Below are 144179 nucleotides of genomic sequence, written 5' to 3'. Positions count from 1 at the left end.
CATGGGCATGATCCTTGGAGGGATGTGTCATTTGAAAGTGCCCCTGGGGCTGCCTGACTGGAAAGCTGGGGGGAACGACAGCTGGGGGTCGGTTTTCTCAGCTCTACTCCTGTGTTGGTTCAGCTGGGAGTGTGTTCACGTAATCTGTCCAGATGATGCCGAGGAACTGACAGCACGGTGATGGTGGAGCTGGGGACAGATTACAGAGGCTGAGCAGTGACAGCTCTGGAGCAGACGGCAGTTCTGCTGTTCCTTTTGGATACTTGTTTTGATATGAAACTTATTATTTCACATCTTGTTTATAATAAATTGCTTGTTCATTAGTTTTTCTTGATGGTCTGTTGCGTTATCTCTGAATTTCTTTTGTACAATTTGAGAGCTGCCAAGACGCTTAGTCACTGTTACTGAATGTACCCAGTGGCAGCAAAATGTAAATATTGAGCTAAATTCTGAGTTTGGAGATGCAAATTAGTTAGTTACTAATTAACCCAAGTCCTCCAAAAGTTGTTAGGATGTTGGCTTGTGGTGCAGCATTGAGGGAGGGATATAAACATTAGCATTAGGGCCTGGGAAATAAGATGGGTAGGATATAAAAACCCCACTGATGGTTTCAGAGAGGAATCTCGAGTTGCATTGGAAGCAAAGACTGTTTGAGGACTGGTGATGGACTATGTTAAAAGAAGTTTCAAAGCCTTATGAGACTCAGACCAAAGAAACAGTGACTCAAGAGCAAGGGACTTCTCCGGTGGTCCAGTGGTAAAGAATCCGCCTTCCAATGCAGGGGACGCAGGTTCAATCCCTGGTTGGGGAACTAAGATCCCACATTCCGCGGGGCAACTAAGCCCACGCACCACAACTACTGAGCCCACACGCCTCAACGAGAGAGCCCGTGTGCTGCAAACTACAGACCCCACATGCTCTGGAGCCCACACACCACAACTAGAGAAGGGAAAAAACAGCACACCACAACTAGAGAGAAGCCCGTGCACCACAACTAGAGAGGAGCCCGTGCAGCACAAAGAAAGATTCCGTGTACTGCAACGAAGATCCCGTGTGCCACAACTAAGACCTGACGCAGCCAAAAAAACAAAAAAAAAAAGAACAAGGGTAATGGAAACACCAAGAAAATTCCTCCATCCATCTGTTGATTTTATAAATATTGTTTGAATCCTGGCACAGAGAGGGGGATGGCAAGTGTGGTTACGACACAGAGGCGCATCTGTGGTCCCACAGGTGAGGGGAGGCATAGTTTGGATGGTTGATTTGGTGAAAGAGATGGGTCATGAAGGTCTTGGAAGGCATGGAGAGGCCTTTGGATCTTGGACTTAGGGCAGTGGGGAGCCATTGAGAGCTTCAAGCAGAAGACTGAGGAGCGTGTGTTATTTGGGAGCAGGGCCAGGGTCACGGAGCCCATTGGAGGGTACAGTGATCCAATGCTACAATAATCCAGAAGAATAATTCCAGCATAGGAACTAGGAGCTTCAGCAGCAGGAGGCTTAACTGTGTCTCGTGAGAGGGGTTGTTGAGGATGTGGCTTGGGGAAGTGATAAATTTAGTTTGGAAATCTTGAAATTGAGGGGCCTGTGGGACTTCCCAGTGTCTGCTTGCATCTGGGGTAGAGGTATAGATTTGGGAGTCACAAGAAAATAGATGGTCATTGATGAAGTATAGGAGTGGCTGACGTCACCTCGCTAGATGATATGGAATTGGAGGAGAAGAGGCACTAGGATGGGACTCCCTGAAGAGCAGTACGTCAGGCATGGGCCGAGGAGGAGGAGCTCTTGAGGGAAACTGGAAGAGAGAGTCCCCGAGACTAGGGTCTCAACACAGGGTCCCCAACACCAAGGGAAGTGATGACTTAAAGAAAGAGCAGGTCATCATGAGTGTCAAATGTTGGAGAGAATTCATATAAGAACTTTATCTATTAGATTTGGAACAAATAGATCTTTAGTCTCCACATATGGGAGTTTATTTTTTTCAATCAACAAATATTTCCTGAACAACTGCTCACTCACACCAGGCACTGCTCTTGGCTTGAAACTTACATTCTGGTAGGAGAGACAGGCAACCAAGAAGTAAACCAATAACCGGGCAAGGTTATTTCAGACAATGATAAGAGCTATTGAGAAAACAAAACAGGGTGATTGGTAGTGGCAGTGGGTGATTGGTGATGAGTGGGGAGCTCATTTAGATTGGATGGGCAGGGAAGACTGTTTGAGGAGATGACATTTGATCTGAGTCCTGAATAAGAAACATTTGCATAAAGATCCAGGAGGCAGAACATTCCAGGTAGATGGGACAGCTTATGCAAAGGCCCTAAATCAGTGATTCTCAAGCAGGGGTAATTTTGTCCCCTAGGGGACATTTGGCTACGTCTGGAGACAAAACACAACTGGTGGTGGGGGGAGTGTTACAGACATCTAGGGGGTAGAGGCCAGGAATGCTGGTAAACATCCTATAATGCACAGGACAGGCCCCACAGCAGAGAATTATCCACCCCAAATGTCGTTAGTGCCAAGGATGAGAAATCCTGCCTTAAATTAGGAACAAGTTTGGTTCATTTAAGGAGTAGAAAAGAGGTCAACATCCGGGAAACAGGGGACTTGAGTTAGAGGGGTGGGTAGGGCCAGGTGACAGAGGCCTTGGAAGGAGGGCTTGGTAAGGGATATTTACTATTTCACTTCTGGAAGTGCAGTGGAAAACCATTTGAGGGTTGTCAGCAGGGAAATGATTTGATCTGATTTACATTCTGAAATGATACTCTGCTGCTGTAGACACAGGATTGCAGTGGGCAAGAGTGGGAACAGAGAGGCCAAGCAGCCATCCAGGTGAGGAGAAGAGTGGGATATAAGTGGACAACTAGGTAGAGCTGATGGAATTTTTCTGATGGACAGTTTGAAGGTTGAGGGAAAGTGAGGAATCAAAAATTACTTCTAGGGCTTCCCTGGTGGCGCAGTGGTTGAGAGTCCGCCTGCCGATGCAGGGGACACGGGTTCGTGCCCCGGTCCGGGAAGATCCCACATGTCGCGGAGCGGCTGGGCCCGTGAGCCATGGCCGCTGAGCCTGCGCGTCCAGAGCCTGTGCTCCGCAACGGGAGAGGCCACAACAGTGAGAGGCCCGCGTATCGCAAAAAAAAAAAAAATTACTTCTAAGATTTTGGTTTGGACAATAGTATGGGTATATGTACATACAGCTCACTGTGATGAGAAGATGGGGCAAGGTTTATATAGAGAAGATAAAAACAGTTTGAAATGCATGCTAAGGGGATTGTCAAGGTAATGGATGAGGGTTTAACACTCATGTTTATCACACAGCTGTTTGAAATAGCTGCAATCAGCCTAATTATCCAATTATAGGAGATTAATTAAATAAATTATGGAACCAGTATAAATTAATATAACAGAGTATATCAATTAACATGGAAATATGGTCACAATGCAATAAATTATTGTAAAATAGTATGTGGAGTATGATACTATTGGATTCTCATTTCACTTTTTATACCAGAATATGTACTCCATGAGGTCACCATTTAAGTATAGAAGTAAAATTATAAAAATAATAGAAGAAAATAAGGATGAATATTTTTATATCCATGGAGTGGTGAAACCTTGTATAATATATTATTAAAACCAGAAACCATGAGGAAAAGATGGATATACTTGACTATATGAAAAGTTAAAACTCTTGTGGGGAGAAACCAATAGACGAAGTAAAAAAAAAGAAAAGAAAGAAAAACTAGGAAAAATTATTTGTGATAAGCACGACAGAGTTAATATCTCTATTAGCTAAAGAAATTTTATAAATCGATAGAAAAGACAAATGGCCCAGCCACAAAATAGACAAAGCTGGGTAGGCAATTCCTAGAAGAATAAATGACCAATCAGCATATGAGGAGTTCAGTCTCCCTATGAAAAAAATGCTAACTGAAACAATGAGTTCATTTTTTTACCTATAAGATTGGCAAAAATTAAAAGACTGATAATATTCATTTTTGGAGAAGGTGAGGGAGAGTACCTGATACAATCTTTTTAGAGTATAATCTGGTACCATCAAAATGTAAATGTGCTTATTCTTTGACCAAGCAAATCTACTTTTGGTTATTTAGTCTACATGAATAATTAGACAACTATTAAAAGATATAGGTATAAGATGTGTAGATCTCACTAGTGATAATAAAAACTTTGAAATAACTCAAATGTTTCTCAGCAAGGAGATGCTTAAACAAATTTTGGGCCATAATAAATGATAAAGCAATATTCATCTGTTCAAAGGAGGGAGATCAATTTGTACGTCCTGATTTGGAAAATTGCTCATGACACTGTTAAATGAAAAAAGCAAGTTCCAGAGCAGTCAGCATGATATGGTCTCATTTTGTAAAAGTAACTAAATAAAATTATGTATTGATAGATATGGTTCTAAATGTTTAGGAAAAGGTCTGAAAGGCTTACACAAATTTATTCAGTGTTTTCTTTTTCCAGGGAGTCAAATTTTTAGTTCCTATTTTTTTACTTTTCTCTATTGTTTATTTATTTTTAACATAGTGGCATGTGTCTAAAAATGCTCTGTGGTAAAAATTATATATTGGCATATTGGCAAAGATGGACTTAACACAATTATGAGGGTAAAATATATTCCCCATGTCAAAATCATCTTCTTAAAATTTCCACCATTGTCTCTTCCTATCTTAACACCACAATATATGTACCTAGAAAATAAAGAAATAACGGCTTAATGTTTGATAAAGTGTTAAGTAAACGTCACGTCCTTTGGTCCCCACTGTTTTCTGACATGGAAATAGGTGTGCCAAGTTGTCACAGAGTGCCTTTTTTAATAACAGAAGCTAACACTTTCATAAATCTTTGGATAACGCAGAAGCAGCAGGAAACATAAGCTATTCCCATCTCCTATTATCTTGTTTTTGTTTGTTCTGTGAGCATTCTACTTACACCTGCAAAGTCCTGGTGAAAATACACATGTAATTTGTTCATATATGTATGTATTAAGTAGTGTATGTATAGTATGAATTCAAGTTTTAAATTAGCATTGTTGTAATAATGAAAAGCTTGAAATAACTCAAATGTTTATGTGTATGTGTGCATGTGTGTGTATATTCTCTGTGCATATATCTCTAAATCTGCACATGAATATACACACAGAAGGTAATCTAGGATCTACATTAACCTACTAACAGTGGTTGACTTGGTGTGGGTGGGTTTAATTTTTTAATGTTCATTTTAGTTGCTTGAGGTTTCTAATTTTTCTGTAATGAAAATATCTGCTTTATAATAAGAAAAATTATTTTGAGAAAAAAGGAAGAAAAAAATAAAAAGATGTCAGCGGTGACCTTGTCCAGAGATGTTTCTGGGCAGTACGGTAAATGCCCTACCTACGAAACTTCAAGTTGAGAACTTTCAAAGATGCGAACGTGCGTTCTCATGTCCAAGCACGTGAGTTAGTTCACGTGTCTGGCGTACATTGTCACGTGCAGCTTGCCCTCCGTCTCCTGTTGCTGACCATCCTTCAGCTCTGCCATCTCCCCCCTCCTCTCTCTCCTCCAGTCAGTAGCTCTTCTTGCCTGTTCACTCGATGTCAGCCCCTGGATGCCAGCTGTTGTACTGTACTACTGTATTTTTCAAGGTGCTGTACTGTAAAATTAAGAATGTTTCCTTTATTTTTTGTGTTTTTTTAATGTGTTATTTGTGTGAAAAGTATTATAAACCTATTACAGTACAGTACTATATAGCTGACTGTGTTAGTTGGGTACCTAGGCTAACTTTGTTGCACTTATGAACAAGTTGGACTTACGAAGCACTTTAGGAACGGAACTCATTTGTATGTAGGGGACTTACTGTAATGACAGGGCAGAAGCTAGATGGCTATGGGAGATGATGAAGTAGAGGCAGGGAGTGTGAAAAACTCCTTTAATAATCTCGAGTGAGGGAAAGAAGATAAGGTCAAGAGGGAGAAGCTGAAGATACAGGAGAGAGGCTGGAAGTTGATGTAGAGTCAGGGGGAGGTTTCTGCTTCCTCTGTCTAAGCATGTCCATCTCTCCGTCCATGGAACATCAGTGCTCATGCTGAAGTTTTCTGAAAAGCAGTCTTACTCTCGTTTTCCATTGTCCCTTTAAATCTGTTCAGGTTCTGGTCATTTCTTTGGTTCCTTTTTTTGAAAGTTCTTAATCATGTTAGGTTACAATCTCAGTCTCAGTTAATTTAGAATGCCTGCTCCAAGATAACAGTCAACACTCTGCAGCTGGTTTAATGTTCAATCTTCTCACGTGCACACCACCCCCCCTCCCCGCCCCCTGCCCCGCCCCAGATGGCCTCTTGATGTGATGGTGGGGGCTGGCATGGCCCTCCTCTCTCCCCCCATCACCCCACACTTTCTCCTCGTTCTCTGCTTGCCAGCTGTGCTTCTCCCCCCAGGGTCAGAGCTAGGAGGAGGGATAAGTGGTGAGGCTGGCTCTCTGGTAGGATGGTGTTGCCTTCTCTGGGGCAGCAGGTGTGTACAGCAGACTCTCGCTGGGCATTTCCATGGGTTCCTTGAAAGTTCACCTGGTGGGGCCTTCCAACTGCAAGCCTTCAGCCGGCCTTGTCCTATCCACCTTCAGTTCTTCACCCAAACCCACGCCTACCTCCCAGTACTGCTCACAGTTTCCTGCTCCTGGAGTCCTCTTTTCTGGGAGCCTCCCCCTGAGCAAAATTCTTACAATTTGATCCCCAGGAGTGAAGTTACTTGCCAGACCCAGCCTTCTACCCTGCTGCCTTCCTTGACCTTCTCAGGCATGAGTAGGTCCCAGTCTTTCTAGCACCCAACTGCAGGGGACATGCATTCATCTCTCCAAGCTGTCCCATTAAAGCATCCTCACTAGACTTGAGAAGAAGGCAGAGATCCCCTTCATCCTTCCATCCTTGGGGTCTGAGACCCACAGCATTCTAATGGCTCTACTCAAGAATCCTCTTCAAACCCCACTCCTTTCACTCGTTAGCCTCCTGCTGAATGAGGGAATTTATTCTACTTTGGTTATTCTACTTTGAAATTGCGCATATGGTCTAGCACATCCTTTGAAATGTAGCTTTTATTATATCCTGGTGCTTCACAGTCCCAAATTCTAACATAACATTTTGTTATATACAAATGGCGATAAGCCACAGCTTAATACGAGGGAGACTCTGAAGATGCAGGAGAGGGGCCGATGGAGTTGGGGTCCCAAGCCTTGGTGGGGAGCTGGCCTAGAGGGAAGAGGGCCTCTTTCCCATTGCGCCAGGAGGGAAGGGAGAAGGCAAGTCTTAGATTAGTGGAGGCAAGCGAGGAATTGATAGAGCGTCCATCTGATGATTTCTATCTTCTCCATGAAACAGGAGGTCAGAGGTTTACTGGAGCACAGCAAAGAGGAAAAATCCTGATTGAATCAGTCTGAATAATTCGCATGATGGAATTCCGAGGGAGTTTCTAGTCCAACTTAAAGTTGTGAAACCTGCTACCATGGTGTGGGCTGCTGAAAGGGCTGCTGAGTTCCTCCTGCATAAGGAGAAGTTAAGGTTAACACTTCCCCAGCTGGGCCGTGGCTGTTGGCTACCAGGAGAGGAACGATGAGAGAGTACAGATACTAAATAAAGAAGGGTATTACATGACAAAGGAAGATCAGAAAAGCCTAAAGATAGCCAGCCTCCCTGGATTAGAGAGGAAACTTTTATCTTTGCAAATAGACTCAGAGTTCAGGTTTGAATGTTCTGAGTCACAAAAGCCCCAACTACACACTAATCAGCAGCCCCGCTGAATCCTACAGCTCAAAAGAGGAAGGTGGTTTGAAAGAGAAGTCGCGATGTGGTCTGCAATTACTGACTGGTGGGAGGGAAGAATGAAGTCCTTTGGGCTTATTCAACCTTAGAACCCAGTCTCAGAACCCCTGATTTGTTCAGACATGGTAGACTCTCTTGATTTTGTTTCAGACGAGCATGTGGATATCCATGATTGACAGTGAAACTTTCTGAAGTCTCAAACACCTTTATCTCATTGAAGTAAGGGTGATTGGGGCTTTATTATTAAGTTGGTATCACATATGACCAAATGCTCCAACAGCACCTTTAACTGTAGGAGATACAATTATAAGAACTGAAACTAATATTTTGGTGGTAATCCAAGGTCAGGGGAAGAGGGAAGAGAAATAGAAAGTGAAGCATATTTTCTGAAAGCTAAATGGCTACTCACAATCAAGGGGAATTAATAGAAATTAACGAGCTACAATTTTAAGTAGGGACCCCTTTGCTGCACTCCCTAAAATGAATCACATGGGCAGGTGCTATTAAGCCTAAGTGATGGGCTAGTCTTATTAATAGTGGGTCTCAAAAAGGGTGCATCTACTGAGGATGGTCACCTTAAGTTGTCCCGAAACCTTTCAGGGATTTTCATGGGGCAATTATGTCACCAAGAAGCCATTGGAAATGTGTACAAAGCCAAAAATTAATTTCTAAAGTGGAACTTTGCTTTTTCTTTGGAACTCCCCATTCTAGACTTGTCACATAGGGGAGGAAGTTGGGATGGGTCCCTGGCACTGTTGCACTGAATGTATGCCTGTGATCTGCATGTGATTTTCTCTAAAGGGATCAAAATCTTCAATCTGAACATGGTGCAGTATGTTCTAGGGATTCTTAAAAGCATTGCCACCCATGAGGGCAACTTCTTAAAGGTAGTGGAAATAAAGGAAAGGACACAAGAGGGCTTCCCTGGTGGCGCAGTGGTTGGGAGTCTGCCTGCCGATGCAGGGGACATGGGTTCGTGCCCCGGTCCGGGAAGATCCCACCCGCAGAGCGGCTGGGCCTGTGAGCCATAGCCGCTGAGCCTGCGCGTCCGGAGCCTGTGCTTCGCAGCGGGAGAGGCCACAACAGTGAGAGGCCTGCGCACCGCAAAAAAAAAAAAAGAAAGGACACAGATTTCCTCAATAAGGATCAAAGCTTTTTCATTGCAATCCCGTTAAACTCTCCAGTGCTAATAATTGCCTGGATTTATTGAGCCTCGAAGCCCCGGAAGTCTACTGGCTTGAGCGTGAGGTACTCCATTTTAATGTTTCAAAACCTCTTAAATAACCACAAAAGCAACTGTTGATCTCAATCTTCCCTTCAAACACCTGCTTACTGACACTCGATTATGTGTTTTGAGGCTTGTGATTGAGAGCTTAACACCTGGCTGATTAGGCTGCTGTTTGATCATGTTTTGAAATGCAACCTTACTGTTCCGTGTGTGGTTCCAGGCTGCAGTGCATTAAGTGGATTTGATGCCTCCAAACTCTTATTGTTGGCTTTAAAAAATAACTGTTACAGAATAATAGCTTGTTTTCATTAAAGAGGAAATGAACTTTAAAATGCTTACCCTCTGATGTGGCCTTGGTCTTTAAGACAGTGGGTTTCAAAGGGTGGGGCTGGAGCGCAGGGCACCTACCTTGATTTCCTAGACCTACTGCAACTGAATCTCTGTAGCGGGGCCCAGGATTGACATTCTGAACTCATTCGCTTTGTTGAGAAATGCTGCTTTAAGAGAAGGCACCTTTCAATTGGATCCTGAATAGGAGCTTTCTGGGTAGAACCTTCTGGTTCCTACCTGTGAAATGCACCTGAACTAGAGCTGAGAGGTTTTGGCTGTTCCCTGGGAGAGTACAGAACATGCGTGTGAGCTGAGGAGTGGGCCCCTGTGCTCAAGAGTCTGAGAGGTGAGGAGATGTGCCCTTAGGACCGTGATAGGCGCCCACTTTCCCCCTTCACTTTACAAATGAGAAAACTGAGGCCCGGAAAAGTATAAGGACCGACTGAAGGTCACTCGATGGCGAGCCGAGGCTAGAGCCCAGGATCAGAGTCCCTGCCCTTTGCTCTTGTTCCGGGTCAATGAAGTGAGGCCTCTGTAAGAGGCCAGGCCCCGCCGGGACCCCGCCCCATCCTTTCGCCCAGCTCGGTACCCAGGAGGCTGACCTGCTTAGCTTGCAGCGCAAGCGTCCTGCCCTCCGTCTTCTGGCTGGGTTTGGGGACAGGGGGAAGGAGCCCATGGGTGGCCTGAGGGTACCACTTCAATCTGGAGAGGGGAGTAGCCTGTCCAACCCTCCTAGTCTGTCGGGACTGAAGGGTTTCCCGGGACACGGGACTTCCAGTGCTAAAACCCGGACAGTTTCAGGCGAATGGGAGTGGACGAGTGCCTTTAAAATTTGACTAAAGTTTGAGCAGGCTCAGGACTGTGGTTAATAATCACGGAAGTGTAGTTGTTGTTGCCATTTAAAAAATAGCCACATCCTTTATTATCTTTTGATTAAAAAATGAGAGTTTGTGATAGAAAATTAAAACGTTTTAAAGGGGTATGTTGCTAAGTAAGTCCTTCTCACTTTTGGCCTCTGTCAGCTTTCTTCTTCAGAGGCAACTGTGGCCAAGTTTCTTTGTGTATCTTTCCAAAGGTATTTTATGCACATTTAAGTGTAAACGTATATCATGCAAAGCGTCCAAATAGTAGCATACAGTGTTCATTACCTTGCTTTTTTCACTTAACAGATTTGAGTGTTCTACAATAGGTAAGAGCTGCCATATTCTTTTTAGTGGTTGTACAGTGTTCCTTCTTCTGGAGTTATTGTCTTTTATAAACTTATCAAGCCACCTATTAATAGGCTTTCAGTTTGTTTCTAATTCAGTACCATCATTATTTGTTTAAATTTATTATTTTTTTTTAAAAATGTATTTATTTATTTATTTTTGTCTGCGTCGGGTCTTCATTGCTGCGCACGGGCTTTCTCTAGTTGCGGCGAGCGGGGGCTACTCTTTGTTGGGGTGCGCGGGCTTCTCATTGCAGTGGCTGGTCTTTATTGCGGAGCACGGGCTCTAGGCACATGGGCTTCAGTAGTTGTGGCACGCGGACTCAGTAGTTGTGGCTCACGGGTTCTAGAGCACAGGCTCAGTAGTTGTGGCACACAGACTTAGTTGCTCTGGGGCATGTGGGATCTTCCCGGACCAGGGCCTGAACCCATGTCCCCTGCATTGGCAGGCGGATTCTTAATCACTGCACCACTAAGGAAGTCCCTCAGTACCATTATTAATACAAATAATGCTGCAATGAATATCCTCGAGTATCCTGGTAAAAGGGAATGTGCATTTAAAACAGTGAAAGCCAGTGTCAAATTGGCTTCCATAGAGGCTGTACCAGTTTACACTGCTCCCCTCCGTACAGAAAAGTGCCTGGTTCCCACAGCCCTGCCAGAAGTACACCCTCCAATTCAGCTATGGTCAAGGCCTGGGTAAGCAAATACTAATTTTTACTAGTAAGTCAGATCCTCTCCCATTTTACTTCCTTACTGGTCTCTTTCCGGCTACCAAGGCAAAACTATCCTCTAGCCAGAGCCATTTCCTGCCTTTTTTTGCTGCTTTTGCTGTGTCAGCTCATTAGCTTTAATTGTCTTCAAAATGATCTCCAGCTGTGTCATTCTCTCCAGACCTGCAGAGCTTTGGGAAATGCTGTCAAAGCTAGGGTGTGTCTATAGGGGTAGAGCGAGGTCTGTGCAACCAGTAGCCAAAGTTGGCAACTGGAGAGTAAATCAGCATTTTTTTGCTCTGAAAATAGGTCACATGGACAAAGGCGGTGAGGAGCTGGAAAGCGTCATGCCAGGGCAGCCATACCAGAGTTTAGGCTTCCTTTTAACATCTAGAGCTATGTGTGAACGCACAGGACACGTTTGTGGGACAGCTGGATTTCCTGACCCCAATATCTACCATCCCTACCTCCCATCTCCACATATTTTGTACAGGTGGAGAGCTAATGTGACCTTCTCCAGATCTCCTCCAGCCAGTAGTGCGTGGGGAGGGGGCGTGGGGACAGGGATCAGGTCGTATCAGCATTTGAGAGCCGGCTGGTAAATTTTTAGGGATTTTGTGGGCTGCTTGTTAAATACAGCCATTATTAAAAATTACATAAGTGTACAAGTAAACGTATTTATTAAAAATGAAGGTAATGCTCAAACACATCACTGCCTAATTATTACACACATTTTATTTATGCTTTTGAGTTTTTACATCGATTGTATCTGTCGATTAAAAACTAATCAACAGTTGATCTAAGAAAGAAATGAAAAACTTTATTCAAGCCAAACTGAGGATTATAACTGGGAACAGCCTCTCAGAAAGCTCCGGGAACAGTTTCACCCGTTAGAGGACTAAAGCACAGTTATATAATTTTTTGAGACAGAGGCCGCTACGTTAAATGACATATTATCCACAGTTTATACAATCCAGATCTACGGGACAAAGCAAGTAGTGGGTCATGGGTCATCGCAGCTCCTTACAAGATTAAGAAGCAAGGCTATCTCCTAAATAGCTGTGACCCTTTATGAGATTAAGAAAGGAAGTTATCTCCTAAAGAGGTCTGGTTAATGCATTGTACAACACACACTAAAGGGGAAGGAGGAGGCCCTAAAATTTTATGTTTTTCTTGTCTTGCCATAAAATATGAATTTTATTTCAATCTATACACTGGAAATACTATGTACTAGTGCTGTGTGTCTCTTCTCTACTTGGTGGTTGGTGATGTCATGCTGGTAGCTTGAAATTGTCCACAACGGGAATACGTACAGCAAGGAAATTGGCAAATGCTATAAATCAGGGCTTGATTTATTGCTTTGTTCCTTGTCTAGATTTAAGAAAGTTAAGGAGAAAATATAATGCAGATTAAACTTAAAAGTCTGAAATGACTAGAGCCGAAGGTGAAAGAGGATTTAGTTCAATGAACAGTTTGTACCAGAGTGAATTTATCAGTAGGTCTTATCATATGTAATGACAATACATTTACTGGGAAAAGAGCAGACTGAGATGCAATTCTATATGTCAAATCATGGTTGAATTGCAACCATGGTTTGACTGCGGATTCAAGAGGAAAATCAACTATATGGGATCTGCAGTAAAGACAACTGTGTATTTTATTACTATCTGTAAATTGTGTATTGTAAATATACATGATTTATATCAGTGAAACTTACAATAGCCTTATGTCTATATATACATACATTCACTTCTTTGGTTTTTTGAGAGCTGGTTGTTAAGTATTTACCTGCATAGCACCATCTCCAGCTTCAGAATTCTGTGACTATCTCTTGAGTTTATGCTATTATCTCAGAAGAAATCCTGCCATTTTCATTAGTCTGCTTTCTGTACAGTGGGGATAAGACACCATTTGGCTTCTTTCCTAAGGAGTGAAGCTGGGCCTGAAGAGCATCTTCACCCGGACCTCAGTGTGTTGCTAATGACTAAGATGGGGATTAGGCCTGGAGCTGGGGAGCTTGCCTGGCTTGGAGCCAGGCCCTTTTTGCTGAACCTTCTTTCTGTTCAGTGGCCAGAAGTTTTCTGCATTTCCCTAACTCAGGGGTTGGCAACCGTTCCGAATTAGCAAGCCAAGTCCTCATTTATTCACTCTAAGGTGGCGTGTGCCAGGAATACATTCTAACTTTTAGAAGTTCTCTCTGTTAATCCAGGTTCTGGCCAAAGTCACTATATAGAAGAATTCTTTTATTATGAGAAACCCCACTGAAACATAAGCTCCAAAATACACCATTTCTTTAAACTTTTGACATGAACGGAATAGTAATTATTTTGTTCCTCACCCGAGGGAGAGTTTCATCTTGCCCACGTGACTGGAGCAGTAGGGCACGTTCCTTGCTCTCACGCCCCCAGGCAATGCTTCAGGGCCCCTCAGAAGCCCTGTTGGCAACTCAAGGGCCAGGGTGAATGGGTCGGTGCCAGGGTTGCTCCTGGGAACGTATCAGGGGTTAGGGGGTGGGCGCCTGTGATAGTTCTTTTACTTGGTGTATCATTCAGAACTCATCAAGGCGATCAAGAGATACTACTTCTGCTTACGAAAGGGGTGAAGAGACTTACTAAAGGGATATCAGATAGGTCAGGTCCCTTCAGAAGCCTATAGAACCGGGTTGGAGGGCAGGCTTGAACAAGAGGCTAGGTGTCAGCTAGGACCACAGCCGCAGTCACATTCTAAACAGCCTGGTGAAGACCCTGCACCTGCTTTTTGCCACCATTGAACACTGGGCACCTCTGCTTAGACCAGCTCTGCTGCTGCCCAGGGCACCGGATGTTCTTGCCCCTAGAAACTCTTTTTGTTGTGTTGTACTAAGGCCTGACTCAAAGTTCAGCGTGTGTGGGTCTAGGCCCCTTGCCTTTGCTGAGCTGCAAGGGAGCCTGGGAAAAAAGCGATTTGGCTTTTTTCAGGATCTCTAGTGGGAAGAAGGCTCTGCTTTCTACTGAAAAGCACAAGGGGGATGTGCTACACACAAAGGGCAGGGATTGGCTGCTGGGTAGCCACAAAAGGAAAATCAGTTGTCCATGACACTCAGCCACGTGCTCTGCAGATTTCTAGGCTCTCATTATCATCTGGAATGTGCTGGTCTTTTGCTTCATGGGACCACTACGCACTGTGCCTCCTCTTCTCTAAGCAGGATACTCTGGGACCCCTTCTCCTCATCTGTAGGCTCAGGGGTGGGTCTGGAAGAGATGCTAGCACAATGCTATCCTGCTGTGTGCTCTCTTGTCCATCTCGGGACAGCACAACCTGCTCCTCCATGATGTTCTGGGTCATGACGCTTCCCCTGCCCAATCGCCCCTCCTCAGCCTATAACGCGTCTGTAGTCCCATGAAGCAAAAGGGTGTGAGAAACAAGGGGTTGGGTCCTGACACCCTCGTGCTTCCTGGGGAGTCCCCACTGCCCCTGCAGTAGTCCTCTCAAAACCATGGCCCACATTGCCTTGTGTATCACAAGGGGACAATCCTTTGTCCTGGTGTTTCATTTTGAAAAGTGCCTCATCCTTACTTTTGGTTAGATAACTATCAAACAATATATTACATTGGTTTAGTGCTGCAGAGTTTTCAAACAAACATTTTCATGACGATGAACTCCTTTTATGGGCTGGGCTCCGCCGTGAAATATCAATAGCTGTTATTATTCCCATCATGGAGTCAAGCCTTTGAGGCCCAAAGGGCCCAAGTTTGCACAGCTGCAAAGGGACAGGGTTGGACTTGACGCCAGTTTTCCTTACACCTCACTTGCTGCTCCGTGGACAGTATCACGGTGTTGTGGTCATATGTGATGACAATGGCATGGGCTGCTATGATGAAGCAATGACCCAAGAATCAGTGTCCTTGCTGGGCAGTCCTGCCTCTGTGGAGTTTGCAGACCCCTGCTGAGCTGTGTCTTGCCTTTGGGGCCAGATCCAGTGAGCTAGTCTCCCCTGACAGTGGCGAGCAGCTGTCAGCAAGAAGAGTCCTGGATTGATTTCCAGCCCCACGTGGCCTGTAGCTCTCACTCACTCTCTACCCAGGATTTTTCTCCTTCCCCACTAGTCATGAACCCTCTGAGAGGCAAGCCAAAAGCAGCTGATGCAGTGGTCACAGCCCTCTAAGAGGAGGCCAGTGGGTGGAATTCTCAACAATCCCAACCCTGAGGTTTGGAAGACAAACGACTTCTGTTTCAGACAAATGGGAGTGTCAAGTTATTCCAGCCTGATGAGATTACAGCTCGGAGGATCACGAGGAATCAGTTCCTCCAGAAGAGGAAAAAAACAGCTGGCATGGGAGCTCTGCAGGGCTTTCTGCTAAGGGTAACGTGGGGTCACAGGCTGGAAGGTTCCAGTTGATGACGGGGTTAGGGCGAGAGGGGACTGGCACGTGAAACGAGCCCAAAATATAGTAAACGATGAACCCAGGGCCCGTCAGGAAGGTTCGCAAACAGAAGCATGACTGACGATTCAGAGGCACCAGTTTCTGGGTCCCTTCTCTCTGTCCAGAAGCAGCAAAGGAGAGACAGGAGGAGTTTGGACTCTCACAGGAGAGCAGTAGAAAGATAGAGGAGACCAGGACGAGGCAAGAGAGGAGAGTGAGGCACTTTCCCTTGGTCATAAAATTTAAGGCGGAGCCCCAAATCTCAGAAATCAAGACAAATAATATTTCAAGGCCGTATTTACAAAAATCAAAATGCAAAAACAATCTGTGATGACAAAATACCAAGATGTTAAAGGAAGACTGGACAGCAGCAGTGCTGTATGGAGCGTATGGGAGCCTTAGGCAAAGGGAAAAATCAATAATATTGATCCTGTCTTGACTTAAAATTTTGGCATTTTGTTCATCATGAATTTTGTGCATTCGGTGAAGTACATGTAACTCAAAATGTACCATTCAAACCATTTTCAAGTGCACAGTTCAGTGGTATTGAATGCACTCTATGCAACCACCACCACCATCCACCTCCAGAACTTTCTTCATTTTCTCAAACTGAAATTCTGTATCATTAAACACTAATTCCCCACTCTTCCCTCTCCTGGAAACCACAGTTGTGCTCTCTGTCTTTACGCATTGGACCACTCCTGGGCTCCTTCTACAAGTGGAATCACACAGTATTTGTTTTTTATGACTAGCTTACTTCATTTCGCATAACGTCCTCAAGCTTCATCCATGTTGTAGCAGGTGTCAGAATCTCCTTCCTTTTGAAGGCTCAATAATATTCCATTTTGTGTACATACCACGTTTTGCTTATTCATTCATCCAGAGATGGACGTTTGGGTTGTTTCTACCTTGGCTGTTGTGAACAATGCTGTGATGAATATGCGGATACAAATAACTGTTCACGTCTCTGTTTCAATTCCTTTTGGGTATATACCCAGAAGTGGAATTACTGAATCATATGGTAATTTTATGTTTAATTTTTTGAAGGACCACCAAACCATTTTCTATAGAGGCTTTTGCATTAATTCTGATTTTTAAAAATACTGCGTTAGAATTTTATTTATCTGAAGTACTGAATTTTTCAGGACTTGCTTCAGCCTAGTCCCGGCCCTGGAAATACAATCCTTAACGCCTGGTGATTCATCCACGGCAGTGAATGGAGCCACAAAGCTTTTTTCCAGAACCATGGAAAGACCTCTTGGCTGGCCTGTTATTTAGTGTTTTGCCCTCATTTGGGAAGATGATGCTTTGGGTTGTTTTTCTGGTTGTGAGACCAGGTAACATAGACCCACCTGCTACCTTGTGACACTGGCATAGACCTGTGGAGGAGTGGCCAGTGTTGGGGTGCAGTCTGTGGCAGATACCATTCTGGTAGACGGGAGGCTAACTGTTCGGAGCAGGAATTGTACCTGCTGGCACTCTCGATCCTAAATTTCATTAGCAGCGATTAATTCTACATTGTCCCCACGGTTTTCTTAAAAACCGTGAGTTTTTAAGTGAGTTTCTCTTCCATTGAACAAACCAACAATAGTTTGATCCTTTCTTCAATCTCTTTTTTTTTTTTGTAATGGGTAAAAAGAAGAGCGGCCTCCCCACTGGAATAAAACGTGAACTGTGTTCTGACACAACACCCTTGGACAGCCCGAGCACATTCTGGAATTACAGAAACAAAAGTTCATCTGAGAAGCAAAATGGCTCTTTTCTATTTGTTTTTCCTGAGAGGAAAGTGGAAGTGCTCACTGATGCCATGGTCCCCAAGTCCCCTGGGAGCCGATAGTGCCTTGGGAGGCTCCAGACATGTGTTCACCATTTGCTTCTTGGGAATTCTCCCCAACAGGGCAACTCACTCTCTGGCTTTTTGGGTTAAATATGGGGTTTCCAGGTAGTAATTTCCATCCCCATTTTGGAAGGTCTCTTATCCTCTCCATGAGGCTCTGTGCTCTATGAAGTTTGGGGGATGATCTCCTTTGTCTTTATGCTCATCCCAGGGTGTGCTTACTCTTCATCTCACACCCTGGGGCTTTCTCTTCTCTCACTTGGTTGGAAACTGGGTAGGGAATGGTTATGGGTGCATAGAATGACATTTTTCCATTGACTTGAGGGTCAGTGACTATGAGCCACTCAATAGCTTCGTGCCTCAGTTTCTCCAATGGTTCAACATTAACATCTGACTTCCCACGACCTTTTGTCTCTATTGGGAAGAGTACCTTTGATATGAGAGAAGGAGATGGTGATTAAATATAAGGGTGTATGACTGGCTGGTTGCATGTATTGATTCTACAAATAATTATGGGAGTCCCACTTTGTACCTGGCACCCTTCTAGGCACAAAAGGTAGAGGATTGCTTAAACATGGCTAGGGTACAGCTGGGGATGTAGACAAGTAAAGGGATTTAATGAGAGTATATGTTTAGAACAGTGGCTAATACAGCTCAACAAATGGTGGTCCCTATTTCTATATTCCTGCTCCCCACACACACCCCGTCATCACCATGCTAGGCTTTGGGGATATAAAGATGAAAAAGCCTTAATTCTTTCCCTTAATTTGCTAATGATCTAGAGGGCAAGGTAGACATGTGAACTACAATTTATGTGTGTATGAGATTAAAGCTGTCCTACCCATGTGCCTCCTCAGTTACAATAACCCTTTTACAGATTGGAAAACAAAAGCTGGTAACAGTCATGTGATTTCTTTCAAACATGCAAATAGGAAAAGCAAAGCCAAACTTCAAAACCAGGACATTCTTTTTTTTTTTTTTAACATCTTTATTGGAGTGTAATTGCTTTACAATGGTGTGTTAGTTTCTGCTGTATAACAAACAATCAGCTATACATATACATACATCCCCATATCTCCTCCCTCTTGTGTCTCCCTCCTACCCTCCCTATCCCACCCCTCTAGGTGGACACAAAGTGCTGAGCTGATCTCCCTGTGCTTTGCAGCTGCTTCCCACTAGCTATTTGACATTTGGTAGTGTATATATTCTCAGTGCCACTCTCTCACTTCGTCCCAGCTTGCCCTTCCCCCTCCATGTGTCCTCAAGTTGATTCTCTATGTCTGCGTCTTTATTCCTGTCCTGCCCCAAGGTTCTTCAGAACCATTTTTTTTAGATTCCATATATATGTGTTAGCATATGGTATTTGTTTTTCTCTTTCTGACTTACTTCACTCTGTATGACAGACTCTAGGTCCATCCACCTCGCTACAAATAACTCAATTTCATTTCTTTTTATGGCTGAGTAATATTCCATTGTATATGTGTACCATATCTTCGTTATCCATTCATCTGTGTTGATGGACACTTAGGTGGCTTCCATGTCCTGGCTATTGTAAATAGAGCTGCCATGAACATTGTGGTACATGACTCTTTTTGAATTATGGTTTTCTCAGGGTATATGCCCAGTAGTGGCATTGCTGGGTTGTATGGTAGTTCTATTTTTAGTTTTTTGAGGAACCTCCATAATATGCTCCATAGTGGCAGTATCCATTCACTTTCCCACCAGCAGTGCAAGAGGGTTCCCTTTCCTCTACACCCTCTCCAGCATTTATTATTTGTAGATTTTTTGATGATGGCCGTTCTGGCCGGTGTAAGTGATACCTCATTGTAGTTTCTATTTGCATTTCTCTAATGATTAGTGATGTTGAGCATCCTTTCATGTGTTTGTTGGCAGTCTGTATATCTTCTTTGGAGAAATGTCTATTTAGGTCTTCTGCCCATTTTTGGATTGGGTTGTTTGTTTCTGTTTCTTTGATATTGAGCTGCATGAGCTGCTTGTATATTTTGGAGATTAATCCTTTGTCAGTTGCTTCGTTTGTAAATATTTTCTCCCATTCTGAGGGTTGTCTTTTCATCTTGTTTATGGTTTCCTTTGCTGTGTAAAAGCTTTTAAGTTTCATTAGGTCTCATTTGTTTGTTTTTGTTTTTATTTCCATTTCTCTAGGAGGTGGGTCAAAAAGGATCTTGCTGTGATTTATGTCATAGAGTGTTCTGCCTATGTTTTCCTCTAAGAGTTTGATAGTGTCTGGCCTTACATTTAGGTCTTTAATCCATTTTGAGTTCATTTTTGTGTATGGTGTTAGGGAGTGTTCTAATTTCATTCTTCTACATGTAGCTGTCCAGTTTTCCCAGCACCACTTATTGAAGAGGCTGTCTTTTCTCCATTGTATATTCTTGCCTCCTTTATCAAAGGTAAGGTGACCATAGGCATGTGGGTTTATCTCTGGGCTTTCTATCCTGTTCCATTGATCTATATTTCTGCTTTTGTGCCAGTACCATACTGTCTTGATTCCTGTAGCTTTGTAGTATAGTCTGAAGTCAGGGAGCCTGATTCCTCCAGTTCCATTTTTCTTTCTCAAGATTGCTTTGGCTATTAGGGGTCTTTTGTGTTTCCATACAAGTTGTGAAATTTTTTATTCTAGTTCTGTGAAAAATGCCATTGGTAGTTTCATAGGGATTGGATTGAATCTGTAGATTGCTTTGGGTAGTATAGTCATTTTCACAATATTGATTCTTCCAATCCAAGAATATGGGATATCTCTCCATCTGTTGGTATCATCTTTAATTTCTTTCATCAGTGTCTTATAGTTTTCTACATACAGGTCTTTTGTCTCCTTAGGTAGGTCAAACCCAGGACATTCTGATGCCAAAGCCTGAGCTGGTGTGTCTTATGGAGATGATGGTCGATGTTTGTCAAATGAATATTCATTCATGAGATGTATGTGAGAACTCCCAACACAGGCAGAGCAGAGGGCACAAGAGGTGCTTAAAAGATTTTAAAAGAATATCTGGGGCTTCCCTGGTGGCGCAGTGGTTGAGAGTCCGCCTGCTGGTGCAGGGGACACGGGTTTGTGCCCCGGTCCGGGAAGATCCCACATGCTGCGGAGCGGCTGGGCCCGTGAGCCATGGCCGCTGAGCCTGCGCGTCCGGAGCCTGTGCTCCGCAACGGGAGAGGCCACGGCATTGGGAGGCCCGTGTACCGCAAAAAAAAAAAAAAAAAAAAAAGATCTGAATTTTTTCCCCTCCTGCAATGTGTACATATAAAGAAAAAGGAGTGGAAACAGCAACGAAAAACCATCTTCTGTGAATCAGGAGCAGAGAAAGACACAGACTCAAAGACTCCAGATTTCTCAGAGGATTAGATTACCAGATGATGATTTCGGAACTGACAGCTGAAAACTGTTTCCTTCTTTCGGGGTGATTTGGATCTATTGTCCTTACTTTTACCCTATACTCCACAGGATAATCTCCTTGTGTTTGTTTTGTACCAAGGACTTGTATTTGGGTGAGTGACAGGGAAGCAGAGGTGGGCAGACAGCGGAGAGAAGAGGAAAAGAGCTGGTGGTTCCTTTCCTTTCTTAAGAGTATTTGATAAAAGCTTTGCACCCTCTGGCTGTCAGGTCTGTCTAAGGACTCATAAAATAGGTTAGTATATTCTGAAGTGACAGTTTTCCCCCCAAAGGAAAATTGCTTTCTTTAAATTATAAAAATAATCCATGTTCCTTGAAAAAAAAAAGACACAGAAAAATATAAAAGAAGATGAACATCATTCATTTTTCTATCACCATGAGACGCACATATACACGTACCCTCACATATTATATTACAAAAATGGGATCACACTGGTAATAGGTACCACTTGGGTACATGCACAATAATTCTTACTCTGGGAACATCCCAATAATCAGAGTTGGGTGGGTCTTATATAAACATAAAATAACATGTTTATGTTATTTGATGAACCAAAGCTGATTGGTTTTAGTGCAGACATCTGAGCCAATCTAGACCAATCTGAAAATTTTGTAAATTTTTTTTCTGCTGAGGTTCCTGAAACTATGTGGGTTCATATCCTTTCTTTGTTTTTAGTTGTTTTAGGCTTTCTTCATCCATGAAATAGCCCAGCAAATTTCCAGTAAATTCCCCCCTCCCTCCTCTCCCCTCCTCCCATCCTCTTCCCTTCCCTTCCTTTCCTCGCCTTCCTTCTTCTGTCTCTCTGCTTATGCTGGTCAGAATCAGTTCCTCTTGCATACAACCTGAAGAAACTTAATTAATACAATATTATATTTACTGCTTTCTAACCTTTTCCACTTAATAATGTGTTTTGGGCATTTTCCCATGTCTATAAATACAGAGTCAAATGTTTGTGCGTAATGGCGGCGTGGTATTCCACTGTACAGATGTACCACAACTTATGTAACTAAAAGGAAACAGTTTTCAGCTGTCAATTTTGAATCTAAAAATCAACAACAAAAACAGCAAAAAAGGACTCAAAATCCTTTATATTTGGACATCGAGAATATTCTCCTAAATAATTCATGCATCAAATAAGAAAAATCACAATAAAAATTTTAAAGTATTTTGAACTGGATCATAATGAAAATACAACAGATCAAAACTTTGTGGATGCAGTTGAAGCCTTGCTTAAAGGAAAATTTATGACACTAACATGTACATTTAAAAAAAGAAGCCTAAAAAGCAGTTAGCTGAGCACCCACCTCAAGACGTTGGAAGCAACAGCGGTGGCAGCAAACACAAATACTCACTAACGATACCTGTGGGGTCATCTTCAATGAAGATTTTGTGTTTGTTTATTTTCTTGCTGTCTTCTTATCTAGAGTTTTATAATTATTGTTGATGCTTCCACCTGGCCTTTCAGGCTCTCAGTCCAGAATCAAGCCTCATGATGGTATTTTGGGGTTCCTGCTCCATGGAAATATTGGGGATGATACAGATGATACAGCTTAATTCCTGATCATGAGGTTCTGGCTTTGTCCCAGGCAGCAGGTCCACGGCCTTTTTTCTCAGCTTCTTTTCACAAAGCAGGAAATTCTCATCTCCTCCTTCCCCAACTCCCTTCCCCAAACCGGCTTCCAACAGTGAATGTGAGACCAATCTCCTCTGCTATGGCCTGAATGTTTGTGTCCCCCCTCCAAAGTCCTATGTTGAAGCTTAGCCCCCAGTGTGGCTTACTTAGAGACGGGGCCTCCAAGTAGCAGGTTAAATGAGGTCATAATGGTGGAACCCTTATAAGAAGAGATGCTAGGGAGCTCTCTCTTGTCTCTTTCCCTCTCTCTTCATGCACAGAGGAAGGACCCTGTGAGGACTCAGTGAAAAGGTGGCTGAATACAAGTCAGGAAGAGACTTCTCACTAGAAACTGCCCTGCTGGACTTTGATGTGGGTCTTTCAGCCTCTAGAACTGTGGGGAAGTAGCCTTCTGTGGTTCAAGCCACCCAGTCTACGGTACTTTGTAATGGCAGCCCGAGCAGGCTGCCACAGCTTCCTTCAGAGTGACTGGACCACGTGCGGCCCCTGCCTGCTCTGTGGCTCAGTGGTCTGTATCCATTCTTTAGGCCTGATCGCTTTGCTTTGCAACTGCTCCACAGAGGTGTTTCTCTTCTTTTTGAGTCCAACTATGACATTCAGTTTTTTTGTTTGTGTGTTTCACATATTTTGTCTGCTGTGAGGTGAGTTCACAAAGCGTGGGCATACTGCTTAAGATCCTCCATGTATTGTAATAAGAAAGAATCGCAAGGAGACAGACGCGCCATTTAATTTTGCCCTGAACATTAGTGAGAGGCGATGGCTTTACTACGTTACTTTTTTTCTTTTATGGGCTCAAGTGTTTGGAATCAACCAGTTACTCCTTCATAGTGACTACCAGTATTTTCCAGATCATTCTGGGGGGGGGAGGGCTGTCAGCCATTCCTTCCCCTCTCCTCACCTCCCAGTCCGCTAATCCCAGCATCTCTCCAACCACAGCTCACTCCAGCTCGTTGTGTTTCTCTTCCCACGTTACCACCAACTCCAAGGTCCACCCTCCCAAGCAAAAGTGGCAAAGTTGCGTCTTTATGTACCTAAATGAGATGCAAGTTGGGAAACAAAGCTACAGTGACGTTTGTGATGAATGTCTGTGTGCACATGGGTGTTTTCTTAACATCACTGCTTTCGAAGCGTGAGGGGATGGTATGGATTCTGCCCACGTAGGGCAGATGCACCTGGACAGGATATGTAACTGTTGGTCCCCTCCCTCTTCTCACCCATTGGTGGCTTCTTAGCTTGTAGATACAAACTGTTACTTGCAGGCCCTGTAGTCATTTGTGGTTCTGCCTTTCAGACTTAAAGCAGAACTGGAGCCTTTTCTTAACATTACCTTCTTTCTCAGCGCTGCAGGATTACATAGATGTGTCTGTGGTTTTCAGCACGTGGTGTTAAAAGTTTGACAACCAAGAATCAAATGGAACAAATGGCTTCAGATGCGATTCTTTTGAGTCCCAGGGGGCTATGTAAGAAGGTGGAAATATGACGGACTTTTGTGTTGCTCAAATCTTATTCATCCATCCATTAGCTGTGTGGCCTTGGACACGGTCTGTGAGCTTAACCTCTGTGAGTTCGCTTGTAACAGGGTCCTTATGCTGCATACCCCACAAGGTTAGTGTGAGCGTTAAACGTATGTCAAGCGCCCAGCCTGTGCCTGGAGTTGCTCAAAGTGTATTACTTTTCTTTCCTCCCTCCCCTGGTCTTTCAATAGCTAGATACCAGCCCTCAGCACAGTCATCCCATCCCCCGCACCTCGTCTTTCTAGGCGTCAGTGTAAGACATGTGAACCCAGCAGCTTGACTACAGTGATGTCCTGCTGGTTCCATAAAGGTGCGGCTGCCGTCTGACAGCTGTTGATCAGGCTATGTAGGCCGTTGTCTGGTTTGTCCCCCTCCTCCCGGGGGAGCTAAGGAGCCATGCAGTTGTTTATGACTATAGTGATTAGGAGAAGAGAAGGGGTCATTTCAAAAAGGCTTAAAGGGAAAGGGGGTTGGGTTAGAACCTGTCAGGAGAGGGTGTGACACTTGAAATTGCTGAACACAGCAATGGGGACATCCCTTCTCCACGCTAGAAGGCCGACTGAGCAAGTGAATCTCTGCTCTTGGCGATCTGGCTGGGAGGACGGGCGGGAGAGCCGGCTTGCTATGCTGGCATGTTTTCCCAGGTATCAACCCTGGGAAAACTACAGAAAAGTTGGATTCTGTCCTCAACACAATGCCCCCTCCTCGTTTTGTGTCCTTCCTCCCCTCCCCTTCATTCTGTACTCTGTGGTACCCCAAGAGACCTGGCTTCCTCAGTTCTCACAAAAATTACCTCTTCTTCCCTCAAATTAAGTATTCTCTCAGTACCCAGTTGTCAGGCTTCCCACAGAGGAAGGAGATCTGAGAAATCAATTCCCAACTAGGTTCCTCTCTATAGTGTTATTTATAAACTCTTCCAGAGGCATTTACGTATTTAAAGAACTGCTTCTTAATGGAACGTTATATTTCACTGGGCTAGGCCATACTAATTGTGAAAGGAATTAATAGTATGATGTGATTTGCCTTAAGAAGGCTGCATTAATATAAACACAATGTGAATCAGGAAAGAGGAGTAAATCCCAACCTAACTCCATGGGGATCAGACTTCTCTTGGAATTGTTACATATGGTCTTGGACTCCTTGCTGTAAGAAACACCTAGACATAATGGGATACATTTGGATCAGTCTTCTCTTGGAGTTGTTACATATGGTCTTGGACTCCTTGCTGTGAGAAATACCTAGACATAATGGGATACGTTTGGATCAGTGAAGAGTAGAGAGATTCAGCAAGCCCTGGAGAACTGCCTTCCACTCTCATGAAGGATGGACCTGTTCAATAGCATGTTGCCAAGAGGTAGAACAAGGACCACTGGGTGAAACATACAGGGAGATGTGTTCCCCCACCCCCCAGTGTGAAGTTGGCTGGTTTTTTTTTGCATCAGAACTGCCCAAAGAGGCAATGGGCTGTGAGAAGGGTCAGGGAGGTCCCAGCCCAGATGAGTGATCTGACCCGTTCTCATTCCCAGCTCTTCCAACCCAAATCATCAAGGCTCTCTTTGAGTGAGATCCTGGAGATCAGCCTGTGGATGGCGTAAAGTTTTGGCCTGGGGAAGATTCCTTCCCAGGGATAGATGTCATTTTCTCCAGGCAAGTGCAAGGCTGAGCCTTGAACAGGGCTGGTGTCATCTAGAAGAGAGGAAAGAAGGGACTGCCAGGGGCAAGGATTTTACTTCCCGCATTCATATAAGAACCCAGCTGTGGGAAAAGGACATTTCATTTATTTGCGTTGGTGGCAACTCTCTGTAGGCTGCTGAATGTTTATGAGTATGAATCATTTTTATTTCATCTCTGTGGACTGAGTCCCTAGCAAGAAAAGAAGACATCTTGACAAATCTAGATGTGCTGTTTAGGTGATGGAATAAATTTAAATTTTTTGAGGATTGAGTTATTTTTACTTTTGACCCCAGACAAACTCTCTCTTCCAAAGAAAATTAATCTGAAAGATTTATATAAGGTATTCAAGGTTCTTTGGATCTTATGTAAGCCTGAGTCAGTCTTACCCAGGTGAGTTTGTAGGTATAGTAGAACTTTGAGAATAACATTTTCTGTGAATTAGCAAGGAATGAGAGAAAGCAGTACTTGATATGCACTTGGACCTCTCACAGTCCAGAAACTTAAAGCCAGTGTCGTTTTATGGGCAATGTCTCAAGCTCTGTATATACAATTGTGTTCTTTTCCTTTTTTCTCTCTTATTAGAACTCTTTCTTTCAAGAATTTAAATTAGTATTTAATAAACCATTATTTATCAGAATGAAGCTTTCTGAAGTGCTTATGACTCAAATTAACCAGACAATACATTACTTAAAATCACATAAGAGCAAACACATAGATGTCGTTACAATTGAAAATTCCTACTTGACTTTTCTGCCATCCCTAAGTCCTATAAATAATACTGAAAATACTGAAAATTAAATATCTCTTATGAGTAACAGAAGTTCTTCCTAATACAAATTTTTTATGATTTACTGATGGAAATTAAGAATATATAAGGATAGAACAATAGACGCATGAAATCAATATCCATCATAATGAAAACTCTTAGCAAACCAGGAACAGAAAGGAACTTCTTCAACCTATTAAAAACCTGTATAGGGCTTCCCTGGCGGCGCAGTGATTGAGAGTCCGCCTGCCGATGCAGGGGACACGGGTTTGTGCCCCGGTCCGGGAAGATCCCACAGGCCGCGGAGCGGCTGGGCCCGTGAGCCATGGCCGCTGAGCCTGCGCGTCCGGAGCCTGTGCTCCGCAACGTGGGAGGCCACAACAGTGAGAGGCCCGCGTACCGCAAAAAAAAAAAAAAAAAAAAAAAAAAAAAAAAAAACCTGTATATACATCTATCAAAATAAAAAAACAAAAAAAACCCTGTATATACATCTATATACATCTATAGATGTATATACATCTATAGATGTATATACATCTATAGCTAACATCATACTTAGTGATGAAAGACTGAATGCTTTCTCCTTAAGATAGGGAACAAGGCTGACGTCTGCTCTCACCATTCCTATTTAACAACGTACTAGAGGTTCTAGCTGGTACAGTATGGAAAGTAAAAGAAATAAAAGGCAGACAGATTAGATGAAGAAGTAAAATAGTTTTTACTCACAGGTAAAGTCATCCTTTATGTAGGAAACCCCAAGAATCTCCAAAAAAAGCTACTAGAACTAATATCTTGTATTTGCAGGATAGAAGACTGATAAAAAAGGTAATTGTATTTCTGTATTCTAGCAATTGGACATTGAAATTTTTAAAAATGTCATTAATAGCATCAGAAGTATAAAGTATTTAGGAGCAATTTTGACACAAGATGTAAAGGACGAACACGCTGAAAACTATAAAACATTGCTGTGAAAGATTAAAGAACCCCTAAGTAAATGGAGAGAGATGTCATGTTTATGAATTAGAAGTACCAATATAGTTAAGATGTCGATTCTCCCAAATTGACTTATAGATCCAAAGCAAACCTAATTAAAATCCCAGCAGCCTTCTTTTTTGGGTAGACATTGACAAGGTAATTCTAAAAATTATAAGGAAATTCAAAGAATATAGAATAGTCAAAACAACTTTCACAAAGAAGAACAAAGTTGGAGGACTCACACTAGCTGATTTCAAGACTTATAAAGTATAATAATAAAGACAGTACGGAATTGGCATAAAATAGACATGTAGATCAATGCAAGAGAACTGAGTCCCGAAATAGACCCACACATTTGTCAATACCATATGGTCAACTGATTTTCAACAAAGATGCCAAGACAATTCAATTGGGAAACAATAATCTTTTCAACAAATGGTGCTGGAAAAATTGGATAGCCATATGCAGAAAACCAAACCAAACAATCAAAAAGACACCTTAACCTCTGCCTTACACAATCTGCAAAAAGTAACTTGACAGTCATCATAAACCCTAATATAAGAACTGAAACTATAACATTTCCAGAAGAAAACATATGTGAGAATCTTAGTGACTGAGTTTGGCAATGATTTCTCAAATAGGGCACACATAAAAATAATCAATTAATCGGACATACTCAAGATATGCTTATTTTTCAAAAGACACTGTTGTGGAAATAAAAAGGCTCATCATATATAGAGAGATATTTGCAAAACATATACAAAGAATATATATCTTATAAATCAGTTGTAAAGAGGCAAGTGACCCAATTTAAAAATAGAAAGTTTAAACAGACTCTTCACGAAAGAAGATGTACAGATGGCAAATAAGCACAAGAAAAGACACTGAACATCATTAGTTGCTATGAAAGTGCAAATTAAAATCACAAGGAGATTCCCTTATATACCCACTAGCATGGTTAAAATTAAGACTGAATATGCCTTGTGCTGGTGAGGATATGGAACAACTGAAACTCTCGTACATTGCTGGAGGCAGTGGAAAATAGTATAGCTACTTTGGAAGACAGTTTAGCAGTTTCTTAAAAAATTAAACACGTCTACCAAAATACACAGCAATATATTTCTTTTTACTCCTAGATATTTATTCAAGAGAAATGAAGGCATATGTCCACCCAAAGACTTGTACACAAATGTTCATAATAGCTTTATTTGTTTTTTAAATTGAAGTATAGTTGATTTACATGTTAATTACTGCTGTACAGCAAAGTGACTCAGTTATACATATATATATGCATTCTTTTTTTATATTATTTTCCATTATGGTTTATCATAGGATATTGAATATAATTCTCTGTGCTATACAGTAGGACCTTGTTGTTTACCCCTTCTATATATAAAAGCTTGCATCTGCTAACCTCAACCTCTCACTCCATCCCGCCCCCAATCCCCTCCCCCTTGGCAACCACCAGTCTGTTCTCTATGTCCCTGATTCTGTTTCTGTTTCATAGATAGGTTCATTTGTGTCATCTTTTAGATTCCACATATAAGTGATATCCTTTGGTATTTGTCTTTCTCTTTTTGACTTACTTCACTTAGTATGATAATCTTTAGGTCCATCCATGTTGCTGCACATGGTGTTATTTCATTCTTTTCATTATTTCATTCATTTCATTCTTTTTTATTTTCTCACAGATCTGGAGCCTAGACATCCAGTATCAGGGTGTCAGCATAGTTGGGTTCTAATGAGGACTATTTTCCTGTCTTTCAGATGGCTGCCTTCTCTCTGTGTGCTCACATGATCTCTTTGTTGTGCGTGCGTAGAGAGAGAGAGAACAAGCCCTCTGTAGTCTCTTCTTAGAAGGACACTAATCCCATCAGACCAGGACCCCACCCTCATGACCTCATCTAACCCTAATTACCTCCCAAAGACCTTGTCTCCAAAGATTGTCACTTTGTGGGTTAGGGCCTCAACATATGAGTTTTGGGGAGGTACATTTAGTCTGTAGCAGTTGGTGTTCAGTAGTGCTTTTATTTTTTAATTTTATTTTTTTTAAATTAATGTGTATCCCTTAGAGTTTTTGTATTTTTTTTTAGATGTTGGGGGTAGGAGTTTATTAATTAATTTATTTATTTTTGCTGTGTTGGGTCTTCGTTTCTGTGTGAGGGCCTTCTTCAGTTGTGGCAAGCGGGGGCCACTCTTCATCACAGTGCGCAGGCCTCTCACTATCGCGGCCTCTCTTGTTGCGGAGCACAGGCTCCAGACGTGCAGGCTCAGTAGTTGTGGCTCACGGGCCTAGTTGCTCTGCGGCATGTGGGATCCTCCCAGACCAGGGCTCAAACCCGTGTCCCCTGCATTAGCAGGCAGATTCTCAACCACTGCACCACCAGGGAAGCCCCAATAGTGCTTTTAAATTGAATATATACTGAGTAATCAAAACAGACTAAACATACCTTTAGGAAGACCTGTGTATAAGACAACTTATTCCATCTAAAGATATTGTTTGATGCACAAATGGATTTTGAATAACTCCTTGGACCTAAGTCAAGCCCAGACGCTGGGAGCCACTACAGTCTTTGCCCCGTTCCATCAGTGGAGCAGCACCCAGCTACTATGCACCTACTCATCGTGGGTGCACTGAGAATTATGTACCAGAGACACGAAGGTGAATAGGCCATGGCTGTTGCCCTTAAAGAGTTCACATCCTGCACAGGGAGCCCCTGGAAGGCAGGTGTTGCACCTGGTTTATCTCTGTGCCACGATAGAGCCTCAGCACAGAGCCTCACACAGCATCCCTGCTCTGTCGACATTTATTGAATGAATACCTCTAAAATATGGCAGTTCCTACTGTTTGACCAAGACCTCTTCCTCAAGCAAAGGAAAAACCTTCTCCCAATCTTTTGTGATTCCCTCACTGGCTTAAGGTTATATTTTGTGAGTCAAATAATCCAGAAAATTTGGGAATAAGGGTCAGAATCCAGGCAAGCAAGTAAATGGGGAAATTTCCCTAACTTCCATCCTCCTTTTCTGTGTCTTACCCTGCAGACCTTTATTCATCTAAGGCGAGAGTCAGCAAGTATTTTTTGTAAACCGTTAGGTAGTAAGTAAATTAGACTTTCTGGGCAATTGGGTCTCCTTTGAAACTACTGTGCCCTGCTGCTATAGTGCCAAAGCAGCCATTGACACTTCAGAAGCAAAGGGACATGTCTGTGTGCCAGTAAACTCCATTATAAGAACTAGCATTGGGCTGAATTTGGCCTACGAGCCATAGCTTGCTGACTTCTGCCCCAGGGTTTGGATCTATTAGCTAGCATTGGGCTGAATTTGGCCTACGAGCCATAGCTTGCTGACTTCTGCCCCAGGGTTTGGATCTATTAGCTAGCATTGGGCTGAATTTGGCCTACGAGCCATAGCTTGCTGACTTCTGCCCCAGGGTTTGGATCTATTAGCTAGCATTGGGCTGAATTTGGCCTACGAGCCATAGCTTGCTGACTTCTGCCCCAGGGTTTGGATCTATTAGCTAGCATTGGGCTGAATTTGGCCTACGAGCCATAGCTTGCTGACTTCTGCCCCAGGGTTTGGATCTATTAGCTAGCATTGGGCTGAATTTGGCCTACGAGCCATAGCTTGCTGACTTCTGCCCTAGGGTTTGGATCTATTAGCTAGCATTTGTTGAAGTCATGGAAGCTACACTTTAGCCTTTAGGTAATAGAACTGATATTCAGTAAAGGCCATCTGGTTTTCTGAAGAAATTTCTTGAGCCATATCTTGAATCATACATGAAAGTACATGATCCAGATGGTTGGAAAGCCATGCTGGGACTGACCACACTGATACTCAGGACATACTTACGATACCCAACTCCCACAACTCATGCGTTGTTTTTGATACAGATGTCCACAGTAAGCACTGTTTCAGTGGAGTGGTATGGATGGAAGCTGGGTTGCATTTGGTAGCAGAGTAAATGGGAGGTGACACCAAAATGGGAGGCAGGTATAGACCATGTGTCTGGGGTCCCCAAGGCTCCCACGTTCAGAGGTATGTTAGAAGCACAGGCTGCCCGGACGTGACTTCTAGGCTCCTATCGTTCTTATGTTGCTGCTTGTATGAAAAAATCTAAACTATCTGTCTACTTCCTATTTTACTGAGGAGGTCAAGGCCATGTTATTTTCTTAATCTCATTTATTTATCTCATTCCACCATTCCCTTCATCTCTCTTGACTCAGAATAGAGCGTCCCTCTTTCTGTGGAAGGTTGATGCCACTGCCTGTGTCCTAGATCCCATCATCTAACCCTCCCCTCCGTCTCTAGGCTCTTGCTCCATCATTTAGCTCCCCTCTCCTATATTCAACCTCCCCTTCCTTACTGGCTTTTGTACCCTTAGCACACAAACATACTGTATTTAAGTCTTTCCCATCGTTAAAAACAGGCTCAAACAAAACCTTCCTGTGACCTCTTTAGCTGCTGTTCTTTCTCCTTCCATTCTCATTCAAACTTCTTGAAAGACTTATTTTTTAATCATCTCCTCCTCATTATACCATTTTTTAATCATCTCTTCCCCGATTCGATCTTCATTATACCGCAATTTGACTTCTACCTACACAGTTCTATTGAATGTTAGGAGCCTCTGAGCACCTAATTGCTAAATCCAACGGGTACTTTCCATTCATTATCTTCCTTGACCTCTCTGCTAAATCTAACACCATTAATCATTCCTGCTTCCTGGAAACTTTTATGTTCCCTTGGCTTCCCTGACATAGCGAAAAATGTCCTGGTTCTCATGATCTCTATTTGACTATCCCATTGTGGGCTCCACTTCCTTTACCTACCATCTAACTGGTGTACCCCAAGATTTTATCTGTTGTGCATTCATCTTCTTCTTATATGTATTCTCTCTGAGCAGTCTAACCACTATCTGGATACTGACAAATCCCCAATTTATATCCTCAGTACAGACATCTCTCCCAAGCTCCAGACCCGTATATTCATCTCCATCTGGATATTCCAGGAGAACCTCAAATTCATCTTATCCATAACTGAACTCATCATTCTCTAGTTCTGGAATTCTCTACCTCATTTAGTGACACTGCCACTCACTAATGCATTAGATAGAAGTCATCAAGTCATCTTTATTTTTTCCTTTATTCACATGTTCCATCTCTTCAATCACCAAGTCCTATTGATTCTGCTTCCTGAATGTTTCTCAACCTATTATCTCTTCATCTCTGTTACCAATACCTTAGTTTAGGCTTCCTCTGTTCTTGTCTGGATGATTCCAAAAGCTTTCTAATAGGTCTCCTTGGCACCCATCTTACCTCCAGCAAATCCATTCAGTCAAAACACTTATAGAGCACCTACCATGTGTAGTACTGGGGTTAGGGATTTACTGGTAAACAGAATAGAGCATGTGTTAGAGAGATATGTAGGTCACTATATAATTAAATCTATTATACACTAAATAAATCTACATTAAATAATTCCAGATACTAGTAAGTGCTCCAAAGACAAAATAATAGAATAGAAGCTAACTGATGGGTTGAACGAAATTTGGATATTCAGAGTGCCTTGTCTGGGTGGGTAACATCTGAGCAGAGACCTGGATGATGAAAAAGAACCTGTCTCTGGAATACCTGAAGAATGAGGATTCTGGGTAGAGAGAACAGCAAGTAGAAGGGCTCTGAGGCAGGTCCACGTTTGGCGTGGCTGGAGGATGTCAGGTGAAGGGAAGAATAGTCTCGGATGAGGTAGGATTGTGTTGGGCCGTATAGGCCATGGGTAGGTTTGGGGATTTAGGATGTAAGGGGGAGCCATTGGCGGATTTTCGTCAGGAGAGTAACCTGATCTGATTTACCTTCAAAGCAGATTACTCTAGCTGCTGCATGGAAATGGGTTATAGGAGCACAGTTAGAAGTAGTTAGGAGGCGATTGAATTATTCCAGGTCAGAAATGATGGCTGCCCTAAGGGACTAGCAGAGGAGATGGAAAGAAGTGGATGCAATTGAAATATAATTCGGATGCAGAATCAATAGGACTTGAAAAGGAAAGAGTCAAGGATGTCTCCTCCAACCTCCATCATGGCTCCTGAGTGATTGTCTAAACACAGCTTAAGCCATATGGCTTCCACATGCAATAACCCTTAGGGTTTCCTTGCCGCTTATCAAAAAAAATTCTAAACACTGTAACCAGAGATATTGATACAAAGCCATCCCTGGTTTTTTCCTCCTTTTCTCTCCAGAAGACTTCCTTGGCATCCCTCCCTCCCTAGCTATTAGATATCTCTTCTTGGTGCCCCAGAGTCTGGGTATTTGGTGTCTCTATTGTACCACCAACATTGTATTGAAATTTCCTATGTGCCTGTTTATAATCCTAAGGTACAAAGACTTTGTCTTTCTTGATCATTTCATTTCTGTTGTCAGCTCTTTGCTGCTTGAAGTCTGGTCCTTGGGCCAGTAGCATTGACATCACCTGGGAGCTTGTTTGAATCTGCATTTTAGCAAGGAGATGCCCAGGGGACTCTCATGTACCTTACAGTTTGAGAAGCCGTCTGTTTCCTGGAAACAGTAGGCACTCACTGAATGTTGAAATTAATGGAACCAGTGATGCAACGAAGACTCCTCAGAGCACGGCAATGATTTCCTTTCGCTGAAATAGATCCAAGTCACACAGTTAATGTCAATGAGGTGGATTAAGTCCTACTAGGTGCTATGGATGTATTGAAAATGTCTGTCACCACATGGCAGATAACATCTGTTTAAAGTAGCATAGGACCTGTGGTTACATTTACTTCAAGAGGAACTTGAGTATCAGCCATTTTAGACTGCATTGACTTAAATGTACTTTTCTTATAAAATATTCTGTAATTTTTTGTAAAGTCACCCATATAATCTAACACCTAACTTTTTCTTTGAATAGTTAATACTCTATTTAATTAAGTGTCTAGAACAAACTTCTAAGTACCAAAGGCAGGTACGCTGGTCCCATATGAACTATGAACAAACAATGCACAAGTGCTAATTAGCTCATTAACACTTCACTGTTGTTCTTTGAGATGCTCTCAATTATTTTCCAGCCTGCATAAATCCAGAAGGTCAGAAGTTCCCAGTTTTGCCTTGTCTTTCTTGTAAACTTGGAAAAGTTGTTGAACCTCCTCTGCCACAAACCACAAAATGGGAGTCACAGTCCATTCCCTACCCAGCTCCCCAAGCCCTCAGGGTGATGAAGATTTAGGGCCCTTACAGGCAGAGATTCTGATGTGCTTCCCAGGCCGCCAACGTGGGTAGCCTGAGGATAGTTGTGCCAGGTTAGCTTGTAGTAGAAGAAGGGGCAGGGCCCTTATCTCCTCAGCATTATAGGGGTTCAGGGAATTCAGTACTGCTTGAACTCAGAGGTGTCTCTTAGATATTAACTCTTAAGACTCCAGCAACCTGAACTAACCCTGCAGTGGACTGAATGCTTATGTTTCTGCAACGTTCATACGTTGAAATCCCAACCCCCAGTGTGATGTTTTTAGAGGTGGGGCCTTTGGGCAGTAATATGGTAATGAGGGTGGAGCCCTCTTGAATGGGATTAGTGCCCTTATATAAAAGGGCCCCAGAGAGACCTCTTGTCCCATTTCCATCATGTGAGGACACAATGGGAAGTCTGCAGTCTGCAGTATGGAAGAGGGTTCTCTCCAGAGCCTGACTGTGCAGGCACCCTGATCACAGATTTCCAACCTTCAGAACCATAACAAATAAATGTCTGCTCTTTATAAGCCACCCAGTCTATGGTGCTGTGCCACAGCAGCCCGACTGACTAAGACCACTGCCTGGAGGCCAGTGCTTCACCTGCTCGGAACAGCTCTCACTCCCCATCTGGAAATCTCAAGTGAAGCAGGAAGTGGCTCTTTTCCATGAAACGCTTGGGAAATTCTTGACCCACCTGCTTCTTAGCTTGAGGAAAGTCATGGTGGAAATCAAGTGTTTCATTTTTAAGATGGGAAAATTTACTTCCTTAACAATGGAGTGAAAGCAATGACTGTCTTTTGCTTGTTTTTTTGGAGTCTGTTTGGGACTTTGCAAAGAATGATGACCTGGAGATGAGGGATCTGGGTCTTGTCCTCTTTGTCTGTAACTGGCAGTGTGACATTCCTGTCACCTCTCTTGGCCACAATATTTTCACTAGGGGACCTCTAGCATCCCTTCCAATCCCAACATTTTAGGACTCTCTGTTTCTATCTTTGCTGGTCTTTTCTGTAGAGAATTTAAAAATAAAATAGCTCAAGCTTTGACCCTTTCTGAATGTCTATAAAATCCCAAGAGTTCAACAACAAGCTTGATGTGCTGGTGAATGTTTAAAAACTGGCACTGATCTGTCGTATCTGCCAATTTCTGTGGTGTAAATCATCTCACCATGGCTGATTTCCAGCTATCACGGTGATATCAACCTGCTCACAAAATTATTGAAAATTTAACAGTCACCTCTTACGAGCTGCACACCATTGTGAAAAAGCCTCCTTGTCCATTATTCTGAGAGGAGCAGGACTTACACAGTAAGGGGCAGAGATGCTCACTCACTCTTGGCTGTATGCCTGGCTATTGGGAAAAGTCAGTGTGGACATCATAAAATTATAGAAGATTGGCATTGAAATGTGTCGTCAAACACTGAAAATGGGAATGATTCCTATTTATCAGGATGTCTGACAATTCTCCTGGGGCTTTCTGCCAGAAAGTCATTGTGTCTTTATGCTTGCAGAAGGGCACACAATGACACTCAGAAATTGGATTGCCAATAAGAATTGTTCCAAGTTGAGAGATGGCATCTTTTCCCAAGTGCCGGGTGGAAGAAAAGTTGGAAGTCAGGTGGGGCTCGATATTATGCTCCGTGGAGTCTTACTTATTTAGTCTTATACTCATAAACTGAAATCAACTTTCTATTCTGGGCGGGCATTTATTTTCCTATATATATGCATTCCTTTCTTGTCGCTATTTCTGAGGGCTGGTGCTCTAATTTTACTGTCTTTGTTAAAAAAAAAAAAATTAGTTCCCAGGATATGCTCAGGGAAGGCCTCATATTTCCCTCTTATTTAACTGTAACCAGAAGCATAATGGAGGTCTTATTTCCAATTCAGCAGCCAGTGAGTTATACTGAGAACAACCTTGTCCCCTGGCCATGGATATGATGTTTAGCTGAAAGAACTTGAAGTAGAAAGGGTGTTCCATATATACTCTGTCTCCTAATGGGGACACAAGTGTCAGGTGGGGCCCTGTCCTCAGCAAACCAGAGCTTAGCAGACCTGTAATGTCAAGAAAGAGCTCAGTTTGCAGATGCTAAACACTGACGTGAATGTTTTTGTGACAACTGGGGAGGACGTCTTATTTAATCCAGAGCCTTGTTCTTTGTTCCCTTACCAGGGTAGCATGTTCTTTGTTCCCTTACCAGGGTAGCATGGAGCAACCATTAAGGTTCATGGTCAAGGCATACTGAAAACTAAGCAGGTGAATTACGAGTCCATATCTGAGTTGATTAGGAGGCAAGGAACAGGGACCCTAATCTGAAAACAAGAAAGCTTTGACATAACCTCGACCATCCATCTTATACATAAATGTTTGTTTCAAGGAAGATATGGCAAGATGGTAAACTGGCTCAATGAGTCCCATCTTCTTACTGGACAGACAAACACACCCCTCAAACAAAAGTACTCTTTCTCTCTTTTCCAGACTATGGGTGAGGACTCCAGGAATAATCTGTGTAGGAAGGATAGTACACTACTGAGGATTTGCCTAAAAGATAGAGATGAAAATTAGCTTGTGTGTGAAGAAGTGTTTCAATGAGAAGGGGAGTTTACAAAATGGTGCCTGTGTTAGGATTATAATAATTGCAAATATTTACACACATGGATAAAATTTGGAAGAGGATGCACAGAAATGAAAGTGAAGGTGGGCTGGTAAGATTGAATATTTTACAACATTTTCTTTCCTGATTTTGTCATGTTATTTGAATATATTTAAATCTTTTGTGAGAAGGATTTTCTATCTTCAGAGAGAAAAAATGAGCTGGAATTTCCCTGGAGAATTTGAAATCAGATGTAAGAAAAAATTTCTTTGTGGGATGTTTAGACCCTGGGAAGTACTTGTAGGAGAGTTGAGAAACACCTTCAAGAATGGAATTCCTCCTTCACCTTGTGGAAAGCGTGGTGGTCCCTGGCATGGGGGATAAACCAGATTGCTACTGGAGGATTCTCCCATCTGGAGAGTCTTACACTATTCCCATTTCATAGATGGGGGTCCTGATATGTAGCATTAACTGAGATGCAGATGTGACTCGGTGAATTGATGGCAGAGCTATTAACAAGCAAATTTATGAGCTATGGAAAGACCACCTCTGATAACTGCTTTAGAGTGGCTCAAGCTACATCCCCCATTCCTGTAAATGATCTAGATTCTCCCAGCAGCCACAGCAGTGAGGAACCAGATTAAGCAATCCCTCCCCACTAGGTCAGTCTAACATGAGAAATTTGCAGAGACTCTTGCAGTTATAAATATTTTAAACAACCTAAAGGGACACCTCTTGGGTGCAGGGAAAGACATGAGGAGCAGCTTTCTAGGGTGGGAAAGTTTTTTTTTCTTCCACCACAGGGGGAGGGGGCTACCACCTCTGTACCCTCCCACTCAGGCCGTTCATCTGCTCCAAGTTCAGTGCTCCCCAGTATTTTTTCCGGATAGGAAAGTTGTTTTGTTGTTTTGGTAACTTGGATAGTACTATGGACATATCTGGTTAGAAACATGTTACTTTCCTGAGATATAAAGCCCCCTTGGAGTTAAAGGGCACTTGTCTTCCCATAAGGCACATTTGTGTAACAAAAGTTCATGTCTGAGCTTCGGATATGACAGACTCGATTTGAGGCTGAGCCTCACCACTTGCAATCTCTCAGAGCCTCAGTTTTCTCATTTGCAAAGTAAGGATATCAGTACCTACCACACAGGGTTTTGGAGGTGAAGTGTGCGAATAAAGTGCCTGGCATGTAATAGGCTCTCACTAAATGTTAGTTTCTTGAATGCTGTACGTGTCAACAGAGAGGAGATACACATTTGGTGCCCCTGCACTGCTTCCTGTACTCAATCATGACTCATTCTCAATATCCAGAAGGTGTCAAACAACAGACCTCGCCAGCTCCACATGTTTGGGGTGACTGGCAGCCTTCTCCATGACCCTTGGGTTTAACCACAGATATCACCAAAGACTGTTTCAAATTAACTGTGGGGCCTCCTCCCCAAGAGCCCCTGTGAAATCCTGTGAATGCATCTGTTCCTGGTCCTCAGCCAGTCTCCACCAGGGCCCAGTGTTGGCTCTGAGCGCTTGGCACACCCTTGGGACATGATGGCTATTTTAAACTTTCAGGGCCAGAGCTCGCCAGCCCTTGCCTGCTGGTGGATGAGGGCTGGCAGCCTCAATGCTGCTTAACCCTGCCCAGGAGCCCAGGGTACGGATGCCAGTGAGTGGGAGAGAATGGGAGGCTGCATTTCTGAAGCCGAAGCTCACCTGGATCTTCTCTTTGTTGGGTTGGGAAGGACAAACGAGTCCATCAGAGCAGAGCAGGCAAGGACAGCCCAAGAGGTTGACTATCCCAGATTGATGTAAGACCCCAAAATAGTCATCTTTCAGGAATAGTGATTAAAACATAGGCTTTGACACCAAATGGACTCCAGTTGAATACTTGGCCATTTCCTAGGTATGGGACGTTGAACAAGCTACTTAACCATTTAAACCATGAGACTGGATGATCTGACAAGGGAGAGAGGGTGAATGGAAAAGATGAGAGATTGTCTAAGGCTGAACTGCAGGGTTCGCCAACATTTACAGAAAAAAATCCAGATGAAAGAGGCCTTTAGGGGCCACGCTCCTTTGGGACCTCCAAGTTACATGCTTTAGCTGAGCAGTTATTGTTGTTAGTCAGGCCAAGAGTAATTTTTAAAAAGTTTCGTGTTGACTTAACATAACCACAACTCCTAGAATCTCTCCTTGGTGTCTTGACTACCAGACTTTGCTTGTACCTGTCTCATGGCTGGAGTGGGCCATGGGGGCGCAGACAGTGCAGGCCACATAGAGTCTTGCAGTCTGAGACCTGGCTTAGCTTTGCCAGAGAGTGTGCTGAACACTCATAGCTATGAAGCCGCCTGTCTCTGTCAGGGACCAGTGAGTCTTCAAGTCTCTGGAGACCAGCCTCAGTGGTTGTGTTAACGCAGAGGGAAACTGTAAGTGTTGCTACAGGCCCCAAGAGGCCCCAGAAGCCACCGTTTACACGTGGCCCAAACCTGCGGGGAGAGGCCTGCAGAGGCCACTCTGTGAAGTGGCAAACTGAGATGACTGGAGTCAACTTGGAGATGCGGGCGGGGGTTGGTTGCAGCAAGCTCTGGTTTTGGTCCCCAAGAGGAAACCTGCCCTTTTGCAGGAAGGGCCTCTTCTGGTTTCAGAGCTTTGAAGAACAGAGATAAACAGTTTGAAACCAAAACAGGGTTTAGTGTTCTTGTCCAGTCTTAGGCCCGGTGGGGTCTAAAGGCGCTTAGTGCTTTTCTTTACATAGACACGGGCCACCTGGTCGTGCTGAAGACTTGCTGGCGAGTGGGATGCAGCCTCTGTGTCCTTTCGGTGTGGCAGTTTGAAGAGGAAGCTGGTAGAATGGTTGGGCATGGGGTGGAGGGGGTGCACTGAGGTGGCATCTTATAACCTCAACTCATGGAGACAATCAGTCCCTGCAGATCTCTTTCAGTCTTCTTGGTTACATCAAAAGAGTTATCGGGGCGCTGGCCTTTCACACCTCTCTGACTTTGCTAGTCCTCCTTCTTCATGCGGAGGGAGGCTCCAGGATCAGAGCCTTGGGAAGCCAACAGAAGCCATTCAGAACTTGAAATCATCGCTTTTGTTTTTTAAAATTATTTTATTTTCATATTTGCCTTTTACTTTATCACAAAAGATAAAAGTAAGAAAACGTGACTTAATTTAAGGAAGAAATGGATAAAAAACAGTACAAGCAGTTTGTGGTTGTGGCAAACCCGTGGCGGTAGAAGGTGGGGGGCTGAACCCGGGAGGAGAACAACGCCACAGTAAAATCTCACATCTGGCTGCGTGCGGCACAAGTGCCTGTAATAACAGAAAAGATTTCTAGGGCAGAAACTGTTGTCCCGAACGAGTCTGAAGACATTACTCCATTGTCCACCGGCTTCCAGAGTTGCTGGGGAAAAGTCAGAAGTCACCCGGACTCCAGACCCTTTGTATGTGATTTTGTGTTCCTCTGTTTGGAAGCTTGTAGGATCTTCTGTCAGTCCGCAGTGCTCTGAAGGTTCCATGATGATGTGCCTTGGTATGAGCCCAGCTCACCTGTGTCAGCTCTGGGATATTTTCTTTACTTTTTAAAAATTTGAGATTTATTTGCCATACAACATTGTGTAAGTTTAAGGCGTACGACATACTGATTTGACACATTTATATTGCAATGTGATTGCCATTGTAACGTTAGCTGACACCTCTGTTGCATCACATAATGATCATTTCTTCTAGGGCTGGGAACGATTCAGATCTAGCCTCTAAGCAAGTTTAATGATTATAGTACAGTTTTATTCTCTCTAATCACTGTACTGTGTATAGATATTCCTTGACTTACGATGGGGTTGCCTCCTGATAAACCCATGGTAAACTGAAAATATCATTAGTCGAAAATTACTTTAATATATCTAACCTACTAAACAGCATAGTTTAGCCCAGCCTACCTTAGACGTGCTCAGAACACTTACGTAAGCTGCCAGTTGGGCAACACAAAGCCTATTTTATAATAAGGTGTTGAAAATCTCAGGTAATTTATCAAATACTGGGCTGAAGGTGAAAAGCAGAATGGTTGTCTGGGTACAGAATGGCTGTAATTATACTGATTGTTTACCTTTGTGTTCACATGTCTGACTGGGAGCTGCGGCTACTGAATGCATATTGCTTTTGCACCATCATTAAGTCAAAAAATTGTAAGTCAAATCATCGTAAGTTGGGGACTAGCTGTATAAGGTCTCCGGGATTTATTTATCTGTTAGTTGCAAGTACGTACCCTAAACAACAGCTCTCCCATTTCCAGCTACCCCCCTCACCCTCCAGACCCTGGTAACCACCACTTTACTCTCTGCTTTTACAATTTTAGGTTTTTTAAGATTTCACATATAAAAAACTATCATAGAGTAGTTGTCTTTCTCTGACTTATCTCACTTAGCCTAAGTCCTCTAGGTCCATAGACGTTCTTGCAAACGGCAGGATTTTCTTCTTTCTTATGGCTGAACAATATTCCATTGTATATATATATATACCATGTCATCTTTATCCATTCATCCACTGATAGACACTGAGGTTGTTTCCGTATCTTGGCTGTTGGGGATAATGCTGCAACAACATGGGAGCGCATACCTGTCTCTTGGGTGTTTTCATTTCCTTTGGATGTATACCCAGAGGTGGGATTGCTGGATCATACGGCAATTTTATTTTTAAGTTCTTGAGGAACCTCCATATGGTGCTCCATGGTGGCTGACCCAGTTTCTAACCTCACCCACAGTGTGCAAGTGTTCTGGGAAATCTTCTTGATTGTAATAACAATTTATTTTCTGTTATTATTTACGTTATTTTATTAATCTTTTTGTTATTTTATTTTCTGTTTCCCCTCTCCTCTATAGAGCTTCTATTTGCTCAGATGCTACCTCTCCTCTTTAGGGTTTCTATTTTTATCCTCTTTCCCCCCTATTTTCATCTCTTTGTCTTTCTATTTTCTGGGTGATTTCCTCAACTTTTAAAATGTTTATTCATTGAGCATTTTATTTCTGCCCTTATACATTTACTTCCTAAGAACTACTTTTTTGTGCTCTCTGAAAGTTCCATTTTTAGAGCATACTATTCATATTTTATAGATGCAGTGTCTTCTTTTCATCTTTCTTAGGATATTCACAGTTTTTTTGCTTTGTTTTCTTCTCTCGGGATAGTCTTTGTTTCCTCCAAGTTTCTTTTTTTTCTGTTTGTGTTTTGTCCTTCATTATAAGTGCTTTCCTCAAATGTCTGGCAATCCTTGGTTGTCACTTCATGACTATGAAGAATTAAAAAGTGACTGGAATACCCAAAAGAATTGACAAGAGGGACTCAGATGCTTGCATACCAGTGTTCACTGCAGCATTATTCATAATAGCCAAAAAGTGGAAACAGCCTAAGTGTCCATCGACAGATTAATGGATAAACAAAATGGGGTATGTACATACAATGGAATATTCTTCAGCCATGAAAGGAATGAAATTCTGATACATGCTACAACATGGATGAAACTTGAAAACATTATACTAAGGGAAATAAGCCAGAAACAGAAGGACAAATATTGTATGATTTCACTTATATGAAATATTGAGAATAGGCAAATTCCATAGAGACAGAAAGTAGAATAGAGGTCACTAGGGGCTGGGGGCAGTGGGGAGTGGGAATTATTGCTTAATGAGTACAGTGTTTCTGTTTGGAGTGATGAAAATTGTGGAAATAGATAGTGGTGGTGATTGTATAGCATTGTGAATGTACTTAATGCCTGTAAACTTAAAGTTTACTGAACCGTAAACTTAAAACTGGTTAAAATGGCATATTTTATGTAATATATAATTTACCACGATAAGAAAATAAAAAAGGTGATTGGCAGCCCTGAGCCCATTAGTAGGGCTTATTGACTGTCAGGGTCACTGTAACGGGTTCTGGCTGGGCCAGTTCCTGGGGGACCCTGAATTTCAGAATCCTTAGGTTGAGATTTGCCAGTGAAGCCTCTTTCAAGGTCTTGCCTGAAGCATAGAAACCTGGCTACTGGCATTTTGAGAGTCCAGGAAGACCGCTAGGGCTGAGAGGAGAGAGTGTCAATATTCAGTATAAGTTTGACTGAATCTGCTGTTTGCAGTATTAAAACCTTCAGCCATGCCTAGTGTTCCCTGGGCCAGAGACCCACTGCCTTACTGTCTCTAGCAAATGCACATCCTCCCGGGCTGTTGGACAGGAGGAGATGGGAGGGGCAGTCACTGGCTGAGCAGAGGGAAGGTACCCTGAGGGCTACATGCTTCCTAAACCCACTTTCAGTCAGTCCTCTTATTTGCAGACCTTTCTCCATCCTTGCTTCCTGGTTCCCATAATGTCTAGATCTTTGGGGAGTCCTGAAGTCAAAAATAGGCTGTTTCTCACTTTTTCCCCACTGCAGCTTAGGAATTAGATTTTGTGGATAAATATATAATCAGTTTGTTGTTTTAATGAGACTTAACTTTCTTTAACCCATGACTTATTTATGAGCACATTAGTTTAAAATAAGTTCCAACCATCTTTTTATGTTTTTTGGGCCGATTTTGGATTTAATTGCGTTATGGTCAACGATGTGGTCTCTTTATAGAGTCCCTGAAATTTTAGGGAATTTCTTTGTGATCTACTATGTGTTCACCTTTTATAAATGTTCTCTTAGGTAATAGACCCTTTGATGTAGGCAAGATGGAATTATTATCCCCTTCTTATAAGCAGGTAATCAGGGCCCAGAGAATTTTAAAGAGTCGCCCAAAGTTCCTCAGTCAGGTTGGACCAGAACTGAGGAATGTGAAGGAAGGGGAGCCTAACGGTTAAGCGCATGGACCCCATTCCATTTACCTGGGTTGCATCCAGGCTCTGCTAGTTACTAGCCATCTGCCGACGGGGGATTATAATTGTTCTTGCTTCATAGGGTTCTTGGGAGGTTTACATACATGGCACACAGTAAACACTCAATAAAAGCTATTATTATTATTACTCTTTTTTACTTTTTATCTAGGGTTCATGGTGCACCTTGTACAGAGGAGTCATTCCATTAAGGATCGCATCCTTAGAAACGTTTACAGCTATTCCTCAGCGCAGCAATTTATTTTATCGTCTGGCCACTGTGCCTCAGAGATTATGGCCAGAAGTACCACAATGTCAGTAGAAAAGCTTCCTGGACGTTATGCACTGAGGGCACGCAAGTCCTTTTTTGAGAGCCTACTACGTGTTGGTGCTCCATTCCTAGCCGAGAGGTATTTTCTATCTTCTGGGACTTCTTTATGCCGCAATCAAGGTAGATACTCAAAAAAGCCTTTGTAAAATGAACAACAGCAACGACAGAAGTGCTTAGAAGCCCAGAGTTGAAAGATGGAGAGTTGGGTGTGGGAGAGAGGGGGTTGGCCACCCACTTTACGGTGGATTGTCCTAAATAAACAGAATTATCTGGGCCTCCCAGGCCGTCAGGTGCTAATCCCCACGATAATCAGGCTCGAAGCCCTCAGAGCCACAGAACCAACCAGCTGGGAGGGAGAGCGACCACAGGGCTGTTCACGTGGAAGCAGCGTCCCCTCTTTCTCTTTTGTGGACACAAACAGCTGACAGTCTTAAAATAAAGGCGCCTGGCCCGCCTCTGAGCTGGACACCTGGAAATAGGCCAGCGCTCAGCTCCCTTATTGCGGATTCTGTGCTCCACATCCGTCTCCATGAAATTAGCTTTTAAATCTGTCTTTCGCTTTGAATCTTTCCGTTTCCTGGCTCCCTCTCTCCTCCTGTTGGGTGGAAGAACTGTGCAGTTACTCCCTTCTGCACCATTGCCCTACCCCGCCCCCCAAAGGAAACATGGGCGATGATTTAGTTCTCTATTCCCACCACTATTGATTGCAAGGTATGGGATGCGAAGGGACATTTAGAGAAACTTTTAATTTTGAAACCGTATTAGAGAAAAGTTGCAAAAAGAGCACAGAGCATTTCAGATATGCTTTACCCAGCTGCCCTAATGTTGACATCTTATCCAGCCATAGGACAATGATCAAAACCAAGAAATTAACATTGATACAACACAAATAACTATAGACTTTATTCAGATGTAGCCCGTTTCTCTGTTACTGTCTTTTTCCTGTTACAGGATTCAATCCCAGATCCCATGTTGCACTGAAAGGTCCTGAAATCCTTCAACCTATGACAGTTCCTCAGTCTTTCTTTGTCTTTTATGACCTTGATGTGTTTGAAGAGTACTGGTCAGTTGTTTCACAGACAACGTGCGTTTGTCTAATGTTTTTTCATGGATAGATTGTGGTTATATATTTCTGGAAAATGCTGTGGATGGAATTGTCTCCCCTCCAAATTCATATGTTGAAGCCATACCCACTGTGACTGTGTTTGGAGATAGGGCTTTTAGGAGGTAATTAAGGTTAAATGAGGTCAGAAGGGTGGGGCCCTGATCTGATGCCAGGGTGACATGACCTCAATAAATTTTATGACTAGTGCTTTTTCCTCAATCCCTGATTTAAGGTATGTCTGAAGGGTGTTTCCGCTGTAAAGTTACTGTATTTCCTTTTGTAATTAATTAATGTCTTGGGGGGATACTTTTAGACTATGCAACTATTGTTTATCTCAAGCTTTTGCCCAATAATTTTAGCATCCATTGGTGATTTTTTGCCTGCAGTAATTATTACTAATGGGGATTTTATATTTCCTTCTACGTTTATTCATTGGAATTTTTTTTGTAAGAGCTGTACCTTCTTGCCAATTTACTTATTTGTTCAATTATTTTAAAATATGAGAATAGACTCGTGTATGTTTACTTTAGTCTATGGATTACAATTAAATATTGTTATTCATTTTATTGTTCAGAATGTGCCGGCTTTGGCCATTGGGGATACTTTCATGCTGGTTTCTATGCTCTTGCATCCTTTCTGAGCACATTCTTACCTTCTGGCGCCACAAGATGCTCCCGGATCATCTCGTGTTTCTCTTGCCTAGACCTGGAATTAGCTACTTCTTCAAGGAGCCCTGGTCCCTTTGGTCGGAGACTCGTATTTAGAAACCAAGACCTGGGTGCTGGGCATGCTCGCCGCTCCTGGGGTGCCAGTGATAAACAGACATTGTTTTCTTCTAAAAATGTTTGTCTTTGTTCCCATTTGCCATAGTGCCTAGAATTCTGAGTCTTCTAGAAACCTGTGTGATTGAAAATAAGGTATCCTGCTATATTCCAGCTACCTTAGGGATGAACTGTTGAGTCTGGAAGGTTCTTCAGTCCCCAGTTAAAATGCAAACACCCCTGGATTACAGGATGGTATGATGATGTAACACGAGGTGAAAGCAGATTCCTTGTGAAGGAGGCCCAGCAGCAGCCCACGGCTGAGGGCACCTGTGACACCAGGAGCAGGAGATGGATGTTGAAGAGGAAGTGTGTGTTCACCTTGGGCCATTACAGTTTATGCACTTCCGGAAGGCCAAATCTACTCTTCATCCCAGCTTTTCACATTGCCAAAACAGAGCGTAGGTCTCCTTTACTCTTTTGGGAATGTGCAAAGTATTTTGAGTATTTGTTGGTCAGAAAGTTGCTGAGAACTAGCAAAAATATCTAGGGAACCCTTCGATAACACTTTGAACTTATCTTTGTTCCTCTATAGGTAAGGTATTTTTTTCCTCTGGCTTCTTTCAGAATTTTTTCTTTATCTTTGATTTTCTGCAATTTGAAAATGATACGCCTAGGTGCAGTTTTTTCTTTTTTTCTTTTTGCATTTATCCTGCTTGGTGTGCGACCTCTGTGCTTCCTAAATTAGTGGTTTGATGTCTGACATTTGGGGAAATTCTCAGTCATTATTGTTTCAAATATGTCTTCTGTTCCTTTCTCTTTCTTCTTCTTCTGATCTTCCCATTATGTGTGTATTACACCTTCTGTAGTTTTCCCCTAGTCGTTGGATATTCTGGTTTTTTTTTTTTTTTCTCTCGGTCTTTGTTTTTTTCCTTTCTGGTTTGAAGATTCTATTGATATAGGCGCTAGCGCCAAGATTATTTTCTCAGCTGTGTCCAATCTACTAATGAGCCTATCAAAGGCATTCTTCATTTCTGTTACAGTGGTTTTTTATCTCTTGCATTTCTTTTCTGGTTCTTCCTTAGGAGTTCCATCTCTCTGCTTACACTGACCATCTGTTCTTGCATGCTGTCTGTTTGATCCATTAGGACGCTTAGTGTAATAATTAGAGTTGTTTTAATTGCTAATTAAAACACTGCCTGATAATTCCAACACTCCTGCCATATCTGGTTCTGTTGCTTGCTCTGTCCCTTCAAATTGTGTTTTTTGCCTTTTGGTATGCCTTGTAATTTTTTCTTGATAGCTGGACATGATATACCAGGTAAAAGGAAGTACTGGAAATAGGCCTTCAGTAATGTGGCGGTGAGGTGTGAGGGGAGGGGAAGCATTCTCTAGTCCTATAAGTAGGTCTCCGTGTTTTAGGGAGCCTGTGCCTCTGAACTGCGAACTTCACAAGTGTTTCTCGGTTTTATCCTCCCTTCTTAGGTGGGACATGAAGGCTAGAGTGGGCCGGAGCTGGGCATTTCTGTTCTTCCACGTGGAAGAGCCAGCTGGAGCTGGTATATTTCCCTTCCCCAGGTCAATTAGGCTCCGATAATAATAGCCCAGCGGGTCAGGCTCTGGTTAACTGGCTTCACCTGCGGGCAGGCCTTGTTGAGAAGCACAGCAGCTCCGGTCAATTTAAAAATGGTTCCTTTGCCCCTCCCTCTGCGGGAAGCTCGCGGGAATTTTTCTCATATATTTGCTGCGGGAAGCTGGTTGAGCTCCTGGCGGGAAGTCTCCCCGTATGTTGTGGGCCCACCGTGACTTGGTCATCCTGAAGTTTTCAACTGTCAGAGTTGTCTACACTGAGCCTCCGGCAACTCGCTCATTACACGCGTCCTACCTGGGCACTAGTTCCTGCTGTTTCTTCTCCCGAGTCTCGCTCTGGTAAGTTGTGACTCCTGTATTCACCCGTCTGTCTTAAGGGCAGTGGTTTGCCCTGTGTCCCCTGCTCTTGTACCGATGCAAGAAGTATTGTTGATTTTTTTCAGTCTGTTCAGCGTTTTACTTGCTGTTAGGATGGCTGACTTAAAAAATATTCACAACCTAAATGTTGAGAGTTACGTTTTATTCAGCGGGAATTTTTCGGACTTCAAGCCTGGGAGGCAGCATCTCAGTAACCCTGAGAAAACTGCTCCGGGGAGGCGAGGGGGGAGCCAGGTTATAGAGAAGTTTTGCAACAAAGGGCAGGTAGTCTGACCGTCAAAAGATGATTGTTAATTAAAGAAAACCGGATATCTCAAGTTAAGGAATTTAGCGCTTTTCTATGTATGGGAAGATGCAAGAGTCTGGGCTCACTGAAATCATACCTTTGACATGCACCTCAGCTACCTGGGGCCAGTATCCCTGTGTTTTCACATCCTGAGTTTCTCCAGGGCTCACTGGCTCACGTTGGAGGGCAGCAATCACTGCTGACCATGACATCTTTGTTTACCGATATGGCAGGTAATATTCCATTTCTCAGAATGGAGTGGTGACTTCTAAGCTCCTTACATACGGACCTGGAAACTGGAAGTTCCCCTCTTTCTTCTTTGGCTTCTAATTACTTTCCAAGGTTGGATTCCCCACACTGCACCTCTCCTCCCCCCCCCCCCCCCCCCCCCCCCCCCCCCCCCCGTCCTAACGCTCTAAACATCCAGTGGACGATCAGAGGATTTGTAACCTGAGGGTACGGCCCAGGAAATAGCGATCTCACTGTCAGAGAGGCTAAGTCACATGCTTTGGAGAATGTGGGTAGAAGAGGTGGTGGAAGAGGGGCAATGGTTGGCTGACAGAGTTGGAACAGCAGTAATGTTCCTCTGGGCACCTTCCCTCGCTCTGTCCCTCAGAGTCACATGGTGGTCCCTGCAGGGGTGTAGCATCTTGGAGGTCTGGACAACTTCCTTGCTGAGCAGAGGTCTCCCACCTGCAAAGGCTTGGGCTGTTTGAAAAGCCCACTGCACAGCTCTATCACCTGAAGATTTGTGACAGCTCGTTCGTCTGCCTGCCTCTGTTGGAAGGAGTTGGCACTTTGAATTATCAAGCACCACTATGAATAGGAGAGGACAGGAACTCCCCCACTTGGCATTTGTAGTGGCAAATCATGTCTTGGAAAACTTTCAAGATTCTCAGCACTGGCAAAATCCTGGGGAAAGGGGATCAGTCAACTATCATTTATTTATGCTTTCAAAGGGCTCTGGAAACAGAGGTAACAATGGGGTAGAAGAACAAGCCCTATTGTGTATTATTAAACACGAAGTCTGATAACAGGGAGGAAGACTCCCCTACTTGGATGGGTCATGGGGGACTAATAAGGCTCCCTGAGGCTCCAGGCTGGGGCCCTTCTATTGACTTCTTAGGCTACTGGAGAAAGAGAATGGCATTTCCCCCTCTTCAGCCACTTTTGTCTGAAGAACTTTAAGGTATTTCATTAGTAATTTCTTTAAAAGGAGGCAGATACTGCTTTACTTAGGATGGACCCAGAACAGATATACCTGGAGGCTGGATTTTTAAAATGAATTAAGTAAAATATTTATTGAAAGTTTATGAAATGCTAGACATGGTGTGAGGCATTGGGACACAAAGATTAACACAGTGGTGCCCGGCATGTTGCTCACAGCCTACCCAAGGGCAAAGCAGGTGTAAAGGCTACTAGATCAATTAATCTACGAGTACTTTTAGAGTATCTGTATGCTCAGGGGAGGTAAATTGCATAGCCCATTTCTCCAGGTGCTTCTGAATTGCTAGGGGAAACAATGAAATCTACTTGGTAGAGTAAAAGGATACTTTAGTGGAATCAGGGGCAGCAGGACTTTGAAGAAGGGAGAAGTCAGTGTAGATTGGAGTTTAGAAAAGGTGAGGAAGAAATAGTGGGAGATACATCTGTAAAGGGAGGATGATGTGGGAAAGGGCCTCAGGAGCCAGGCCAAAGAATCGCACTTGATATAATAAAGCAATAGGAAGCCACTGAAGGTTTTAGAAGGGAAGGGGGTTGTATTAGTCTCCTAGGGCTGCTGTCTCAAAGTAGAACAAACTGGTTCACTTAACACAACAGAAATTTATTGTCTCATAGTTCTGGCGGCTAGGAATCAAGGTGTCAGCAGGGCCATGCTCCCTCCGAGACTCTGGGTAGAATCATTCCTCGTCCCTTCCTAGCTTCAGGTGGCGGCCATCCATCCTGGGCTTGTGGCTGCCTCACTCCAATCTCTGCCTCCATCTTCAAGTGGTGTCCTCCCCTCATAGCTAAGCATCTTGTAAGGGCACCAGTCATATTGGATTAAGGGACCATCCTACTCCAGTATGACCTCATCTTAATTAATTACATCTGCAACCCTTTTGCCCAAGAAAGTCATATTCTGAGGTACTGGGGCTTAGGACTTTAGCATTTACCTTTTTGGGGAACACAATTCAACCCATAAGAGGGATGAATTGGTAGAAGTGGGATAATGATAAAGTTAGTCTAAATGTAGTGTGTTAATTGATTGGAGAGGGAGGGCCTTTCTGCTGGGGGTTGTGACAGTATCCGGACCTTCAAGGGGAGGGGGCAGGGGCACTAATGTGAATGGAGAGTTAAGCTTGGCCATGGAGGGTTTTCAGGGAAGAAATGACTACAAGAGAAGCTGAAACTAAGGGTGTGTAATCAAGCAATTTTGATGAGGTTTTGAATCTACATGATTTAAAAAATGATATTGTGATATATACTTAATTGATTTTCATAAACGTATTTAGCAGGAATGAAATGTTTTCTTTTTGTGGGTGGGTGGGCAGTGAGGATCATAGGTTTAGTTGTGGATGTAGAAAGTGGTTGGAGGTCAGGGCCCAGAGCCTGGGTGAGATTTCAAGAAAGATGTGGATTTGGGAGTCATTCTCCTGGTGAGGGCACTCCTGGAGCTCTTGAGTTCTTGTCTGTACCCCTGAGCTGGCTCTGGGGTTGCTGTTTCTTGTTTTGATATTAAACATCTGTGTAAGGAACTCTTCTAGTTGTGTACAGCTTCTCTCTGCAACAGGGTGGAGAGTCCTGGCATAACAAGTGAACGCTAGGTACCTTGGGTTGATGGTGTGCTGGGCTTTTTGTGGAGATGTCTCCTTGAGAATGAGATGAGATGTTAGGAGTTATGACACAGAAGGGCTCTATCAAGTTGGCCTGAAACTCTTATTTCCAGGGTATTTCTTGTTCATGCCTCCATGCTCCTGGAACCCTCCCTGTTGGGATTGGAAACAGGATGTTTTCAAATCTCCTAAAACCTCACACAACTGCTTTCTCAGAATACATTGTCTGTCTTTAAACATCTTGAATCATTTCATAACCATCTTGTACTGCAAAACTGGCATTCTACCAGGGCTCTCAGTGCCGCCTTCCTGCTTGATCACCCACACGTTTGACTTCATTAGTCAATCAAGTTTAAATCTGGCGGTACTGCTCCTCAGCTGTTTACGTTAGTCCTTGGAGGCCTGGGGAGGGGGGGGTCTTTTTTTTTCTTTTTAAAAATTTTTTTAAAATCTATTTTATTTATTTATTTTTGGCTGTGTTGGGTCTTTGTTGCTGTGCATGGGCTTTCTCTAGTTGTGGCGAGCGGGGGCTACACTTCGTTGCGGCACGTGGGCTTCTCATTGCGGTGGCTTCTCTTGTTGCAGAACACGGGCTGTAGCCACGTAGGCTTCAGTAGTTGTGGCTCTCGGGCTCTAGAGCGCAGGCTCAGTAGTTGTGGCGCACGGGCTTAGCTGCTCTGTGGCATGTGGGATCTTCCTGGACCAGGGCTCGAACCCGTGTCCCCTGTATTGGCAGGAGGATTCTTAACCACTGCGCCACCAGGGAAGCCTCAGCCTGGGTGGTCTTAATGGATCCTTGTTAGACCCATTAAGCATCATCAAGGGAGGAAGCAGGATTGGGCAATGAGGACCTCTTAATTCAATTTTGGTTGGATGGATTTACTTATGGACACAAGGAACTTGGTTTATCATTGGCGTGAGAACTGTGTCTGAGTTCCTGGTAATCACATTTCAGCTCAGCCGGGTGTGAGCTCCTGGACAAGTTTATCTAGGATGCAAGTCATCTGTATGTTAAGTCTCAACCTGTGCAGGAAAGGACAAAACACAGTGTGAGCAAAGGAAGTGTTTCTCCATGGGAGTCTGCTTGAGTTCATCCTCAGGCAGCCCCTTATCCTATACCTGGAATCTGCTTCTCATTGACATGTTAGCCAATAGGCTTGTGAAAGCATGTTTCTTCCTCCTTAACAAGAAGACAACAACATCAAAGAGAATGACTGGGGCCAAAAGTATGGATGTGATTTTTGTCAAAAAAAGATTGTCAAGTTAATTTATGACATGGCAAAGCTCCAAACATAATTCTTTCCTAAAATGTCAGGAAGCACAAGGTAGTATAACTCAAATAACTGTGGCAGGAGAGAAATCATAATAAAGATATTTTCCCTTTGTTCAACACTCCACAGTTTAGGAGGCATGTGAAGTCGCTCTTATAATAGTGAATATCTCAGAAAAAAGGAAATTTAATCAAATGAAAACGTTCTGGGCAGCAGTTTTAGATTTTTAACAAATCCCTAATATTTAATCAGTAAGACCTTTTAATATATATATATATATTATTGAAGTACAGTTAAATACTATGGTTAATTTTTAATGTTTTAATTTCTGCTGTATAGCAAAGTGATTCAGTTATACCTACATTCTTTTTTTATATTCTTTTCCATTATGGTTGATCGTAGGATACTGAATATAGTTCTCTGTGCTATACGGTAGGACCTTGTTGTTTATTCCGTATATAATAGCTTACAACTGCTAATGCCAACCTCCCACGCCACCCCTCCCCCAACCCCCTCCCCCTTGGCAACTACAAGTCTGTTCTCTATAAGACCTCCTTTTAAAACACACACCTTTAATCTTAAATGAGGGAGTTTAAATTTTTAAAATGGAATCCACTGGGTCACACAACCAAAATATACGCAGTTGGTTTGCTTATCCTCAGGAAGAATTCCCTTTTTTGTTCCACGTCGTCCAACCTCAGCCATACCTCCTGGGTGAGTGGTTCGGTTGTCTGTGGCAACTGGGTGGCAGATGTCCAGGTTTTAACTGGGGTTTGTGTTGATTCTTATCATCATGAAAAGAATTGCTGATAATGACATGAAACAAGATTTAAGCTCACAGCTACCGAAATGAGATGAACACAGGATTTATGTAATGGTTCATTCAAAATGAAAAGGGGGTAAGAGAAAGATGACAAGCAACTCTCTAGCATTTTGTGCTTAGTGTGAGGAGGAGATATTAGAAAGCCCATCCTCCTTGAGGTGACAAAGCCTGGGGACCTCGTTCCTATTTTGTAAAGCAAGCCAAGCACTCACTGGTCGACCTCTCCCTGGACTTGGAAGCATTAGTAGCTCCCTACAGAGAGCGCTGAGCTTCTGTCTCCCGCGTGGTCCCATTAGGGCAATCTAGTTAGAGAGCTTGGGCAGGGCCCTGCTGCTGCTGCTGCTTGATCAGTGAGCACACACAGCGCAGAGAGATGGCCTTGGAGAACTGCTGCCCTGCCTGCCCTGCAGGCAGGGTCATTAGTGGGGTGCCAGGCGATCCCCCCCCCCACCAGAGGGCCAGCTCAACGTCTTGTCTGGTCTCAGCGCTGCTGCCATTCGCCACCTCCCTCCCATGTCTTAGCCGGCATCGATATTACCCGACACAATAAACCGAAATGCGGAAAAAATCTAACCACGTGGAGCTTTACTTACCTGAGGCCAAAACATTTCCCTCGAAGGTATAAACACCTTGAACGTCAGAAACCAGTAAGACGTAGGCGAGCCAGGAGGTCCTCCAGCACCCTACCGTGTGTACCCTAGCCCAGCTTGTCCACTTCCTTCCAGCACATGTCACCATCTGTACTGGTTTTATTTAGGGAGTAGCCGTTGTCTTTTCTCTCCTCCTAGGATGTAAGCCCTATCTGGGTAGGAGTCACGTCCGTAGTGTTGACTGTTGTCGCTACAGTGCCCACAACGGGGCCTGATATATAGATCCGCAATAAGTATTTGTTGAATGAACCAATGAACTTACAATTTAGAGGACTGGCTCTGCTCACTACCTCCCTTTTTGCCCCTGTAACCCAAGGCATTTTAGCTTCTGGAGCTGCTGTGGCTGGTTTGGGTCTTAGGAAGGCTGCTTTGAAACGTCCACAGGTCTTGACTGAGAGAGAGAGTGCTGGGAGGTGATAAACAATTAAGGGGGAGGGACCTTTTGCTGCTGTTGCCATTCCGGATGCAGCGCTCATGCCCACACCCTGCTGGCCATGCTTGAGGGCCCCCTTGCCTTCATGTCTGGCAGGAAGGCCAGCACTGGCTCACCTGGCGGTTAGCGTGGGAAGCACAGATGAGAGTCTCAGCCCTTGTGGCTTTTCTTTATTTCATGCCGTGCTGCCCCCTTTTTCCACCCTCTCCCCATACTATTTAAGCTGTTACTTCGCCATAAAGCCGCTAGCTTGGCACGGGTGTTTGGCTCATACCAGCAAATCCCCATTAGCCTTTGACTCCTCCAAGAGGCAAAAGGAAAAACCTACCAGGATGCAGGAGACACTTTCTCTGTCTGGGCAGGTAGAAAGGGATAAAAAGGATTCTGTAGAAACACAAGAGTTTATTTATAGCACTTAACCTTTCCTAGACAGAAAGCCAAAGGTTTTTGCTTTTAAGCTATTTTTCTCTTCTTCAAGAGTCTGAAAGAAAAGGAAATCCTGGGCCCTTCTTTGTAGTTGTTTGTATCTCGCAGGTGTGTATATTTTAAAAATTCACTTTCTTTTTAATTAGACATGTCTTCTTGCCCCCAGGTACTGCTCCTGAGCCCTCATCAGTAGATTTCCTTCATCTAGGGTGTTGCATCAGGTGTCTCTTGCTGCATAAAAATACCCCAAAGCCTAGTGGCTTAAAACAACCACTGTATATTTGTCCATGATTCTGCAGTTTGAGCTGGGTGCAGCTGGTGGTTCTTCGGATCTCACCTGGGGTCACTTGCAGCTGCAGTTATCTGGGGGCTCAGCTGGTGTTGGATAGTTCAAGATGGCTTCACGCACCTGTCTGGCGGGTAGCTGGGACTGTGGACTGGGACACCTCAGTTCCTCATGTGGTCTCTCCTGAGATATAACTCTGGGCTTGTTTCCATGCTGAGACCTAAGGGGGCATGCCCCAACAAGGAAGCACCTGTTCATGCTTCTGCTGGCTTCATGTTTGCTGTCCCATTTGGCCCTGGTAGGTCACATGGCCGAGCCCAAGAGTCAGTTTGGGTAGGGGTTGCACGAGGGCCCGGATACCCAGGCATGATTCACTGGGGATCATTACTGTAACAATCTACCCTAGGTATGAAGAGAGGTGCATTATTTATAGGCTTGGCTTTTAAGTTGCTTCAATTAACAGGTTACATTCTCCCATGACTTGCTCATCACTCTCTAATTAGGTCCTGGCTAATCCTACAGAGTTTTCCTCAATCTATCCCAACTAAACATCTATGTCAGGAGTTGGCAAGCTTTTTCTGTGAAGGGCCAGAGAGTAAATATTTTAGGCTTTGTGAGCCATAAAGTCTCTGTTGCAACTACTCACCTCTGCTAATGAAGTAGAAGTAGCCATAGATCATATGTAAGAGAATGGGTATAAGCTGTGTTCCAATAAAACTTTATTTATAAAAAACAGGTGATAGGGCAGGTTAGAGCTGTGGGCCGTAGTTTGCTGATTCTTGATCTATATCATAATAATTCTAGACTGCCAAAATATATTACATTCAAGTATTTCTATTTCTCAAACTGAAAACTAAATTTCATCTCTGCAGAATTTGATTTCATCATAAGAAGTAATTGATCAAGGCATGTTACATGATATTTTTCATCTAATTGCTTAAAATCATAAACTCATAAAATTTTTGCTAAGTATCTTTTTAAGAACTTGGAAAACACTGCATTTACTGAATAAAATGTCATAGGTTGGTTCAGTGAGAGTTGGAGAGGCAATATAAGGTGCAGAGAGCACAAACTTTAGAGTCAGACTGAGTTTAAATCCAGACTACCACTAACTGGCTGTGTGACCACATGCAAGTTACCTGACTTCTCTGAGCTTTAGTTTTCTCATTTGAAAATAGATAACAATAGTCCTACATCATAGGGTTTTTATGAAGATTAAATGAGTCAGTTCACGTGAAATACTTAGCATGATGCCCAGACCACAATAGATGATCAGTTAAAATGGTGATCTAACTCCCTTAAATAGTAATTTTTGATAAGCCTGGGTATATGATAGGGTTTCCAGGTTCATAGTGTTACAGTTTAATTTCAAGAACTTAATTTTAATTTGTTAGAACTAATAGGCAATTTCAGTAAAGTCAAAGGACACGAAAATCAACCTACAAAAACTAGCTGCATTTCTATACACAAACAACTATCCAAAAAGGAAATTAAGGGGAATTCCATGGTGGTCTGGTGGTTAGGAATCTGCACTCTCACTGCTGAAGGCCCAGGTTCAATCCTGAGTCAGGGAACTAGGATCCCACAAACCACATGGGTGGCCACAAACAAACCAACCAAAAGGAAATTAAGAAAATTCCATTTACAATAATGTAAAAAAAAAGAATATAATACTTAGGAATAAAATTAACCAAAATGGTGATAGACTTGTACACTAAAACCTAGAAAACACTGACTAAAGAAATAAAGACAGATGGAACGATGTCCCGTGTTCATGGATAGGAAGAATTAATATTGTTAAAACGTCAGTATTTACCAAAGTGATCTATAGATTCAGTGTAATCCTTATCAAAATCCCAATGACATTTTTACAGGAATAGAAAAACAATCTTAAAAATTCATTTGGAACCATAAAAACCCCAAATAGCCAAAGCAATTCTGAGCAAGAAGAACAAAGCTGAAATGCTCCCTCATTTTAAAATGTATTACAAAGCTACTGTAATCAAAAACAGTATAGTACTAGCATAAAAACAGACAGACTATGAAAAAGAATAAAAGAGACCAGAAATAAACCCTGGCATATATGTATGGTCAACTAATATTGGACAAGGGAGCCAAGAAGACTCAATGGGGAAAAGATAGTCTCTTCAATAAATGGTGTGGGGAAAACTGGATATCCACATGTAAAAGAATAAAATTGGATTATCTCACACCATATACAAAAATCAACTCAAAATGGATCAAAGACTTAAACACAAACCCTGAAACAATAAGACTAAGAAAACGTAGGGAAAAAGCTTCTGACATGGAACTGTACAATGATTTCTTTGATATGGCATCAAAAGCACAGGCAACAAAAGCAAAACAAGACAAGTGGGACTACATAAAACTAAAAAGCTTCTGCACAGCAAAAGAAACCATCAAAATGAAAAGGCAACCTACGCAATAAGAGAAAATATTTGCAGACCATATATCTGACAAGGAGTTAATACTCAAATATATAAGGAACACTTATAATTCAATAGCCAAAAAAGTCCCCAAATAACTTGATTAAAAGATGGGCAAAGGACCTGAATAGATGTTTCTCCAAATAAGACATACAAATGGCCAACAGATGAATGAAAAGGAGCTCAATGTCACTAATCATCAGGGAAATGCAAATCAAAAGCATGAGATACCACCTCACGCCTGTTAGACCAGGGAACTTGATAGAAATGCCCAGCAATCCGTGTTGTAATAAATGTTGGCAAGGATGTGGAGAAAAGGGAACACTTGTACTTTGTGGGAATGTAAATTGGTGCAGCTACTATGGAAAACAATATGGAGGTTCCTCAAAAGATTAAAAATAGAATTACCATTTGATCCAGTGATCCCTTTTCCGGGTATAAAGCCAACAGAAGTGAAATCTAGATCTCAAAGAGATAGTTGATAGTTGAACGCACTCCCACGTTCCTTGCAGCATTATTCATGATCACCAAGGCATGGAAACAAATGTCCGTTGATATACAAATGGATAAAGAAAATGTGGTATGTACATAAGGTGTAATATTATTTAGCCTTGGAAAAAGAAGAAAATTCTGCCATTTGCAACAACATAGATGGACCTTGAGAGCATTATGCTAAGTGAAATAAGCCAGAAAAAGAAGTTATGTGTGGAATCTAGAATAGTCAAACTCATAGAACCAGAGACAGAATGGGGATTGCCAAAGCGTGGGGGAGGGGAACATGGGGAGGTGTTGGTTAAAGGTTACCAAGTTTCAGTTATGCAAAATAAGTTCTGGAGATCTATTGCTAAGAGGGAGAAAAAAAAAAAAAAAGGGCACCAGGGCTGCAGAGCCTCTCTGAGCTTTCTGCAAGGGAGTAGGTATGAGCATTGGTTTTGGATATATGGGTGAGAACAGCTTTTACTCTTCGTTTAATTTGAAGGAATGTGGGCTCTAAAATCGGGAATGTGAGCTCTAAAATCGGACAGAACTAAATAGTACCATTCATGAGCTGTTTACTGCAAGTTTTTTAACCTTAGTCTTTTTTTTAAACATATGATTATTGTGAAAATTGAATAATGTAATGTGGTAAAAAGTTCTCAGCACAACTAGCTGTAATACAGTAACTATTTAAAAAATTTTAGTAGTAAAATTAATATAAGTTAACTTAGATCTGAGTACTTTCAAGCCTACTGAAATTAGACTAGCAAATCACCAGCAGTGGCACATAGCTAGACTTGGTGGCCTGCCACAGGGGATTTGCATAAACACATGGGACATTACTAGATATCCGGAGAAGGATATACAGATACATTCTCAGATTTGTTAGTAAAACTTTAGTAAAACACAGTTTCTTTAAAAAAGAAAAAAATATCTAGTAATAATATCAGCATCCAGTTGCTAGGAATTGTCTATGCATTATTTTCCTTTGTGTGATAAGATGCTGTTGCCAGACATGTGACCTATCATTCTATCCAAATGGTGTGAATAAGAATACCCTCGCTGCTGCAGCTGCTGAATGCATAGAAGTTGCTGGGGTGACCAGACAGTCCTTTGTGTTGCTACTCTATTTACAGCTGTGCTTTAGTATATGCCACAAATAGCTCAGTGACCTGCATTTGACCCCATGGTCAGCGTCTCCTCAGTGAATCTTTGTGACTGTGATATTTGTCTCTACTTCATTGATTTGGGTTTGAAATTTCAGTAGTACTTTTGAGGCTGCTTGGCCAATATTTGAGTACAGTGACACTTAGGTGTAGCCCCATGGTCCCAAAAGCCAGTAATCCTTTAGCCAGGATTTACTGAAACAAAGCTTACCTCGCATTTGACTGTATAATGGTTTGACATTAGTTCAGAACAAATACAGTGAATGTCTGCCATGTATCAGGTGCCATTAAAGATGATAAATTCTATTTTCAATCAGTAATTATATTGCAATGAAGTAAAAGCCTTGAAGAAAGATATCCTATGGCTGATGTGTGATTATCCCATTAGTGTCTGAGGAAGATGGTAAATTTAAAACAGGAAATGGTTCGCTGGCACAAAGGTGGCCGTTTCTGAGCCAGTCGTGCACCCACTGCAGTGGAGAATCCATGTTTAAGGCACTAATGCCAGCCCAGGGAAGCAGAGTTGAAAGCAGCAACTGGTCTCCCAAAGGGCTCTCCTGCTGTAGGACTAGCTAGGCAGAAGCCGACAGGGGCACAGCTAAGTGATTAGAGCCCTGCCAGTGACCCACAGTATGCTCAGCATGAAATAAGGAGGGTCATGACATTATCTCCCCAACGTCCTTGCATGCCTCCCTCACTCCACTTTGGAACTCAAAGGGCTTGGGCAAGGCTCAAGCCTCAGCAATTCAGCTATGGGGACTGTAACACCATAGCTGGGGACTGTGGAAATACTCTCCATGGCAACTGATGGGACATCCTTCAGGGAAAAATCCCTAATAATGAAGGTTCATTCGTTTTTTGTTTTTTTTTTGCGGTACGCGGGCCTCTCACTGTTGTGGCCTCTCCCGTTGCGGAGCACAGGCTCTGGAAGCGCAGGCTCAGCGGCCATGGCTCACGGGCCCAGCTGCTCCGCGGCATGTGGGATCTTCCCGGACCGGGACATGAACCCGTGTCCCCTGCATCGGCAGGCGGACTCTCAACCACTGCGCCACCAGGGAAGCCCCGTGAAGGGTCATTCTTACCAGTGTTACATTTTTGGAGCCACTGTTATATCTTAACCCGACTTCTTTTGCCCAGAACGTAGCTTTGAAGTTCATCTTAAGATTTTCTTGGGTGTCCAGAGTTTTGCTGTCTCATGTGTTACAGCTTCCATTTACTCTCTAGAAAGCCACCCTTGATGACATCCTATTTAGAAGCTTTGACTATTTCTTTTTCTCTTAATTGTCTCGTACAAATTTGTGTGCATCAGAATCACCTGGAGGCTTTATTACAACACGGATTGCTGGGCATTTCTGTCAAGTTCCCTGGTCATGGTTGCTCGTCTAGAGACCACATTTTGAGAATCACTGGTCTTAACAGGAAGAGGAAAAAAAGATCTAACAGTCTGATATACTGTGCTACGTGAAAGTTCTGCGATAGCTTAAATGAGCATATGAAAGGATTAAAGAGGTTTACTGTGACCCTGTTTTCTTTAACACCTATTAAGATCCTGACACTCTAGTATTTCCTAGCTACAGCTTGCTCCTAGTAACTACTCAACATTTATTACAGGCAAACAATTTGTATCAGGCAACTGCGAGAAGAGCAAAACCTCTAGATGAGATAAGTAATACAGTTTATTTCTATTGAATCTTTCCTATGTCCTATTTTCTTTCCACTTATTTTTTTCCAGAAGTGGGATAGAGGGGGAAAATTCAGATTAATTAAAAGTTTGAGTCAAAGCACCGATACAGTTGTAGAGAAGACTGGAGGAGGAAGGCGATAGTAACGGAGTGAGGGAAACGCTGACACGCTGGCTGTAGCACAATTCAAGTTTATTCCATTTGTTCTTGCAACACAAAACTTCAACACAATATTATTTAGCATTCTGATGTACATGAACTAGGATAATATGAGAAACCCAATTGTGTCAAACGCATTACATTGTGGAAAAAATGAACTCAAATATATCAAAATGCACAAAGCACTAGTCTTCCTCCATTACTGCTTAGAAAGATATGATTGTTTCTCCATTTACAAAATAGAATCAGGACAATTTAAATTTTTTAAAATTTTGCATGCAAAACACTGCAGTTACTTATGCAGGAGGGCACTCTCACCAGCTTCTTCTATACACAATCGAGTATACAGTATTGCATGGAAGAAAACAGCAGCTCAGTTGAAGATTTAGGGAAAAAAATCAAATAGGTACATATAGATTTGAAATCCATTATTTGGGGGAAAGAAATCAATGAATCAAGGGCGTACTTGCTGGCAGCTTCCACTCACTGCACCCACCTACCTCTCCTTCATGCCCCACTGGGTTTAGAAGGTGAGCTGTGAACTACTGCATCGATTCTCGTGCTGTAGCTCAACTGTAAGTCTACAGATACCAGTCTGAAGCTGCAAGGGGGAATCTGTTAGTATACTAATGTAGACAGGTAAACCACCTGTTTTCACTTGATACAGTGCATACGATATGACTGACTTAATACAAAACTACAGAACATGCAAGATTTTTTCTGAGATGTTAAATATTACTTCAGTGGAGAACAAAACTTACTTAATCTTTTACTAATGCATGTAGTACCAAAAAGCAGACAAGGTTTTAGCTTCCTTTAGTCAAAATATGAACATTAAGTGTTGTGAATTTCTCTGCCAAGTGGTTCAGAAATACATTATAAATAACCTAGTTAAAAAAAAGAAACTAAACCATCTTGGTCAGTCTATTCTGTTTATCTGTTATTTTCTCAAGCAACTGCTTCATAATTATGGGGTTTACAAAATGGCTGAGAAAGAAGAGGGAAGGCAGAGTAGCCTCTACTGCATTACAAGGAACATGAGGATAAACTGTACACAGAATCACGTGGTCTCCACACCAGGTGACTGTGGAAGCAGACCAGGTTTAGGAATGACAGGACAATGCACTCTCTGCAGCAGCCAACTACAAAAAATACTTTGAGAGTAAAGGTAAAACTGCGTAGAGGTAAAATCCAAGCCTTTTAAACAGCAGTATGCCAAGAAGTGGAAACAGAGATATCAAAACAGCTTGTCACTACGCTGACAGTTACAGTCTGATAGAGTGCCCTCCATCTTCAGTGAGGATAGCTCTGTGTTTCAGTTCAGTGATGTTATGAAGTACTGATTACCGACTTTTAATCCAACTCTAATAAATAGGCTGCATTAAGACAGCAGAATTAGCCAAATGTATCAAAGTATTTAAACCAGCATTTTGTGATTGTTTTCTTGGATGCAGGAAAATTACAGGGTTAGGCTAGTTTTAAGTGAAAAAGCCACAGGATAAAAAAAAGGGTTCATGGGGAAAAATACACACACACAAACCCACACACCAACCAACCAATCAGCAAGTGGTCAGTAAGACTTGTTGGCCAGGCTGACTGTTCTTGGTACTAGTTTAACCCTGCTGTAGAATGCTACATTGCCTTAAAAAATCATCATTAATTCTTTGTTATCCACAATCTGAATACAAGTCCCTCACCCACCCTCCCCCGTTTTAAAAATTTGAGGTACATTCAATTATTGCATGACATGGCTAAGGAAAAACCCTTATATTTTTAGTAAGCTTATACGGATGGCAAGTCAAAGGAATCTTAATATTTTATATGCAGGACAGCAAATTTAAGGGTATATGTTTTAATTAGCTGTACTGCTCATGAAATAAACATTAGAAAATGTGTCTAAATATTTTCTGCAGGTCCCAAGAACACCATTTTAGGGCACTGTATTTTAAGAACACAGAATACAATTTGAAGTTCTCACATTTTATGCAATGCATAATATAGAAAAGAAAAAATATATATTATGCAGGTGGGTTGGCATACATTCAGCAGAAGCCTATCAACACCTCAGGGAAACTTGGTAACACGCATATTTTTAAGGGATGGGGTTAAGTTTGTTGAAACAGTAAATCTCACCCCAGTGATAGCTTTGGTGCAATAAGTAATCAGCATCCAGGATGGGTCTGAGAGAGGCATTCCAAAGAATGTTCCTTGATTCTCCAAACACAACTGAGGCCAATCCATTCAAATAGCAAATGAAGAAAATCCATAGGTACTAAGACAACTGTTCTCTCTTTATGATACTAACAGGCTTATGGCTATGATTCTATTTTTAAATCCCCTTTTACTACCAGCAGGAGTTTGAAAGTGTTTTCAATGTTCTATAAATGTCTGAATCTAGAGGAAAAAAAATATGCATACTGGAATGATTTCTCCTTTAGACTTCCAAAATTTTGAGATTTTTATAAATAAAACTAGTCAGTTTTATCTAAAGATACATGAAATCCATGTGAAGGGGGAGAGGAAATCCAAAGTTCAGCCGCCCAGCAGTTTAGGAGTGTGCCCCTCCTCGCCTTAAATGAGCTTTCACATAAAGCTGGAAGTCACCGAGGGAAGATTTGGTCACCAACCACAGGCAGCGCTCTTAACTATGCCGGGAGATCCCCACTAGAGTGAATCTTAAGGCAGAAGGCTAGAGCTAATTGCTTATCTCAGCACCCTAAGTTACGTCACAGCAGCCACTACTGCTCGCACAGATGGGGCTACCAAATGTATAGTTGGCCTTGGTAGTCAGACCCTCAACGCAATCTAATTAATAAATTAGCCAGGGAGCTGAAAAGGTCAAACGTTAATGGTATATTTTGTCTTTGCTCTCCCATGGGTATAAGCTGTGTTTTTTTTACTGGAAATGGAAAAGAGGCTAACCTGATCAGGAATCCTAGTAAAAGCCTGATCTTGTTTTTCTCCTCTCCTCCCAAACATTGTTTTTTTCTGGTAGTCTGATTTGTTATGAATTTCTCTCTCCCCTCACCCCTCTAGAAGTATTTTAGCTGAAGAAGCTGGCAGATAGAGAGTGACAGACAGACAGGCAGCAGTGTGAGGCCACAGGAGAGTCATTCTTCCAGAGCTGTTAGCCCATCCGTCCATCACTGAAGAAGGGCTTTGATTGCCTGGTTGTCAGTGGCTTCAAAGGCAGTCAGTCCATCTGGACCTTTCACAGTCTTATCAGCACCCTGGAAAAGAGGAAAGAGCCTTTATCATTAAACGATGCCCACAACCAGGAGAAGAGAGTGAAAGCCAGGGCGCTTGGCAGAGGCAAAACTCCTTTACTACCGGAGTCCATTCTAGTGCAGGAAAAGCCCCGAACAGCTGGCAAGGTTAGAGACTAAGCTGTAAAAACACCAGATTATTTTTCAGGCACTACAAATGTAAACTAGAAACACAACTTGCCAATAACATAGGCAATGACTGACTTTTATTTATACTATCATATATTTACTCAATTAAGCTTTAAAAAAGAAGATCCCTATGTAGTATAAAACAGGGAGGGTTGGGAAGGAAATCACTTTTGCTAAAGAAGAAAGTATTACTGCGACAAAATTATCTTTTTTTCTTCTTTGCAACACTTTTTGGAGAGTGCATAAGTAGTACACACATTTGTAAAATCTAGAACTTACAAACCTTTTATTTTAGACAAATTCCTAAAGAACATGTACAATATTGGTCATTATACTTACAAAAACTTAGCAGTAAATGGCTGGGATGTGGGCTAGGAAAGGAGGGTACCTGCTATCATCTAGGGAAATTCTCTCCAGCTTGCTCTCAATGCTTCATGCAGAGAGTGCTGTCATGGAACATTTTACTTGCAACATGGCACTCTAGTCTCGAGAATGTGTACGCATACCTTTGTGTCTATTGTTTTTATCTGTCTTCCCTTATTAGAGTAAAAACTCAATGGGAGTAGAAATCTTGTTCGTATTATCCACTATTGTGTCCCCAGTATCTAAAAAAGTACCTAGTGCATGGTGGGTGAATTTGCTCCCAAACCAAGTCTGAACCTCTCTAACTTCCACAGATAGCAACACTCCACCATGGAAAGGTTCTCTGCTAGCTCCAGCCCAACCTGTATTTATTCACCAAATAACCTCTTGTGTCCTGTCCTCCTCCCATTGCCAAGTCTCACTCATTCTTCTGTTCCTGAGGCCTATGGAATTGTCTAAACTTGGCATGCATGGTCCTGTAGAGACAAACTCTAGTCAAATTCACCAGTCTCTTTTCCCATTAATCTTTCAATACTCTAATCCTCTGGAATGTCACCATTCCTCAATGTACCAGGTACCATGACTTTACACTTGTTGGAATATGGAATGCCTTGCCCCCTTTCTGCTGGCAAATCCATTCACTCATTCAACAAATATTTACTGAATGTTTGATGCACAGACACAAAACAAGATAGAGCCTGCCAGTTTGGCTGGTGTGAGAGACAGACAAGTCAACCAGTATGACACAGTGGGATGAGAACAATAGCGTTATGCACAGTGATGAGTGGTCTGTAAACCATAATGGGATGTGGTTAGGAGAGTGTAAGAAAGTCCTTCTGGATGAGGTAATGCTTGAGCTGAGCCTTGAGTAAGTACAAGTTGATTAGGTAAACCAGGAAGAAGATGACAGACATTCTAGCAAGTGTTAAATTATCACAAAGTCCTCCTCAATATGACTATAAAAGTCTGTTTTCTAATTGAATTTAACTGCATTACGGAACTTTTTCTAATTGAATTTAACTGCATTATGGAACATATGGAACTTACAGTTAAGTGAGAGAGAAATCTGTGAGTGAGAACTTCAGTGTGGTGAGTACTCCAACACAGGTTAAGTGACAATAATTGGGACCATTGTATCCAAAACAAATTTTAAAATTTATTTTTTATTGAATTACAATGTTGTGTTAATTACTGCTGTACAGCAAAAGTGACTCAGCTATATACATATACAGTATATATTCTTTTTCATATTCTTTTCCATTACGGTTTATCACAGGATATTGAATACAGTTCCCTGTGCTGTACAGTAGGACCTTGTTGTTTACCCATTCTATACATAGTAGTTTACATCTGCTAATCCCACATTCCCACTCCTACCCTCTCCCACTGCCCCACCCCCACCCCCCTGCCCTGGGGCAACCACCAGTCTATTCTCTCTGTCCCTGATTCTGTTTCATAGATAGGTTCATTTGTATCATATTTTAGATTCCACATATAAATCATATGGTATTTGTCCTTCTCTATCATACTAAGTTAAGTCAGAAAATCTCTAGGTCCATCCATGTTGCTGCAAATGGCATTATTTCGTTCTTTTTTATGGCCGAGTAGTATTCCATTGTATATAGGTACCACATCTTCTTTATTCATTCATCTGTTGATGGACATTTAGGTTGTTGCCATGTCTTGGCTATTGTGAACAGTGCTGCTATGAGCATAGGGGTGGCATGTATCTTTTTGAATTATAGTTTTGTCTGGATATATGCCCAGGAGTGGGACTGCTGGATCATATGGTAGTTCTATTTTTAGCAAAACAAATATTTCTTATTCAATATTGATAACTGTTTTTATGACTAACATTGTAAACTGTAATTCTGCATTAACAAAAAGTTAAATATCATAGTGACTATCTGTTGCTTTTTAGCTGCCAGACTTCCCTTCTTTTGATAAACAGCACCCTAATTTCATTCTGGGGAATCATTTGTCCCCATTGTGTGGACTCCTAGAACTGTAACTTAAGGTGCCATGTACTTTCCTTGCCAGGCATCAAAGCAGGACGCTCACTTCTGGATTTTGAATCTTGATTAGAGAGAACAAAAGAAAGACAACAAGAAGTCAGAGCTCATTTATTTCTGTGTTATCACCCAGAAGAGACAGTTGAGAAGTTCCTGCTATCTAGAGTCTTACAGCTACCATAGCTCTGGCCTCTTCTGAGCCTGGTCCTCCAGCTTTCCTATTGATTCTCTGACTAGTCCAACATCTTCAAAAATTCCTTTTTTACTTGTTAGAGTCAACTTCTGCTATATGCAACCCCCAAAATCTGATAAAAGTATTAAAAATTTTATATAAATCATCTTTTTTTCTAATTGTAATACAAACTAATCACAGAACTCAGAATACACACCAAAAAACTCCCGGTAAAAAGAATTCCATTGATAATAGCATCAAAAAGAATAAAATGTTAGGAATAAAGTTAATGAACTCAAACCAGTTCTTCTAAAAAAGATAAACCAATTTTGTCAACGTGGAAAAGGATATTAAAAGAAAATGATTTTTTGATACTTGATGCAGTTATTGGAGAACTTAAGTATATCTGGCCTCACCCCTTTCCTGAGGAAACCATTTTCAGTAGTTATTAGTTCTAGTGATTATCTCCGTGGCTCTAAGTACTATACTCATGCCACTATTTGAGTTATTAACTTCAGAGATTACCTTCTGACTCCTGCTGCATGGATGCTGCCCTAGCAGGGAGCACATCCCTTCCCCACATCCTCCCAATGTCTTATACTTCAAATAGCAGTTTCTGTTTCTTTGTAAATATGTTTGTATTTAAAACCTGTTTTTGTTCCATCAAATTCCTCTACTTTATAAGATACTTTCTCTACCTTCCCATTACTCCCTCTACCTCTTAAATTGCCAGCTTTTCTGTTTTGTCAAGATTAACTTTTATATTCGGTTCTGTAAAAACTGTTGTTTATTGATGGATTTTTTCCTCCTATAGTCACCATACTGTATATTATATCCCCAGGACTTACTTATCTTATAAATGGAAGTTTCTACCTTTTGACCACCTTTACCCATTCCTCGCCCCCCCATCTGTTTTCTGTTACCTGTGAATTTTGAGACTCTTCATATAAGTGAGATAATACAGTCTTTGTCTTTCTCTGATTTATCTCACTTAGCATAATGCCCTCAAGGTCATCCATGTTGTTGCAAATGGCAGGACTTTCTTCTTTTTTTAATAGCTAAATAATAATCCGCTGCATTATGTGTGCATATGTGTGTGTGTATATACACACCCACCCCATTTTATTTATCCATGCATCTGTTGATAGACACTTAGGTTATTTTCCTGTCTTGGCTACAGTAAATAATGCTGCAGTGAACACAAGGTGTAGATAACTTTTTGAGTTAGGATTCTTGTTTCCTTCAGATAAACCCCCAGAAGTAAAATTGCTGGATCACATGGCAGTCCTATTTTTAATTTCTTAAGGAACCTCCATACTGTCTTCCACAGAGACTGCACCAATTTATATCCCCTCCAATAGTGCACGAGGGTTCCCTTTATTCCACATCCTTGCCAACACTTATTATTTCTTATATCTTTGATAGCAGCCATTCTCATAGGTAAGAGGTGACAATTCATTGTGGTTTTGATTTGTATTTGCCTGATGATTAGTGACGTTGAGGAACCTTTTTATGTATCTGTTGGCCATCTGTATATCTTCTTTGTATAAATGTCTATTCAGATCCTCTGCCCATTTTAAAATCAGATTTTTTTTTCTACTGAGTTTTTTTTTTCTATTGGGTTATATGAATTCATTATATATTTTGGGTATTATCCCCTTATCAGATACATGGTTTGCAAATATTTTTCTCCCATTCTATAGGCGGCCTTTTCATTTTGTTGATGGTTTCCTTTGCCTTTAGTGTCAAATTCAAAAACTCATCACGAAGACGAATGTCGAAGAGCTTACTATCTATGTTTTTCTCTAGGAGTTCCATGGTTTCAGGTCTTATTTTAAAGTCTTTAATTCATTTTGAGTCGATTTTTGTGTATGGTGTAAGATAGTGGTCCAGTTTCATTCTTTTGCATGTGCCTGTCCACTTTTCTCAACAGTATTTCCCTATTATATATTCTTGGCTGCTTTGTGGTAAATTAATTGACTGTGTGTGTGTGTGTGTGTGTGTGTGTATGGGTTTATTTCTGGATTCTCTATTCCATTGATCTATGTACCTGTTTTCACGTCAATACTATACTGTTTTGATTCCTACATATTTGTAATATCATTTGGAATCAGGAAATGTGATGCTGCTAGCTTTGTCTCTTTTCTCAGGATTCCTTTGGCTATTCAGGATCTGCTGTGGTTCCATAAAAATTTTAGCATTGTTTAATCTAGTTCTGTGAAAAATGCCATTGGAATTTTGATGGAAACTGCATTAAAGCTTGCTTTGGGCAGTCTGGACATTTTAACAATATTGACGCTGCCAATACATGAGCACAGAACATCTTCTCATTTATTAGTGTCTTTAATATATTTCATCAATGTTGTACAGTTGTCAGCATAAGAGTCTTTTGCCTCCTTGGTTAAATTTCTTTCTAGGTATTTTACTTTTTGACGCAATTTTACGTAGAATTAAAAAAAATTCTCTTCTAATTTGTTATTAGTGTATAGAAACACAACTGACAAGTTTACTGAATTAGTTGAACAGTTCTAACAGTTTTTTGTTGTTTTTTTTTTTTTTTTGCTGTATGCGGGCCTCTCTGTTGTGGCCTCTCCCGTTGCGGAGCACAGGCTCCGGACGCGCAGGCTCAGCAGCCATGGCTCACGGGCCCAGCCGCTCTGCGGCATGTGGGATCTTCCCAGACCTGGGCACGAACCCGTGTCCCCTGCATTCGCAGGCAGACTCTCAACCACTGCGCTACCAGGGAAGCCCCTAACAGTTTTTTAGTGGAGTCTTGAGGGTTTTCTATATGGAGTATCCTGTCACCTGCAAACAGAGAACATTTTACTTCTTCCCTTCTAACTTGGATGCTTTTTATTTCTTTTCTTGCCTAACTGCTCTGGCTAGGGACTTCCAGTACTATGTTAAATAAGTGGTGAGAGTGGGCAACCTCATCTTGTTCATTATGTTAGGGGAAAAACTTTCAGTTTTTCACTGTTGATTATGATGTATAGCTTGTGGCCATAATATGGCCTTCATTATGCCGAGGCATGTTCCCTCTACAGCCACTTTGTTGAGTGTTTTTATTATGAATGAACGTTAAATTATGTCAAATGCTTTTTCTGCATCTACTGAGATGATCATATGATTTTTATCCTTCATTTTGTTATTGTGGTGTTCACACTGATTGATCTGCAGATGCTGAATCATCCTTGCGTCCCCAGAATAAATCCCAGTTGACCATGGAGTATGATCCTTTTAATGTATTGCTGAATCTGATTTGCTAACATATTGTTGAGGACTTTTGCATCTATGTTCATCAGGGATATTGGTCTGCAATTTTCTTGTGGCATCCTTGTCTGGTTTTGGTATAGGGGTAATGCTGGCCTTGTAAAATGAGTTTGGAAGCGGTCCCATCTGTACTGATGTTTTTGGGAAGACTTTGAGAAGGACTGGTATTAATTCTTTATTAAATGTTTGGTAGAACTCACCAGTAAAGCGATCTGGTCCTGGATATTGATAGACTTTTACAGTTAAAATATATAAACAGTGCTTAAATTACTTCTGGGTAAACACTGCTCACTGTGGCACCTAGCAGACAACTATGATCAGTTTTATTTCTATTGTTCCAATATCAAAACCCTGTGCAACTCTCCCAAGTGACAGAATCGGGAGATCCACACCCAAGTTTTCCCCACTCCTGTTCATTCATTTACAAATAACAACTTTTGACCCAATTTGTTATGGTTTGGCTTAACTGCTATAACAAAGAGAGGCTAAAACACAATGTATTAAACTAAGTTAATTTATTTCTCTCTCATAAAACAGTCTACTGCTAAGTGTGCTCACCTCCACATGTGCTTCCAGCCTGCTGGATGTGGGGGTGAAAGTCCCCAGTAAGTGGCACACATCATTTGTGCACATCCCATCAGCCCAAACTTAGACACAAAGTCATATCCACTGCAAGGCAAACTGAGATACAAGGACTAGCTAGGCTGCAATGTATGCACCCAGTTAAAACCTGGAGTTCCGCTTCTAAAAGAAAGAGTAAAAAATGGACACAGAAGGCAATTTATAGTCTAATCTATGCTGTCCTGAAAATGCTTTAGAATATTATCTCCAAGTTCTGTCTGTCTAGCCTGCCTCTCCTTCCTGCACCCACTACTTCCACTCCACCCTCCTCCCCTTTACTTTCTCTCTGCTTTGTTTAAATGCTGGATTCTCCATGGTTCTGGTCTTTGGCACTCTTCGCTTTTTGCCTGATCTCATCCATGTTACAATTTAAGTTCCAACCTTTATACTCATTTTGAACATCTACCCTGATCTTTAAACCCGTATATATATAAACACATATACATGCCACTGAGACTTATCTACTTTAAGTCCCAGAAATACGGCAAACTCTACGATTCCTAAAGTGAATCCATGATCTTTTCCTACAAACTTGTTTCTTTTTCTGCAGTATTCACTATCATGGTAAGAACCACCTTCCAGGAACTGTGGAGACACTATGCAGTTCTTCTTGTTTACTTCACATGTTATCAGTCACCAAATCTTTAGACCATAATGTTCCTAACATTTTCCACCTGTCCTTGCTACCACTACTTTCTTAGTTCAAGATTTTCATATGAAAATTCTAATGCAAGCTAGCCTCATCCAGTGGAGGGCAGAGAGCAGAAGCAAGAAGAACTACAATTCTGCAGCCTGTAGAATGAAAACCACATTAACAGGAAGACAGACAAAATGAAAAGGCAGAGGACTATGTACCAGATGAAGGAACAAGATAAAACCCCAGAAAAGCAACTAAAAGAAGTGGAGATAGATAGGCAACCTTCCAGAAAAAGAATTCAGAATAATGGTAGTGAATATGATCCAGGACCTCGGAAAAAGAATGGAGGCAAAGACTGAGAAGATGCAAGAAATGTTTAACAAAAACCTAGAAGAATTAAAGAACAAACAAACAGAGATGAGCAATACAATAACTGAAATGAAAAATACACTAGAAGGAATCAATAGCAGAATAACTGAGGCAGAAGAACGGATAAGTGACCTGGAAGACGGAATGGTGGAATTCACTGCCATGGAACAGAATAAAGAAAAAAGAGTGAAAAGAAATGAAGACAGCCTAAGAGACCTCTGGGACAACATTAAATGCACAAACATTCACATTATAGGGGTCCCAGAAGGAGAAGAGAGAGAGAAAGGACCAGAGAAAATAGCTGAAGAGATTATAGTTGAAAACTTCCCTAACATAGGAAAGGAAATAGCCACCCAAGTCCAGAAAGCAGGGAGTCCCAGTCAGGATAAACCCAAGGAGAAACACACTGAGACACAGAGTAATCAAATTGACGAAAATTAAAGACAAAGAAAAAAGCAACAAAGGGAAAACGACAAATAACATACAAGGGAACTCCCATAAGGTTAACAGCTGATTTCTCAGCAGAAACTCTACAAGCCAGAAGGGAGTAGCATGATACACTTAAAGTGATGAAAGGGAAGAACCTACAACCAAGATTACTTTACCCTGCCAGGATCTCATTCAGATCCGATGGAGAAATCAAAAGCTTTACAGACAAGCAAAAGCTAAGAGAATTCAGCACCACCAAATCAGCTCTACAACAAAGGCTAAAGGAACTTCTCTAAGTGGGAAACACAAGAGAAGAGAAGGACCTACAAAAACAAACCCAAAACAATTAAGAAAATGGTAATAGCAACATACATATCAATAAGTATTTTAAATGTGAATGGATTAAATGCTCCAACCAAAGGCACAGGTTTGCTGAATGGATACAAAAACAAGACCCATGTACATGCTGTCTACAAGAGACCCACTTCAGACCTAGGGACACATACAGACTGAAAGTGAGGGGATGGAAAAAGATATTCCATGCAAATGGAAAGTGAAAGAAAGCTGGAGTAGCAATACTCATTATCAGATAAAATAGACTTTAAAATAATGTTACAAGAGACAAGGAAGGATACTACATAATGATCAAGGGATCAATCCAAGAAGAAGATATAACAATTATAAATATATATGCACCCAACATAGGAGCACCTCAATACGTACGGCAAATGCTAACAGCTATAAAAGAGGAAATCGACAGTAACACAATAACACAATAATAGTGGGGGACTTTAACACCTCACTTACACCAATGGACAGATCATCCAAACAGTAAGTTAATAAGGAAACACAAGCTTTAAATAACACAATAGACCACATTTAATTGATATATATAGGACATTCCATTAGAAAACAGCAGATTACACTTTCTTCTCAAGTGCACATGGAACATTCTCTAGGCTAGATCACATCTTGGGTCACAAATCAAGCCTCGGAAAATTTAAAAAATGGCAATCGTATCAAGCATCTTTTCTGACCACAATGCTATGAGACTGGAAAGCAATTACAGGAAAAAAAACTGTAAAAAACCACGAATACATGGAGGCTAAATGGTGCACTACTAAATAACCAAGAGATCACTGAGAAATCAAAGAAGAAATAAAAGAATACATAGAAACAAATGACAACAAAAACACAATGACCCAAACCCTCTGGGACACAGCAAAAGCAGTTCTAAGAAGGAAGTTTACAGCAATACAGTCTCACCTCAAGAAGCAAGAAAAATCTCAAACAATCTAACACGACACCTAAAGCAACTAGAGAAAGAAGAACAAAGAAAACCCAGTCAGTACAAGGAAAGACATAAAGATCAGAGCAGAAATAAATGAAATAGAAATGAAGAAAACAATAGCAAAAATCAATAAAACTACTAAAAGCTGTTTCTTTGAAAGCTGGTTCTTTCTTGCCTCTGCAACCTTCTCACATTGCTGCTTCTGCTTGGAAAGGTACTCCAGTTCTCTATTAGATTCTTGGACACTAAGTTGCTAAGATTCAACTCAAGTGTCAACTGCTTTTTGAAGTTACATTTGTGGTACCTAAAGTTGTAATGACATCCTTATTTATAACACACTATGCCCTTGACTCCCAGGACCACACATGACCTCTTCTTCCTTTAGGTGTCTGCTGTTACATATAAACTCCTGTCACAGCAATCACAACACTTTGTGCACTTGTTTTACATTTTACTAAATATGGTGACAGCAGTAACCATGTTTATCAGTCTCTGAAATCACAAGGCCTTGCACAGTGTCAATAACAGGCTATCAAATGATATTAGAAAAATGTTTTTTAAAATTAATTGATATAGACAGGGACTGTACACATACAGTAAAGGACTAGATCAGGACTAGGCTCACCTGCTTATAGTTACAGCGTGATTCTGATTGTGATAGTTTCCTGGAGGAGGAAAAGGTTGCTACGGCCAAGTTCAGTGGCCCAAGTAGAGAGACAGGCCATTTGTCATTCTAGGGAGTAAAAAAGCTTTAAAACCTCACCAGTAATTTCTTCATTTTCAAAAGTTACCGTTTTAGACAATCAAGTATTATTTGATAGTTTAAGTTGTAGAATATGGGGAATGTTTAAAAAAATTCATCATACTATCTCTGCCCTTGAATAGAATAGTTTACAATGTAGCTAGAAAGATAAGATATACTGGCGTGAAACAAGAGTGCATCTTTATCTACTTCTTACTTCAGATAGCTCAATTCTGCTTTATACCACCAGGTTTTTTTGTGTGTTTTTTTAAAAATTACCACCAGTTCTTAATCTGGACAAATAGGCCAGAAAACTGGATTAGTAACATTTAAAGAATGAAACTCTTAAACTTGTACTCAGGTTATCTGACATTATCTTGACAGAAGGCTTTCGTGACAAAGATGATAATTATTATACTAATCAATTGTTAAAACACTACGCAGCTTTGTTTCAATGCAAAATTTATCAAATCAATTAAAAAATTAGCATTTAGATACACACATGACATCTTAGCGGACATTTCTGTATTATGTTGCTAGATACTGTTTCACAACCTTGGAATATAACCACTATCTCAGAAATAAAAATTCAGCAACCATGGTTTGGTATATTCAACTCACTTTTGGAAAGAAAGTGGGTTAGAATCAAGTACAAAAGGAATGCCTGAATAAATATATCTGATATTAAATGTCCCAACAAGGACTCTTAAAATGTAAAGGAACAAAGCAATTCTTTGTGCTCTCCCTTTAACCACTTGATTAACTCTTATTCAGTTGCTTCCGTGAAGCCCTTCTGGAGTTTCCAGGACAGCTGGCTCCCTCTCTTCCTGTATGCCCCCTGGCACGTTGCTGATCATACTTCAAGGTGTATACTGGGTTGGTCAAAAAGTTTGTTCGGTTTTAAGTAAAAATAAAAGACACATTTTTCATTTTCACCAAGAACTGTATTGAATGGATTCATTAACCAAATGAACTTTTTGGCCAACCCAGTACTACAGCTTGGCTCATCCAAAGTCTAGCGCAAACCCTCTTTCCTGTGCTTTCCTCTCCTATAGAGGCTGAAAAGGCACTGAATCCCCAGACTCCCTTAAAGCTACAGGTGGCCATCTGGCACAAAGCTGGCATCTCGTGGATAGCTTTCCTTTTCCAATAAAGCCTCAGGGAGGAGAGTGTCCTTAACTGTTTCCCTTCTCCCTGCCCCAAACAGACACAATGCCTGGAGGTTCAGCAGTCATCTTGCAACCGTAAGGAGTGGGGAAGACAGGGGAGAAGAGAGTGTGGGGTACTGAGGACAAGTGGAGCCAGCTACTCAGCCCTGGACTGCTTACCTTCAGGCATTTCATTAAGAGCCACTTGTTTTTTTTCTAAGTTGAGATATAACTGACATAGACCATTATATTAGTTTTAGTTGTACAACATGACGATATGATATATGTATATATTGCAAAATTTACCACAATAAGGTTAGTTAACATCCATCACTGTAGAGTTACGATTTTTTTTTCCTTCTGATGAGAGCTTTTAAGCCTTACTGTCTTCACAGCTTTCAGGTATATAATACAGTACTAAGGATAGCTACCGTGCGGTTGTTGCATCCCCAGGACTGACTTACCTGATAATTCTAGGCCTCTAACCTTTTGACCCCACACACCCTCCACCCAGCCGCCTGCCTCTGGCAACCATCAATCTAACCTGTTCTCTGTATCTGAGTTTGTTTCGTTTTTGTTGTAGATTCCATATATAAGTGAGATCATACAGTATTTTTCTCTGACGTATTTCATTTAGCGTAATGCCTTCAAGGTCCATCCATGTAGTCACCTAGAGATTATCATACTAAGTGAAGTCAAAGACAAATTTATGGTTTCACTTTTATGTGGAATCTAAAAAACAGTACAAATGAACTTATTTACAAAGCAGAAACAGACTCACAGACATAGAAAACAAACTTATGGTTACCAAAGGGGAAGGGTGAGGAGGGATAAATTGGGAGTATGGGATTAACAGATGCACCTACCATATATAAAATAGATAAATAACAAGGATGTATGTATAGAACAGGGAACTATATTCAATATCTTGTAAGGGAAAAGAATTTCTAAAAGTATATAGATATACACACACATATATATGTATAACCAGATCACTTTGCTGTACACCTGAAACTAACACAATATTGTAAATCAACTATACTTCAATTTAAAAAAATTGTGAATCACTATATTGTATACCTGTAACTTATATAATATTGTACATCAACTACACTTCAAGATAAGAAAAAGCAGGTGGTGTGGTTCAAGGACATACTGAACCTGGCCACCCAATTTTACCACAAATTAGCTGTATAACTTTAGGCAAGTACCTTAACCTTTCTGTGCTACTTTCTGCAAATAAAATGGTAAACCTAACATGATTTCGGCAGTAACTCCTAGATCAAAAATTCTCTTAATCTCTCTTAAAAATAAGAACTAATTATACAATGGAATATTATTCAGCCACAAAAAAGAAGAGCCACTTTCTTGTTTAAATCTCTGTAGTAGGAGTTTTTGTTACAGTTGAACCCTACTTCCCTTACAGCACTTGTCATAGTCCTTTATTATCTGTTAACTGTGCTTCATTGGATATGAAACCATAGGACCAGGTGTTAAATCTTGCTTTTCTAACTTCAATGCCATGCTCCTCATCTGCACCCCCTCTGCCTCTCTAAACAACATGTTAACCATGCAACAGGGAATGACATGTATTCTACATTTCTCTTCATTTTATTTCTCCTTTGGAGACAGTGACCACAGTTCATTTTCAGTTGCATATATAATGGTCTTAGATTTGTTCTTACGTTACCCCTTGTGAAAATACGATTTTTAACATCTCCACTGTAGTCATATCTAGCAAAAACAGAAAGATCATTTCAAGGTTTCAGAGAGAAATTCATCATGGAAATATAAGGGATGGGAGAAAGTATAAATGAGCCTTCAAATTACTTCTCTCCAAAGACATTCAGATAGTGAGCCAATATATTACCTATGATGTGGTACACTGTAAGTTTTGGATGAAAAGTTTGTTTATATTTGAAACAGTCATTTTCATAAAACTTGCTTTTCAGGGAACTCTCATTCTTGCAGCAAGTCTTCCCTTTTCTGAGAAATACATCAAAGTCATCTGCATCAATCCTAACTGGTCTTAGTATTTACTGAGAATTTATGATGAGCTCAGTATTGCCATCAATGACTTGCATACAGTGTCTCTTCTAACTACTTGGCTACACTGAGAGGCAGTGTAATGTAGTGGTTACAGACACAAGCTCTGGAGCCAAAGTGATGGGGTTTGAATCCCAACTCTCCTCCTATCGAGCTGTGTGATCCTGGGAAAGCTTCCTAATGCCCTGGGCCTCAGTTTCCCCAATGATAAAATGGGGGATAAAAATCGTACCTACTTCATAGGATTACTGTGATGATTAAGTGAATTAATATATGTAAAGCACTTAAATGACATTTCCTATGTATAAGTACTATTTTAACTATGAGCTAATTTACCTGCTCATCAACTCTATGTGATGAGTACTGGCCCCATGTTGCAGAAGAGGATGCTTAGACTGAGATGATAAGGAATTTATTCAAAGCCCCAAAGGTATTAGGAAGGAGAACTCAGAACCAAACTTGGGGGTGTGTGATGTCACAACACACAGTTTATGTCACTAACAGAAACTATCTAAAATAATGATGCACTCCAGTCTAAAAGAGCTAAATAGGTAAAAAAACAATGAGCTTACAATGGGCATACCTGTGGATGAGATTTGTGAGATATATCAAAACAGCATAACAACTGGTTTCTTCAGTTATTTAGGGGGGTAAGTTTTCTAGCTGTATCAATTCTGCTAGTCCTCTTCTAACAGTTTCTTAAACTAAGGCAATTCAGAAAGGCATTACTCAGTTCTTTGCAGGTCATCTGTCCTAAAATTTTTTTGAAACCAAACCTGCCCATGTTATATGGAGAACTCTGGGGATTCCAAGTAATCATAAAATGTGTGCTTGAGAATGTGTGAAACTGTTTAGATTTTACTGGGAGTGGAACAGTGAGTAATTTGAGTAAAAAAATGTTTCTACCTACCAGCACACCTACTTATTTAGGCTGAAAGGGTTGACTTCTAAGTCGTTATATCTTACGTACTTGATTCTCAATTCAAGCAGCAAAATCTGTACCGTAGATCCTTCTTGAGGATTTGACAATGCTGGTATTTGAGAGGGGTATTCAAATTTTATTATTAACTGGCCGCTTGATTTTTTAAAATACAGCACGGAAAATACATGGGGCAAAATCATCAATGTTATCAGATAAGGTGGTTTTCTGTATTTTCTTAACAGACTGATTTTTAGTACTTTTTCTTCTCTACAGCAATTGTACGTAAGACGTTAATCATTTTGACTTTCTTTTTATAAAAGGAAGGTTGTTGAGTAAGCCTTTGTTTCTCACTCATTTGTCCCACACAGTGAATGTACAGAGTGGTCTGAAACAGCTGTGCCTCACTAACATCAGAGTTGCACAAGCATCAGTGGTTACATATTTCCGTTGTAAGGTTACAGCAGATATCCTAAGGAGGTAAATTCTTTTTTTTTTAACATCTTTATTGGGGTATAATTGCTTTACAATGGTGTGTTAGTTTCTGCTTTATAACAAAGTGAATCAGTCATACATAAACATATGTTCCCATATGTCTTCCCTCTTGCGTCTCCCTCCCTCCCACCCTCCCTATCCCACCCCTCCAGGCTGTCACAAAGCACTGAGCTAAGGAGGTAAATTCTTTGACACAGTATAAAGCAGAGAAATGATGGAAAACAAAAAAGCAAAGTTTCTTTTGGACTTTTCTCTCTCAGATATAGCTTCGTATTATCACTAACAACAAATGGGTTTATAATAACAAGTATACTGTCAGTTTGTTTCTGTAATCTAAGAATAAAACAGTAATTATAATGTTTTAAAAACTTTCATTACATTTTCAGTTCATGAGATCTGTGATTCTCTCATGCTGGGGTAATTTTTCTATTTATTTGTTTAAAAGAATTCTTGTTTTAATAGGAGGTTGACTGGTCATTTTTAATAGCAATATATAGTATATAAAGGACAGAGTATAAACCACACTAGAGTAAATGACTGAAAGCTTACCTGTCTGAATTCTAAATGATAGCGAACTTAAAGGTTAACTTGTATTATCTTTTAAAGATGTTAAGTATTTCCCCTTTCCCCACAATATCCTTTAGTGGATTATTTAGAAACAGTTTTCCTTAGAAAATAAGGATACTTCTTAAAATCCTTTATTATCAAAGGGATTACATAGATTATAAAGAATTTTAATAAGTATAAATATTATAGAAATTTGGTATATATTAAATACTATATACTATACTGTTAAAGGAAATGTCTAACATGATAGTGTATTAATGCTACAGGTAAACTATTAGTTCTCTTAGAGAACTGTTTCTTTAACTACACAGAAACTAGATGATTTCAAATTATATGTAACTGAAAAATAAATGAATTTTGGACTTATGAACATCCATTGATTATAACATTATAGTTCAAGAGTACCACTTCAAGATTAACTCTCTTCTAAATAATGTGTTCATGCAACGCTGCTATTATTCAGGTATCTGAGATTCTAATCAGGAAGATCAGTTCAGTAATATTTTTATACATCTTTTAAATATCTCTTTTATTCCAAAAATTTCCTGTTAAGATTTTTTTAGGGCAAAGAAGGAGGAACCTTATTCAACCGTGAGAGAATTATGGTTCAAAATGACAGGTGCTTACACCGTCTGTTTTTGCTTTCATAACATCAGGCTGAAGTCTGTTAGGCTTGGCCTTTTTAATGACTGCTGTGCAGCTGCCACTTCTTCTGTTTCATACTCTCACTTGGGCTTCTTACTCCCTGGGACCACTCAATTACCCAGGATGCTCCTCGAGCCTGCATTTTTTACCTGCTTCATCAGTTTCCTTTCACCAGTTTTACTAATGTTTCCCATGTACTCTGGATTTGGTGAGAATACCAGGAGTTTTGTTCATTTCCCTTGCTTCTTGTTAAGTTATTATTTAACAGTTCTATAGTTTTAGCTTAATTAATTAATCTATTTATTGGCTGCATTGGGTCTTCATTGCTGCGCGTGGGCTTTTCTCTAGTTGCGGCGAGTGGGTGCTACTCTTTGTTGCAGTGCAAGGGCTTCTCATTGTGGTGGTTTCTCTTGTTGCAGAGCATGGGCTTCAGTAGTTGTGGCTCGCGGGCTTAGTTGCTCTGTGGCATGTGGGATCCTCCCAGACCAGGGCTCGAACCCGTGTCCCTTGCATTGGCAGGTGGATTCTTAACCACTGCACCACCAGGGGAGCCTTGTTTTAGCTTATTTTAAATGTTCATGTTTGTTTTGTATTTCAATATTTGTTTAGATTTATTCACATACTGACTTCTTGCATACCTCCTTCAGTCTTCACCTCTGGGTCTCATTTGTTTCTTCCTGAAAGCACATCCAACTCTTCACTCATCTGTTCCTCAAGGGTACTGACCACTTCTGGGCTTCAAGCTGCCTTGGATCAACTCCTACCTTTCACAACAGTCCTCTCATGCTCGTGTTTGGGAATGTTTTCTTCTCCAACTTCATCCTACCTGCCTTCTGTCTCTCAAGGCTTCATTATAATTTCTTGTCTAATGAACCCTGCTGTCTTATGGTCTAAAACAGATGTTGATTCATTCATTTTAAAAACATCTTTTCTGTCATCAGAGGGCAAAAAGGAGATACCATGGCATGTGCTCAGACCTCAGGCTTCAAGTGGAAGTCCCACAAGTGTTGATCGCTACATTTTTTTCATTCATGAATGTATCAATTAAAAATCAGGCCAAATATCTTTTACCTGCGGAAATATACATAATCATTTCTCATAGCTATCCCTGACAGTAAGTCTGAAAGCCACTCTCAAGTAGTAGAAAGAACATGGGTTTTTGAGTCATATAACTTGGAGCAAATCTTGATTTCATTATATTCTATTAGACTTCAGGTAGTTATTTAACCTCCTCAGGACAGATGGTCACCTCATCCATAAAATGGAGATGATTATACTTATGTATTTGGAGATTATATAAACAAAGATTATATTAGATTTCCCACAGATGTTACTTTCCTCTTTTGCTATATGGACAATAAAGAATTAAATGTTTTAAATTTTTACTTGTGTCATAAACTTCATCTTCCATCGCATTAAAGTTTTTTTAAAAAGTCCAGTAAGTAATACAGCATATAGCATAGAGTTTGATTTTATACATTCTACCATTCTTTTGTTTTCTGTAATTTTTGTGTTTCTCTATTAGTTGTGATCATATTGAGTTTTAAAATTTATTGTTTTGGCTTTTTTCCTATGCTAACGATATACCAGTGGAATAATGTAGTCGACCCTTGAACAGCGTGGTGGGGGGAGGTTAAGGGCGCTGACCCTCTCTGTAGTTGAAAATCCACTTGTAACTTACAGTCGGCCTTTCATATCTGCAGTTCCTCCACATTTGTGGATTCAACCAACCATGCATCATGCAGTATATGCAGCATTTACTACTGAATAAAATCTGTGTGTATGTGGACTGGTTCAATACAAAACTTTGCTGTTCACGGATCAGTTGTACATTAGAGATGTCAATGAATGTGGAAAACTTCTAAACTACATACTTTTAAAATGAATTAATAGTAATTGATACAGATTCTACTTTTGATAAAAGAATAAACCAGATTTCATAATACAAACATTGACTGCACTTTAAAAAAGTGCACTGGAATAGCCTTATTTTAGCAATTAAGGATTTTTAAAGAGCACAGTTTCCCCCCTCAAAAATTTGGTTAACAGAACTATAGGGTACACATTAAAGGAGCTTATGCAAAAATAAAATTGAAGTAATTAATTTTGAAAAAAATTAAATTTTATGTTGCTTTCAAAAAGGTAAAAAAAAAAAAACCTTTCATCTAAAATCAATAACAGCTCTACATGGTTACAAATGGTCTGCCATCAATACAGCCATCTCTGAATGTCACTTGTTTAGCTACAAAAATTAAGGATCAGACACAAATGAAAGAATATTATGGGCACAAGTAAAATTAAAAAACTACTTAAAAGTCAGGAAACTCAACTTATAACCAGTAATTCAGCAACACAGCACATATTTATAAAGACCCTTCTGGGATAACATATCAGGGGCCTAATGTACATTCAAATCAAGCCAGCTTTTCATGAACTTATTTAATGTAGAAGATTCTTTCTTAACAGTGGAATCTTATAGCCACAAGGTCTCAGTCACCTAGAGCATCATGTTTTGGGAATAAGAAATATGGAACAATGGTTTTGGCTCTATCATAAGAATAATTACATCTTGTTCTGTTTGTCCTAGGAGGAAAGAGAAGCTTATCAGAAAGAAATACAGCTCTGACCTACAGTTTGAGATCTGGCTAGGAGGGAGGAGCTTGCTTAGGGGGCATTTCATTTAGTAAATGACCAGAGCCCTAAGCTAAAAAGGATCCCATGGAGTTTTTTATTTTCAGAGAAGAAAACCCTTGGCTAGATAGAAAAGGTCAGGGAAAGAGGGAGAAAGAAGGGGAAGGAAGGAACCATTCATTTCTTGTTTGTTTTAATTCTGACTTATGAATTTATTAATTTGTAATTGATATAGCTGACATATAATACTATTAGTTTAAGGTATACAACATAATGATTTGATATGTTTATATACTGTGAAATGATTACCACAGTAAGTTTAATTAATATCACTTCACATAGTTTAAAAATTGTTTTCCTTTGATGAGAACTTTAAAGATCTACCCTATTAGCAACTTTCAAATATATCAATAATACAGTATTAACTGTTTCTTTTGCTCTACACTTAGCAGATAGACTGAGGCCAAGGGAATTAAGTCAACACTGAGGAAGAGCTGAGAAATATCCAAAAGAGAAGTCAGATGCTGGTCACGTGACTTATGCCCATGGACAAGCTGTGCCTCGACTGTAGACCTATGTGAGTCAACACGATCTCTTTAATGCTTAAGCCTGTCTGAGCCGGGTTTAGTTACTTGCAATACAGGGTCCTAACCAACAAAATATTGAAATTATAAAAATCTTTAATGAAATGTAAATTTGTATCTGTAGCCTTCGACAACCAGTTTTTAACATAATATGCAAAAATATTCCCCCAGGGATGAAATTATCCAGTAGTTTTCAAAGGTACTTTTTAATCTTTTCATGGGTGTTGTGGAGGAATAGACAGTAAGGAGAAAGACAGTGGCTGGAAATCTTTGTGAGTACATCCTACCACAGATTCTGGATCCATTACAGTGGCAAAGAATAATATCCTCCTTTATTTTGGCTTTTCATATCAGTACGGTGTATAATATGGAAAAACTCCTGTTGCCATATGCCAAAACCTCCCAACCCCTCCCCCGGTGGTTTTTCAAAAACCACCACCACCACACATTTAAAGGAATCCGGTAGTTGTGTTTAACATGAAGGTATGGGTAAACCCCCTAGTTTTAGAGGACCTGAATTAACTGCTTTCAGACAGCATCTTTGAAAAGTTGTCAATGAAGTGTTGAGACAAATGTGCTACTTTCTCAGTGTTCTCCAAATCTTACTGAAGTTCAATCTATGAAGCATAAAATCCTCTTTAGTCTTAGAGGTAATAAGAGCTACTATTTATTGAGTACTTATTATGTGTCAGATACTGTGGCAAAATGCTTCATATACATTTACTCATTTAATTTCTAATTCTTCTTTTAGCAGGGCTTATTTTTAAAATTCCAAATGAAATGTTATGAACAGCACTTTCCAGAGTATGGCCATGAAATGATAACCTTGGGATTGATACTGGTGCCTTATTTTATGAAGATTTCTTGTCTTCCAAGATTTGCAGGTCCCATCTTATACACCTAGAATGGCTGCAACTGACTGGTTAATTTCTGAGGCTGGACATTGAACTTCATCTAAGAGCTTGTAATAGCAAAGGTAAAACACTGGAAAACTACAAATTTACCATGATCTCAATCACATCAAGAAACCAGATGACTTGGAGAGCCCTTACAGCAATCTGCCTCTAATAATCTTGCTCAGTACGTACTACAGAAAATGAAGTTTATACAAATTTCAAACCAGCTACTCAAAACGTGGTATGTGAATATGGTACCAGTCTGCAAACTGTTACTAGCATGGGACAACATTTTCTATATTACTGATTATTAACTACAATGCCTAGTTTGGCTAACTTTTTTTAAATAGCAAGATATTCTTGATGAAGGAGACTGTGTTGACTTATTTTCTAGCCCAACCTCTTTACCCACCATGAACTGGTAACAAACAGCTTGTGGACCAGCTGTTTTGAGCAACATTGTTCTAGACCTCAATTTTGGATATTACCTCTAGTTTTTCTGTCCCTGATGCCACACAAAATTTAAGTAAATTAACAACCAAATACTTAGCTTAAACAGTTACATAGTAATGGAAAAAGCAATAAAAATCAGCAATTGACCTCACCTTTGACAGAAGCAATTTCACACAGGAAACATGACCTTCATAGACGGCAGACAGAAGAGGTGTAATATGATGTTTATCTGGAGCCTATGAAATAATAAAGATATAGATCACCTCATCCATTTTTCATTTATTCCTTCCTTCTAGATCTAATTAGGGAATGCTCATAAATATTTCAAAATCGGTGTTTACCCATTTTTAGCCTCTTAGGAGCTGCTAGAGGCCCAAGCCCACACGCAGTTTCTCCTTGGGAGTCAGCCGAGTGAAACAGATGGAGCAGGGCTTTGACCCCATCTCAAATCTGGGCTCTGCCACTTACTGCATGACTAATTACTTAACCTCTCTGAGCCTCAACTCCGCATTACTGTAGACGTGCCAATGTGGTGCAGGAAGGGAATCTCGAGAGGGGTGGAACATAGCCAATGAAGAGGTAAAAGATTGCCACAATTGGGCCACGTGACATGGTATCCCCTGAGATGTGAAAAGTTCATCTCACTTGCTGTCATGGTTACTTAAACATTTTTCTAAAACTCTGAAATGCAACAGCTACAAAAGGCAAGAGTCAAGAGATGACTGCTGTCTGACTTTTGACCAAAAATCCAGTTTAGATTTCTCATGACTGCAGAGCCCTATGCTCCATTGGGTGATAGCTATTTGCCACCTACAGATAGTGCTAACTAACTCTCACATTGCTTTAGAACTTGAAAAGGAAACATCTACCCCCCAGTTTTATCAGTTAAAAAAAAAAATCAACTTGTTCTGCTTATTTTAAAAAAAATCACAACTATGTATTTCTAAGTTACAGAAATTTGGTATAATTTCAGACTATATTCTTACTTCATATGAGGTTTCCACCAGTAACTATTTTATAAATCTACAGAAAACAATTACCCAAAAGCATACAAGAATTTTTTCTAGAATGACAATGTTCTTTACATACATTAATATCTGCTCCTTTCAGCAGCAGAAATTCCAGGATTTCAAGCTGCCCACAATCTGCTGCATAATGAAGAGGCTTCCTTCCACCTTCTAGTGTCCGGTTGACGTCTTCTCCCTTATAAAAGAAGCCAAATGAAAACAATATTCATAAGGATGGTAGACTGAAGAAGGGAACTGAGGCACCTGCTATTTTTACTTTCTTAAAGCTGCAAGGGTTTCATGAAAGAATTACATTTCTTGCAAAGTGAAATAAGTAACCAAGAACTTTAAATTCTGTACAAATAGCACACAGCATGACAGCAATTCAAATCATGATTAGTCAAGCTGAAAACAATAAAAAAATGCTAAATGTAATGAAATCTATTATTGTGCTCTATTTCTAAGGAGTTCAATCAGCACGATGTCAAGATGTGGCCATCAAAGACTGATGAGTTCAAATACTTAGATTTTACACAGATCATATGACATGTATTTTAATACTTCAGAGAAAGCATCACTACTTTGATGGAGGCAGACATCATCATCACAAGGTAATGAGTATTAGCTATTAAGAATTCATTTCATTCATTCAGCATTTAAGCGCTATTGTATGGCCGGCTCTGTGCACACAGGGGACAATAGTGAGCAAAATCAGAAATGGCTGCTGACTGCACAGAGTTTACCATCCAGTGTGGGAGGCAGATTTTAATCAAATAATCACATGACTAAACATAATGACGATAACAATACCTACATCTAATGGAGTTGTGGTGAGGGTTAAACTAAATGATCCATGTAGAGCACGTAAGATATTATAGCTAATATTAATAGAAATATGATTAGCTATTATTATAAGTTACCTATGTACATATGAGATATACTCAAATTCTGAATGAAATCCATTACTCAGTCTTTTCTTTTTAATGTTAAGGGTCACTATAAAGATAATGCATCAGTTTTTCAAACAATGAAGTTATTAAATTCAAACAACAATTTGAAATCTTTAAATATATAGAGGTATTTTTTTTTTCCGTTAAGGAAAAAGTTTAACTCCAGGGTTTTACATCCTCCAGTAAGTATCAGAGTGAGCTATATTATCTTACTTATGGTTCAAGGGCTGGTACTTAAAAAAAAAAAAAAAAAAAGCATTCCAAGAGGTGATATCACGTGCCTGTCACAACAATCAGTGGAGGCATCAGAGCTTTAAGTCAGGAAACGAAATTACACAGTGTTCCCGAGTTCCAGGCCAGATGTATATTTCAAATATATTGTCTCTGTGGAGGATCAAGAATTTCATCAAAAATAATTGTCCTCTTTTGAATTAATAATAAAACAACCCTTTTCTGTTAAGAGTACTTGAGTAATTCACAGCAGTAACTTCTAATGGGTTGTTTATTCAAGTCAACATGTGATATTTACAGTAAAATAGGGCCTCTTATAAAGTATATGAATATAGAAGAAAGGTGTATAACATACTTAAGATCAACGAAGGCTGGGTTAGAGCTCCAATTCTACCAGTCAGTTGTAGGACCTTAGACTAGTTACTTTCTAAATCTTTGTTTTCTTATCTGTAAAATGGGACTAAAAATAAACCTGGGGGGGGGGTTGGGTTAGTGTATCATCAAATGAGATAATCCATGTAAAGTATCTAACACACTACCTCACAGGGTAATATGTTTAATAGAGGTTAAGTATTATTGCTGTGCATTCCTAATGTTGGTTTATACTGGTTCTAAAAGATTATCCAAAATTAGGTTAATGCAGGTTTCTGCATAATGGCTGAAATACAAAGATATGATTTATTACAATATACTTTATATTCAGAAACAAATTTAAACGTAAGGGTGACTTGGGGTACCACCTTAGTCTTTATTCACAACTGTAGAAATGTGAGGCTTTGAGGCAAAGAGGTACTCCTTCAAATGATTTGGATAAAACTAGTTTTCCTTTCATTATTTCTTTTCCATTATTTACATTAACTGGAGAGGATTAACTGGAGAGGATTAACTGGATAGGCCTTTTCAGTGAAACAAAGTAAAGAAATAACTGCAGTAAGTATTCAACAAGATAGCTTTGTCAAAAAGGTATTTTCCTGGGTTTCCCTGGTGGTGCAGTGGTTGAGAGTCCGCCTGCCGATGCGGGGGACACGGGTTCGTGCCCCGGTCGGGGAGGATCCCACATGCTGCGGAGCAGCTGGGCCCGTGAGCCATGGCCGCTGAGCCTGCGCGTCCGGAGCCTGTGCTCCGTGACAGGAGAGGCCACAACGGTGGGAGGCCCGCGTACCGCAGAGAAAAAAAAAAAAAAGATATTTTCCTGAGTCAAAATATGCACTATCTTCCTTCCTTACTTAGTACAAGCATGCAAAATGCATATGAAAAGGAACTGTTGTGAGTTTAAACTTTCTCCTTTATCCCTGCAGATGCTGCTTTACAATTCTTATTTTAGCAGACAAAAGTGACAATACTGGAAAGGCTTTGTAAAGTGAATGACAGGAAAGAAAGGATTTTCTTCTGCAGGCCTTTGCAAAAGCAGTACTTACTGAGAAATTTATAGTACTAAATGCCTGTATTGGAAAAGTAGAAAGGCCTCAAATTAACGATCTTTGTACTTCTACCTTAAGAAACTAGGGGGAGGGCTTCCCTGGTGGCGCAGTGGTTGAGAGTCCGCCTGCCGATGCAGGGAACACGGGTTCGTGCCCCGGTCTGGGAAGATCCCACATGCTGCGGAGCAGCTGGGCCCGTGAGCCATGGCCACTGAGCCTGCGCGTCTGGAGCCTGTGCTCCGCAATGGGAGAGGCCACAACAGTGAGAGGCCCGTGTACCGCAAAAAAAAAAAGAAACTAGGGGGAGAAATGACATATGGAAATCTCTGTACCTTGCTCAGTTTTGCTATGAACCTAAAAAATGCTCTAAAAAATAAAGTCTATTAAAAAATTAAATTCAAAATAAGCAGAAATCAATGAAATGAAAACAGGAAAATAATAGAAATCAAAATCTGATTCTCTGACATCAATACAACTGATAAATCTCTAGCCAGAATGATCAGAAAAAAAAATGACAGAAAGTGCTAATATTAGACTTCACAGACTATCTTCCCACAAAGAAACTCCCATGCCCCAGGTGGCTACACTGGTAAATTTTTACCAAACATTTAAGGAAAAAAAGAGTAATACCAATTCTACATGCTCTTCCAGAAAACAGAAAGCACCCAAACTCATTCTATGGGGTGAGCATTACTCTGATTCTAAAACGAGACAAAGACTTACAAGAAAAGAACACCACAGGCTAATGTCCCTCAGGAACACAAATTCTAAACAAAATTTGAGCAAACTGAATCCAACAATATATAGAAAGTTTAATAATAGACCATGACCAAGTAGTGTTTACCCCAGGAATACAAGGTTGGTTGAATATTTGAAAAAGTCAGTCAACATAATTCACTATTTTAACATCTAAACAAAGAAAAATCATATAATCATCTCAAAAAGTATCTGACAAAATCCAACATCCTTTACTGATAAAAACTCAGTAAACTAGGAAAAAGAGGACACTTCCCTGGCCTAATAAGGGGCTTCTACAAAAAAAGTACAATTAACATCATACTTAATTTGTGACAGATTGAATGCTTTTCTCCTAAAATCAGGAACAAGACAAGATGTCAGTTTCTACCTTCTATTCCACACTGTGCTGGAGGTTCTAACCAGTGCAACTAGGGAACAAACAAACAAACCCCATCTCTTTTGAAAAGGAAGCAGTATAACTGTCTTTATTTGCAGATGGTGTGATTGTCTATGCAGAAAGTCCAATGGAATCTACCAAAGAGTTACTAGAACTAATAAGTAATTTTAGCAATGCTGAAGGACAAAAGATCAATATACCAAATCAACTGCATTTTTGTATAGCACTAGCAATTAATAATTGCAAATAATTAATAATTGCAAATCAAAACCAATAGTATTTACAATAGCATACAAATTTATGAAATACTTAGTAAGTCTAACAAAAAATGTACAATATCTATATACTGAAAACTGCCAAACACTGTTGAAGAGAAATTAGAGGATCTAAATAAATAAATGGAGAGATACACAGCATGTTCATGAATTGGGAGACTCATTACTGTAAAGATGTCAATTTTCCACAGATTGATGTATAGAGTCAATGCAATACCAGTTAAAACTTTAGCAGGCTTTTTAAAAAGAAATTGACAGGACTTCCTTGGTGGCGCAGTGGTTAAGAATCCACCTGCCAATGCAGGGGACACGGGTTCGAGCCCTGGTCCGGGAAGATCCCACATGCCGCGGAGCAACTAAGCCCATGTGCCACAACTACTGAGCCTGCGCTCTAGAGCCCGTGAGCCACAACTACTGAGCCCGCATGCCACAACTACTGAAGCCTGCGCGCCTAGAGCCTGTGCTCCGCAACAAGAGAAGCCACGGCAGTGAGAAGCCTGCGCACCACAACAAAGAGTAGCCCCGCTCTCCGCAACTAGAGAAAGCCTGTGCACAGCAACGAAGACCCAACGTAGCCAAAAATAATAAAATAAAAATTTTAAAAAGAAAGTGACAAACTGACCCTAAATTTCATATGGAAATACAATCTATAACAGCCAAAACAACTTTGAAAAGAAAGAACAATTTGGAGAGCTAACACTACCTGATTTCAAGAATTATTAAAAACTGCAGTAATCAAGAAAGCATGGTATTGGCATAAAATTATAAAATATGCAAACATATATACTGATAGAAAGCAGATTAGTGGTTGCTTAATAGGGGGTAACAGAAGGGAGGGACTATGAAGGGGCACTTGAGGGTAATGAAATCTAGTCATCTGGACTATGGTGATGGTTTCATGATTGTATACGTGTCAAAACTTATCAAATTGCACTCTTTAAATATCTGCAGTTTCTTGCATTTCAATTACACCTCAGTAACATAGACTTTCCTAAATCAAGTCTCTGTGGCTCTAATTCTTGTAAAATGAGATGCTAACAAATCAATATTTGAGGTAGAATAGGTGTAGGAATGAGTAACAGTACCTTCATGGGAGACTTAAAGAGCAAAAGCTATTTGAGGTCAAGTTCCTTCATTGTTAGTGCTGAATGAGAAGCTCCTGACTTCTGTAACCAACAAACTACACGGAACAAGAAGTTTTTAAGTGGGATAAGAGTGGATCCATACGACTCCTACTAGCTGGGTGGGCTTTAGAGGTCAGGTCAAAACAATTGTCTGGATTGCTGAAAAAAACCTCTTACTTGGCACCCCCAACTTCCAGCCCCATTATGCCTACTCCATCCTTTACTCTGCAGCTACAGGGACCTTGCTAAACACAAAATGTGGTCACATTATTCCCCTTTTAAAAGTACTCTGAAGACCACCCATTGCTCCTAGAGAATAGGTCTAAACAACTAAACACGGTTTACAAGACTTGGAGTGATCTATATCCAGTGATTACCTTTCCAGCTTTAATTCTCACAGCACTCCTCCCCACTGTCCTTTGTTCAGTTAATTCCTACTAATTCTTTAGAATCAAGCTTTAATCAAACTTCCTCTGGAAAGTCATCTTTTAACTACTGCAACTTTGAGTCATACGACCTTCACAGGGGTGCCCAAAGCACCTTGTATTTCCCTGTCACATTCTACTTAACCTGCCTCTGTCTGTATCCTCTGTGAACACAGGTCAGGTATCATGTCACTATTATTTACTTTTGCAGCTCCAGTGCCTAGTATACCTTCTGACACATACTAAATTTTACATGATAGAAGCTTTTAGACTGAACAAATGGTGAAATTGCTGAAGCAAAAGACTTGGAAGTAAGTCATCTTCTATTTCAAGCAAATACTGATAATGCATTAGTTATCCAGTAACAGCAGCAGTTACTTGAGATCAGTGGTATGTTTACTGATGTAGGGGTTTGAATGACAATTTCACCAGCTTTCCAGCAGTCTGGATGGGTGGTAACTTCAGTAGTGGTGGTGAAATAGGGAAGGAAGATAGTGCTCTATCTAGTTCCTTTCTCCTCACCCTTGGCATTAGTGAGTTACATCAGAAGAGAGGATGTTAGATACCTATTCTGTAATCTTCATTCTAACTTCATGAAACATTACCAGCTACAGAGAAAAATTTAACCCTAATTTTGTCTCCCAGATTCTGGGGATAGAAGAGAGAGATGCACAATTTCAACAGGTCCCTTAGCATTACATGACAATCTTACCATGTTCCTTTTTATCTTTTCTACCTTCCACAGCGGCTATTTTAAATCTCTTTCATTTTTTTATAAGGCTCCTGCTTCTTTTTTATTCTCAGCAGATAACCTCATATCCTTCTTCAAACAGAAAACTGTCTTCGGACATGAACTTCCTCCCGAGCTTCTCTCTACGCAACTGACAAATCCTTTCCTATCTAAAGCCAATCCCTCACCTAAGTTTTAGATATCATCCTTTCTTGTTTTCTTAAACTTATTTCTTTATTTATCCCTTTTCTTGCCTGTGTTTTCAACCTCTCCTGCTGTACTGGCTCCTTCTCATCAGAATATGCCATTCTCAACTCTTCGGCTAAAAACGCAAACAGCAACACAAAAAACTATCCTTAGACGCAAAAAAAATTAAAGAAAAAAAAAAACTATCCTTAGACGTGATATTCACCTTTTAGTTACTATTCTCTTTCCTCCCTTTCACGGCTGAACTTGCCAAAAGCATTGTCTGTATTTGCTACCTCCAGTTTCTTACTTGTTTTAATCTGGCTTCCACCCTCAATACTACACCATAGCCATTTTTGCTGAGATCAAAGACCTCCACGTTGCAAAATGCAAAGGTTATCTTAGTCCTCACCTTAATTGACCTCCCAACAGTGATAAAGTTGATCACTCCTTCCTTTTTTAAACACTCTCTCTTCCCTTGATTTCAGGGACACCACATTATTGTAGTTTTCCTCCTGCTCTCTATTCCTTCGTTGTTTCCTCTTCTGACTTGTCCACTTCTACTAGATGTTTAAAACAAATTTTTGAAATCCTGGTTATGAATTCAGATTATCATATATTTATAATTCAAACAGTTGCTAAAAATTGGTTAGCCTTATAGTCTTGTAATAGTATCTTTATAGGAATACCTTGATTACAGAATTTGGGGGGATTTCCTTAGTGACAAAGTTTATGTGTTTTTAAAGACATCATCATGCAGTAATATCACTGTCAGAGAGTTGGGCAGCAATAAATTTTCACCATGATATGGGTGTAAATAACCAGGCAGGTGACAAGTAACTCTGCACACAGCTTCTATTTGCCATATGCAGTTCAAGTAAAGCAGGCTGACAAATCTAACTTGTCACCACATCCAGGCTTGTCTAGCTTCACCTTTCCCTTTTTAGCAAGAATAATTTAACCAGTTTCATTTTAATCTCCTTCCTGTCATTGCACTATGAAGCCTGTTGGTTGTTAAATATACAACAGATTTTTATTACATTAAAATTGTACTTTTTACCATATTTTTCTTGTACCAAGAAAGTTGTTTTGATGCTATTTTTTTCTAAATATGACATATTCCAGATGTTATATATGTATATATAACATATATATGTAATATTGGATATATGAAATAATACTGTTTCATGATATTTTCTGGTGAGTAGTTTAAATTAATATACTCTATCCAGAACCACTATAGTGACCATGAATGAATGCTTTAGGATGTGTTGATTCCTGATGCTCCTCAATAATGACATTATTGGCATTTGAGAAAGCTGGTCATGTTTTTTTTACGTCTCAAGTACCACTGCTCTAAATAACCATGAGCCTCAGCTATACTGATAAATTCTCTTATCTGACTAGAAATATATTGGTACAGTGATCTAGTTCTATCTTTAGTATCAATAAATCAACTAGCATTTACTGAGAAACCATGTTCCTAGCCTTGTGCTAGGCATGCTAAGGGTACAAGAAAGTGGAATTGTGGGTCTCTGCCCACAAGAACTTTACTCTTCACTATTAACTAATTTAACAAAATATGTATGAATTTCTATCTATCTATTATCTATCTATCTACCTAATACACTCACAAAAATATAAAATAACCTACCCTACTAACTCTCTACCCGGTACTTCTCAAACGTTTTCACTGAAGTACTCCAAATAGCAAAGGATAGAAAATATATGCTTCTCTGAGTCTGAAAGTAGAATCCTAAACAAATTAAAAATTCATTCAAATATATCTGCACAAATATGCATGTATCATATATACATATGTATGTTCTCTTTGTTTTAATATAAAAGCCACAGCTCAAAACCCATAGCTACTGCTATGGGTTTTGCCCAAGGATGCTTCAGGAATTTGGGCCATGTGTACTCTATGTCTTAGAGTAACTCCTTGGAAGACCATGAGCAGACTATTGAAGAGCACAGTACAATTTAATTCAGTCTCATCTATTTCTGATGCCATGAATATAGTATGCTAATTTGTGTACCTTTCCTCTTGAGATCTACAGACCACCAGGCAATCAGTGAACAGACTTTCAAAAAGCTTACTAATTCTTTGTGTGTGCATAAAATTTTCTAGGTAAAGAGTCTAAAGGGGGCCATGACCCCTGAGAGGTTAGGAACCCCTTCCTCTAACGTTCACTGCCTAGTTTTCTACTTTATGAAGAGAAGTAGTATTAAATGGTGGAAAGAACACCAAACAGAAGCCCTCGGCTCTAAGTTACCTCTGCTACTGCCCACAATGGGGAAGTAAGAAGCTTGGAAGACCTTAGTTTCCTCACTGAAAAATCTGTGGTTGGAGGAGATGACCTCTAAAGTCTTTTATAGTTAGCTTACTTTTACGGTTAAATGCATCTGGGAACAATTGTTCCCCCCGCCCCCCCTTATATTCTAGACCAGAGAAATAGGTGTTTCTGTACTTCTGGCCATGAAAACAAAGTAGTTTAAGAGACTGGATGCAGAAAATGGCTGCTACAGTAGGTATATTTAACTTTCCACAAAAGTTGGATCAAGCAAGAAGATTTAATACAACAACATGAACAATGTAAAAAATATATACATACATTTCAAAGTTAAAAATTTTTTTCTTTCAAATCTATTATTACTTTGAGTTGTTTTACTAACAAAAGTAGGCATGGATCTAAAACTGATGAAATACAGTATTTGAAAAAGATACGCTATTTACAATTAATTTAATTCAACAAATACTTAACGAGCCTACTTGCTACTGTGCTACTTGCTTGGGATAAAATAGAAAGGCCCAGCTCTGACTCAAAGAATTTGCTGCCTTCTTTGGAAGCTAGCAGGCAAATAAATGAATGCCATTTATTTGAGTACTACAAAATAAAGAAGAGCCTTAATGAACAGAATGTTCAATACCTTAGTGTGTGGGCAATTCATCTTTTACTGCCATTTAGTTTTTCATGTATTTTTATCTTGTTAATTAGACTTTAAAGGTTCTTAGGGGTCAGAAACTGCATCTTACACTTTTCATTTCTACCATAATTCCAAATATGGTATTTTTAAACCTCAATAAAAATTTGTTTTGATTGCTGATTATAATAGCATAGTATAAAATGCTAAATTAAGAAATAACAGTATTCAACAGGGTGTCTACTGATTTGGAGAGTGTGGAGGTATGCATATGCGAGAATGGTGCCTGGAGAAATTAATTGATATATTATAGTGTATGTTAATTCTCATAGGCCAACTGGAAATCCAAGAGGTGCTCATTTGGAAAGCATCTACTATATACAGTGCTGTTTTGAGGATTCAATGAAATAACATAATGTACCTGTACAGTAAGCACTCAAAAAATGTCAACCAATATTATTATTATTAGAGGCCTCAATAGTTCTCATTTGAATAGTTTTCCACTCAATTTTTCCACCTTCAACAATTCAACAAATGTAAATCAAGTAAATTAAAGTTCCTAAAGAGTAACACTGATCACACCTCTTCCTCATGCAAAAAAATTTCAACTGCTCCCTTTTGTTGAATAGAAAATCCTCACCGTGATACTCATCCTCAATTCAACACCAACTTACTACTCTGGCTTTTTTATTCTGAAACACTGTGCTCCCAACACATGAGATGTGCTTTCCCACATCTGGAAAACTTCATGATGTCGCCTTTCTTTGGCATAGTCACCCCACTTCCACTCATGTCGTGGTGTAATGAGATTCCACTTACCCTTCAAGATCTATTTTCTCTCTAAAACTTTTACCTGATACTCCCCTGCCCACTATACTCTTGATATAAAATTCCCTCCTTTTAATCCTCATAGTTCTTATTTATATGTCTCTTACTACATTTACGTTTAATTAGGTATTTCAATGATGTAACTCCGTTAAAGAAAGGACAATGCTTTACTTATTTATATATATTGTCTACAATGTCTGTGGGTGACTTGTGCATAAAAGTCCAATTTAAAGAATTAGTGTAATCATTTATACCATCTTTGTCATATTATGTAACCTGTTGTTTACCAAAACATATACATATACAAAACAAATATAAAGAGGTATGTATTTAAAAAACATTGTTAAGAGTGTCTGAAAGCCACATAATCTCCTTGTTGGAAAGGATTCTGTTATCTAATTCAACCACCCATATTGCGTTTGAATCCCTGCTTGTGCATGCCCAACACATAACTGAATCTCTCTAATGAAAGGCAATTCAAGACCTTACAAATCAGTCTATTCCTTATTTAAATGCTGGAAAATTCACTGTTTACAGGTTCTGATCCTATCCTCTGGGGACACATGGAACAAGGAGTCCCTATTTGCATGTTAGATTATTAATTGTTTAGCAGTCAGATGACATAGTAACTAAAATGAAATCTTTTCTATATGACTTGCTGTTATCCTGAACTTGGATTACTGACTTTCTGAGTATATATGGAGGGCCATTACATTAACTGCTACTAAATTGCATCTTAAAATGATCGTCTTATTTTTCCAGGCTGCCAAGTTCTTTCTAGAGTCTTATTAAAAGGAATTTGTTAGTCCTCATCTGCCCCTCCCTCCAGCTGCATCTCACCTATCTTCATGATGGTCACCTAAAGACATTAAAATTAAGTAAGAAAAGTCTAGGGAATGAGCCCCACCAGTGTCAGGAAGCTTCCTTCAGTTTGCTACATAAAGAGATAGGTAGTGTATTTGGGTACTACTGTTCAAACAGTCTTAAATCTCGTTCATCACACTCTCATCTAACTATCCTTTCCCATATGCCCCCAAGCATACCATTAAAACATCCAAATTTCAATGAAATGCTTGAGAGTTCCTTTATCTAACAGTCTAGGAACTGCAAAAATGGAAATTATTATGGCAGGACTTAAGGTCTAAGTGATCTCTTTGTAAGTGTTACAAACAACCCTACTACTAACATACACACACACTTAAAAAGTAACATGATCAATAAATAAAATTTGAAAAATAAGAGATGTTTCTTCTAGTGAATCCTGCGATCCAAAATATGACCATTATTAGTACCTTGCTGTACTTGTTTACTTTTTTCTATGAAAGTAGCTGCTTGAAAAAGTTATAATCACACTATTTATTATTTAATATATGAAATATCTTGCCATCATTCTTGAAAGCCACATAATATTCTGTCAAATAGATGTGCCAGTTTACTTAAATATTCTCCTAACTCTGGACATGTGGGTTAACACCAAATACCCTAAAACATTAAAGTTCTTACTTTATAGAACATAACAATATCATATTTCATGAATTCCGAAGCACACATTTTCCTGTATTTTTAACATGTCTGAAATCAGGTCACAAAAGAGAAAATAAAGTCTTACCACTTTACCTTGGTGAGTGGGGAAAGGGTATGGGTTGATTATATGCTTTGTAAAAACACTAACAGTCATTCATTCCTATGCCTTGCTTTGCTATGGAAACTAATAAATGACTGGATCAAGATGCTAAAATGTGAAGTACAGAATTAAATTATACTGAATTTGGAGAACATAAAATGGTGAAATTCATGGCAAGTAGGACCTGTTGATATTATTCTTATGAAATTTGGGTGAGTCTGCCATCAATTAATTTTAGCTCAAAAATTAAACAGAATTTTCATGCTTTTAAATAAATTAAACCCAATAGGAACACATTAAACCCTAATGCTAATACTAAATGTGTGGAAGTTCTGACATCATCTGAATTTTATGTTCACAGACTTAAAAGGAAAGCAAACTGAACTCTAGTATAAGTAATATATCCTGAAGGAAACATTCCCTGATATGCCTGTCCTAACTTCTGTGAAAACAGACAGAAAAAGACTACCCTAAAAAGCTCAGAAAACCAAGCGTATTGGCCAATTACTTGCATATTCATTCTTAGCTGCAGGGTCTGCTCCCGTCAGAGGGAAAAAAAGTGACCCACTATTTCTCCACCCACAAAGGATCATCTTAAGCAGAGACAGAGTCAGAGAGACATAGGCACATTCCTGCCTTAAGACAGAATTTTTTACATAGTGTATTAGAAGCAGGCAATAGAGAGTATAAAAGATCTCACATCAGGCCAACAAAGGCACCCCAAACTAGAATTCTTCTAGCACATACGCAGGTGATAAGTATGGTCAGAAGCAATCCTCACATCCTATCTGTTCACAACCCTGAATCTGGATAGCTTTCCCTCTTTAATAGGTGAGTAACTGGGACTTCCCTGGCAGTCCAGTGGTTAACACTCTGCACTTCCACTGCGGGGGGGGGGGGGGGGGGAAGGGTTTAATCCCTGGTTGAGGAACTAAGATTCCACACGCTGCATGGCGTGGCCAAAAAAAAAAAAAGGAACTACCAGAAGAAAAACAATATGGGGATGTATGAAAACTAATCATATAGCAAAAGAAAAGGAATATCATACTGAAAACTCAACAATTTTAGAAAGCACTTACAGAGTTACCAAAATGGAATCCAAAAGATACGGTTTCTATGAAAAAGGTGTTTTAAAAAGAAAACAGGCAAACATACAAAGTGAACAACTGAGATGCCAGCTGATAAGAAAAGGAAGCTGGCTGAAAAAGTAAAATATAGTAAGGAGACTGAAATTGCAATTGCAAAATTAAAATCTGCACCAAAGTCAGTAGAGTTGGGCAGCACTACTCAAATTAAGAAAATTTAATTAAATAAAGAATTGAGAACAAGCTTAAGAAAATTTCCCATAATACAGAGCTGATAAACAAAGAAAAAAAATAATTTGAAAAAGATGATTGGTATAATTAAAGTTCAAACCTATAAATAATACAGAACCAGAACAAAGGGAACCGAACTAGTTATAAAAGTAAATTTTTTTTGAGCTCAAGAAAGACCTGAGCCTACAGATCATAAAAGCTCATTAGATTACAGACAAAATTGAATAGATCTCCTCCATTAATACAGCTTTACAATTTCTGTTTTATAAAAATAAAATAAAAAGTAAAAAATACATTAACAGGAAAGAAAATTAAATTAGCCTGATCTCTTATTTTTGACCTCCCTACAACACTGAATTCTAAAGAAGAGGGAGAAACTATCTACAATAATGATATCTGGAGGAGGCTTGGGTATCAGGTATAATCCCCTGAGGAGAGTTACTGACACTTATACTAATGGGAAATGTGTGAGGTGTTGGACGTAGGCAGAAGGTTGAGAATTTCTGATTTGCAGTTTGGAAAGAATAAATTATGCAAATCAATATTCATGTGTAAAGGCAGTCTTGGGTATCAGCAAATCAGCAGGTATGTCACCCATGCTCCCCTGAGAGAGGGAGGCAAACATGAGGCAAACCTTAGACTTCTAGTGCAGTAATTCTCCAACATTTTAGTCTCAGGATCCTAGGGTTTTCTTTTTTAAAAAAATATGGGTTATATCTACAAGTACTGATCAAATTTGAAATCAGAAAGCCTTTTAACTGTTTATTAATTCGTTTAGAAATAACAAAAGACATTACATGTTAACAAATGAAATTTCAATAAAAAATAACTATACTTCCCCCACCCCAAAACTGAGGAGGATGGCACTGTATTATATTGGGTTGGCCAAAAAGTTCGTTTGGTTAGCGAACACGTTGTTCAATAAAGTTCTTTGAGAAAATGAAAAATATGTCTTTTATTTTTACTTAAAACTGAATGAACTTTCTGGCCAACCCAATTTTTTTGGTAAATTTTTTAAATGTTCGCTTCAATAGAAGACAACTGAATTCTCATATCTGCTTCCACATTCAATTTGTTTTGACATACTGTTTTGGCTGAAATATATGAAGAAAATTTGGCCTCCCACAGATATGTAGTTGAACAAGTTGAACATTCTTCTTTGACACTGTATTAAAAACTCAACAGGGGGCAGTTTGTTAAAGGTTATTTACAATGTGGAATCTGAAATTGTATCAACAAACTTCATACTCTGTTACATTAAAATGTAACATATTCTGTATTTATTTATTTAATGTATTTATTCATACTCATAAATACATTAAATGTATTTAATGTAACATACTCTGTTACATTAAAATCCATCCATCTACTTACACTTTGAATAGCTCTTTTATCCATGCAGCATGATTCTGTAACCTCATGCATTGGTAATTTAGAAATTGGTTTACTGAGCTATGCAGATCTTCCAAATGTTGACAAATTTCTTTATACAATATCAAAACATCACATTCAATGATATCATTTCAGATCTCATTGGAAAAGTCGTTAAATACTGGGAAGCTGTCAAACTCAAAATGGCAGATATAAATGTTCCAAATTTGAATTTTCTCTTAAAGCTTGAATTTTGTCTTTGGCAATAAAAATTATCAGCTGTTTTCCTTGAACTGACAGTCTCACTAAATTCATCTTCAAGACAATATCTGCCAAATACCCAAGTCTGAATAGCTGAATTTATAATTTGTCAGTGGATTTTTTTTTAATGGTGTTTCATAAAAAAAGGAGCTAGTGCAAGCAAGCTGCAACCCCAACGAATGTAGAAGTACTTTATGAACACTTCCCATTTCTTCACATAGAATACTAAAGAAGTGTACTCCACAATCAAGATTTAGTAGAAGTGAATTATTATTAATCTTCATCAAGGGGATATTTTTTAACTACACATGTGTGTAGGTAAAGTTCACAATGACTAGCAGTTATACAGTTTGGTGCCACTGTCTTGATTCACACAGCAGTTTTACTTGCCTTTGCTTTTGCACCAACAGTAAAATTATGATCACCATCAAAAGAGAAAATAAAGTCTTAATAGTATTATGAAAAGAGTTTTGACCTCATGGATCTCTTGAAAAGGTCTCTGGGGCCCCTGGAGATCTACAATACTTTGAGAACTGCTGCTCCAGTGAAACAAAAGAGAGGAATTCAAAATTAGAACACAAGAATGAGGAATTCTGGCATAAAAGAATTAATAATGAAAAGTAAAATTAAATGAGCCTTTACTTAAGCATATATGATTAAAAAATAAGTCTTGAGAGAGTAGATATACAATTTAACAAGTATAAAAAATCACACATTTATATAAAGTAGAAAGGAGGTGAGGAAATAAAAAGCCTACTAGATTCTCAGACACAAGGTCTTATTAAGTGACACACTGACAACTAAATGCTGTACATGGGAAGCTTTTAAATAAACGATGGCATAGCCTCCATGAAATACTATGCGGAATTGTTCAAAATGAAAATGAAGAGTGGCTTATACTCCTTGAATGCTTACCATGTGCCAGGCACTGTTACAAGTACTTTTCAGGTATTAATTCACTTAATTATCACAAAAGCCTTAGGAAGCTAGTACTACTGTTCTTGTACAAGGAAACTAAGGCACAGAGAAGGTAACTCATACAAGTTCTGTATTGTTGAAATGCAAGATTACCATGCTATTGAGTCAGTAAAGCAGGTACGATCCTGTTTATTTCAAAACTTAGAAAAATATGCTTATACATAATCATAAAATTTCAGAGAATACACACAACAAATTTATTAGTAGTTACCTTTAGAGAAGAGGATTATGAGGATATTCATACTTTCTTATTTTAGTAGTATTACATTTTTTAAAAATGAGCATGCATTACTTTTATAATAGATTAAAGCAAGATAGATATTATTGTTTTGAAAAACTAAAATCAAAGGCTACTGCTTAGCAAAATCTAGACCTAAACATTTTTTTTTCCGATAAATTTAAGTTCTAGTAACTTTTTGGAAGAAAAAGAAGAAAATAAATTCTGACAGCTAAAAAAGGCAAAATGAAAGCAAGTTTAAACAAAGTGAATTCAAAGTCTAAAAAGCATAAAGTTTAAATAAATTGATCAGTTATATCAATAAATGTGAATAGGTTTATCTATCAAAGATAAAGAATGAATTTTGTTCATGTTCATTTTGTTTTGAATTTTGTTAAATGACAACAAAAAGAAAAGCAAACAAAAAATCCAACTAGAAGCTGTTACTGAGCAACACACCTAAGAAACAAAGTAATATGAGAAAATTATAAAAGAATGGGCAAAAATACATCAGGCACATATATCTAAAAAACTAAGAAGAGGGGCTTCCCTGGTGGCTCAGTGGTTGAGAGTCCGCCTGCCGATGCAGAGGACACGGGTTCGTGCCCCGGTCTGGGAAGATCCCACATGCCGCAGAGCGGCTAGGCCCGTGAGCCATGGCTGCTGAGCCTGTGAGTCCGGAGCCTGTGCTCCGCAATGGGAGAGGCCACAACAGTGAGAGGCCCGCGTACCGCAAAAACAAAAAAAAACCAAAAAAGAACAAAAAAAACCCTAAGAAGAGTAATATTAATATATGACAAAGTAGAATTAAAGGCAAAGAAAAGTAAATGGGAAAAAGATGTTCATTTTACATTTTTAAAAATGTAGACGTCAGTCATGAATTTTTATCTGAATATCAAGAAAACGACTGACAAAAATAGTGTTGTACACAACTCAACATTAAAAAAAAACAAAACAAAGAAAAACCCCGACCCAATTAAAAAAGGGGCAGAAGGACCGAATAGACATTTTTCCGAAGAGGAAATGCAGATGGCCAACAGGCACATGAAAAGATGCTAAACACCACTAATCATCAGGGAAATGCAAATCAAAACCACTACGAGATAGCACCTCACACCTGTCAGAATGGCTATCATCAAAAAGAATGTAAATAACAAATGTTGGTGAGGATGTGGGAAAAAGGGAACCCTCGTACACTGTTGGTGGGAATGTAAATTGGTGTAGCCACCATGGAAAACAGTATGGAGGTTTCTCAATAAAAACAGAACTACCATATAACCCAGCAATTCCACTCCTGGGTATATATCCAAAAAAACCCAAGTACACTAATTTGAAAAGACGCATGTACCCCAATGTTCATAGTAGCACTATTTACAATAGCCAAGACATGTAAACAACCTAAATGTCCATTGACAGATGAATGGATAAAGAAGATGTGGTATGTATGTGTATACACACACACACACACACACACACACACACACACACACACACACACAATAGAATACTACACAGCCATAAAAAAGACTGAAATTTTGCCATCTGCAGCAACATGGATAGACTTGGAGGGCATTATGCTAAGTAAAGTAAGTCAGAAAAAGACAAATACTCTATATCACTTATATGTGGAATCTAAAAAATACAACAAACTAGTGAATATAACAAAAGAGAAGCACACTTACAGACACAGAGAACAAACTAATGGTTACCAGTGGGAAGAGGGAAGGGGGAAGGGGCAATACAGGGGTAGGGAATTAAGAGATACAAACTATTATGTATAAAATAAGCTACAAAAATAAAATAAAAAAATAAAATAAGCTACAAGGATAACTGTACAACATGGGGAATATAGCCAATATATATTTTTTTAATTAATTAATTTATTTTTCTGTACATGGGCCTCTCACTGTTGTGGCCTCTCCAGTTTCAGAGCACAGGCTCCGGACGCGCAGGCTCCATGGCATGTGGGATCTTCCCGGACTGGGGCATGAACCCGCGTCCCCTGCATCGGCAGGCGGACTCTCAACCACTGCGCCACCAGGGAAGCCCTAGCCAATATTTTATAATAACTATAGGGTATAACCTTTAAAATTGTGACTCACTATATTGTACATCTGTAACTTTTATAACATTTACAGCAACCATACTTCAAAAAAAAAGGTCTATCAATCTCCTATAACCATTGCTGAGGAAAGAAGAAGAAAGAATCAGCAAAATGAAGTATACATTAAAAAAACAGCATTGGAGTGAGGGACTATCATAATAATCTCAGTCTTTGGCAGTTAAGAATATAGCCAGGCTTGATTAATAATTAATGAGATTGAATTAATATATACCAAACTCTCGACTCTATGGAAACTACAATTCTATTTCCACTGACTATTAACAAAACTCATTTATAATAGACCGAAGAAAACCTCAATACATTCCCAAGTTTAGGAGCTTACAGAACCCATTCTCTAATCCCAATGCAATAAAACTAAAAATTAGTACCAAAGGCTTTAGCACAAACACAAAACAGAACAAAAAACCCAAGGAAACAACAAAAATAACACACAAAACAACACACAAACACACACACACAACCAAACCAACACTTAATGTCCTAAATTACTGATGGAGTAAAGAGGAACGCAATACTAGAATTAGACTATTTTGAAAATAAGGTAAAAATGTTAATTATATTAAAGAATATTACTTATAGACAGAACCAAAACTGTGAAAAACCAAGTGAGCTTTTGTGAGATGGTTAAATTAAAAGTATGGATTTTTAAAGTCTGCCACAATTCTTTTACTTCACATTAGATTTTGAAAACATTTATAATTCTGCTTAAGTCTTGAAACAACAACAAAAATTTTAAGTACACTAATTGTGATAACTTTTCATATAAGCTGAAAGGTAATGACAATCTTTACAAATTTAGAAGTCCATAAAAAAGTCTGTATAGACTTACTAGAGAATGGACTTGAGGCTATGGGGAGGGGGAAGGGTAAACGGTGACAAAGCGATAAAGAGGCATGGACATATATACACTACCAAACGTAAGGCAGATAGCTAGTGGGAAGCAGCCGCATAGCACAGGGAGATCAGCTCGGTGCTTTGTGACCGCCTGGAGGGGTGGGATAGGGAGGGTGGGAGGGAGGGAGACGCAAGCGGGAAGAGATAATGGGAACATATGTATATATATAACTGATTCATTTTGTTGTGAAGCTGAAACTAACATACCATTGTAAAGCAATTATACTCCAATAAAGATGTTTAAAAAATAAATAAATAAATAAATATCCTTACCCACCTGAAAAGGAGCAAAAAGCATCTCCCCTTAACTAAAGGATACAACTCTCTTATGTTGATAAGCACAATGAATAGTTAAAAAAAAAAAAAAGTCTATAGAAACACCATTCAATGCATCTTGCTTCCTAAGAAAATTAACCTCAGAACATCTGACTTGAAAGATCTATCCTAGTTTTGTAAATATCAGTGTTAATAAGAGTTCATTAGAGTTCCTAATGCTTGAGAAACCCCCCAATATTTATATATATTTATAAATATATATATATGCATACATATATAATATATATCCATCAATATTTCCTTTAGAATAATTGTTCCCAAACCTGACACTGTTCAAATTATATACATCCTTATAAAAATGAACATTCAGAACAGAAGAAAAGAATTAAGAACAATATACAGCAATTACAGCACTAACTGCAGAAAATCTCCAAGCTAATTAAAAAAAAAGTCTTAATATTTTGAATCAAAGTCTAGGAGCCAAAGTACTTGCTCAATTCACTTTTCATTTTAAACAAAACTGGCAAACTAATACCTGGCTTTGGTGATCTTGTGTAGCAATTTGACTGTTTCCTCTTGAATAACAAATTAGGGGAAAACAATGAGCAACATTCTGTGCCAAAGGTAAAGAAGTCTTACAAGGACTTAAATTATTATTTAATTATGAAGCTTGAAATGCTGAACCACTTTTTTACATGATTAAGTCAAAGCGGCCTGGCATCTTTTTTATTTGATCTCCTCATCCTTCGTCTTACTTACACCTTAGAAGTAGTTAAAAGTATCAAAGAACACAGAACCCCCCTAATGCACTGGGTGGCAAGAGTTAAATCCTATAAGGATGTTACTCCCCCCGCCCCTCCCCATTCAGACACCCTATCTGCCAGTTTGCTAACATCAAGAAGGAGGTGAATTGGTTCACTTGGACTCTGCTAATGCCCTCTTTCCTATTCAGACTTTGGATGCTCTTCTTTTCCTGTCATTTAGACTCTAAATTTTACCAATGACTTTCACCTTGACCTGATATTCCTTAATCTGATCTTGATTTTGCCTTCTGGATAGAGAATAGCTGCAAGCTCTTTCTACATAAACTCCTCTTACCCTGGTATAAACAGCTGTAGATCTTTCATAAGACCTTGAAGCTTTAAAGAGTTTTTCATTCACTAGTCATTTATTTAGTCATTCCTTCATTCATTCAACAAATATTTATGAGCTCCCACTATGAGCTATACATTATTCTAAGTGGTAGAAATACAGAAGTGAACAAAACAGGCAAAGTTCATCAGGTCAAGTAATGGCCTGTAACCTGCTCAGCAAGAGCTGGATTATGGTCACTGTGGTTCTAAAAGTTTCTCTTTTGACAACAGTTTGTGCTAAGTCAAACAAAACTTCAAACTCCATTCTTCCTCTCCCTCCTTAATTAAAAAAATAATAATACTCATGTTCCTGTAATGGAACAAGAGTGCTCTCTGGAATCTAACAGATCCAGAAATAAATTCTGGCTCTGCCATTTACCAGCTTGGTTACCCTGGGCAAGTTACTTGAATTTCTTCAAGTCTCATTTACCTCATCTGCAAAAAGTCTTTCATGGTCTTTTTTAAAACAAAATTTTCTGACAATTAAACAAAAAAATGTAGACCAAGCACTCAGTAAACAACCTCACATTAAACAGTGGCCACTGGGATATTGTGATTATTGTTATTTCATAGCACAGTGCAAAAATTAGGACTCTAGTCATAGAAAACAAACTTATGGTTACCAAAGGGGAAGGGGGGTTAGGGATAAATTAGGAGTATGGGATTAACATATTCACACTACCATATATAAAATAAACAACAAGGATTTACTGTATAGCACAAGGAACTATATTCAATATCTTATAATAACCTATAATGGAAAAGAATTGAAAAAAATTATATATATATATTTTTATATATATATATATATATATAAACCGAATCACTTTGCTGTACACCTGAAACTAAAACAACATTGTAAATCAACTATACTTCAATAGAAAAGAAAAAAAAATTAGGTCTCTGGTTTGCTTTATCCGTGTTCTAGGGATATTACTAGTCTAATCACTTATATGGTCCAGAGAGCAAATTTTCTTCTGGTAGGCTGCTGTTACTACTTCATTGCAAGTGCAGCTACTAGAAGTTTAAGGCAAACAAAGGGTAATAGGTTAGGTACACCAGTAAAGAAATTTCAAGGGGCTTTATGATAGGAAGTGTTCTATCTCTAACACCCACAATCCAAATAAATCAGTAAATCAGAACAGTCTAGTTTACTTAGTATTTCTATATTTTTAGATGTCTAACTCTTCCTTTCACTAGATTTCCCCTAGTTTTTCTCAATCTTTGCCTTCCCCACTCTCCTACATGGCTTTAATATGGAATAAAAACATATTTTTAATAGTTTCAGATTTCCTATCCTTAATAGCAACATTTTTAAAATGCATCTCAAAAGTATAGTTTGGTGGAGATAGTTACTATAGATCCAGTACTTCTTATAGGCCTCTACTACACAAGATGAGGTTCATTTGAATAATAAACATTCGGATGGAATAGTGTTCTTTAAAATATTTCTAAATGAAATGGTTATCTGGCTCCTGCAGAGAACTACTATTTTAGCCTTTTCCTACTTTTTTAGGCTTTTCTTCAGGTGAAAAGAAACGACTAATTCTCTTCCTTTGATCTTTAAGATACGTACACGTTGCTGCAACTGAGCTCTAAGGCATAAGTACATACTCTACTGTCACAAGAAACCAGTGTCCTCAAAAGCTACTTAGCAAAGAGTAGATTAAATTAGCATACGTGTGACCATTTTGTAGTGCAGCACGTAAATTAATACTGGACACCTGACTGATTGTAGAATGTAGCAAAACTATTAAATTTAACAAATTCTATACAGTTGAGTCAATGTCCCTAGTAATTCAGTTACAGCTAAGTATTACCTGTCCCCACTTAGAATTCAAAGACTGTAAGACTCGGGTGTTTAGGTTTTGTTTTGTTTTTCTTTTTCAGTATTTTTATGATGACAGATCCTTTTGGGAACTGGATGAATGCTATGGACCTTCCTTTCCTATGACCCTCCCTCTGTCCTCCTCCCTCCCCTGCCACTCAAGGTTAAAAGTCCTTACCTTAGGATATTACTTTGCCAAGAAAAATCATATATTACTGCACTGGTGACATTAGTGGGTAAAACCAGTACCAGAGTTATAAATACCAGTACCAGAGTTGCAGATAATATTATATGAAACTTTACGATACAGAATATAGACAGATGGCACAACAGAAAGGTAGAAAGTCTGAGAAGAGTATAAAATAAAATCAGCTTGCTCTTAGTCCACATAGTTTCTACAAAGTTAACAGTAAAGTTCTGTCACACCAAATGCATCGAACTCTCAATGTTATAAATATGAACTCATTTCAAAGTAATAAACAATGATACTCATAACAAATAATCATTTAATGAGCATCTCTTTAATAAATGTAATATATGAAGATACAGCTTCATAAAGCACTTTAAATGTTTTAAACAATAGTTTCTTATTACTAGTTAAAAATCCATACTAGGCTGATCCTGACCAAAGTGATCACCTTCTAATATCCAACAGATAAGTCACCTCAGATATGTTCCCAATTGAGGGTTATTTTCACTGACAAAATTACCACTATGAGTGGTAGTAATTTTGACACACTTCAATGGTTGTGATGGCTGAGAATCTGGCCAAAAAGAAAAAAGCTGTTTGCAGTAAAAAACAAACAAAACACATATACCTTGTTTAAGGATGAGAACTGCAAAATAAAACGAAGTCCTGTGTTTTTAACACCATTTTACAAATAATTATGTATCTCTGTCTCTGGGACTCTTAACCTAGGACTATTCAAGGTTCTGAAAGTATGTATTCAAATTATAGGTTCATTTTCATTAATTTACTTATTAGCAGCATCACACAGAACAGAAAGCAAAGAAATAAAATGTGCACCAGAAAACATGTTAAGTGCAAATGTGTAAGTCTTTATAAGTATTTTTAATCCATAAAAGTGTTAAGCATCTTTCTTTCTTACTAACAAAAAAACGTTTTAAAATGGAAGCCTGCAATAATTAAGGTCCCAAATCTTATGGTATGTTACCATATATACCATCTATACATCTATCTGGAACTTTCAAGTTTTTTTTTTCTTTCAAAATGACTACTTCAGGCATTTAAATTAGTTTCATATAGTTGATTTACTTATTAAAAGCACACTTTTCTTCTTTGAAAGGTTTAAAAGCAATTAGACATTTTCTAATTGAAAATAGTGAAGTATTAAAATTTTTACTGATGGTATAAAATTACAATTTTAATTTAACAAAATATATATTTCTATATGAAGAAAGACTACCAAAATTAAGAAAATCCATCCAAAACATTATAGCAGTATCTCAATGTGGAAAAAGATTAATATGATCAAAAAGTAGCTTCATTTTCAAGAAACTAATTCATGGCTCCATAATTGGAATAAATTCCTAAAAATATTATGTAGCCTGGGAAATCCCTTGTACTCTGTTCCAATGGTTTATATTCTTAAAGGCTGTATCTGTAAATAATCCCATGATAAGGAGAGAGAGGGAGAAAGGGAGGAAAGGACAGGGCAAGAGAGAAGGGAAGAGAAAGAAAAATTCAGTCCCTAAAATTTCAGGCATGATCTCTGTAGAAATCTGCTGAGTGGGAAGGGGGTTATATATTTTCTTAAGATTGTTTTTTGTCACCATCATACATGAATGACAACTTAAATATATTCGTATCTTTTATTCCTGACAGAACTGCTTATTTCACTGTTTTCCAGTACCATCACAGAAAATAATCTAAAGGTAAGATGATTTTTTTTTAACCCCTTGGAAATTAATGTTATTATTTTGCCAAGAAGCTTACAGACTAAAAATAAAAAAATTTCATAGTTAATCATTTTAGCCAGCATGTATCTTGCTCTTCATTTGGGTTTATTAATTTTGAATAGAAGTATAGGGACTGTCTATTTCCAATCTGGGGTCTTTTTTCTGAAAACTTGTATTTCTATTTATCAGTTCAAACTTGTATGTTCTTCCCTATCTTCTGCTGGTTTGATCTCAATGTTTTACCTACTGTAATACTTAATCTTGATTTTTTTTTTCCATCTAGTATTTCACATGTAGTTCTGAAACATTTCATTACAAATGATGTGGAAAGAATACTCTTCTAGAACGAATCAGATCAAATCCAATCCTTCCACTCATTAGTTGTAGGATTGCAGGCAAGTTACTTCATTTCCATTTCCCTAATTATAAAATGGAGATAAGGCCTACCTGGGTAGATGTGAGGATTAAATTTCATACATATCTGTATGTATATTTATTACGTGGAACCATACCTGGCATAGAGTGAGTACTCAAAGGGAAGGCATTCTGTTCTCGTTATCTTCCATTTTGAATGTGATGTTCCATAGCATTCATTCTCCTCTATATTGCAACCAAATATGATTTCTTGGCTCTTACAGCAATCTATTCTTTTTATACAGTTGTATGTTTTCTTAACACGTTTGTATAGTTGCTTTCTAAGTTCTTTTCATATGTCACGTATTAAATAGGGAAATAATTTGAGAACCCATACAACTATCTATCTTATTTGTTGTTTGTCCTGTACACCCTTTTATCTGAACCTACCAAAGAAAACTCATCCTCAGAAGAGTTATTGAATACACTGGCCAGCACTGTAGGTCTCAAATGATATTTGATGAATGAACTGTGAATGAGCCAGTGAGAACTGTGCTAACTAGCCTTCTCTTTCACTCCTGGAGTTGGAAATCAAGCCAGGTCACGCGACTGGCGCTAGGGCCGGAAAGAGAATTCTGGCACGTTTTTGGTGATGGATGACCTTTGATAGCTGAGAAGATTTTGTAAAATTCCCTTTCACAGTTTAAAGATCTAGTTTCTCTTTGCATGTTTATAAGTAATGATTCCTAATTTTCAGAATAATTTTAGGCCTCTTGCCTAAAGGTTCACATTTACTGTAGAAACACTACACTTTTTCTTTTAAAGAATTTCATTCAGCCTCTCTTCTCTCTTCCCCCTATCTGTACATGGCTTTCCATGCCTTGCTTTTCCTTACAGTTCAATACCTTTAAACCATAAAGATCATATTTTTGGAAAGGCTGATCCCGAAAATAAGTTTTATATTTGATCATATATTTTAATTATTTTAGATTTCAAAAACTCAAGGGGAAAGAAATGAAATTTAGTTTATCGGACAACCTGGTTTTTGTAACTTCAATGTTATGCAGGAGTGAGTAAACTATGACCAGTGGGGCCAAACCTCGTCTGCTGCCTATTTTTGTAAATAAAGTTTTACTGGAACACAGACATGCTCATTTGTTTACATAACATCTATGGCTGCTTTTTAACAACAGCAGAGATGAACAGTTGTGATAGAGACTGTATGGCTCACAAAGTCCAGGCTGTAAGAGAGCCTTGATGACTCTAAGCCTCCTCTTAGGAAAGGGTCTAAATAAAAACAACACAAATAGCAAATATTTACTACACAGTTACAATATCTTAGGCACTGCTTTGTTAAATTTTACATTAATTATCTCTTTTAAAAATTGGGTAAAATTTTTGCATAAAATTTATGGCTAAAACGTGAATTGGGTACTTATTGTAATCCCTATTTTCAGATGAGAAAGCTGAGGGTTTTTTTTAATTTATTTATTTTTGGCTGCATTGGGTCTTCATTGCTGTGCGCGGGCTTTCTCTAGTTGCGGCGAGCGGGGGCTCCTCTTCGTTGCAGGGCATGGGCTTCTCATTGTGGTGGCTTCTCCTGTTGTGAAGCACGGGCTCTAGGCACGCGGGCTTCAGTAGTTGTGGCACACAGGCTCAGTAGCTGTGGCTTGCAGGCTCTAGAGCGCAGGCTCAGTAGTTGTGGCACACAGGCTTAGTTGCTCTGCGGCATGTGGGATCTTCCTGGACCAGGGATCAAACCCATGTCCCCTGCGTTGGCAGGTGGATTCTTAACTACTGCACCACCAGGGAAATCCTCTTTTTTATTTTTTTTAACAACTTAAGTTATATTGGGATTAAATGACAATTTAAGGCAATTATTAATATATATAGTAAATAAAATGGAAACATTTACATTTAAGACATTTATAGATTTTAGTATTTTCCTCAGTGAGTAACAGTATTTTCACATGTCTTTATTCAAAGCACTTTTCATATATGTAATCTTATTTTTTTTAATTGAAGTATAAATGACCTACAACACTATGTTAGTTCCAGGTACACATCACAGTGATTTGATATTTCTATACATTTCAAAATGATCATCATAATAGTTACCATCTGTCACCATACAAAGTTATTACAATATTATTAACTATATTCCCCACACTGTACCTTTCTTTCCTGTGACTCATTTATTTTGTAACTGGAAGTTTATAACTCTTAATGTCCTATTTCACTCACCCCTCCCATTCTCCTTCCTCTGGCAACCACCTGTTCATTCTCTATATCTATGCATCCATTTCTGTTTTGTTATGTTTGTTCACTTATTTTGGTTTTTAGATTCCACATATACGTGAAAATCATATAGTATTTGTCTTTCTCTGACTTATTTCATTTATCATAATACCCTTGATGCCCATCCATGTAGCAAATGACAAGATTTCATTCTTTTTTATGGCTGAGTAATATTCCACTGTATGTGTGTATATATATATATATATATATATATATACACACACCACATCTTTATCCATTCATCTACTGATGGACATTTAGGTTGCTTCCATATCTTGGCTACTGTAAATACTGCTGCAATGAAATTAAGAATTTAAAAATTCTTAACTGAAATTCTAAAATGATGGCCACAAGAGGTTACAAGTGGAAGTTTGTGTTATATTTATACAACTGCTATCACTATTACTGTATTTCACAACTATTACAGTAGTGAGGAAAAAGTGAACCAAGTTTGAAAACTGAGCTATTTTTAAGTGAGGAAATGCAGGAATATCATTTACACTAAGAACATCTGTTTTAAAGAGGTATGTGGTAAAACAACTTTGAAAACAACAAAGCAAGGAAGGGTTAATTCCTAGAGATATGGCTTCAACGCAAATTTAACTAAACTATATAGGTGGATAAAAGACAATGTGATAAAGATTGGGAATACAAAGATACCTTCTAAAAAATTCATAGCTCAACAGGGGACAGGCAGGTAAAAATTAATATGGGGTTCTTAACTGCAAGCAACAGAAACCAATTCATACTGATCAACAGAAATGTAATGCGTTAAACAGGCATTAAAAGTAGTTCTCAGAATTGCTGGGAAGTTTGAAGAACTGCACTCAGTAAACGGGCAGGAACTGAGCGAGAAGGCTTAAAGGCAAGAAATAAAAATCAAAATCTGTGACATGAGCCACCTGAGTACAGAAGAGATGTCACTACTTCTCCTTTTGGCAACTGGATGCTTTATTGCTGCCACTACATCTTTTACTGTGCCCACACAGGCTCCAGATAAAAGCATCCAATTAGTCATGTTTGGGCTATGGGTCAATTTCCTAAAGTTTGGGCACGAGAAAACAATTTATTTGTCCTTTTTTGCTTTTGTGTAGTGGGAGCCAGGGCTTGCACTTCACCAAGTTTCATACTATATAGCAGGGAACTCCTCAAACACAGGAAGGGGCTTCAAAGGCTGGGAAGCCCCACCCCCAAGAAAACAACCCCCCCTCTACAAACACTGTATCTTAAATCAAGATTTGCAGAAATATTTTGAGGGGGAGTCTCTGTGTGCTCAAATACCTATTCAAATACTTAAATAATAACAAGTGATATACTCCTATACATTCACCTTTGTTTTTTCAACCAGTCATTAAGACAAAACTCTTTTTCAACATTCAAAACTTAAAGACATATTTCACAGAGCAAGATTTGAGTTTCTTAAGCCACTCAGTTTTTCAAACTCAAGTCCAGGGACTTGTCAGTCAAGTCAGGAGCCCATAGCTCTCAAGTTTAAGAAACTACACTAAAACATAATATAATAAGAAAGCTCTATATTAGATACCATGTTGGCATAAACGAGGGATTAACTACAGTCAGGGAATGCTATGCAGAACAAAAACTTTAAAATAACCAGAAATTTACCAAGCAAATGGGGTGGGGCAAAAAAAGAATACTCCAACAGAGGTAACAGCTAGTATAAAGCACTTCATTAGAAAACACTGTAGTGTAGTGAAAAAGGCACCTGTTCAGGTCAGGAAAAGTGAATTAAACTCCTAATCCTAATTAGCAGTATAATCTGGGTCAAGTCCTTTAACATCTGACTTTTCCTCATCTACAAAATAAGGGAGACGGACTAGATGATCTTTAAGTAGTTTTGCTACTAAACAAATTTCTGGTTATTATTATTAATCACAATGGTTAACATTTATTGGCACTCACCATATGGCAGGGAAAATAGTATACAGTTTACATATATTAGGTAGGTATCATTATCCCCATTTTCCCCAATTGAGGAAACTCAAGTTCTGAGCAGTTAGCTAACTCATTCAAAGTGATCCAGTTAGTAAGAGAGCCACAGCTGGAGGATTTAATTGCAAAGCCAATACATTCAATCATAGTTAAACCAATCACAAAATTCCAAATTCCCTAAGGACAGGGAATTTGCTACTATGGTTTTTATTATGCTATAGGTAATATGTTTATTATCTACCTTTTTCTGATATCTAAATTTTTCAGAGGGCCAAGAATTTAGACCCAAGTATCAAAATATTCATTACTTTATATGGTCAAATAGAAATCTTTCCAAAATATATCATACACATCTCTGTTTAGATAAAAGTAGATCAAATTTTAACTTTTCTTGAAGCTCAAGGTTACATTTATACATATTAATTATTGTATGGTTCTGTGGAACTTTAAGATAATGTGACTCTTTTCTCTTCATTTTCTTGGGTCAGCTTATGTTTTTGTTTCTTCTCTCACTGCTTTCATTAATCACAGGTCCTCTACACTCTTATAATGGTTTCTGGACTAAAAAAATAAATCAAGTTGCAAAAAAATTACTTTCAGCCATATTTCTCATTACAAGGTGGCTTTTGATGTAGTACCATAAAGTAATTCTTAATTATCAATTCAGCTGTGATTTGATGACCTAAGCACAACTTTATTGTTTCAAATACTTTGACATAGAATATTGCTGTACTGTACCATATCCTCCTATCTTAAGATACTTCATAAAGAATTAAAATCTAAAGCATCATGTCTTCACATAATGCCAGCGAGCCAGAAAAAAAAAAAAGTTTAATGTTTATGAAGTCATATGGGTTAAATGTGAGGTAGGTTCCAAAAATGCTCCTTGTTTCCCTGAAATGATAGAAAAAAGGAAAAATCCTTATAGGAACCCTCCTGCAAAAATTCTAAAGAGAATATAAGAGAAAGTGGCTCTATCCCATACTAAAACATATTATGAAACTACCATTAAAACAGTTTAGTATGGATAGAAAAAGAGCAAGAAATCCAAACACATATTGGAATTTTCTTTATGATAAATAGTTCAGATTAGTAGGTAAAGAGGAATTACAATAAATGTAGAAACTGTTAAAAAAATACACAAACTATATTCCTATTTCATGTCTTACTTCAAAATAAGTAACTGAAGGATCAAATGCCTAAAATGCAAAAAAATGAAAAACAGAAGTTCTGGAAGAAAGACCAAATTTATTCATAATCTGATAGAGGAGAATAAACAGGTCTCTTTAAATACGACACAAAATCCAAGTCACAAAAGGGGGAAAAAGGGATATACTTAACCACATAAAAAGTAAAGACTGTTGTAAAACAACAACCAAAAAAATGAAGCCAAGAGACAAACTGGAAAAAATATTTGCAAAACATATGATAAAAAAACTAACTTCCTGGACTTCCCCAGTGGTGCAGTGGTTAAGAATCTGCCTGCCAATGCAGTGGACACAGATCTGAGCTCTGGTCAGGGAAGATACCACATGCCGCGGAGCAACTAAGCCTGTGCGCCACAACTACTGAGCCTACATGCCGCAACTACTGAAGCCCGTGCGCCTAGAGCCCGTGCTCCGCAACAAGAGAAACCACCGCAATGAGAAGCATGCACACCTCAATGAAGAGCAGCCCCCGCTTCCCGCAACTAGAGAAAGCCCACACGCAGCAAGGAAGACCCAACGCAGCCATAAATAAATAAACAAACAAACAAACCCAAAATACTAACTTCCTTAATTTATAAAGGGCTCATACAAATCAATAAAAAACAGACCAATTACCTACTAGAAAAATGAACAAAAGATATAAACAAGAAATCTGAGGAAATGAATACAAATGCTAATAAATTTCTGATGTTTGATTTCCTCATTAAAGAAATGCAAATCACCTATTCAAATGGCAAAAATGCAATGTCTTAGGGAATGATCAGTCTCAAGTGCTACTGATGTGTGTCTAAGTTGATAAAATTCATCGGGAGGGTCATCCAGATATAGCCTGAGAAGCTGTCAAGCATATGTACAAAGGTAATCATGATAACATACGCTGGAAAAAGATGTTTATCATGGAGCATTAGTTAAATAAATTATGGTATATCCATAAAATGGAGGCAATGCACCATTTAAAAAGGCAGGGGGATGAATAAATTTCAATGTAGAATCTAAAATAAACTATTAAGGAATTAAAAAAAGCAAAGTGCAGAAGTGTGTATAGAATTATTTTTAAGTGGGGAAATGGATGAGTAAGCGGGTTTTCCAATGTTTCTCTGGAATTAATTATGTGAACCTGTTAAGTGTGGTTAACTTTGTTCACAGGGACTGGGGCAGAGAGCCACAGGTCTTGCATTTTCTAATCTGTTCCCGAGTTAATGTCACTTTTTAAAGTTAATAGGAATTATCTACAGAGTAGAATTGTGGGCCAATTTTTGCCTTTTTAAATACTTTTCTGTCTTAAAAATACCTAATAAAATCTATATTTTAAATTTAAAAAACCACCTGGGTAGGGATAATGGGACCCTTTGTTGCACTTTATTCTATCAATACAGCTTTATCTCTTAAATAACAAGCATATATCATTTTAAAATTTAAATCAGCTTTAACATATTACACTTTAAATTGTTTGCCCTAGTTTGATAATGTTTAAAATCTCAAAGCAAAACACTACATATGGACATCTGAGTGAAAACTTGTCTTCCAATGTTAAAAAGATCTTGCATTACTTTAAATTCAAAGTAAAAGACTAATAGAAAAGTATCTATACTAAACTTCTGTATCTACTGAGGGCACCTTCTTCTACAAGCTGACCTACTGGCTTTCTGACTGGGTCACAAGCCCTGCTGCAGAAAGGGCATAACACAGTGACAAATTTTTATAAGAAAGAAACTGATAATTTAAAAAAGAAGCAAACAAACAAAAAGAAACAACAAAAAAGGAAACTGCATAAAACTGATACATGCAAGATAGTGTGAATCAGGACCTCTTTTCAATTGCCTATTTTATTAGGAAAGTGAAAAGTGATCCCAATAAGTCATGCAATTTCTAAAGATTAGAGTTGATACTTTTCTCTCAGGTTCAAGAGATCATTTTCTCTCACAGGTGAACAATTGTTGCTTTTCAAACATACCAGTGTCAAAGGCAGGTGTAATTAGATTGGGGGCTGGAGAGGGAAAGGAAACCACAGAGAAAGGGAAGTTAGAGGCCTGATGTATAGTATTTCACAGTAAGTGAAACAGAAGCACATGTAAACAAGAGAGTATATATATCAGACCTACTGTAGATTCTAAGGTACTACTTATCAATATAACTCACAAGCATTCACCTCTAAGACAGTTGGATCCTCAAAACTAATCACAAAGCTCACCTCTAAGTAGTCTCAATGGATAATTACCATCCTGCTGTGATTATTTTTAATACTTACTCAATAATACAGTACTCCCTGAGTTACCTAGCATTATTGAGAAATGAAAGTCAATGGTATGCTGACATAAATAGCAAGGAGCTTTGAAGCCAGAGAGACTAAGTTCAAATCTCAGCTTCATTACTCAAGAGCTGTATGACCTTGGGCAAGTTATTTAATCTTTGCCTCTATTTCTTCATCTCTAAAATCTCTAAAATTGGGTTAACAATATTAACTATGTTCAGGGGTTGATGTGATAAATAAATGAAATTATACCTGTACATGGCATCACAGTACTCAAATATATAAAGTTTTAAGAACATACCTTTTGAAAAAAGTGCCATTTGTTTAATTTAAACCATTCTGAATAGAAGTCTCAATACTTCAGTTAACTTTTGTTTCTTCTTAAGGCAAACAGACACAATTTAACTTTTCCTGTACTGTACAGGATCGTAATTATTAATACAAATTATAAGATTACGCATGACGACACATACAAAAAAGTTTCCACAAGCTTTCAATCAATCAATTAATCAGTTTCTTTACAGACACTTTAAGACAGCACCTGACAAGACTTAAAGTTTATAGCGATGTCTCCATGCTAATTATTTCCAAATGTAACAATTTTACAATTAAACAGTTGAAAATTTAAAAAACTGTACCCCTTTTACTATTCCTTATTCACAGAGATAACTTGTGCTTGCCTCTTGCAAGCCCCTTTCTCATTTTCTTAATGTGCTCATGCTAAGCAACTGTGAGCTAAGAAGCCAGATAACCATTTCAAGGCAGACTGATCTGGTGAAAAATATATGGGCTGTAGATTCAGACAGCTCTGGGTTTAAATCCCAGTTGTGCTACTTATTTTGTGACCTTGTTAAATTACTTAACTTCTCTAAGCTTCAATTTCCTCATCTTCAAAATGGGAATACTATTACCTATATTGAAAGGCTGTGGTAAAAGGCAAATGAAAATTTACGTAAAAATCTTACAGAATGCTTTCTAGTACCTGGCAATATAAGTCATCCTGTCAATGGTAATTATTATTATATAACTAATGCAAGATGTTGAAACTATAGTGAAGTTAAGAATAAAAAGAATTTCTTACTTGGAACATATGCTTTTAATGTGTGAAATTCCTTGGCACTATACTGGAGACACAAAGATGAAAAAGGATATAGGATCTATCCTCCAGAGGCTCACAGCCTTTAATTACAGACAGACATATAAACAAAATCACAGCAATTTGATAAGTGAAACAGTAAAAGAGGCAGCACTCCATATGAAGTCAAAATGCTTCTCTGGAAGAGATGATATTTAAGCTAAGAGGAAAAATAGCTCACCAGGTTGGGAGTTAGGGACTGAGGTGAGCTGACTTGGTCAAAGAAGATGAAAGAGCACACGTGAAGATACACAAGTAAGAAACAGCCTAGCAGGGTCTGGAGCAGAGAGCGTGTAGAGAGAGTTTAAAAAGGCAAGCATAGGCCAGATTTTCACGATCTAGTACGCCAAACCAAGGAGGAGTTGGCCCTTTTTTAAAATAAATAATGGGGAATCACAAAAGTGTAAGGGCAGTGAAGAAGGTTGGCTGAAAAAGATAAGATGCTCAGATTCGTATTAGAGAGAGATCCCTCCAGCTGAGATGTTCAAGTTGATCAGGAAAGAGGGGGGAACTACAGTCAAGGAAAATACAGTCCAGATGGTTAAGCAGCAGCAACTAATCTAAAGTAGTGATGATAAGAATGTAGAGTAAGGAATGGATGAGAGAGACTAAGAAAGGGAGTCCTGATAACACTCAGAAATTTGGGAAAATTCCCCAATTTCTAGTTTGGGCAAATGATTGGGTCATAATGTCATTAGTCAAAATGGGGAAAAGAGAAATAGAAACAATTTTTGAGAAGAAAATGTGAGCTCAATTTGGAATTTATCTGAATGGCGCTATCCATTAGGCAGTCCGGAGCTCAAGTGAGGGCCGAATTAACTCCAATGGGAGAAATTAACATAAAGGCAGAAATGGAAGGCAAAAATAAGGCACCAAGAGGAATCATACAGATTGAAAATGGGTGAATACCTACTATTACTGCTCATGAATATCTTACTTTCTCTTGTTTTCCAATTGGACAAACTGCTTACGAAAGTGAGATGTTATTTTACTTTGCATGCTACTTTAAAACCATGAACGCTTTTCCACATAGGTCTGCTTAATATAAACATATGAGTTTTCTGAGCATTGCGTCCAAATTCTTCACTATTATGCCAGGCTTAGCAAAGTGCTGGGGGCCTGAAAGGTGCCCAAGAAAAATGGATGAATTAAGTAAATACGGTCTTTTGGTCAGTCAAGAAACCAATTTGTTTCAGATATTGTTTTAATGACACAGATGAATATTTAATATGGAGTAATCTAAGTTTTTCTTTATATGCTGCTTTTTCCATTTAGGAACATAACAATTTTCAATGGTTTTGGAACTCTGAACTTATTTTTCAGAATTCAAGAAGTTACCCCAAACCAACAATTTATGCCTATCCATACTCCAGATTTCTGTATAGAAGTCAGAAGCAGATAGAAAAATACAATTATTGTTTTTTAAAATATTAATTTTAAAAAAGGGAAATACTAAAATGCTTCACCCACAGGTCCATTCTTAAATGTTAGCAATGTGAGAGATATTCACAGGAGTACTCAGAAGAGTATTTTTAAAGATTCTCACCCCTTAGAAGGAAAGCTACACAAGTCCAAATGTTTCTTTACGTACTTTCTTTGTACACACTCAGATAAATGCACATTACATAAACTTAGAGAATAATAATGTGTGCAAAAATTGGTGGATGAAAAAGGTAAATCAGTGAATAAGCAGGGAAGATAGAGGCTAAGCAGAAGAAACCATGTTATGAGGACCTGAAATGTGAAAAGGCACAATAAGGGAGCTCAGTCAGAAAAAAATGGAGTGCTAGTTTTTGGTTGTTTTGTTTTTTATTATTTTTCATTAACAAAGCAAAAGATATTTGAAGAGACTCAAGTTACCCAATAAAAACTAAGAAAGGAAAAAGCTCAATGGCCTGTTCATAGAATTACTTTAGAGTCAAACCTTTTTGGATAAACCAGTTCTTAATACTTTATTTTACTTTGCTTTGACTGTCTATCCTTCCCTCTCATGCACATCTTTTTTGTTAATGACATAAGCAGTATGGTAGTAATAGGGAAAAAATCAAAATCAAACTGAATAGAATGACCTAATTTAAAAACTAACTGAAAATAAATTAATCCATTGGTATTGGCACATATTTTTACAAAAATGTTTTTGTGTGATTGAAAACTATGCATAATCTGCCTGGATGTGGACCTTGGGAATGTCCTGCTAGAAATCTTGATATCATAAATTTTCACAATTACAGTTTAGATTGTGAGAGACTGCATGGAGAAGTTAAGGAGTCTAAGTTTGGGAGTCGGCAGTTTAGTTCTGCCTTCGTTTGTTCTCTCTATAACTTTGGATTTTTTTTTTTCCTCTTAAGTACCCTGCATCTCAGTAATCTTATCTGTAAAATGGGACTAATAAAAGGACTTACTTTACAAGACTCACAAGGATGATACTAAATAATATAACAGGAAGACACTATATAAACTTATTTTTATAGCTGCAAGCTCAGTACTTAAGAACTTTTCATATCTCAAGAATATCAAATAACCTAGGTTCCACCATTAACAGAAAAACAAAAGCCCACTCACTTCCAGAGTACTTCAGTGTCCCACCACTGGAACCATACCATGGACTGAAGTGTTCCAAGTAATTTCCTTCCTTTAAGCTTAAGGGAAACATCCAAAAAGTCCGATTTCAGACTATGCGAAAAGTCTAAATTGTAATGGTACTAAACAGAGTAAAAACTATCAGTAGCTTGCCTTGCACAATCCTGTAAGTTTTAAGAAACTCTGCTTCTGGTTACTTGTTTCTAACAGAACTCTGAAGCAAAAACATAGCAACATACCAGTGGTCATATCCTTTGAAGAACTAAAATCTGGATTGGCTTCTTACACTTTTAGAAGGTGAGCAAGATGCCCTCCCTGATCATGTCATAAAGCTATACTTTTTAGAAGCAAGATGTGCTCCATGCTTAAGTAATAAAGTCATACTTTTGTTTTGAAAGATTTCTTTTTAGATCACCATATTAAAATCACATGTAAGTTCTCTCCTAATTACACAATGCACAATTTCAGGGTCCAAAGGCAGGCCAGCTTGGAAATTTTAAGTTTACCACTTGATCACAACGTGGATTCACATCTGGGTTTAGGTTTGAGATTAGCTTTCTTCATTATGATTCTACCCCCAAGAGTACTGTGACTAAACTGCCTTACTATTTATTACACATATAAGCATTTCTGATGGAATCAAGGAGAAAGACAGAGTAACCAAAGTTCACACACTTGTTTGGAAACTGCTCAGATAACTTAAAGACGCCCAGATGCTAAATGACAACCTTACCACTGGAAGCAAAGAAGTTATTTGTTTTAGCGTGGGAGAGGGAAAAGGCCACACCCAAAGTTAAACGACTTCACAGTGAAGTGATACCAAGTTTCAGAATTTTAACTACTGCTATTTTCGGTACTCTTTTTCACGGTCAATGAATACTTTAAATTCATAACAGGCCCAAAGTTAAAGAAAACGTTCCTCTGACCCTAATCACTTGTTACTTCATTCAGTAGTGGGCAGGTCCAAGATGGAGAATTACCTCGTCCATAAAAAGATTTAAGTGTAACTCTGGAGTAGAAAAGGGCCGAACTCAAGTCATCAGGGCTCGTAAGTGACTCTAAAAGAGCGGGTCACCACTCTCCCCTCCCCCAAGAGGTCGGGAAGGCAAGAGCCTGACTGTGTCACCACGGCAGTTACCTGACACAGAACGCGACCGCGTTGTGTGGACCCATCTTTCAGTTTGGACGCTCCCTGCCTCCCGGCTCTCTAGGTGCCGCCTCCACCCGGGAGGTCTCCCCCACCCCCGCCCCCGCCAGCCCAGCTCCCAGCAGCTTCCTCAGCCTCCCCTCCATCCCACCTCCGTGCTCTCGCGACTCCACTCATCCCCACGTACCTTGGCCACATAGTCTTTCACCTCATCCAGGTCTCCGTTTTTCAGGGCCCACATGAACTCCTTGTCGCACATTACTGCAGCGGGGCGGGCCGGCTAGCCAGGCAGAAAACGAGGAGGCGGTGGCAGCAGCAAGCGGATACCGCCGGGCGAGCGGGAGACAGGGCCGCGCGGAGCCGGAGCAAAGAGAAGGCGGGGTAGGCTGGCAGGCGAGCGAGGCAGTTGGCCGCGGCGACCGTTAGGGCGGGAGAAAGAAAGTTTTTTGCGGCCACCGGGCCCAGCTGAGAAGGTTCCGCCTGGCCGAAGAGAAGCTGGAGCGCTTGCACTTCCGGTTCACTCCCCGCTAGGGCCCTCCCCCAACTTCCTCTTCCTCTTCCCGTCGGCGGAACGCCCCGCTCGGGACCCCGCCCCGACGGCCCGCGGCTGAGCGCCCCGCGTGCGCAGGCGCAGTGGCTGGGACGGCTGGCGGAGATTGCTGGGGGAGGAGTGGGCGGGTCTGGGAAGCCAAACAAGGGGGTCGGAGGTCAGGAAGGGCAGAAAGTGTGTGGCGGGAGATTTAGGGTATTCCAGAGGGGATCAGGACGTTTCTGCGCCCCATAAGCGGGAAAAACTTAAGAGAAACCCACAGCCTTGGAGGGCATGTTGCTCACCTTCCTAGTGTGCAGTAGGAATGTTTGATTTGAATTCCTTGCCTTCTCTTTTCTTTCCCTCCTCCCCTCCTTTTCTTTCTCCTTCCCTCGCTTCCTTGCTCCTTCCCTTCCTTCCTCTACTGTCAAGCATCCTTTAGGCTCCTACTGCATGTCAGACTCTGCTAGGCACAGAGGCTGTAGGAAAAAAGATGGCATAAACCAATTCTTGCCCTCAAGGAACGCTTCCATACTTATGACAACAATGTGAATTCAGTGTGCCGATACTACGTGTAATGTTCTGTGGAGGGAAAAACTCTACTCATCTCCCCGACCAGCAAATGATATCCAGAGACTAGGAATTCAGTTTGATGCCATAGGGCAGAGCAAACTTAACTGACCGGTACAATTTGTGTTTTTTAAATTTTTTTGTTCGTTTGTTTTTAATGCTTTGAAGCTTCAGGACCGTTCTAGTGAAACCGGTTCTACTCTTCCTAGAGTTTGGCTGTAATACCCTGGGGCACAGCCACCAAATGAATTGTGCCTCAACCCTAATGACCCAGGCGTGCACACATGAACATAAAGAAAGCCAATAAAAATGCTTATTGGAACTATTATATATATATATGTATAGTCCATTATTTATGACCCACTAAACGGATAAATGATAAACTCCTTTACTAGGCTTGCCATATAGAATAGGGGTTCAGAACACAGACTGGAACCAGAATGCTTAGTTTTGAATACAGGACCCAACCTTTGTTAATTTTGTGTCACCTCAAGCAAGTTATTTAACCCTGCCCTGTTCAGTTTTCCATATTTGTTAAGGGGATATGACAGTAGTGTTCAATAAGCGCATATATATATATATATATATATATATATACACCTGTGATTTAGAACTAGCAAATAGAGATAGGATTCAAATCAAAAGAAAAATCTCCAAATATTTAATAGCTACCTTGATTGTTATTCTGTTAATTTTACTTTCTGACAGAAATGCAACTTCACATACCTAATGATGATACATTTCTGGGAACAAATCTCAAGGATGAATTTGCTAGGTAAATCCTGGAGTTCCTATCTCTTTTCTAATTCCCACCTGTGTGATCTTTGAGTTACATCCTGATGACAGCTCTTGGTTTATGTCTCTAGCCCAGACTTCTCTTATGTGATCCATTCTGATATTCAACTTCTTACCCATTTGAATGTCTCAAACTTAACATGTCCAAAATAGGATTTGGTCTCTTCTGGATTCTAAACCTAGTTGTCCCCTGGACCACGCCTTCTCTTTGAATGACACCACCAACCACCTTGTCACTAAAACCAAACTCTATCCAGGCCTCTGTGAGCCCTCTTGACTAGGTCTCAACCTTCGTCTATAAAGACTTGAATAAACATGAACACAGGCCCTATCAGCTCAACGCCATATCCTAAAATAATGCCAGTCCCCCTTAAAGTGGCTGCATGAGAAAATTCAAGGCTGCCAAGGCCCCTGTTTGTTCCAGTCAACACCTGAGGATGGGACCTCTCTCTCCCAGTCTGTGTAGGAGGGTAGAACCCTAACTTCAATGATTGCCACTAGCAGACACAGCTGGCCTAATCGCATTTACACTGACTAATCTTTTGTAATTTTTTACTTCCCTGACTCTACAGAGCCCCCACTCCACCACCCCTTCCTCATTCTCCCTTCAAAACACCTATTCATCTCTATACAAATGGAAGTTTTGTTCAGTTCACGTTGGACTCTTTTTCCCTATAGCAATATTTCTTACTGATAAAAATCTGTCCTTACCACTTTAACTAGTGCCCTGCTTTGTTCATCCTTGACAATGGGAGTCATATATAACCCCTGCTGCTCCCAACCTTTCTCTTATTCCATCCATCAGTAAGTCCTTCAAAATATATCTTAAATTGTTCACTTCTCACCATCTTCCCGGCTTGCTGGCCCCCCAAGACCCTTCCCAGCCCTGTCATCTCTGCACTGATACAGTCGTCTCCAGCTGGTCTCCCCATTTTCACTCTCATCCTTTTCCAATTAATTCACCACATAGCCAGTTACCTTTTTTTTTTTTTTTTTTTTTTTTTTTTTTTTTTTTTGTGGTATGCGGGCCTCTCACTGTCGAGGCCTCTCCCGTTGCGGAGCACAGGCTCCGGACGCGCAGGCTCAGCGGCCATGGCTCACGGGCCTAGCTGCTCCGCGGCATGTGGGATCTTCCCAGACCAGGGCACGAACCCGTGTCCCCTGCATCAGCAGGCGGACTCTCAATCACTGCACCACCAGGGAAGCCCCAAACATGCATTTCTTATCTTTAGACCTTTCAATGGCTTCCTACTGCATTTTAGGATAAAATTCTAAATTATTTGCTATGGTCTTCAGGGCCCTCTGTGATCTGACCCCGATGGTCTCTCCCATTTCATGACACTCCCCTCCCACCCCATTGCTTCTTTGTTTCCCATAGATCTCATCTTCTGTCAGTTTCAGAAAAAACCAAGCTTATTCCACCCTAGGGCTGTTATGCTTGTTTCTTCTTGTCTGGAATGTTCTTTTAATTCTTGCTCACTCCTGAGGTCTCAGTGCAAATGTTACCTCTTCAGAGAGGCCTCTCAGACCATCCACTTTAAACAGGTCCCTCAATCATGTCTACCATATAGTCCACTTTTTTTGTTTTTAACCTCTTTAAGTTCACTTATCATAAATATTTTCACTATTGTTTCTTCTTGTTGTTACCTATTTTGGCAGGTATCCAACAGATATTTCCCTTTGTCTGCCATCCTAGGCATAAGAGAGAATTGCTCTTGCTGGCTTCCTTGTGGTTGGATAATGTCATGTAACTAATTCTGGCCTATTAGTTATGAGCAGAAGTAACATGAGTCACTTCCAGGCTTGCCAATGCAAGACGCTTCAGAGTGCTTTATTCCCTCTCCCACAGCAGCCAGCAACACTCAAAACAGTGGCTGCAGTCAGCCTGGGTTCCTGAGCAACTTACAATCAACAGAACTCCTCTTCCATCCCATAGTGGATATCCAGTAAAATAATAATGAAACTTTTGTTGTTTCAAGCCACTGAGATTGTGGTGTTTATTACTGCAGCAACACTGAGTCAGTCTTGACTGACACAGAAATTATTGTCAGAAGTGAGCTGTTACTCGAACAAAAACCTTAAATACATGGCATTGGTTTAGGGCCTAGGTAGTACGCAACAAAGGAAGTGATATTGGAAGCCATATGGATAGTGAGTCATTTTCACAGGAGTGAAACATTTGGCAAAACAATCTCCTGTGATAGCATGGTGATGCATGGAAGACAGATAACGTACCCTGTATACCTGTAGCTCTAGTGGAAGAGGCTGGGAAATGGAAAGCTGGTGGCATGTGTTGGGAGCTATTTTTGCGTGTTGCCTGGGGTGGAGGGGAAGGGGAGGGGGAGGGCGGGCATGTTTTTATTTACTTTCTTTCCAGTTTTACTGTGATATAATTGACATATAACATTGTATAAGTGTAAGATATACCACATGGTGATTTGATATGTGTATGTATTGCAAAATTATTACCTCAACAAGGATAGTTATCACATCCATCACCTCATAGTAACTTTTTTTTTCTTTTGGTGAGAACTTTTAAGATTTACTTTTAGCATCTTTCAAGTATACAAGGCAGTATTGTTAAGTATAGTTACCATGCTGTACATTAGATTCCCCAGAACTTATTCATCTTGTAAATGGAATTTTGTACCCTTTGACCACCTTCACCCATTTCCCCCACCTTGCAGCCCCTAGTAACCACCAATCTACTCTCTGTTTCTGTGAGTTTGGGTTTTTTTAGATTCCACATGTAAATGAGATCATACAGTATTTGTCTTTGTCTGACTTATTTCACTTAGCATAATGCCCTCAAGGTTCATCCATGTTATCACAAATGACAGGATTTCCTTCTTTTTTTCATGGCCCACTGTATAGTATATCACATTTTCTTAATCCATTCATCTGTCAGAGGACACTTAGGTTGATTCTATGTCTTGGCTATTGTAAATAATGCTGCAATGAACATGGGAATGCAGACATCTCTGATACCCTGTTTGAATTTTATCATGAAAGAATGTTAAATTTTTTCAAATGCTTCATCTGTGTCTATTGAGATGATCATATGATTTTTATCTTTCATTTTATTAATGTGATTTTTCACATTTATTGATTTGTGTATGTTGAACCATCCTTGCATCCCAGGGATAAATACCACTTGACCGTAGTGTATGATCCTTTTAATGTGTTGTTGAATCAGTTTGCTAATATTTTGTTGAGAATTTTTGCATCTATATTCATCAGGGATATTGGCCTGTAGTTTTCTTTTCCTGTAGTTCCCTTATCTGGCTTTGGTATCTGGGTAATGCTGGCCTTGTAAAATGAGTTTGGGAGTGTTCCCTCTTCTTTTTTTTTGGGGGGGGGGTGTGTGTGTATGTGATGGCACATTTGTGGAGTCTGTGATGGGAGGTCTCTAGAGTCAGTGATGGGGGAATCCGTAGGGTGAATGATGGGGAAATTTGGAGTGATGGGAGGGTGTGTAGGGTGTGTGATGGGGGGAGGGTCTCTGGAGTCAGTATTGGGTGAGAGTGAGTGTTGGGAGGTTTATGAGATCTGTGACAGGGTGGTGCTGTTGAATGATGGGGATCTGTGGGGAAAACAAATGTTCTTTCCCATTTTCCTTGGCTACAGCATGGCCATTTTACCAGCTGGCGTTTATGCATTTCTAGTCTGATGATTTGGTGAACTTTCTTTTTTTTTGAATTTTTGAATTTTATTTTATTTTTTTATACAGCAGGTTCTTATTAGTTATCCATTTTATACATATTAGTGTATATATGTCAATCCCAATCTCCCAATTCATCACACCACCCCCACCACCACTTTCCCCCATTGTGTTCCCGCTTTTTCAATTTTTGGTAAGAGTTTGAAAGGATTGGTGTTAATTCTTCTTTAAGTGTTTGGTGGAATTTGCCATTGAAACCATCTGGTCCTAGACTTTTCTTTGTTGGGAGATTTTTGATTACTGATTCAATTTCCTTACTTCCTTACTTGTTATTGGTCTGCTTAGGTTTTTTATTTCTTCATGATTTGGTCTTGGTAGGTTATATGTTTCTAGGAACATATCTATTTCTTTTAGATTGTCTAGAACAACCTAGGCATATAATTGCTCATAGCAGTCTCTTATGATCCTTTATATTTCCATGGCATCTACTGTAATGTCTCCTCATTCATTTCTATTTTATTTGAGTCCTCTCTCTTTTTTTTCTTGTTGAGTCTAGCTAAGGTTTGTCAATATTGTTTATCTTTTCAAATATCCAACTCTTGTTAATCTTTTCTATTGTTTTCCTATTCTCTAAGTTTATTTCTGCTCTAATCTTTATTATTTCTTTCCTTCTGCTAACTTCAGGCTTATTTTGTTCTTTTCTAGTTCCTTGAGGTATAATGCTAGTTTGTTTGAGATCTTCCTTTTTTCATGATGTATGGTTTATATCTGTAAACATTCCCACTATAACTGCTTTTGATATATCCCATAAGTTGTGGTATGTTGTGTTCCACTTTCATTTGTCTCAAGATATTTTTAAATTTCCCTTTTGATTTCTTCTTTGACCCACTGGTTTGTTTAGAAATGTTTTGTTTAATTTCCACATATTTGTGAATTTTCCAGCTTTCTTCCTGTTACTAGTTTCATGCCACTGTGGTTGGAAAAGATACTTGATATAATTTATATCTTCATGAATTTGTTGAGGCTTGTTTTATTGCCTAACATATGATCTATCCTAAAAAATGTTCCATGCATACTTGAGAAGAATGCATATTCTGCTGCTATTGAATGGAAAGTTCTGTATATGTTTGTTAGGTACATTTGGATGTTGGTAATTATTGTTTACATAAGCTATTATAGGAAAAGATGAATCAGAAAATAGTTGTTGAGCTTGCAACTAGAAATGGAGGAGATTACAGAGAGTCCAGAGATTTGGAGACTTGCACTGTTGGAAGATACAAATGATTCTCATCTTTAACTGAGATGAGCAACAAAGGCTGATTAGAACTCATCCATGTGTCAAGTATCAAATCAAGGATATGACTGTCATACTCATGACTAAAACCTCTGAGTGGATTAAAGTGGTTCCCAGTAAGTTGGGTTTTTTTAATTTTTTCATTTTATTTTATTTATCTTTTTAAACAGCAGGTTCTTAATAGTCATCAATTTTATACACATCCGTGTATAGATGTCAATCCCAATCTCCCTATTCATCCCACCCCTCCGACACCACTTTCCCCTCTTGGTGTCCATGCAATTGTTCTCTACATCCGTGTCTCTATTTCTGCCTTCCAAACTGATTTATCTGTACCATTTTTCTAGATTCCACATATATGTGTTAATATACGATATTTGTTTTTCTCTTTCTGACTTACTTCACTCTGTATGACAGTCTCTAGGTCCATCCATGTCTCTACAAATGACCCAATTTCATTCCTTTTTATGGCTGAGTAATACTCCATTGTATATATGTACCATTTCTTTTTTATCCGTTCGTCTGTTGATGGGCATTTATGTTGCTTCCATGACCTGGCTATTGTAAATAGTGCTGCAGTGAACACTGTGGTGAATGTGTCTTTTTGAATTATCGTTTTCTCTGGGTATATGCACAGAAGTGGGATTGCTGGATCATATGGTAGTTCTATTTTTAGTTTTTTAAGGAAACTCCATACTGTTCTCCATAGTGGCTGTATCAATTTTCATTCCCACCAACAGTGCAAAACGGTTCCCTTTTATCCACACCCTCTCCAGCATTTGTTGTTTATAGATTTTCTGATGATGCCCATTCTAACTGGTGTAAGGTGATACCTAATTGTACTTTTGATTTGCATTTCTCTAATAATTAGGGATGTTGAGCAGCTTTTAATGTGCTTCTTGGCCATCTGTCTGTCTTCTTTGGAGAAATGTCTATTTAGGTCTTCTGCGCATTTTTGGATTGGGTTGTTTGTTTTTTTAATATTGACCTGCATGAGCTGTTTATATATTTTGGAGATTAATCTTTTGTCCGTTGATTCGTTTGCAAATATTTTCTCCCATTCTGAGGGTTATCTTTTTGTCTTGTTTATGGTTTCCTTTGTTGTGCAAAAGCTTTGAAGTTTCATTAGGTCCAATTTGTTTATTTTTGTTTTTATTTCCATTACTCTAGGAGGTGGATCAAAAAAGATCTTGCTGTGATTTATGTCAGAGAGTGTTATTCCTATGTTTTCCTCTAAGAGTTTTACAGTGTCTGGTCTTACATTTAGATCTCTAATACATTTTGAGTTTATTTTTGTGAATGGTGTTAGGGAATGTTCTAATTTCATTATTTTACATGTAGCTGTCCAGTTTTCCCAGCATCACTTATTGAAGAGACTGTCTTTTCTCCATTGTATATCCTTGCCTCCTTTGTCATAGATTAGTTGACCATAGGTGCGTGGGTTTATCTCTGGGCTTTCTATCTTGTTCCATTGATCTATGTTTCCGATTTTGTGCCAGTACCATATTGTCTTGATTACTGTAGCTTTGTAATATAGTCTGAAGTCAGGGAGTCTGATTCCTCCAGCTCCATTTTTTTCCCTCAAGACTGCTTTGGCTTTTTAGGGTCTTTTGTGTCTCCATACAAATTTTAAGATTTTTTGTTCTAGTTGCATAAAAAATGCCATTGGTAATTTGATAGGGATTGCATTGAATCTGTAGATTTCTTTCGGTAGTATAGTCATTTTCACAATATTGATTCTTCCAATCCAAGAACATGGTATATCTCTCCATCTGTTGGTATCATCTTTAATTTCTTTCATCAGTGTCTTATAGTTTTCTGCATACAGGTCTTTCGTCTCCCTAGGTAGCTTTATTCCGAGGTATTTTATTCTTTTTGTTGCAATGGTAAATGGGAGTGTTTCCTTAATTTCTCTTTCAGATTTTTCAGCATTAGTGTATAGGAATGCAAGAGATTTCTGTGCATTAATTTTGTATACTGCAACTTTACCAAACTCATTGATTAGCTCTAGTAGTTTTCTGTTGGCATCTTTAGGATTCTCTATGTATAGTATCATGTCATCTGCAAACAGTGACAGTTTTACTTCTTCTTTTCCAATTTGGATTCCTTTTATTTCTTTTTCTTCTCTGATTGACGTGGCTAGGACTTCCAAAATTGTGTTGAATAATAGTGGTGACAGTGGATATCCTTGTCTTTTTCCTGATGTTAGAGGAAATGCTTTCAGTTTTTCACCATTGAGAATGATGTTTGCTGTGGGTTTGTCATATATGGCCTTTATTATGTTGAAATAGGTTCCCTCTATGCCCATGTTCTGGAGAGATTTTATCATAAATGGGTGTTGAATTTTGTCAAAAGCTTTTTCTGCATCTATTGAGATGATCATATGGTTTTTCTTCTTCAGTTTGTTAACATGGGTATCACATTGACTGATTTGCGAAAATTGAAGAATCCTTGCATTCCTGAGATAAACCCCACTTGATCATGATGTATGATCCTTTCAATGTGTTGTTGGATTCTGTTTCCTAGTATTTTGTTGAGGATTTTTGCATCTATATTCATCAGTGATATTGGTCTGTAATTTTCTTTTTTTGTAGTATCTTTGTCTTGTTCTGGTATCAGGGTGATGGTGGCCTCATAGAATGAGTTTGGGAGTGTTCCTTCCTTTGCAATTTTTTGGAAGAGTTTGAGAAGGATGGGTATTAGCTCTTCTCTAAATGTTTGATAGAATTCACCTGTGAAGCTATCTGGTCCTGGACTTTTGTTTGTTGGAAGATTTTTAATCAAAGTTTCAATTTCATTACTTGTGATTGGTCTGTTCATATTTTCTGTTTCTTCCTGGTTCAGTCTTGGAATGTTATACCTTTCTTAGAATTTGTCCATTTCTTCCAGGTTGTCCATTTTATTGGCATAGAGTTGCATGTAGCAGTCTCTTAGGATGCTTTGTATTTCTGTGTTGTCTGTTGTAACTTCTCCTTTTTCATTTCTAATTTTATTGATTTGAGTCCTCTTCCTCTTTTTCTTGATGAGTCTGGCTAATGGTTTATCAATTTTGTTTATCTTCTCAAAGAACCAGCTTTTAGTTTTATTGATCTTTGCTATTGTTTTCTTTGTTTCTATTTCATTTATTTCTGCTCTGATCTTTATGATTCTTTCCTTCTGCTAACTTTGGGTTTTGTTTGTTCTTCTTTCTCTAGTTCCTTTTGGTGTAAGGTTAGATTGTTTATTTGAGATTTTTCTTGTTTCTTGAGGTAGGCTTGTATAGCTATAGACTTCCCTCTGCTTTTGCTGCCTCCCATAGGTTTTGGATTGTCGTGTTTTCATTGTCATTTGTCTCTAGGTATTTTTTTATTTCCTCTATGATTTCTTCAGTGATCTCTTGGTTATTTAGTAGCATATTGTTTAGCCTCCATGTGTTTGTGTTTTTTACGGTTTTTTCCCTGTAATTCATTTCTAATCTCATAGCATTGTGGTCAGAAAAGATGCTTGATATGATTTCAATTTTCTTAAATTTACTGAGGCTTGATTTGTGACCCAAGATGTGATCTGTCCTGGAGAATGTTCTGTGCACACTTGAGAAGAAAGTGCAATCTGCAGTTTTTGGATAGAATGTGCTATAAATATCAATTAAATCTATCTGGTCTATTGTGTCATTTAAAGCTTCTGTTTCCTTATTTATTTTCATTTTGGATGATCTGTCCATTGATGTAAGTGAGGTGTTAAAGTCCCCCACTATTATTGTGTTACTGTCGATTTCCTCTTTTATAGCTGTTAGCAGTTGCGTCATGTATTGAGGTGCTCCTATGTTGGGTGCATGTATATTTTAAATTGTTATATCTTCTTCTTGGATTGATCCCTTGATCATTATGTAGTGTCCTTCCTTGTCTCTTGTAACATTCTTTATTTTAAAGTCTATTTTATGTGATATGAGTATTGCTACTCCAGCTTTCTTTTGATTTCCATTTGCATGGAGTATCTTTTTCCATTCCCTCACTTTCAGTCTGTATGTGTCCCTAGGTCTGAAGTGGGTCTCTTGTAGACAGCATATGTATGGATCTTGTTTTTGTATCCATTCAGCAAGCCTGTGCCTTTTGGTTGGAGCATTTAATCTATTCATGTTTAAGGTAATTATCAATATGTATGTTCCTATGACCATTTTCTTAATTGTTTTGGGTTTGTTTTTGTAGGTCCTTCTCTTCTCTTGTGTTTCCCACTCAGAGAAGTTCCTTTAGCCTTTGTTGTAGAGCTGGTTTTGTGTTGCTGAATTCTCTTAGCTTTTGCTTGTCTGTAAAGCTTTTAATTTCTCCATCAAATCTGAATGAGATCCTTGCCGGGTAGAGTAATCTTGGTTGTAGGTTCTTCCCTTTCATCACTTTAAGTATATCATGCCACTCCCTTCTGGCTTGTAGAGTTTCTGCTGAGAAATCAGCTGTTAACCTTATGGGAGTTCCCTTGAATGTTATTTGTCTTTTTTCCCTTGCTGCTTTCAATAATTTTTCTTTGTCTTTAATTTTTGCTAATTTGATTTCTATGTGTCTTGGTGTATTTCTCCTTGGATTTATCCTGTATGGGACTCACTGCTCTTCCTGGACTTGGGTGGCTATTTCCTTTTCCATGTTAGGAAAGTTTTCAACTATAATTTCTTCAAATATTTTCTCGGGTCCTTTCTCTGTGTCTTCTCCTTCTGGGACCTCTATAATGCGAATGTTGTTGTGTTTAATGTTGTCCCAGAGGTCTCTTAGGCTGTCATCATTTCTTTTCATTCTTTTTTCTTTGTTCTGTTCCACAGCAGTGAATTCCACCATTCTGTCTTCCAGGTCACTTATCCGTTCTTCTGCCTCAGTTATTCTGCTATTGATTCCTTCTAGTGAAGTTTTCATTTCAATTATTGTATTGTTCATCTCTGTTTGTTTGTTCTTTAATTCTTCTAGGTCTTTGTTAAACATTTCTTGCATCTTCTTGATCTTTACCTCCATTCTTTTTCTGAGGTCCTGGATCATCTTCACTGTCATTATTCTGCATTTTTTCTGGAAGGTTGACTATCTCCACTTCATTTAGTTGTTTTTTGGGGGTTTTATCTTGTTCCTTCATCTGGTACATAGCTTTCTGCCTTTTCATCTTGTCTACCTTTCTGTGAATGTGGTTTTTGTTCCACAGGCTGCAGGATTGTCGTTCTTTATTCTGCTGTCTGCCCTCTGGTGGATGAGGCTATCTAAGAGGCTTGTGCAAGTTTCCTGATGGGAGGGACTGGTGGTGGGTAGAGCTGACTGTTGCTCTGGTGGGCAGAGCTCAGTAAAACTTTAATCCTCTTGACTGCTGATGTGTGGAGCTGGGTTCCCTCCCTGTTGGCCTGAGGAAACCCAACACTGGAGCCTACCTGGGCTCTTTGGTGGGGCTAATAACAGACTCTGGGAGGGCTCACACCAAGGAGTACTTCCCAGAACTTCTGCTGCCAGTGTCTTTGTCCCCACGGTGAGACACAGCCACCCTCTGCCTTTGCAGGAGACCCTCCAACACTAGCAGTTGATCTGGTTCAGTCTCCCCTGGGGTCACTGCTCCTTCCCCTGGGTCCCAATGCTCACACTAGTTTGTGTGTGCCTTCCAAGAGTGGAATCTCTATTTCACCCAGTCCTGTTGAAGTCCTGCAATCAAATCCCACTAGGCTTCAAAGTCTGATTCTCTAGGAATTCCTCCTCCCTTTGCCAGACCCCCAGGTTGGGAAGCCTGACGTGGGGTTCAGAACTTTCACTCCAGTGGGTGGACTTCTGTGGTATAAGTGTTCTCCACTCTGTGAGTAACCCACCAAGCAGTTATGGGATTTTATTTTACTGTGATTGCACCCCTCCTACCGTCTCATTGTGGCTTCTCCTTTGTCTTTGAATGTGGGGTATCTTTTTTGGTGAGTTCCAGTGTCTTCCTGTCGATAATTGTCCAGCAGCTAGTTGTGATTCTGGTGTTCTCACAAGAGGGAGTGAGAGCACATCCTTCTTCTCCGCCACCTTGGTTCAGGGCCGGTTCCCAGTAAGTTGGATAAAATGGTCCAGGTCTTCCCATTAACAAAGCCTGATGGGCTCAAGTTACCCACAGAGAGAAATAAAAGAAAAAATTTGTATCTCAGAAAATATAGTGGCTGTGACTATGGCACATGGGACTGACTTGAATCAAATATAGAAGATGATTAAATTTTTTGGGTAGTGCCAAAATATCTACCAGTAAGTGCTAAAGGCAACTGTGAATGAGACTTAAAATGACCCTTGGGCCTCAGCTTTCTGTGGTCAGGAAGTAGTCTGAGAAAGCTGCTCAAAATCTAAGGAGGACTTATTCTTTCTGCTCACTTAATATAAGAACATGGGGGAATGATTAAAAAGAAATTCCCTAGAAGGTGGAAGGTCAGCCTAAGGATCACAGAAAAACAATGCCTGGTAGGATTCCACAATTGCCATAGACTAGTGATTGCTATCTCTATCCCATTCTTCACCATTTCAAATGGGAGCATTTATGTCAGTTATCCTGTTCCTACTCTGCCATTATCTATTAGGTATGGGGTGTGGCACAGATTTTTTTTACCTCATATGTCTCCAGATCAAGAGACGATACAACTAGGCCTGACTACTGTGAGATCCTGGACTTTGAGCTTGATACTGTGATAGGATAAAACTTTTTGTGTTATTGCTCTAGAAGAGAGCATAAATATATTTTGCATGTGGGAAGAAAAATAACCCTAATATCTGATGATCAGGGTGGACTCTGGTGGTCACTAGTCTTGCCTGCTCATGCTGCCTCTTTTGGAGCACTTTCTGGCCCCCTAGTGATTGGGTAGGGCTATGTGACTAGTTCTGGCAAACAAGTCATGAACGTAAGTGATATATCACTTCTGGGCCAGAACTTTTTTTTTTTTTTTTCCCACCGTGCAGTGCAGTGTGGCTTGTGGGATCTTAGTTCCCTGACCAGGGACTGAACCCAGGCAACAGCAGGGAAAGTGTGCTGAGTCCTAACCACTGGACAGCCAGGGAATTCCCAAGAACATTCAAACATTTAATTGGCATTGTGAGTTCCTCCAATATACTTTTTCAATAGGGTGGCAACCCTCAGCCTGAGTTCCTGAGTAACTATGAGAAGCAGATTCCCCTGCCAACCTGTGATAGACATGTAGTATCAATGAGAAATAAGTCTTTTGTTTTAAGTCACTACAATTTTGGTGGTTGTATATTACTGCAGAATAATCTAGCCTATCCTGAATAATACCTATTTATTGTCTGCCATTTGCATTATAAAGTAGGCCTAATGAGAACAAGAATCTTGTCTATCTTGCTGTAAGTTATATACCAGATATTTATCACTACACTGGCTCATAGTAGGTGCTCAATAAATATTTCTTGAATTAATACATGGGTGAATTCTCTTAGCATAATTAGGGACCTTAATTTTTAACCAAGATTCGTGCCTGAAGAGTCACCTCACTTTTGCATGATGGTGAACCAAGATAATGCCAGCAAACAGGGCCTAAAGAGTTTTCAAAACAAATTTTGAGGTTGCTTCAAAATACACACAGTAAGAATAATCTTAAGTAGGGCCATGACAATTTTACCTAAGGCAATGTTCTTTAATTTCCATTTAAAAAGTACCACATGAATGCATGCTTATTTTTTAAATTTTAAGAAAACATCCCTGTACATAGAGTAAAAAAGTGAAAATACCCTTTCTTGCAGTCTCTGATCTCCCTCTTACATCATTCCACTTACTTTCCCATAGGTGAGCACTGACAGAGTTCAGCAGAACTGGTGAACTATGGTATGCACTTTAAATTTGAGATAGTAAAGCATATAAAAATGGATTTATAAGATTATTGTGATACTGTGATTTATAATTAGACATATAGGGGCTTCCCTGGTGGCGCAGTGGTTGAGAGTCCGCCTGCCGATGCGGGGGACACGGGTTCGTGCCCCAGCGTGGGAAGATCCCACCCACATGCCGCGGAGCGGCTGGGCCAGTGAGCCATGGCCGCTGAGCCTGCGCGTCTGGAGCCTGTGCTCCGCAACGGGAGAGGCCACAGCAGTGAGAGGCCCGTGTACGGCAAAAAAAAAAAAAAAAAAGAAATATATATTTGGTCTTTGTCTCTGACACAGAGCTCCTGAAACCTTCAGAATTCCCTGAGCGGTGAGAGCTATAAAGGTGATTTATATTATGTTAATGAGATGACTTTGGGACCCCACCTAAGGATGGGGGCTGGTTGCCAGGAGAACCAACCATGTGATTAGAGGGTTGGAACTTTCATCCCCACTCCCTGACCTCAGAGGAGGAAAGTGGGAGCTGAAGGTTGAATCAACTGCCAATGGCCAATGATTTAATCAATCATGACTCTATAATGAAGCCTCCATAAGAACCAAAAGGATTAGGTTCAGAGAGCTTCTGGGCTGGTAAATGTGTGGAGGTGCTGGGAGAGTAAGCTACCTGGAGTGGGCTTGGAAGCTCCATGCCCTTTCCCTACACCTTGCCATATGCCTATCTTCCATCTGGCTGTTCCTGAGTTATATCTTTTTATAATAACCTAGTAATCAGGTAAGTAAAATGCTTCTCTGAGCTCTGTGAGCTGCTCTAGCAAAGTAACCGAACCTAAGGAGAGGGTCAAGGCATCCCTGATTTATAGCCAGTCAGTCAGAAGCACGGATAACAACCTGGGCTTTCAACTGGCTTCTGAAACTGAGGGGAGCGGTGCAGTCTTGTAGGACTGAACCCTTAACCTCTGGAATCTGATGCTATCTCCTGGTAGATAGTGTCATAATTAGGTTGAACTGTAGGACACCCAGCTGGTATCTGAACATTTCTTGTTGGTGTGGAGAACCCCTCTCTCACCCTCCCCCTACCTCCTCCCCATATACAATGGAATTGGATACAGAACCCTTAATTGTGTGTGTGTTAATTATACCATTCTCTGAGTTATGGGAGTTTGGTTGATTTCTTGCTTTCTTCCCTATACTTTCCTGTATTTTCTAAGTTTTCTATCAGCAAATATTAATTTAAGAATCAGAAAAATAAAATTACTTTTATTAAGTCATATATCTAGGTAGAGCAGAACTTATGTCCAATTCAATTAAATGAGTTGCAGTCATTGTGATAAAACAAAAGTGTATAAAGTGAGGTGACAAGAAAGAGTAATGAGGTGGACATAGCTTTATCAGATATTCAAACATAATATGAATTCACAACAAATAATTAATTCAATAAATATGCCTGACACTGTTTGGAGAATTGAGAAGAAAGTGGTTACTAAAACAGATAAGATACCTGTTCTCAGGGAGATAAGTAGTCTAGTGGAGGATAATAAACAAGTGAATTAGTAAGATAATTTAGGTAGTATTTAGTGCTATGAAGAAACTAGAGAAAGGTGTTATAATAGTGAATGCTGTTGGAGGGGGGCGACGTTAGTTAGATAAGGTGGTGAAAGGTAGTTTCTTTGAGAGCAGAATATTTGAGCTGAGACTTGGATGAGAAGGAGTGAACCACTTCTGTAGGGAGAGCATTCTAGGCAGAAGGACCAGCAATTGCAAAGGCCAAGACAGGTATAGGCTTGGCAGAATCAGGGATTGGGTGTGCTCAGAGAGTAGGTATGTGTAAGTGAATAGTCAGGGCAAGTCCTAACAGTAATGTGGACTTACTGAATGCATTGCAGGGATTTTCTTGGAGGAGAAGAAAGTCTGACCTGCAGAATATTACTGACAAACTTTTCCACTGTGGTAAGGACAGTGCAGTGCTAAAATGCCACTAACATCACCTAGAAAGTCTAATGAGTATAAAATTCAGTTTCCTGTTTCTCTTAGTTCCCTCAAGTTCTTATTTAGGTTATATGCCTCAGGTAGATTCCACGTCATGAAGAGTTAATATCCTTAGAGTTAAACAGTTTCAAGATGAGGTTTCAGGGAGCCCCGTTCTTCACCATGCCCTGATTATGTGCTCTAAGATTAACACATGGTGTCAGCACTGAGTTCCAGGCAGCAGGTGCTGATGGCTGATAGTCCAAGACCAAAGTTGGTCCAGGGGGCAGCATACCGACCATGCTGTGTGTGCTTACGTGTGGGCGAACGGGGATGGCCATGAATCTGGGAGGTCATAACATTTGGGCTGGGCACACAACTCGAGTTATCAGTATGGTGCTAGAGCTGTCTAGGTGCCTCCACTTCAAAGGATCTAGATTCATGTTTAGAATGGGAGTCATCTGAACTTGAACAGCCTCAACCATTTTAGGAAGATGGTGAGTTAACTTGACCAAACAGAGATGTTTAGTTTAGAGACAAGGGAAGATCCTGACTTACCTCAGATGTTTATTTGTGAGAATTTACTGAGATAGTTAAAATTTTTCTTTGTTCTGAATTATGTTTCACTTTATATTTAATTATTAAAGGATAATTTATTGTTACTGCCTTGGTTTATAGAAGCAAATATATTGTTATAAACAAAATACAATCAGTTGGAAAGGATGCTGTTTTTCCTTTTATCAGTCCATACCTGTGTGGATCCTAGCGCCAGGCACTACGACTCGCCTTCGGCAGTACTTGAATTTTCAGGCACATCCCTGGGTTGAGATGAATAGTCTCTGAGGTGTTAATTTTGCAATCCTGAACCTAAGATAGAAAAGGCAAATGTCATGCTGCCACAAGAGACAGCAATTGCTGAAATGGACCCTTAGGGAATTAGACGACACAGGATGGATTAAGAAACACAGATTTAGCTTGCAAAGTCTGCCACATTGAGTTGAGTTCATGACACAACTAACGACCTCTTAAAGGAAGAGCTGAAATCTCACTGGACTATTAAACGACAATCTGCCTTCAAGAGCGGCATCAGTAGATGGCCAGTGCTGACTGTGGTAACAGGATGGAGACACAGCATAAAGTCTGATCATATGCATCAAGAATAATTTCCAGAAACAGGCTTATAGCTGCAGGGAAGTGAATTTTCCATTCAAGACACACACATCAAAATATCTGCATTTATAGCATTCCTGACTGAATAATGCTGAAATGTCTTCTTCGTATATACTTACTAAAGAATACATATAGGGGAGAAGGAATCAATTATAAAATTGAAAGTTGGTTTACTAGTAGAGACAAATAGATACTAATGTGTGTAACTGGATGGTTGACCCCCAGGATTCACTTTGTTGTGAATAGACTCACTCATTGTGCAGTCTCTGGAGTAGTGTTTCATGCTGCTGTCTCTGGGCAGTAACTCGGGGAGCAACGTGATGAGGGGAGAGGATGGGTCTCCATGACCTGCTGCTCAAAAGGCTCTGTCATCAACAGTCAACTCATTAATACCTTCCAATGTTTACAGCCAAAGGACTGGGATTGTCCTTTATGCCACTCATTTCTTTATAGCTTTCCTTATGTGGCTGGTTTTCCCATCCAATAGTGGAGGACAGAGGCAATGGGGAACTCAGGTTCTTTGGGAAAGCTTCAAATGCTTAGATACTGAGTGACTCAAGGCCCTCCAAGGTAAATGGATTATTTCTGCTAAGTTTAGAGAAACTTACTAAGGGAAAAGGAAGACAGTAATTCAAACTTTCATGAGCTGTGTTTTCATAACATAAACTATCCAAGTCATCAATAAAAAAGTTTTATAAACGTTAAGGCTAACACAAATATTACACATCAATCTGAATGACACATTTATGTTTATTTTCTATTGGTTGGAGTAAATTTCTGTTTCAAAGGTTATAGAATTTTGTTTATTGTTTGCTCTTTCTTAGATTTATTTGATGCCATTTTCCCCCCAAACCACAAATCATGATTGTTCCTAAGAGAAAATATAGTATTTTGTGGTGCTTCGTTTTATTTTCTATCCCCAGGTATCTTATAGTAAAAATCCTGAACCATCTATAATTTTTTTTCCTACTAGGTTTGGGGAGGGTCCAACTGCAGTGTCATCCATTCTCTGCTCTTCAAAACATAACTACGTAGATTCACTGCCGATATAGGTAGGAACAAGGGTAACAAAAAAAGCATGTTACAGATATGCTGATTTTGTCGCTAAAAGCAAATGTTTAACTGGCATGCTGTGTGACATCCTTATCAAGGAGGCCTACACAGATTAACCTCAGGGGAGTAAGGTATGGAAAAGAGTTGGCGAGGAAAAGAATAATAATGGCAAAAACATTCTACTGTTTCATAGATTATTAAATGCTTTTACTTTATTTTATCTGAGCATCAAACTACCTTGTGAAGTTACTTTTATTATATTATCTTGCAGGTGTGGAAATGAAGTAGGGAGAGCTTGTATGACTTTCCAAGGCCACATGAGCTTTAGGTGGAGAAGCAGGATGCCCATAGAGGACTATACTGTTCAGAGAAACAGGGGGGCAGACGTGCACCTTTGGTGAGAACAGGAGTTAAGTGTGTTAAATCTCAGGTTCAAATACACATAATTGAGTGTTTCAGAAAAGGCTCAAACCCAAGGAGTATTTACTGAGGTAAATTTGTTCAAAGAATTTTCAGAATGGAAGAGCAGGCGGTAGCATCATTTACTACAGTTCAAGCTTGAGTATGAGCTCTGGGGTGACCACTCAGAAAGAATCCTGCTTCTTCAAAGACCTGAGAACCAGAAGAGATCTCTAGCCAAGAAGAGAAAGGACTAGGGAGTGAAGAAGGAAAACTGGAAATGCCTATGAAAGTCACTGTGTTCACATTAGGATTTCTCAACCTGGGCGTTATTGACATCTTGGGTGGAATGATTTTTTGTCTGTCGCAGGGAGCTGTCTTGTTCATTGTAGGGTGTTAAGCAACATCCCTCGTCTCTACCCACTAGATGTCAGTAGCATTGCCCCTCCCTGTCCTCAGCTGTGACAAACAGAGTATCTCCAGACATTACCAAATGCCCCCCAAGGGGCAAAGTCGCCCTGGTTGAACCATTATTTAAGATGAGTCAAGCTGGGACTTCCCTGGTGGCGCAGCAGTTAAGAATCCGCCTGTCAATGCAGGGGACACGGGTTTGAGCCATGGTCTGGGAGGATCCCACATGCCACGGAGCAACTAAGCTCGTGCGCCACAGATACTGAGCCTGCGCTCTACAGCCTGCGAGCAACAGCTACTGAGCCTGTGTGCTACAACTACTCAAGCCTGTGCGCCTAGAGCCCATGCTCCGCAACAAGAGAAGCCACTGCAATGAGAAGCCCGCGCACTGCAACAAAGAGTAGCCCCCGCTCACTGCAACTAGAGAAAGCCCGCGAGCAGCAACGAAGACCCAACACAGCCAAAAATAAATAAATAAATAACTAGATTTATTTAAAAAAAAAAAAGATGAGTCAAGCTGAATTAGATAATGAAGATTTAAACTTCAATTTTACCAACCTGCACATGAATCGTATCTCAGCACTTTTCCACACTATTGTAAAGTTCCAGATGCTGCATTCAGCCAACTGCCCTGAGGAGGCTGGTCTTCCGTCGGCTGTCACCACCACAGAATTCAAGTCTCATAGCCCCCGCGTGGCTGGCGTGGGCTCTCAGCTGGTACCATCTGACTGATGGAGGCTAGGTCTCAGAGAGATGCCAGAATAGCAAGGATATAGCATCTTCTTCTTCTACGGTTGTGGCTAAGCCTGCCTCCTTCCAAGATTCATTAGAAGGGGAATTTCTAAAACATAAGATGAGCATTCCAATGCTGGACTGCCAAAATAATTTTTAAAGGAGAATGTCCATTAAAGTGGTCATTAATGATTTCTCCATGATGAGCATGATTTTTTTTTTTTTTTTTTTTTTTTTGCGGTACGTGGGCCTTTCACCATCGTGGCCTCTCCCGCTGCTGAGCACAGGCTCCGGACACGCAGGCCCAGGGGCCATGGCTCACGGGCCCAGCCACTCCGCGGCACGCGGGATCCTCCCGGACCGGGGCACGAACCCGTGTCCCCTGCATCGGCAGGCGGACTCCCAACCACTGAGCCACCAGGGAAGCCCAATAATAACTTCTTGAGTACTTATTCTCTGCCAGGTACTGTTCAAAATTCACCACATCTATTATCTCATTGAATCCTGGCAACCATCCTATGAGCAAACCGAGTCACAGAGAACTTATGGACACAACTGGGAAAATGCAGAGTTGGGCTTTGAACCTGAGCAATTTGATGTGAGGGCCCATGCTCTTAACGGTTATCAAGTAGAGACCGGCCTAATTTGGTAAGAAGTTTCCTTTTCCATTGCTCTTTTAATTTTTCATATTTCCTCAGGGAAGGATCCCCTTTTCTTTTCTTTGATCACTTCAAGAGACTTTACCCTGCACAGTGAGAAATACAAGTGCTACACCTGGCAAAACCACTCAGCCAGAATAGAGTC

At 39.7% G+C, this 144179-nt stretch overlaps 1 protein-coding gene across 3 annotated transcripts; it reads right to left on the bottom strand.

Moving 5' to 3' along the window:
• Positions 1-62151: 62151 nt before the first annotated feature.
• Positions 62152-123524, bottom strand: MTPN (myotrophin). 3 transcript variants are annotated; one of them, XM_060156591.1, is made up of 4 exons: positions 123200-123524; positions 85999-86112; positions 85062-85145; positions 62152-64454 (listed from the first exon to the last, which is right to left on the bottom strand). In XM_060156591.1, exons 1-4 carry the CDS (start codon positions 123269-123271, stop codon positions 64368-64370), a joined length of 357 nt encoding a protein of 118 aa, XP_060012574.1. In that variant the 5' UTR covers positions 123272-123524; the 3' UTR covers positions 62152-64367. The 3 variants fall into 3 exon arrangements, with proteins under 3 accessions (XP_060012574.1, XP_060012576.1, XP_060012575.1); XM_060156593.1 differs by lacking the exon at positions 62152-64454 and adding an exon at positions 66380-67058; XM_060156592.1 differs by lacking the exon at positions 62152-64454 and adding an exon at positions 84075-84460.
• Between the last annotated feature and the right edge of the window lie 20655 nt (positions 123525-144179).

Source organism: Lagenorhynchus albirostris, chromosome 8 (genome assembly GCF_949774975.1).
Source record: "Lagenorhynchus albirostris chromosome 8, mLagAlb1.1, whole genome shotgun sequence".
Classification (NCBI taxonomy): domain Eukaryota; kingdom Metazoa; phylum Chordata; class Mammalia; order Artiodactyla; family Delphinidae; genus Lagenorhynchus; species Lagenorhynchus albirostris.
The sequence above is the reverse complement of the archived record's forward strand: the minus strand, read 5'-3'. Positions and strand labels throughout refer to the sequence as shown.

Excerpts from the sequence above, each read along its gene's own strand:
- MTPN (XM_060156591.1), bottom strand. The coding sequence starts at position 123,271 with ATGTGCGACAAGGAGTTCATGTGGGCCCTGAAAAACGGAGACCTGGAT. Across the intron at positions 85,146-85,998 it reads TGAAAGGAGCAGATATTAAT|GCTCCAGATAAACATCATAT; the intron begins GTATGTAAAGAA and ends ATTATTTCATAG. Across the intron at positions 64,455-85,061 it reads TGAAATTGCTTCTGTCAAAG|GGTGCTGATAAGACTGTGAA; the intron begins GTGAGGTCAATT and ends CCTCTTTTCCAG.